The following is a 144179-nucleotide window of genomic DNA, read 5'->3' on the forward strand; positions in this document are numbered from 1 at the left end:
GCCAATTCTGATTTGAATTATTTTTTTCAAAGCAACAACTTCACTGAGCCTGCCCTGAAAATTTGCATTAATATTGATTTATTCTTTTACAGAGACATAGTAATTCAGCTATATTAATGCTTTTTCCAGGGTCCTTAGGCAAGCTAAAAGGAAACACTTGCATTGGTGACTTTTAAATTTCCGGTTTGGAAGAATGTTGGCCTAGTGATCTATGATATTTACATTTGTCTTTATTTTGCCTCGAAGAAATGAATAAAAAGTTGCAACTTTTTAGCTAGTAATAGACAACTTTTCTTTTACAAAAGAAAGGATTGGATCCTTCTGAATGTGATGTAAAATTACATTCACCTCCTATTCTGTAATATATTTTTAAAATTAGTGTTTCTTTTAAATGGATTAAATCAATTTGAGTTAAATATTCAGTTTTGAGTAATACATAATTATTTGTACTGAGGGAATAACTGTGTATATATTCACAGGTTTATACATAGATTTTATGGATTTCATAATTCAAAAGAGATAAAATAACTATTATGACTTGAATCTGAAATGTCCCCAAAAGTCACATACTAAAGATTTGGCTTTGAGCCCTCCTCCTGTGGAGGAGGGTCCTAGATGGAGCAGGTAGATCACTGGGATCAGGTCTCCACAGGTCATATTTTGTCCCTGGCCCTTCCTCTTGCTCTTTGTGCCATGAGGTGAGTGTCTTTGTTCTGCCATACCCTCTCTACCTTGAGGTTCTGCTTTAGCCAAAGCCCACGGTGATGGGGCCAAGTGATCATGAATTGAAATCTGTAAGACCACGAGCCAAAATAAACCTTTCTTCCTTTAAGTTGTTTCTCTCATGTATTTTGCAACAGCAACAGAAAGCTGACTAAAACAACAATAACGATGTAACAGTTTGAATACGTGAAAGTATGTGTATTCTTTTGTATGCTATAACCATTTCTTTGTTACCACTGAATTATGGTTTCAAAAATATTTACTATACCTAAAGTATTTTAATAAGATGACAATATTATAGTACCTATAATTAGGATCTTAATTTGTTTTAATAACCCCCTCCCATGAATACACACAGAGACTTACGTGTACACAAAAGAATTATATCAACATATTAAGAATAGTTACTTTTGAAAAATATGATAAAGGGTATAATTCATTTCTTATCTATATATGCCTACATTTCTCATTTTTCTGTAGATAAAATGTATTTTATAATAAAATATATTATTGTACATAAGTTAATGTAATAATGTTTTAAAATTTTTGACATTTTAATTTTTCTGTAACAACTATAGTACAATAGCCATCCTTTTCTGTGGCGAGAAAAAAAATATATTAACCTTTTGCTACAAAGGCAAATCAATATTTTATGTTTAGGTACAGCATATATTCTGATTTAGGACTATTATTAGCATTGTCAAAGAAGAATAAAATCAGCTTGGCTCATAACAAAGAAAATCACATTTATTTGGAACAAATTAGATTCACAACCTGGGAGACACAAATTCAAGTAGCCTTAAGTCGTGTTCCCAGGTTAAAAAAAATGGCAGCTGTTTTTAAAACCTGAATGCAAGAGGACTGGTAGTTACAACTTTTGTTAGTCAGGGATTATGACTGACACCGGCAAAAGTGAAGCTGAAGCCGTCTTGTAAGAAAGGAATGTGTTCCCCTGAGTCTCTGTGCAGGCGGGAGAAGAGGTTCAGTATACATAAGGCCAGTGGAGGGTGACAATGTTTCAGGAAACTGTGGTAAGGCCCAGTCCAAAAGTCACCTCACACAGTGAAAGTTGTGTCTGTATTCCAGTTCCAAAGTCATTTTTTTCAGCCATTGCAGTGCATTGAGCTCCACAGAGACAGCACTGGGGCCAGTGAGAGCCAGACAGGCCCTGGGCGACTCTGTGCCTCGCTGAGGAAGAACAGATGGGCAGAGGAGATCCTAAGAAGCCGAGAGGCAAAAGTCATCATGTGCATTCTTTGTGCAAACTTGCCGGGAGGAGCACAAGAAGCACCCAGATGCTTCAGTCAACTTTTCAGAGTTTTCTAAGAAGCACTCAGAGAGGTGGAAGACCATGTCTGCTAAAGGGAAAGGAAAATTTAAAGACACGGCAAAGGCGGCAAGGCCTTATGAAAACCTATATCCCTCCTAAAGGGGAAACAGAAAAGAAGTTCAAGGATCCCAGTGCACCCAAGAGGCCTCTTTCTTGTTCTGTTCTGAGTAGCACCCAAAATTCAAAGAACATCCTGGCCTGTCCATTGGTGATGTTGCAAAGGAACTGGGAGAGATGCGGAATCACACTGCTGCAGATGAGAAGCAGGCTTAGGAAAAGAAGGTTGCTAAGCTGAAGGAAAATACGAAAAGGATATTGCTGCCTATGGAGCCGAAGGAAAACCTGATGCAGCAAAAAAGGGAGTTCTCAGGGATGAAAAAAGCAAGAAAAAGAAGGAAGAGGAGGAAGATGAGGAAGATGAAGAGGATGAGGAGGAAGAGGATGATGATGAATAAGTTGGTTCTAGCACAGTTTTTTTCCTTGTCTATAAAGTATTTAACCCCCTGTACACAACTCACTCCTTTTAAAGAAAAAAACTGAAATGTAAGGCTGTGTAAGATTTGTTTTTAAACTGTACAGTGTCTTTTTTTGTATAGTTAACAAACTACTGAATGTGTCTTCAGATAGCCCTGTCCTGGTGGTATTTTCAGTAGCCACTAACATTGCCTGGTACAGTATGGGGGCTATAAATTGGCATGGAAATTTAAAGCAGGTCCTTGTTGGTGCACAGCACAAATTAATTATATATAGGGACAGTAGTTTTTCATATTCAGTTGTCTCTGAGGCAGCTTATATGAAATAATTATTGTTCTGTTAACTGACTACCACTCTGTAATTGCAAAAAAAGAAAAAAAAGTTGCAGCAGTTTTGTTGACATTCTGGATGCTTCTAAGTAAACACAATTTTTTTTTATTAAAAAAAGTCAGTTTTCATAGGGATGCACCTGAAATATGATCCAACAATGGTCTCCCAGCTCCATTTTAAGCGCAATCTGATTTTTATTTTCTTCTTGACAAAATATTAAATTGTATGCACCCAGCTAGAGTCCCTATTGAGAAATATGAGGTTTATGGAATTTGAACACTTGAAAATTATCAACATTTACATTTACCAATAACTTCATCAAAGTTCTCATAGCAAATATGTTATTTTTATATGACTAAACCCTAGAGGAATACAAAGTAACAATATTCGATTCTCCATATTGCAAATACCAACCAAAAAAGAACCAGGCTATAATACAAACAAAGAAAGTGTGTATTCAGAAACAGTAAGTATGATTCAGTTAACAACTAAAAGGGGCAAGGTGTGCTCAGACCAAGGATGGGGAAAGGGAAGTTTTTAAGGAATCCAGCAGAGAGATGATCTGAACTTGATTACATGTTTGAAATCTTTAGGATTGGTTGATAGGGGCTGCAGGTAGACGGTTTCAGGGTAGGACTGTTGTGAGGCAGTGAGCAAAGTGTCCTGTGATCTATCAACTCTGGAGGAGCGGGGAGCTGCTGAGTCAATCACACACAGCCAATTCATACTTCAAAAAGGCAGATACAAGATGGAGTGTGTCTGGCTTTAAGCAAATCCCATACAAGGTTTACAAAACAAAACAACCCTCAACAGTTATATATTAAAAATTATTATGAATATATTATATAATGTATTATGTATTATAATGAATATTGTTTTCCTAATTTTCTGAGGATGTTTTTGACCCTATTTTTATTACCGGCTTTTAAAAAAGTCTAATACTAGCGCTGCATGTGGTGGTCCACACCTGTAATCTCAGCAACTTAGGAAGCTGAGGCAGGAGGATTGAAAGTTTGAGGCCAGCCTGGGGAGGCCCTGAGAAACTTAGGGAGACCCTGCTCAAAATAAAAAATAAAAAGGGCTGCAGGCATGGTTCAATGACTCAGTACCTCTGAGTTACTTTCCCAGTACCAAAAAAAAAAAAAAGTAATGTTAGAAAAGTCCCTCCATTTGAATGATAAAGCAGGATGTCCCTGCCCTAAATAAAAGCAGATGAAGTATTCTAGCTCATTGCCTTTTATTTAGCCAGAAATAGAAAAGACCCTTCAGCAAGGTCCCCATTTTCTTTGTTATAGTTCTTCCATTTTAAACTTAAACTTAGTAGCTATGGTGTTTGTAAAATCTTTTCTGCTAGAAACGTAGAGCGGAAGTGAGAAGGAGGGAGTTGGTGTCGTGGTCTTACTCATGAATATTCAGAAATACATATTAAATGGCTAAAAGAGTGGCAGCTTCTTTCTTCATCCTACATTTAAATCAGGCATTTCTTGGTCTTTTCATCAGTTCCAACACATTACCTATTGGAGAACAGCGGGACACCGAAGTCACCTCATGTGAAGGACATCTCTGGGATTCCACCACTCTCTGAACAAGCATCTTTACTGTCTCAAATGTGCTGGCAGATGTTACTTCCTACTCACCAAGGCTTCAGTCCTCTTCCAGGTAGCTCACATTCTGCACAAAGGAGGTCATGTTCTAACCATTGTGCACTAAACCTCAGAGAAAGAAGGGATCATGGTAGCCTGCATGGAACTTTGCAGCTATCCATGCAGCTATCCATGATGTGGACTTTTCTTGGGCTCCATGAATATTCAGTGTCTGCAAAGGTGAAACTGAAGAGTGAGTAATAACTGCTGCAATGCTGGATGCAAATGATATCCATATAAATGCTCGTTTGTTATAGGATAACACATCAGGGCTGCACACCCCAGCTTCATCAATCTCTTTCTATTGACCTCGTCAATTCTTCCATCTGTAATATACTACAGTGGACCTAGATTCCCCTGTATGAAGACTAAGCACAGAGAATGCAAAAGTTCTCAGCAATTAAGTGCTCTCTGGACCTTGTAATGCTAGCCCATTAGGAAAATACAGTTCAGTTTTCTAAACCGGATTCCATTAGTTGTACACCTAAAAATTTCTTCAAATTATGACATTCTTTGTTTTTGTTAAGTGATCAGAAAATCTAAAAAAATTCACTGAATTTTAAGAAAGAATTAAATTAACATTTATGCTTATGTCAACTAGAAATTATATCGCCTCATATAATATACTAGCTAACAATATATTATAAATTTATATGAAAAAATAAGAATACAAAGTGGTGGGGGAAAAGAAAGCATGTCAAAGAAGAAGGTAAACCCTTTGTCTACAGCTTGTAGGCAATTGCTTAACGTCACTGATAATAGTTGCTTCTAAAATTATTTTTATATATTAGTTTATTTTTTAGAGTTAAGTTTTCACTTGAATGAGATTTGAATCATAGTTTCTAACAAACTTGAGAGCTATTAACTTATGAGAGCTGTCTCAAACGTGCCCGATCATAAAATTAGTTGGGTTTTTGCTAAAAATAGAGATTTCCAGGACTTGTTCCTAGAGATAGATACTTTTAAATTTTGGGACCAAAATTTCTGCATGTGCAGCTTGTAACTTTTATTTTGAAAAAAATTCAAATCTATACTTTTACCTAAATTTGCCAGTGGTTAAAATAATGCCAAATTTACTCTATGTATTGATAGATAACGATAGATGGATGAATGGATAGACAGACAGACAGAGGCACTTAGTAACAACTGCTTCAATAAGTTTTCATTGTGGTTTTTGGAATTCTCAGATTTACCCTAAAAGCTAACAACAAACCTTTACTAGAAAAGCGTTCCATTCGAGGGTTTTCAAGATGGCGGACTAGAGGGCAGCTGCATTTCATGTTGCTCCAGGACGCAGGATTCAAAAGAGGAGATAGTGAGAGACTTGGGACCAACTCAAAGCCGCCGGGTGAGTCTCCCCCGTTGGGGAGGCATCCCGGATGGGGCGGTAGCCCTGGAACGCAGGGAACTTTGTGAAGTAGAGTTGCCCAGCGAGATACCCCTCCCCCCGCTGGAGTGGTAAACACGGACAACTGGGATCATCGTAGAGGAGGCAGCTCAGCACAGCACTTGGACTCGGAGCAACCACTGGGGCTCCGGGTGGCTGCCTGAGGAGGAGCTGCGTGGCGAGCTGTTTGGACTCAGAGCAACCGCTTCTGAACACCAGGGGGCTGCCTGGAGGAAAAGGAGAAGCACGGCGGGTCGCTTGGTCTAGGAGTGACTGCATCAGAGTTACAGGAGGTTGCCAGAGGAGGAGCTGCGCGGTGAGCTATTTAGACTCAGAGCGATCGCTTCTGAACACTGGGGGATTGCCCGGAGGAAGAGGAGGAACGTGGCGGGTTGCTTGGTCTAGGAGTGACTGCATCAGAGCTACAGGAAGTTGCCAGAGGAGGAGGCGAGTGGTGAGTTGTTTGGACTCAAAGCAACCGCTCCTGAACACCGGTGGCCTGCCTAGAGGAGGAGTGCGATGGGTCACTTGGTCTCCGAGTGACTGCTCCTGAACACCCGGGGGGCTACCCCAAGGAGGAGGAGGAACAGGGCGGGTCACATGGACTCGGAGTGACTGCCTAGGGCTATGGGCGGTTGGTGGGAGGAGGAGACGCGAAGTGAGTTGCTTGGACTCCTAGTGACTGCGTCGGAAACCCGGCCGCTGTCCGGAGGAGGAGGTGTGTGGCGGGTCTCTGGGTCTTGGAGCTATTGTACGGGGCTCCAGGTGGTGGCTCAGAGGAGGGGCTGCATAGCCAGGCGATTAGGTTCAAAGCAGGGTCCCAGGACCGGCTTCTTGCTGGAAGAGACGCACAGAGACACGCTTAGGGGCAGATTTGCGGGCAGATTCCAGGTTTGTGGGCAGATTCTCTGAGGAGAGGCAGCCTAAGGAGACTCGTCTGCGAAGGGTGAGGCTCCCAGGCCCAGGAGGTAGGTCCGGGCCCCTGGGAACGTTGCAGAGGAAGACAGCCCAGCCCAGGTGGTAGTTGTAGATTGAAAGGAACCTCTAGGAGGGGAACTGACTAGCGAGACCTCCCCACCGAGTGAGTCTTCCCCACCGGGTGAGGTTTTCCCACAAGGACGGTAAAACCAGAGTCACAGGCAAAAACAGGCCTTACCTCAGCCTGCAGCCTAGTTCCCCTTTGGATGACCATTGGTCAACAAGGGGAGGCACCTCGGCCCACTACCAGGGAATATACCCCACCTGAGGGTCACCAACCCTAGAGAGGCAGCTTCCTTGTGGAGCACCGCATTATCAACTTCCTCCAAGACTGCAGGCTACTGAAGGATAAGAGGGGATATACTAGCAATCTTCAGGAACATTATAAATCAATAGAGGAAATCTGCAATATCATAATGACCCACTGATTCCTGAACAATATGAGAAAACAAGGGAAGAAAATGTCCCAAACAAATCTAGATGTTACATCAATAAAATCCAATGACAGTATGGCAGAAGAAATGACAGAAAGGGAGTTCAGAATGTACATAATTAAAATGATCAGGGAAGCAAACGATGAGATGAAAGAGCAAATGCAGGCATTGAAGGAGGAGATGAAAGAGCAAATGCAGGCATTGAATGATAGCACCAATCAACAGTTAAAAGAGCAAATACAGGAAGCAAAAGATCTTTTCAATAAAGAGTTAGAGATATTGAAAAAAAACCAAACAGAAATCCTTGAAATGAAGGAAACAATAAATCAAATTAAGAACTCCATAGAAAGCATAACCAATAGGATAGAACACCTAGAAGACAGAACCTCAGATATTGAAGACAAAATATTTAACCTTGAAAACAAAGTTGAACAAACAGAGAAGATGGTAAGAAATCATGAACAGAATCTACAAGAACTACGGGATATCATGAAAAGGCCAAATTTGAGAATTATTGGGATTGAGGAAGACTTAGAGAAACAAACCAAAGGAATGAACAATCTATTCAATGAAATGATATCAGAAAATTTCCCAAATCTGAAGAATGAAATGGAAAATCAAGTTCAAGAGGCTTATAGGACTCCAAATACACAAATTACAACAGACCCACACCAAGGCACATTATAATGAAAATACCGAACATACAAAATAAAGACAGAATTTTAAAGGCTGTGAGAGAAAAGAACCAAATTACATTCAGGGGGAAACCAATATAGATATCAGCAGATTTTTCAATCCAGACCCTAAAAGCTAGAAGGGCCTATAACAACATTTTTCAAGCCCTGAAAGAAAATGGATGCCAACCAAGAATCTTATACCCAGCAAAACTTACCTTCAAATTTGACGATGAAATAAAATCATTCCATGATAAACAAAAGCTAAAAAAATTTACAAAAAGAAAGCCAGCATTACAGAACATTCTCAGCAAAATATTCCATGAGGAAGAGATCAAAAACAAAGAAGCAAATCAGCAAAGGGAGGAATTATCCTAAAGGAACTGTCAAATAAAGGAGGAACCAAGTTGTGTCAAAAAATAAATAAATAAATAAATAAAATTTAAAAAATGAACTAAATGACTGGGAATACAAATCATATCTCAATAATAATCCTGAATGTTAATGGCCTGAATTCATCAATCAAAAGACATAAACTGGCAGATTGGATTAAAAATAAAGATCCCACAATATGCTGCCTGCAAGAGACTCACCTCATAGAAAGAGATACCCACAGACTAAAGGTGAAAGGATGGGGAAAAACATACCATGCACATGGACTCAGCAAAAAAGCTGGAGTATCCATCCTCATTTCAGATAATGTGGACTTCAAGCCAAAGTTAGTCAGAAGGGATAAAGAAGGACATTTCATACTGCTTAAGGGAAGCCTAAATCAGCAAGATATAACAATCATAAACATCTATGCCCCAAACAGTGGCTCATCCATGTATGTCAAACAAATCCTTCTCAACTTTAGAAACCAAATAGACCATAACACAATAATACTAGGTGATGTTAACACACCTCTCTCACCACTGGACAGATCTTCCAAACAAAAATTGAACAAAGAAACCATAGATCGGAATAACACAATCAATAATTTAGACTTAACAGACATTTATAGAATATACCATCCAACCAAGAGCAAATACACTTCCTTCTCAGCAGCACATGGATCCTTCTCTAAAATAGACCATATATTATGCCACAAAGCTAATGTCAGCAAATACAAGAAGATAGAGACACTACCTTGTATTCTATCAGATCATAATGGATTGAAGTTAGAAATAAATGAAAGAGTAAAAAACAGAAACTACTCCAACACCTGGAGATTAAACAATATGCTATTATATGATGAATGGATAACAGAAGATATTAGGAAGGAAATTAAAAAATTCTTAGAGGTCAATGAGAACAAAGAAATATCATATCAAAATCTCTGGGACACTATGAAAGCAGTACTTAGAGGAAAATTTATGTCATGGAGCGCATTTAATAAAAGAAGTAAAACTCAACAAATAAACGAACTAACACTACAGCTCAAAGCCCTAGAAAAAGAATAACAGACCAACACCAAAAGTAGTAGAAGACAGGAAATAGTCAAACTCAGAGCTGAAATCAATGAAATTGAAACAAAAGAAACAATATAAAAAATTGACAAAATAAATAGTTGGTTCTTCGAAAAAATAAACAAAACTGATAAACCTTTAGCCACACTAACAAAGAGAAGACGAGAGAAAACCCAAATCACTAAAATTCGGAATGAACAAGGCAATATCACAACAGATACGACTGAAATACAAAACATAATTAGAAGCTATTTTGAAAATCTATACTCCAACAAAATAGAAAATTTCGAAGACACCAACAGGTTTCTAGAGACATATGAACTGCCTAAACTGAACAAGGAGGACATACACAATTTAAATAGACCAATTTCAAGTAATGAAATAGAAGAAGTCATCAAAAGCCTACCAACAGAGAAAAGTCCAGAACCAGATGGGTTCTCAGCCGAGTTCTACAAAACGTTTAAAGAAGAGCTCATTCCAATACTTCTCAAAGTATTCCATAAAATATAAGAGGAGGGAACCCTCCCAAACTCATTCTATGAAGCCAATATTACCCTGATACCTAAACCAGACAGAGACACATCAAGGAAAGAAAATTTTAGACCAATATCCTTAATGAACATCGACGCAAAAATTCTCAACAAAATTTTAGCAAATCGCATACAAAAACATATTAAAAAGATAGTGCACCATGATCAAGTGGGTTTCATCCCAGGGATGCAAGGTTGGTTCAACATCAGGAAATCAATAAATGTAATTCACCATATCAATAGACTTAAAGTCAAGAATCACATGATTATTTCGATAGATGCAGAAAAAGCATTTGATAAAATACAGCACCCCTTCATGCTCAAAACACTAGAAAAAATAGGGATAGTGGGAACATTCCTTAACATTGTAAAGGCCATCTATGCTAAGCCCATGGCTAATATCATTCTAAATGGTGAAAAACTGAAAGCATTCCCCCTCAAAACTGGAAAAAGGCAGGGATGCCCTCTTTCACCACTTCTTTTCAATATCATCCTTGAAACTCTAGCCAGAGCAATTAGACAGACCAAAGAAATTAAAGGGATACGAATAGGAAAAGAAGAACTCAAACTATCCCTATTTGCTGATGATATGATTATATACTTAGAGGAACCAGGAAATTGCACCAGAAAACTTTTAGATCTCATAAGTGAATTTAGTAAAGTAGCGGGATATAAATCAATGCACATAAATCTAAGGCATTTTTATACATAAGTGATGAATCCTCAGAAAGAGAAGTTACCCCATTCACAAAAACCTCAGAAAAAAATGAAATGCTTGTGAATCAATCTAACAAAAGAGGTGAAAGACCTCTACAATGAGAACTACAGAACACTAAAGAAAGAAATTAAAGAAAACCTCAGAAGATGGAAATATCTCCCATGTTCTTGGATAGGAAGAGTTAATATTGTCAAAATGGCCATACTACCAAAAGTGCTATACAGATTCAATGCAATTCCAATTAAAATCCCAATGATGTACCTTACAGAAATAGAGCAAGCAATTATGAAATTCATCTGGAAGAATAAGAAACCCAGAATAGCTAAAGTAATCCTTGGCAGAAAGAGTGAAGCAGGGGGTATCGCAATACCACATCTTCAACTCTACTACAAAGCAATAGTAACAAAAACGGCATGGTATTTGTACCAAAATAGAAAGGTGGATCAATGGTACAGAATAGAGCACACCGACACAAACCCAAATAAATACAATTTTCTCATACTAGACAAAGGGGCCAAAAATATGCAATGGAGAAAAGACAGCCTCTTCAACAAATGATGCTGGGAGAATTGGAAATCCATATGCAACAGAATGAAACTAAACCCATATCTCTCACCATGCACAAAACTAAACTCAAAATGGATTAAGGACCTCAGAATCAGACCAGAAACCTTGAATCTTATAGAAGAAAAAGTAGGTGCAGAGCTTCAACATGTCGGCTTAGGACCAGACTTCCTCAACAGTACTCCCATAGCACAAGAAATAAAAGCAAGAATCAATAACTGAGATAGATTCACACTAAAAAGCTTTCTCTCAGCAAAGGAAACTATCAGCAACGCGAAGAAAGAGCCTACAGAGTGGGAGAAAATCTTTGCCAATCATACTTCAGATAGAGCACTAATCTCCAGAATCTATAAAGAACTCAAAAAACTCTACACCAAGAATGCAAATAGTCCAATCGACAAATGGGCTAAGGAAATGAATAGACACTTCACAACACATAGCAATCAACAAACATATGGAAAAATGTTCAATATCTCTAGTAATAAGAGAAATGCAAATGAAAACCACCCTAAGATTCCATCTCACCCCAATTAGAATGGCGATTATCAAGAATACAAGCAACAACAGGTGTTGGCGAGGATGTGGGGAGAAAGGTACACTCATACATTGCTGGTGGGGCTGCAATTTAGTGCAGCCACTCTGGAAAGCAGTGTGGAGACTCCTTAGAAAACTTGGAATGGAACCACCATTTGACCCAGCTATCCCACTCCTTGGCCTATACCCAAAGGACTTAAAATCAGCATATTACAGAGATACAGCCACATCAATGTTCATAGCTGCTCAGTTCACAATAGCCAGATTGTGGAACCAACCTAGATGTCCTTCAATTGATGAATGGATAAAGAAACTGTGGTATATATATACAACGGAATATTACTCAGCCATGAAGAATGATAAAATTATGGCATTTGCAGACAAATGGATGAAATTGGAGAATATCATGCTAAATGAGATAAGCCAATCTCAAAAAACCAAAGGACAAATGATATCGCTAATAAGTGGATGATGACACATAATGGGAGGTGGGATGGGTTAGTGTTAGGGTTAGAGTTAGGGTTAGGGAGGTGGGCACGAATGGAGGAAGGAAGAACTGTATAGAGGGAAAAGAGGGGTAGGAGGGGTGGGGGGGAAGGGAAAAAATAACAGAATGAATCAAACAACATTACCCTATGTAAAAGTATGATTACACAAATGGTATGACTTTACGCCATGTACAGAGAAACAACATGTATCCCATTTGTTTACAATAAAAAAAAAGAAAAGTGTTCCATTCAAGAGATTACTATTAAAAGTTATACATGAACAAATTTGATAACCTAGAAGAAATGAATGATTTCTTAGAAACATATGACCAACATATATTGAATAATAATGAAATAAAAAACCTAAACAGATCCATAAAGAGTAAGGAAATGAAATCAGCAACCAAAAACCTCCAAACGGAAAGGCCTAGACCAGATGACTTCAATGGTAAATTCAGATACTGTCCAGAAGGAAAAGAGGAAAAGAGGAGCAGAGACAAGCTCTTGGTTGCTAGTCGGTTATCATTTTCCTGGAAGTAGCTGTGGGTGTCAGAGCTGGCAACATGAAAGACACTTCGCGGACAAGTGGTGAAGTGCTGGACCCTGAGATTCCTTTTCCTCCTGTAGGTTTCCTCCGCTACTGCACTCGTTCAAAACACCTGTTTAAGTAAAACAGGTGCCCCCCGAGCACAGGCACCTGCACACCAAGTACCTGAGGCCCCCACAATTGATGACAGCCGCATACCTTTCCATTTAAATATTATGGGGTCACCCTGACACCCAGGTCAGAAATGTGAGGAACAGGTATATTCAGTGAACCAAATGCTATTAACTCGCAGAATTTACTGGAGACAAACATTGTATTAACTTAGTCTCTTTATAAAATAACTATTAAATACACAGAGAGACAAAGTGCTAGAGCACTTTACTATGTCAAAACTTAGGAATGTTTTTCATAGCACATTTATTAGATCTTTGTTACACTTGTAGATAAATGTATGTCTATCCTTGCAAATCTGGCATCTCTTAGACTATTTCTCTTTCTTTTAAAATTGTATAGTTTTAAAATTGTTTAAGTAAAAAAAAAAAAAAAAAGTTGCTCACTGCCGGGGTCCAGCACTAGCAGGGGCCGGGGGTCCTAGGGGGATGGGAGGCGTCGGCGCGGTGGAGAAACAGCACACAGAGACACCAAGTGGTCTGAGGCTGAATCTCCATCTTTATTTTCCTGCTAGCATTTTTATACATTTTTTCTTTAGTAATGATTATATCATTTTATGGTTAGTTTAAAATAAGAAAAACCTTCAAAAGTACAATCTATGCTTCTTCTCAAAGTACACCTTCCCTCTGTATGACAGCCCAGACCAAAACAACCTGTTTCCCAGCCAGAACAGAACAACCCCGTGTCCCAGCCAAACCAAGGGCACCACAATCTGCCAACCTCCAACCTCCAGAGCAAACACGTCACTAGATTTTCTGAGAAACCACCCCCACCATGAACTCCAGTGTTTAACAGTGAAAAGCTTTTACTACTATTAACAAAGGGCAAAGAAATCAACTTATAGTTAATATTTAGTCTATTCTATTTCATTTAATGGCGGACTACAATCTTATTTGATTCTCAAAGAATTAGACTAAACATAGGAAAAACACAAATTATATTTATGACTAACCTAAATGTTTTTATTCTGTAAAGTATCTCTAGAATCAACTATTAAAACTAGGGAAGCAATAAAGGTTAAACACCGCATCCAAGCTCAGAGGAATGCCTCTTTATCCATCTATATTTAGAAATTATTATACTAAAGTAATCACGGGCTCCTTTTAACTCAAGGATAGCTACAATTGTTTATTTTTATATATTTTATCTATATATTACTACTAAATTTTTATCGTGTACTATTTTGTGTCCCAATACAGTAAAACCTTCCCAATGTTCCTCCAATAAGTTTCTAATGATATATTGATTATTAATATTAAAGAGCAACTACACATGGAGATATGCCATGCCTATGGCCCCCAAGAGGGAGGATGATCTTTCAACAGAACTGTGTCAAGTGTTGGATCCTCTACTCCAACAGAGCTGTGTCAGGTGTCGGAGTGGTAGGAAATAGAGGCAGCAGCTCACATTCTTCTATCACCCTGACAAAAGTAAATGAAAGATAAAATGGTTTCACTTTTCTCTTTCATATTATTTTGAGTTAAAAATAAAAGAAGAAAATAAAAATGATATAAGCTTTGGAGTCAATGGGGTTTTCAACTCTGGCTCTATCTTAGTATTTTGCGACCATGTACATATTTCTTGACCTGTTGGTGCTTCAATTTATCACATATGAGGTAGTCCTACCTATCCCCGCCGTGTTGGGCAGCTATAAGAATCGATGATGTGTGAGAGAATGCCCAGGCAGTACCACTGAATAGCTGATGGCTGGGTTCATGTTACCTAGTTGAAACGCTGCTTTGGCTGTGAGTGACAGGTGCCTGCCCAATCATTTTCCTCTATCTTCCCTAGACACCTGAGACCTCAGGTAGAGGATGTATGGATTCTTAGGATTCCTTAGAGGAACTCAATATAGCAGAATCATATGGTTTCTAAGGTTCGGCTTTGCTGATTAATCTACTAACTTGTCAAAATGCTGCTCCTTAATTGTCATGATATCTGGATAGAAATTGTCTACATTAAAGGACATTAGTTATCAGGATATTTTGTGCATCAAAGGGCATTTTACCCAGGAGTAAATGTTTTTACTTTTTAGACATAGGACTTTATAATCCTGAAAAAATTTTAAAAGGTACTCAACCATTTTAGTGGTCACTTTTTAAAATATTTGTATTAGTGCATGCTAGTCACACAAGATGTGCGGTTCATTTTGATGTAATCATATATACATGGAATAATTTGCTCCATCTCGGTCCCCAGTGCTTCCACTGCCCTCTCCCCTCCCCCAGTTCCCCATCCTCTACTCCACTAACCTCCCTTCTATTTGTTTTTTGCTTTTTAATTGGTGCTCTGTAGATACACATAAGGGTGGCATTCACTGTGGTATATTCGAAAATGTACATAGGGGCCACTTTGAAAAGATTGAAGATGTGTTTATACCCATCCCCTGACTGCATTCATAAGCAGAAGGCTTCCTTAATTAAGCACAGACTGCATTCTTTCTACCTCCTGTAATCAAGCATGTGATGGGACTCTCATGTCCAGCAAAGACGCTTTCAATTTTGTTCACTTTTTAAATTTGTTCTACTTAGTTATACATGACAGAATGCACTTTGACACATCATACATAAATGGAGTATAACTTCTCATTCTTCTGGTTGTACATGATGTAGAATCACAAGGGGCATGTAATCATATATACAATAATATTTGATGATAATATCTGATTCATTCTATTGTCCTTCCTACCCCCATCCCCCCTCTCCTCCCTTCACTCCTCTCTGCCTAATCCAAAGCACCTCTATTTTTCCCTAGCCCCTGCTTATTGTGAATTAGCATCTGCATATTACAGAAAACATTTGACCTTTTGTTTTTTTGGATTGACTTTCTTCACCAGCTACATCCACTTACTTGCAAATGCCATAAATTCCATTCTTTTTTAAGGCTGAGTAATATTCCATTGTGTATATATACACCACAATTTCTTAATACCTATTTATTCAACAAATTCATTTGTTTTCTCATTAATTTATTCAAAAAATATTTAAGGGAAATAAAGCATTTTGGTCGATTTTATCTGCCCTAGAATTAGTAGTGATATAAAATTGACATGATCCATCTGTCTTTTAGGAGGTTTCCTATCTTCTCTTCCATTAAAATGTTCTCAAGTATGACAGATAAAGGACCATCGATTTTCCATCTCGGAAATGATGCCTGGGTAAAAATAACACAAACGTTTCTCCAATGGTATTCCCACCCTCCCCTCCACTTTCCCCTCCAGAATGCGCCTTCCTTTCCCCCTGATCCTGTTCACATGCTCCTGTCCTCTAGGACTCTCCCCTTATTAATAGGTGCACTTATGGAAGACCTGCTATTATTAGTTTGAGGAGTGAAATTAAAATGTGCCTCTCTCAGGGTTACATGTGAAATAACATGAAATTGGCCAATATTATAGGAGGTTTCTCTGATTGATTTACTTTCTTTAAACCATTGAGGAAATTACCATCTCTACGGTTGGTCCATGTACAGTCATCATGGACTTCCAAACTGTGTGTGTCAATTTACTCTACCTGAGACTGTGATAACCAACTGACAAGAGGAAAGTTAAATTAAATTTCCGACTTTTGGGAGGTTTCACTCTCTGGACAGTTGTTCCCATTGCTTTGGGCCTGTGACGAGGCAGCATGTAATGGCGGAAGAGCAAAGTGAAATGGCACTGCGCACCTTATGGCCAGGAAACAAAAGGGAAGAGGAGGAGAAAACTAGGGTTTTACGATCCCTTTCTGGTCACCTAGAGACTTCCTAGTAGGTCCTGCCTCTTAAGGTTTCCAGCACTCCCTAACAGGGTCCACGTGGGGACTGATTTTAACCTGTAAGCCTTTGGGAACATTTCAGGTCCAAACTATAGCACTAAGCAACCCCAGTCCACAGGTGGCATCTCAGAGACCAGTGAGGCCACCAAGCCAGGAACAAACCAAATAAACATGGCTGCTTCAAGATACTGACTCGGTAGCAAGCTGATGTTTCTGATCTTTTAGGCAAATGTGTTAGTGTTTTAGAGTGGGTCCAGAGGAAACATTTTCTTATTGGACAGTTCTTTCAATATCCCTCAGATCAGATGAAAACAAGCTAATTGCAGTTACTAAAATACATTTTTAGAATTTAATTTGTTATAAAACATTGATCATCCATTTCTTTTCTAATGCTACCCTGTTTTAATCTGTCATTTCTGTCTCTCTTCACTGCTTTATTCACTACCAATAGTTGTTCCAGAATTTTGAGATTTCACAAACTATATATAATTCTGCCGTGGTCAGCAGTATTTTAATCAGGTGGAAATTTACATTATTGAATACTCAGTTCCTTCTTTATATTGATCTTTTTTTAGTGATATAAAAAGACTGTCCCAGAAATTAATATGGGGGATTATTTTTTATAATTTTATATATTTATAAACCTTATAATCATTAGCTATAGTTTGAAAAGAATTTTATATATTACGTGGTCAATCCCTCCTGCACGTTTATTCTATCTACCCATAATTAACCTTTCAGAGATAATGAAAAGACGGAGCAGAAAAATGAAGTGAGTTAATAGATTTACTGAAATCCAGTCCAGTACTTTTTCTTCGGAAGTAGGAAGATATGAATGCAGACACATGAATTCTACCTTCTGTTCATCAATGAAGTTTCATTGATCCTTGAAGCTATAGCTTTACGAGTTCATTCATCCACAACACAAAGCCTTCAAATCTTCTTGGTTCCTTTTTCTATGTTAATTAGTAATGACCCTGATCATCTTACCAAATCAACTAACTTATCACCCAGTGTATAATTTTTATTAAGACAGTTTATAATTAAATTTCTGAATAGAAGTAATAAATAAGATCAGCTTTATTCAAGGTGCTTTTCATCTTTAATGAAAAATATTATCTTGCCTTGAGATCAAATATTTTTAATACTAAAGGATATTAATACTTAAATGAGATCAAAACAAATATCATCAACATTAAAGCACATTAATACTTTAATGAGTGTAAACGTTAAAGTTTACAAAAACGAACTTTGAATCCTAAGTGATATAATATTTATAAGGTGAGAGAATATTCCGAGGTTACAATCAGTTGTGTGTATTTCAACTGAAATTTTTAAGAAGTTATTTTTCTTTTTCCTTACCCCTGAGATATGGTGCATGAAGCTGTATTGAGGTCAGTTTGAACAGCTAATTATTTAAGATAGTTTTCTCATTTTATCTTTCAGTGATAACACAGTCTGAAAATAATAACAGATATGATATTAAAAACAGCGCAGACTCGATGGTTTCCATTGTAACTGAAGACTCAGGTGACTTAACCAGGAATGCTTATCGGAGGCTAAAGTTCTTTGTTCTCAGGGTCATGGACGTCGTGGGCCGAGAGATCATGACCATGCAGAGACCCTTCCCATGCACCTGCTGCTGCTTCTGCTGCCCCGCAGCCAGGCAAGAGGTAGAGAAGGGCAGTCTGGCCATTGTCTCTTCCTGATTCAGACTCCACAGCATGGTGCCCTCCTTCCTGGCTTCATGGAAGAGATTCTCACTGGCTCTGCTGGTCACATGGAAGAAGATGGCAGGAGGAGGAAGCCACATCCTCTCACCTGGGGAGATTTACACAGGGATTCCTCTTGCAGTTCATTCTCTTCAAGTGCTAGCTGGTGGGTCAAGCTCAGCATAAAGTTGTTTGGGCAATGACTCCATTTCTGTCAGTTGTGTCTGTTGAATTAGAAATTATAGACATTGACAGTATTCAATCATGTTTATCTAAATATACCTACATATCCCTGAGCAAGGTGATGCTAAGCATAGTCGTATTTGGAAGGGACTTAAGAGCTGACATTAGAATGCATATGTGTTGAGCTAAATTTGTTGACTTTTTCTACTGCAGTTCTAGGAAAGTTGTTAGCTACAGGAAAAAGGAAAGCAATTTTAGTGAGAGACCAATCAGAGTTTGAATTCCAGATACACCCTCTGCATAAATTTGTCCTGTTTACATAACCTTTTTGGGCTTCAGTGTACTTGTACACAAATGTGCATAGAGATGCCTTGCAGAATTACTGGGATATTTAAAGTGCAGGTTGTGGTAAGTACCAGCATTTATTAAATGTTAATTCATTCAGTCCTCTGTGTGCTTTGACTTCTTCAGTTATAAAATGGAGTTTTGAGTACTATTACTTAGGATTCTTTCAAAAATTCAATAGAAAATAAATATTAACTGCTCAAAACAGCACCTGGCTCAGAGTCCAGTGTTCAAGAGTGTTAGCCACCGTTCCTAGATGTCTTGCTCTCCTGTTAATATTGACTTGTAATAACAGCTTTATATTTGAGATGAATCTTCACTACTATTCTTGAGTCTTTTAAATGTATTAGGAATTTTCCTTCATATCCATTACTTGAGTTTTCTTCTTGTGTCTTATACATGCAAACTTACAACATTACAGGAAGCCAGGAAGTTGTAAGCTAACCAAAATTGCAAACTTGGGTGGCTGAGGTTGTAGCTCAGTGGTACAGCATGGGCGTAGCTTGAGCCAGGCCCTGAGTTCAATGTCCAGATCCAGAAAAGTAAGAAATTAGAAACTTTCCAAAATTATGGAAATTTTGGGAAATTATATTATATCCCATGGTACTATGTAGATCTCATTCTGCTATCTACAGTTAAACTCATATTCATGAATGCCTGTGTGTATTTAGTCTCTTTAGTCTCATCAGTTGCATAGAGTCCTGCATCCACCACCACAGTGCAGATATCTGTAGCTCTGTGTCTCCAGAATTTCCTTTCATAACCCCAGGCACCAGAATACTGGAAGGTCAGCCGGCTGTTTTTAGCAAATAGTAAACAGGCCTGCTTTGTATTTGAGGAAAAAATATGAACTTCTCCCTCTAGGTTCCTCCCTGTGGGGACAACCATGAGAAATGGCTGAGTAAAGAGCAGTCAGGACCCTTGGGTTTCAGCACACACACCAAGATGTTCATTGGTACAAAAGACCCATGAAGGGCGACCTCTCCAAATGGTAGTTTTCCTGCTTCTTAATGAGTAAGAACACGCAGAGATTTTGTGAAGTGTGTATGTGGCGTTCAACCTCCTCCACTGTTTCATTTGTAGTTGGATATACAGTGTCCTCTTGGTGTCACTCTTAGCTTTTTGGCAGAATGCTGCAATCTGTACCTGGCTTCTTGCAGCACCCAAGTAAGAAGCCCGAGACTGGTAAGAGCACATGCGCATGCGCAACCTGTGACTGTGACTCGGACTCCGCTTCTGGGTAAAACTAGTGCAGACACCATGCTCAGCATTTTCTCCACGTGGATTAACCAACTAAATGCTGCTCTGCAGTGAGCTGAGTTTTACAGTATCACTTATAAAATGCTTAGTGTAATGGAGAAGTTAACTAACCAGTTGTCATAAAATAACTTGCAAACAATTGCCAGTACATGGTATTTTTCCAAAAATGTGAGCTCTTTTTTTTAAGATTTATAAAAAATATAACAAAAATTAATTTACTAACAAAATTAATTAATTAATAACAATATTAATTCCCAGAAATGTCTACAGGGATTTCTTTAAATTCCTCTCTGAATGCCTTGCAATTTAGCAATATTCATTATATACGTTCATTAAACTTTCTCATTTCATTTCATTATGGCACCAAATATTGCTTATGTAATAAAAAGTTCCTTGTAGAAAATAGAAAGTGTAGGTGAGTCTTGTTACGGGGAAGAGGGAGTACAGTATTCCCATGACCAAGTGACATTAGGATATTTGTCCTAAGCAAGTGCTAGGGTCCACTTTGAGATACAGAAGTCCTTTGGTGTCTTTAGATACATTAAAAGGGAGTCAATTTAGTCCATAGAAGCTTAAGTGATCATACAGACTTCGTGATGTGCACAGTAATTTGCGTCTCTGCTTCTCCACATGGTTTCCTAGACTAAAGGAGACTCTCCAATCCTAAACTTTTGCTCCACTGAGAAAAGTTTAGGAGTTAATTCAAATTCTACCTTTTGCAGTGAGCTCCTCCTAGTGCCTCATTTGGAGATGAACAGAGAGGCTTGGCCTAAGAACTGTAAGATACACCCTAGCTTAGCTATGCACAGGTTGCAACTTGCTTAAACCTTCTTGGTTCTAATTCCCTCATTAGAAATTAATGTAATTCCTGCATTCTGTTCCTGCATTGCATTTGTGCTATCTCAGTGTAAGTTGCTTCTTATTTAAAGAACAAAACATTTACTTTAACACCTTCTAGTCCTAGCCAAGTCACATTTCCCTTGGTGTAGCACAAGCACACAAGAGCAGTATTGTCAGAGGTGCAAAGGCTGCTGTGTACAATACCACCTGGTCATCCATTCCCACTGGACTTGGGTGAAGAACAGGATGCCATGATTCCAGAGCTTGCTTCCTCCTCATTATGAGCCTGTTGCTTTTAGTTACCCCAAGGTTATTCTTTCTCATAAGAACCAGTATGTAGGTGGCACATTGTCCCGACCCGCGGGACATCAACGCGGAATGGCAAACCTAAGAGAGAAGGAATGAAGGGACAAGAGACGCAGGGAGAGGCAGCAAGACAGGAATTCTGATCAAGCTGCAAATTTTTATTGTTCACACAGGGGTATTTATATGCTCAGGGAATGAGGGGTATGACGAGGTGCAGCCTGGTTGGCTGTGTTCTTCTATTGGGCTCCTGATAGGCTGCAAGTTCGCGCCGGCGGGAAGGTGAGGTTCGCAACGGCGGGAAGGTGAAGTCCCGGAAGAGAAGCAGGGACGGCACCATAGGCGCCATACTGTCAGAATTATCAGCCAGGAGGGGGGAGGGGCGCTGCTGCTTATTGTAAAGGTCAGAATGTTCTCAGAATGAGAACTTCTTGGTCCCTGACATTTCCCCCTTTCTTATATAAAATTATTGACCATTTTTCGATAGCCATATTTTAAGGGGGTGATAGAGGTTATGTGGCGAGACGGGGGCACAGCTTGCCTGAACAGGTATAGGGCTGGAGTGACAATCCCTCGGGAACTGCGCCTGTCTTAGGTTGTTCGTGGCAGAGCAACATCCTTACCCGTCATTGGATAATGAGGCTCTAGCCCTCATTTCCTGTCTTAGGTTGGTATGAGCTCTTACAAATCTTACCCGTCATTGGCTGTCCAGTTCAGCTCACAGGGGTGATGGTCTTTTAAGATCACCATCACGATCCATCATCTCCAGTCGATGGTAATGAACCTGAATAGGTTTCGCCTGTATAGCCTCAATTTGAGCTTTAAGAAAAGCCATGATCTTGTTGAATATCAAAGGACCTATAGATACAATAAGCAGCAAGCAAAGGAGGGGACCTTAGCAGGGTCCTCAAGTCCTGCATGGCTGTGGGAGAGCAGTGAACAGGCAGCCATTATCCAGAGAAGCAATGGTATGCAGTCACAGGGTCTGTCATTCAGGGGATTTTTCGCATAGATTGTCGGCTGCATCTATAAGAGAGGAAGATTCATCCTCAGGGGGAAGGTTTCCGTCCCTGGGTTGTGGTAAATCATTGACCTGTTTGACCAGGCGTTCTGGTAACCATCTTGGGGCTGCTTGTTCTTGATCTAAAATACAAGCTGAGCCTCATCCCCAAATGAGGACAGGATCTGGGCCTTTCCATTTATTTGTTAAAGGATCGCGCCACATAACAGATGGGCGAGCAGAATTAGAAGAGGGATGCCAATGTCTGTCTGCGGTCGAATGTCCTTCATTGTCTAGGGTAAGAAAGTTAAGAGCAAATAATGCATGATTAAGGCGATCCCTGGGAGTGGTAAATGCAAGGGAAGAGGCCTTAAGGCGGGTAAGCCAGGTTTTTAAGGTGAGGTGTGCACGTTCCACAATGCCTTGACCTTGAGGGTTATATGGAATTCCAGTAGTATGAGAGATTTGAAGAGTGGCACAAAACTGTTTGAACTTGGTACTGGTATATGCAGGGCCATTATCTGTCTTAATATGTGCTGGCTTTCCCATTATGGAAAAGGCTGAGACAAGATGAGAAATGACATCCTTGGTAGCTTCTCCGCAATGCGGTGATGCAAAACTAAAGCCACTAAAGGTATCTATGGAAACATGTATGTACTTTGTTTTCCCAAATTCAGGAAAGTGAGTAACATCCATCTGCCAAATCTGATTGGGCAGTAATCCTCGAGGGTTAACACCCAGATGTTGAATAGGAAGGGAGACAACGCAAGCAGGACACACTTTTACAATTTCCCTTGCTTGTTGCCTGGTAATTTTACAGAGTAACCGAAGGCTCTGAGAATTTAAGTGGTGAAGTTTGTGTAAATCTGTGGCCTCTTGGATGGATCCAATAAGAACTGGGAAAAGGGACCGAGTGGCTGCATCAGCCTGAGCATTACCCCGTGATAGGGGACCGGGAAGATCAGAATGTGCTCTAATGTGTCCTAAGAAAAATGGATGTTTTCTAGCCTGAATTAGTTGTTGAAGCTGGTTAAACAAAAAGGCTGCGTTGGAGGAAGCCTTAATGGCGGGTGAAATCTCCAATAGGGGCACAGAATGGGCAATGTAAGCACTGTCTGTATAAATATTAATAGGTTTATCAAAAAATGTCATAAAGACTTGTGTTATAGCAAACAATTCTACAAGCTGTGCTGATGGATAAGCAGTGTCAAAGGTGGTAGGCTGATTATCAACAACAAAGGCTGCACGGCCATTGCTGGAGCCATCTGTAAAAACAGTAAGGGCTTGTGGAATAGGAGCCTTCCAAGTAACCCGAGGAAAAATAAATGGATGTAACTGAGCAAAATGCAAAAGGGGGTCATTGGGAAGGTGGTTATCGATTATTCCCAAAAAGCCTGATAGAGCAATACCCCATTCATCCCTCGTCTGTAGCAAAAATTGGGTTTGATCCTTAGTGTATGGAATCAGAATGTTATCAGGGTCTTTGCCAAAATGTTGTCGAGAAAGCAAGCGACCTTTAATAATGATAGAAGCTACCTGAGCAGGATAGACAGCAATAACTTTAGAGGATGTGGCGGGCAAATGAACCCAGAGCAAGGGGCAACCCTTATTTTTAAAATGTGGATCCCGCTGCCAGAATAGTCCCGTGGGTGTATGAGGGGTGTGTAATATAACCAAAACCAAAGGAAGGTTATAAGATATTTGTGTAACAAATTGTTGAGCGATGGCTTCTGTGACTTGAATTAATGCTTGCCGTGCCTCGGGAGTAAGCTCTCGAGGAGAAGAAGGGTCAGAATCTCCCCTTAAAATATCATTAAGAGGCAAAAGCACATAGGTGGGTAGTTTTAAATATGGTCTTAGCCATTGGATATCCCCTAGTAGTTTTTGGAAATCGTTAAGAGTGTGGAGATGGTCCACACGCAATTGTATATTAGGGATTTGAATTTGATTAGTTTGAAGTTTGAGGCCCAAGTAGGTATAGGGGTCCTGTGTTTGAACCTTATCAGGGGCTATCTGAAGTCCCAAGGCAGTAAGGGCTTTATAGAGATCCAAATAACAATTGTTAAGATCATAGGTATTAGGTGCAGCAATTAACAAATCATCCATATAATGTAATATATAAACTTGTGGCCACCGCTCTCTCACAGGGTCTACTGCTTGAGCAACATATTTTTGGCAAAGACTAGGGCTGTTAGCCATACCCTGGGGAAGGACCTTCCATTGAAATCTTTGCATAGGGCCCTGAAAATTGATGCGGGGGAGGCTGAAAGCAAAATAGGGTCTGTCATCAGGATGTAAAGGAATAGTAAAAAAGCAATCTTTTAATTCGATGACCATTTTATAATAGTCCCTAGGAATAGCTACCGGTGTAGGGATGCCTGGCTGTAATGCCCCCATCGGGCGCATAACCTTATTGATAGCGCGCAAATCCTGTAAAAGGCGCCATTTGCCTGATTTCTTCTTAATAACAAAAATAGGAGTATTCCAGGGTGAGGTTGAGGGTTCCACATGGCCGGCTGTCAACTGTTCCTGTACTAACATGGAGGCAGCCTCTAATTTTTCTTGGGTAAGGGGCCATTGATCCACCCACACAGGAGTTTGAGTTTCCCAAATAATTTTGTCTGCATGGGGTACAGGAGGGTCAGGGACCGACACTAAAAATCCACATACCCAAGTCCAAATTTGTCTGTTTTTTGTATGGGCTGTACAGGCTCAACCTGTCCTTGTCCTAGCCTTCCAAGGCCTGTACCAGGGATAAAGCCCATACGAAGCATTTGATGAGTGACTAAAGAGTTGGGACTAGCAAGAATAACTTTCATTTGGCTTAGAATGTCTCGTCCCCAAAGGTTGACAGGGAGATCAGGAACAACGAAGGGGGTAACGGTTCCTTTATTCCCTGTGTTATCTTTTGTGTCAGTCCAATTAAGCACCCTGGAGCTAACTAAGGGGTTTCTTGACTGCCCTATTCCTTTAAGGTCAGTTAGTGATGAGGTGAGGGGCCATTCTGATGGCCAATATTTTTGAGAAATAACTGTGGCGTCCGCACCAGTATCTAGGATCCCTTGGAATTTCTTTCCTTCAATAAATAAGGTAAGAGTGGGTCTTTTGTGGGAGATAGGTTGGACCCAATACACATCAGAGGAACCTAAAGAGGCTGTGTTTCCTGGTGAATTTCCTGAATTGAGGGGAAGGAGTATTAATTGTGCAATTTTTGTTCCTGCAGGGATGGCAGCTACTCCGTTAACAGCTGTGGCCAGTATTTTAATTTCTCCAGTGTAATCATCATCAATGATGCCAGGGAAGACCTGAACACCTTGTAAGGTGGTAGGAGCTCTCCCAAGAATAAGAGCACACATATGAGGTGGAGGGGGGCCTACAACCCCAGTGGGTATTATTTGGGGTCCTTGCATAGAGTCTAATATTGTATCAGTGGAGGCACAGAGGTCCAATCCTGCGCTGCCTGGGGTAGCACGTTGGAGGAAGGTGATTGTGGAGAAGGACAGGGAGCCTGGATTGGGTTGGGAGTCTGAGAGGGAACAAACCTTATTGCCCCTGGGTTTGCTCTGGGGGTGGTCGGGGCCAGGGGCTGGCCCCGAGAGGAGTTTCCCGAGAAGTTAGAGGGAATAGGCTGTCCAAGGGCATTGGTCTTGGATCTACACTCCTTGGCCCAGTGGCGACCTTTACCACATTTAGGGCAAAGGGTGAGCGGAGGTGGTTTAGTCCTTGTTTGAGGAGATATGGGTCCTTGACCCAGTTTCCCTGTTGGTCAGTCTCGCGCAAAATGGCCAGGTTGTTTGCAAGTAAAGCAAGTACGTGGGCCAGGGTGGTGAAGGGCCTTGGTGAAGGCGGCACCAATGGCGAGACCCATGGCATGGGCTGTTCCTACCCCGGCACACAGCCTAATGAAGTCAGAAAGGTCCCCTTTATCTTTGTGGGGCCGAAGAACATCTTGACATATTGGGTTGGCGTTTTCAAAGGCAAGATATTTTACAAAGGAGCTCTCGTTTTCACTTGGTCCAAGTAAGCTCTCCGCAGTTAGATTAAGCCGGGCAACAAAGTCACTGTAAGGCTCGTCAGGACCCTGATGAATTTTTGCTAGGGAGGTGGTGGCCGAGCCCTTTTGAGGGAGCCGTCTCCAAGCATGCAAACCAGCAGTTTGAACCTGTGCTAGGAGCCCAGTAGGAAAGTGTGCCTGTTTAGGGTTAGTATCAAATGGCGCATTACCCACTAGTTTAACATAGGTCCAGGATTTAGAGGAAGCCTTGGTTGAATTTTTTTGGGCAGTTTCCCGACAGTATTCCCTAAAGTCTGCGTTCCACAACAGGAAGTCACCCGCACTGAGGGTGGCTCAGGCCAAAAATTTCCAATCATTAGGGGTGAGCCACTGTGTACTATGGTTCTCTAGCAAGGCCAGTGTATAAGGTGCAGTGGGGTCATACTGTGTACAAGCCTTTTTAAGTCTTTCAAGAAAGCGGAGGCTCAGCCTTTTATAAGAACCAAGGGCTCCACTCTGTCCAGAGGTGGGCTCCTCCTCATCCCCTGATTCCTGGTCCTCCTCTTGTTCCCTCTCTGGTTCTACTCTTGTTCCTCCCCTGATTCCTCTTCCTGACTTCCTTTTAAATTCTCTGCTTCAGTTTGTGCGGGCTGATCTGCTTGACTGCGAGTGACTGGAAAGGCAAGAACAGGCTGACCATGTGGCTTCACCTTACGAGTATTGAGGGGTCTTGGGCCAGTTTGTGTTAACTCCGTGCCCAAGGCCAGTGAGCGAAGTTCGGCATCAAGGGCTTTTAGTTCTTTTAAAAGTTGAATTTCTTCCCGCCTATGTTGAAGAGACTCGCGTAAAGGGGTTAGATTAGGCAAGGGAAGTGGGGAAAAAATGTCTGGAGGGGCAGTAGGTCCCTGAAGGGCCGGAGCACAAAAGGCAGGGGGTGTATAAGTGGGAAGTGGATTTTTAAGAGGTGGCGGGTCTGGAGAATGGTATTGAGCCGCTGCCTCCTCCAGGGTAGCCTCCTCCTCTGGGGTCACGTCATCATAGGGATTTAAAACCGGATAAATCTTAGGGGGACTTTTAGGGGACTTTTTTGGTAAGGTGGGGTCTGGGAGGTTCCCGGGGTCTGGGAGGGTCCCAGGGTCCTGAGAAGGCTGAGTAGGGGGCATTTGAATACTAACCGAAGGGCATGCCGATGGGGGGGCGAGAGGTGGATTGCATTGCCTGCTCCCTAATCTTTACAAGTTTTAAAGTACCACTGTCAAAGGGTGAGCTTTTAAGAATCTCATTAATTAAATTTCAATAAGAAAAGGCAGTGACAGGCACCTTTTGAGGACCAAAAGTCTCATAATAATCTTTGAGGCAGTCTCCTACTCTGAGCCACCTTTTACCATCAATTGACCCCTCGAGGGGAAACCAAGGACACAAATCCTCTATGTATGAAAAGAATGATCTTAAATCCTTTTTCTTAACACACGCTCCCCGAGTCTTGAGGGCCTCCTCGAGACCCGTCAGAAACAAATCATGTGACGAAACTGCTTGTCCCATGGTGCGTCACTCACCTTGCGCTGGCCTCACTCTCCTCCTGGATCTGACTCCCGGTCGCGTCCACCGAGGCGATCCCGAATCCCGCTTGGCCAAGTCTTCCCCAGAGGGCAGCGTTCGCTTCTCAAACAAAGGCTCGAGCCAACCACGTTGGGCGCCAACTGTCCCGACCCGTGGGACATCAACGCGGAACGGCAAACCTAAGAGAGAAGGAATGAAGGGACAAGAGACGCAGGGAGAGGCAGCAAGACAGGAATTCTGATCAAGCTGCAAATTTTTATTGTTCACACAGGGGTATTTATATGCTCAGGGAATGAGGGGTATGACGAGGTGCAGCCTGGTTGGCTGTGTTCTTCTATTGGGCTCCTGATAGGCTGCAAGTTCGCGCCGGCGGGAAGGTGAGGTTCGCAACGGCGGGAAGGTGAAGTCCCGGAAGAGAAGCAGGGACGGCACCATAGGCGCCATACTGTCAGAATTATCAGCCAGGAGGGGGGAGGGGCGCTGCTGCTTATTGTAAAGGTCAGAATGTTCTCAGAATGAGAACTTCTTGGTCCCTGACAGCACATGATAGCAAATGCCTGTATTCCCAGTTACCTGGGAGGCTGATGCAGGAGGATAGAAAGTTCCAGGACACTCAGCAATTTAGCAAGGCCCTGTCTCAAAAAATAAAATATTAAAAGGGCTGGAGATGTGGTTCAGTGGCAGAGCCCCATTCGGTTCAATCTTCAGTACCCAAAACAAGTCAGTACTGCATACAGTAAAAGTAGTATACTTGGAAACTGTATACCTCCTAATTAGTTCACAAGACTAGTTCACTTGTTCACTCACTAGTTACATGACTTGTAATCAGGTTTAATGAAAAGTCAAGTTCATAAATTTTGGTTGTGTATTACTCTCCACCTAAGCCAAGAACAGTATCTGATACTTCAAGATGTTCCATGAATATTCTTTGAATGAATGAATTAGTAAATGAATAAAAAGTTCCAATATTTGTAATATCTGTGCTAGGTATTTAAGAAGACGAGAAGATGAACAGGATAGAACTCTATCCTTCAGCAAGTGCAGGGCAAGTAAATATATAATTAAAGCACATAGTTGAGCAAAAATCACTCCTAGAAATAAATTCAAATTAATCAGCTGCACACAATATCACGTGGTTCTTACAACCACATCAATTCCAGTTTTTCAGAGACAAAGCTGAAATTCATCAGAAGTTGTTCCTCAGGAGATGGGGTACTGATGATATCTTATCCCTGCTGTAAATTTTAATAAACGTAGTTGGTGACAAGGCAGGAGACAGGAGGGTTCTGGAAGAAAGGATGTAGAACAGGTGGAATTTGGCTAGTGTGAAGGATTGTTGAGTTGATCATTCTTAAGTGTCTGACAGAAACCGGGTGAAGAGTTTGTTGTCCGAGCCATTTTCCTAAGATGCCCGGGTAGACTGGTGTCAGCGTTCGCTGGTTGTAAGGCAGGGGGAGGGTTAGGGAGATGGTAGGACTGGAAAAACTTGGCATCCTCCTGAGGTAAGAGCTGCATTCACTTCACCAACCATGTGTGACATTTTTCCGAATTCTGAAGAGTTAAAATATGTGTACACCAGATAGAGAAATGGGACTTATAAAACAAATGGTTTTGTCTGAAAACCTATGTGTGAGTATTGCTTAAAAATAAACCAAAAGTAAATAGCAAATCCCAGATACATATAATTAGTTAGCATAATAGTTTCCATTCAATTTTCCTATAGTTTTTAGTTCTGCTGCTTCTCAACAGAGAAGCCAGCTATGTAGTGAACTAACTCTGAGATGTGTAATAGGTTGGTTTAAATAAGATTTGATTCCTGGCCAGACGTGTAGGTATCTGGGCATATTTGGAGAAAACACAACATACTCATAAAATAAGTGGAGTAATATGAACAGTTGCTTAAAATAACAGTAGTGATAGTGATGATGCTGATATTGGTAAGAACACCTACTCCTTTTCAGTGTTTCCTAGATAGATATTCCAGGTGTAGCTATGGTTCTAGCTACATTCCGTATATTTATTCATTTAATTTTTATGACAAGCCTCTGAGATAGATTAACATGATAACCACCATTGTAGAGGTGAGAAAGTATTCTGCACAAAGTCACCAGCTACCAATATGTCCACAAACCTATTGTCTGATGCTGGTTACACCCTAAACCTCCATACCCTGTCCTTGTCTTATCTCTGTGTAATGTTGGGTTACTTTGTGTGCTAACAAAGAAACCAAGAGGAACAGAGAGGAGGGTGGTGGCAATCAACACATGTGTTTTGAAGTTCAGGATCATGACTGGGAGAATGTGAGGTTTAGAGGAGCTCCTGTCATGAGCTGTCTGTCATGAGCTCTCTCCAAGTAAGCTTGCCCTTGCTTCTAGGTTGCTCCAGCAGTCTGCTCACTGAACCCCACTTTTTTTTTAAGTGAGAAGACTTTAATTGAAGTTTAAGTTGAGATACAGAAATACATTTCAACTGATTTAAGTCCAACACCAACGAAGAGCAAAATTATGGCACCCAAAATTTTCCTTTTTCTATCCCATTGGGACAGATTGCTACTCAGTGCATAATTTTCATTTTTCTAGGCTTTGTTCCACACACATTGGTGTAAGTGTTCAATGTGAGAAACCTTGCATCTTTTATGGAAACAGATAAAATAAATCAGCCCTCAAGCCATGAAGGTCACCCATCCACTAGGATACTGCTCCAAAACAAAATCCTCAACAGCAACCCAAAACATTAGGTGCTGTGATCTGTGCAGAATCAAACAGATCGAGTTGATTGAAAAATTCCTTAATGAAACATTCAATCAAGAGTGTGCTTGAGAAATAAGTCAAAATAGTGTTCTGACCACTTGTTTTCAAACCAAGTAGATTTTATGTTTAGAAACACAAAAAACAAGTTTTGTTTATAATTACAGAAGGAACAGAACATAATCATGGCATCCATCCAGAAATTATCAAGAAAATACTTCAAGTACAAGAAATACAAAATAAAGTCAGGTGTGTGGGTGCATGCCTGGAATCTCAGCAGCTTGGGAGGCTGAGTCAGGAGGATCACAGGTTTGAAGCCAACCTCAGCAACTTAGCTAGGCCCTAAACAACCTAGTGAGACCCTATCTCAAAATTAAAAATAAAATGAACAGGGGATGTGATTCAGTGGTTAAGCACCCCTGGGTTCAATCCCTGGTACCAAAAAACAAACACACAAACAAACAAAATCTAGGCAATTTAACTGTTCTTTCAGTTGCTTAAATACCACGGTGTTTGCAAATATATCTAAAAGATTCCAACTCTTGAAAGCCTATATTGCTAGTCATTTCCTGTTGAATATTTTTGGAATTTTTAATGTTTTACTTATCAATCCATACATTCCACTACAGGGTAATATCTGAATAACCTGAATAACAATTTTTCTTCTGGACAATCATTTGTTTGATCCTGTGAATGTCATGGTGGAAGACGATAAAGGAACATATCAAGTCATAGCACCTACGTGCATCACGTCACAGAACATGTCGGTCTTAAAATGGAAGACCACTGATTCTGCTTTGAACCAAAGTTTCCAGTATTCTATGAATGAAAATTAGTGGCAATAACTGTTAAAAGCAAAAGTTAAAATGGAAGATCCACGCTGACAGGACTTAATGAACCCAGGACAACCTAGATGCTACATCTCCCTACTTATCTACTTAGTGATAAAAATCCTTTTATACCACTACTTAGTAAACTTAGTAAAGGTCTGGTCCTCCATCATAAGCTAATTTCTTTTATTAAAGAACAGAGTATAGTATAAGGTGTGCAGTTCACTCAGTACACCCTAAACTCAATCTGTAACTCTCCATGACTCTTTCCTGCTAGTCAACATTGGAGATGCTTAAATTTTCTTTTTTTGAAGACATTTAAGTCTGTCACTTGTTTTCCAAAAGTTCCCATACCAGTAAAAGGGAGACCAAATTAACATACCCTTACAAGAAAACCAAGCTCAGAGACCTTCTTCCACCTCCCCACCTGGGGTATAAGATTGGATTATAAACCCACAGTTTAAGTAAGTATATTCTTCATTTGTGAGGCTAGGGGGAAGATACCATGTTGAGGAAAGAAATAAATTAAAGGACTATAAATGCAGAAACAAGAATTAAAATTGTAATACCCCAAATGAGTAACTGGAATCATTTTCTTAAGGACTTGACCTGTGGATGAAAAACTTAATTGCTTCTGCAAAAAATAAAATTAAATTAAAAAATCCATGTGAAGTAGAAACTGGTTTCATTAATAGTAGAGAATATGCTCTAGAAAGTGGAGGTAACTGGATACATGATTTTGGCAGCAATTTAGTAGAACAGTCCACATGGTTAGGCTGAGGCCAGTACCTAAGGAGGACAGAAGCCTTGTCTCTGGGGAATACTGAAAGATACCTGCAGAAATAGTACCCTGTGCATAAACCGAACTGAATTGCTTTCACAACTGTTGTGAATTTTTATATAATAAAAAATTTTTTCTACATGCACTTCAATTTCACAGTGAACGTGAGCAATACGCTTCAAAATGATGACACTAGCATGGATCTAGGACTTTCTGCAACTGGAAGGTGGTGAATATGGAAAGCACAGCCCCAGTATCAACAGCTAGAAAGCAGCCACCACCTATGTGTGTTCTCTTTTAGCATTTTTTTCTTCATTTTTTTTCTTAATCAAATCTGCTATTGTTGCTGCTTCTTAGCAAAAGTGGGAAAAAACAAAAATGTAACCGCTGAACACAGCACTGTGGCAATGAAGACATTTAAAATTTTCAATCTTCTGGGGTAAGGAAAGCACTGTGGGACATTGAGAATTCTGGTTAACAAAGTGGTCACAAATTTTTGTGACTCGAAGGCTTCCATAACTTTCCCAATCAGGTCACTGTAAGAAGTCTGGCGTGGGTGTGTTTCAAAGTTAGCATAAGAAAATTCTGGTTCTGGAGTGATATGAATAATCCAATAAATTCCTTCTGATTTCATTCCATTCACTGAATAACCACAAGGACTGATGGTGTGGCATCAATGACAGAACCTGGTTTCCAGTCACACATTCTACTCTCACAAGCAACATCCTTTGCAGTAACACCATCTTTCATGTAGAACAGGTCTGCAACTGCTGAGTCAAGTTCACTCGACAAAATTTCCAGAGTTTGATCTGGCTGACTTATAACCAATCAGGTAATCCCCAGTATACAAGTACCAACAGTCAGAATCCCCACGTCCCTTACAATATGTGCCTCCATTTGGGAAAATTGCATTAAAAAACTCTATTTCTTCCTGGAAATCCTGGTACAGGTGTCCTTGGTGAGGAGGCTTCATGAAATTCTTATGAGAATAAAAAGAACTTTCAACTGAGTCAAACCAACTGTAATCCTTAGCAAGCTTCAACAGGGAACCAATGCTTTCAGCAAGAGGGTGGTACCACGTCTTTAAAACAAAATGTCTCTTAGACTCAAACACGCTACTCTCTGAGTACATAAGCTTCCTGCTTGTCCGGTTTTGTCACACTTAGGACTGCACATTGCATATCCTTCCAAAGTACTCCCACTCAGATCCTGGGAGAGTAACAGGATCCCCAGACCCTTAGCATCAGGTTGCTGCTGGGAGAACCAAACCTCCAGTAGCTTCTTGGTGCCTTTGAAAAAATGTGCAGCTTCCATCACCATGAGACTACGACCAACCAACAACCACAGAGAATCAAATAAATTAAACCTCTTCTCCCACGCTGCCGTCACTGCTGGGGATTGTTCCAGTTGCTACTAAAGTTCAGGTTCTTTTTTTTTTTTTTGCCATTATTTTATGTTCAATTTTTTTAAAAATTTTTTTTTTCAATTCTGTGTGCATGTGCATGTGTGTATGTGAGCAAAAGTTGAAGGTGAGTCTGTTGGAAATAGAGGTAGCTATGGTTCAGTGTCACCGCCCCATCTCTCAGCCTAGGGCATTAATTCAGAAAAAAATGGTAAGGGGTAATGGGAGACTGAGAAAAGACGAACAGATGCACGCACAGAGGAAGCTGGACCAGGTGGGACACCTCTGACGGAGGGGCAGTGACTCAGCTAGTACAGCATGTTTACTACATAGGTGTCACCAAAGGCTGTTTGTGGGAGAGTTTCAGCCAAGCAGGCAGTCTGAAGGATGCAGGACTGGCCAGACATTAGGGGTACGTTGTTATGCTCAGAATTCTCTATCCCTGGGTGCTGGTGCCTGAGCTCAAAGTCCAGACTGACAGCTCTCTGTCCTCCATCGGAGCCTCCTTAGGCCAGGCGTCACCATAGCAACTGGGTCATCTTGACCTGCACCTTCGCATAGGAAGTTCCCAGCACGACACAGCCATGAAGTAGTCAGAGAGATCATGATTCAAGTCACAGCTCTCCACAGTTCAGTCTCCTGTAGCTCATTGCTGTCCCTCTGGAGAGTGCAGCCAGGGCTAGCTAATGTCACTCGCCATAATGTGTGGCTCTGAAGCCCACTTTTTGCGTTAGACCCTCAGTTTGCTGTTTTCTGCGTGTTAAATATGAACACATCAACAGTGTCAACACATCTTTGTAAATTCATAGTGGGTGATTTTTTCCTTACCTCCAGCACTGACCAAAACAATCAAGCTTCCTCTTACTTCTTCTTTGTGATGGATGAATGTTGTCTGGTCCACTTTTATCACTTTAAGAGTGCTCGTTTTATTTGGGTCTCTGTTCCAATATCCCCCTTGCTTTGATCAAAGAACCCACTCACCAATGCTTGCCCACGACTAATGAAATCAAGAACCCTTGTTAAAGGAAAATTAGTGACGTGTAGAAGTCAAAGAAAGTGTCAGTATTTGTGCATCTCAGATATTTCCTTAGTTTTTGGCCCCACAGATTTCTCTGACTTTCCTCACAGGTTAAGTTTGCATGTAATAAGAGTTTAATTACACTTAACGCAGCACATTTAATCCTTCACATGATCTACCTTGCATCTCTGCCATAAATGGGCCTAATGTGATTGTTAAAAGCACATGCAGGTTTTTGTATGAAGAACATAGTACATGATATTATGACATCATCATAAAACTAACATAATTTTCTACTTCAAAATTATTATTGCTGACAGTAATTTAAAAGATGCCCTTTTTTTCCTCCTGGAGATGACATAAATGGTGTCTCTGTCATTGAATTATGGAATTGCAGATCCTTTGAACTTCTTTGTTTCCATTACTGTTTTATTAGGTAATAAACCATTCAATTAATGTGATAGTGACTGTTTTATATCAGGGCACAAAAAATATTTATCTTGGGATAATTACTGAAAGCATGGTTTTCTCAAAAGTTTCAAAAACCTATTTTCTCAGTTATCTTAGTTAATGGTCATTAAACATTATTTATTTGTTCTGTTTTGGATAAAACCTAGATCTAAGCCAAACAGATTCAGAAATTAAACCGTGTTAGGAAATACTGCTTATACAAGGAAAGCACATGGGAGATAATGTGCAGAATTAATTAGAAGAACAAAATATTTACTTTGTAAGATTATTGCTGCCTGCAGCCTTTTATCCACTCAGTCAAAAAACTGAATTAAACAATCTCCAACAGGGAACAGCACTAGCTTGTAGCTTCCTGTACCAAATATGAGCTTTTCCTTAGCCAAATGATGGTGGGGCTAATATGTAACTAGAACCAAAAGACTTTGGAATTAAAAGAATACTAAATACCTGCTCTACAATGCAAATGAGTGAAAGCAGAGAGAGGTTTAGGTCTCACATCCAAACTTACGCTGGGTGCTAATAATGAAAACGACAGAGTCCCCCTTTTTAGTCCACTATTCTTGCAAACACAGCAAAGGTTTAAAAGACTTTGTAGAGGGAAATGAGGAGGCAGGGGTATGAAAGATGGTGGAATGAGACAGACATCATTACCCTATTAGTACATGTGTGATTACACGAATGGTGTGAATCTACATTGTGCACAACCATAGAAACGAAGTGATGTACTCCATTTGTGTACAATGAACCAAAATGTAGTCTGTAAAAATAAAAAATATATATATATTAAAAAAGCAAAAAGATGTATAATGTATTCTATTGACATGTACAACTAATTAGAACAAAAAATAAAATTTTTAAACTAAAAAAAAAGATTTAAAGCATTCCAATGCACCATCTTTCATAATATACAGAACAAAATTTTAAATCTGTTTCCTTATTCTAAATTATTTTGAAGCACATGTAAGAGTGCATTTAAATCTGTTTCATGGTTCTAAATTATTTTAAGCACATATAACAGAGTGCAGCTCAATGATGCAAACCAATCTTACAGCACTCTTCTAAATGAGAAGGAAGAACTAAATAACTGTTATGAAAGAAGAACATTTAAAATGTCTGAATGATGGGAGTTAATTTAGTGATCCATTCATCCATTCATACATTGATATCTGTCTTTTCACAGGTATTATTGGTTTCCAAGTTCTTTTCTTTTGTTAAAATATCTTTTTATATTTTGAGTAAAAAGATATTATTTGAAAGATTCACCTGCATTAAGGAAATTTAATTATTAGCCATACAAAAAAAATCAGATGAATGGAGACTCAAATGAGGGGGAGGGGCATCAAGCGGGCATACAGTGCAACTCTGCTCTGTTGGGCCCTGGCCTGCCTGTTGGCCTGACAGAGGCTGAGACTGGGAACGTGGGATATTTTACACACAGTCCTGACAGTGTCCGTCAGTCATGAAAATTGTTCTGGTGCCACTGCTGTGTTCTGGGTTCCCTTGAGTGGGTCATTTGCTACCTCTTACATTTCTGTTTTTGTGTGCTGTGCATCTCTTTAGGTCTGTCTTCTGTACCTCTTCCTGTAGTTCCATCTACATGTAATTTGTTCCTTTTGCTTGAGATACAGCTACAGGACCTGCCTGCATGTGGATGTCAGGGAGAGGCAGGGCCATTTTCTTTCCTGTTACCTTCTTGCTTTCAAAGATCAAAAGTGTCCATCTTGTTGGCCTATGGAGAGGTCCCTTCGTATTATCTCTGCCCTTTGCCTGGAATAAAATCGCTTAGGAGATAGACCCAGCAGTGACGCAGACATCGTCTTTGTGCTAATAACACCACTTTTAAGACGTGGTTATATTCTCTGGCAGGAGTGGTCTTGCAGAGGGGCGCACAATGGAAACCACTCTCACTGCCCCAGGCAGAGCTGGGAAGCCACAGTCCCTCTTAGGGAGGCTTTTCACTAGAAAGCCTTCATGGAGGAGCTAGGGATGTGTACCCCCTGCCCAGCAGCCAGCTCTCCAAACAAACAGCATTGAACTGCTCACACCCAGTCTTTCCTTTCAAACTCTCCAGGCCCATTATTCGTCTCTGCTCCCTGAGGCAAGAACATGAGAGAACAGAGAGAGGTCAGGGTGTTCTCTAACGCCATTAGCATCATGGAACCATGAGTGGAAAGTAACTGTAGTGGTGGTCATACTTGCCCCTCAGGTCTCTCTTCCCTCCTTCTATAATAGAAACTCAGATTTTGCTGACTTCACACGAAACCTGGAACAAAGAGACTATTTCCAATGCCCCCTCCCCACCCCAACCATGTAGCTAGATGCAGTGTTATGGTGAACTCCTGGCTCATTAGAAGTGAATAGTAAGAGTGTATTAAAAGATGATGAGCATATCCACTTTCTTGACCATTTCTCCCTTCCTTCTGGATACCTGGTGAAAGAAGCACCCTTCCTGGAACAGGATCTGATTTAGGGAATGGAAACCACAAGTGGTAAGTCAACATTGGAGATAAACCCGGTTTTCCCAGAGATTCTCAGAGTTAAGGAAGCTAACACAGAGCTACCCTGTAATCTCTAGATTACCCAGTGATATGCTTTCTTGTAGGAAAGAAAGTTTTTGACTATGTGTTACTTTGCTGAAACCACAATCTTGAAAGATATGTTTCCTAATATGCAAGCTTTTTAAAATATATAAATCATTAGATGAAGCTTTGTTGGAGTCCTCTCTGCCACATCCCGTGTGGAAGAGGAAAGGGTGGACTGCCGGAGAAGGGTATTGGGAGTTTTTCAATTTATTACCCAAAATACTTATCTACTTAATAAACACGCGAGAGCCATGCTCTTTTTATGAGAGGGGGCGAGACGGGTCTGGTCATACCAACTCTGGCCTCTTAAAACCACGAGTAGCCCAACTCTCCTTTATTTATAATATGCAGGTAAAGGGGGCAAGGACCGGGAGGAGCTTCCTCTGTGATGGACAGGATAGGGTGGAGTTAGGGGAGCCATTCTCTAAGGGGGGAATATTCCAGAAGGAGACAGGGAACCACTCCACGCAGCATCACATGCTTCCCGGTAGTTCCTAGAAGCCAGGCCTCTGCGTCACATGGCTCAACCTAGTTTGATTCTGCTAACTAAGGACAGCTTCCACAAACCATTATCTTAAAAAAAATCTGTCAGAGAGTTGATGAATATATCTTAAGCAATTTATTTAAAGTACCATGATCTAATAGAATTTTTTATTTGTTGTAATTAGTTCTACATGACAGAATGCACTTTGACATATCATACATAAATGGAGTGTAACGTCTCATTCTTCTGGTTGTACACGATGTAGAATCACATCAGTTGTGTAGTCATATATGCACATAGGGTGATAATGTCTGATTCATTCTATTATCCTTCCTATCCCCTAACCTCTCCCTTCCCTTTACACTGCCCTGCCTAATCCAAAGTAACTCTGTTCTTTCCTAGTCCCTGCCCTTATCGTGAATGAGCAACCATATAGCAGAGAAAACATTTGACCTTTGGTTTTGGGGGATTGGCTTATTTTGCTTAGCATTCATTTAACAGCAAATGCCAGAATTCCATTCTTCTTTAAGGCTGAGTAATGTTCCATTGTGTATATTTAACACATTTTCTATATCCATTCATTTCTTGAAGGGCACATAGGTTGGTTCCATAGTTTAGCTGCTATAAACATTGATGTGGCTGCATCACTGAAGTATGCTAATTTTAAGTCCTTTAGGTATAAATCAAGGAGTGGGATAGCTGTGTCAAATGGTCGTTCCATTCCAGGTTTTCTGAGGAATCTCCATACAGCTTTCTATTGTTGTGCCCAAAGGCTCGAGACCCCACAAAGACCACCAGAGACCACGATCAATGCAAGCAACAAAGAGTCATTTATTAGCAAGCTCGAGCCTGCTCCTCCATGCCCTCGGTGACTGGTGACGCTAAGAGGCCCCGAGTCCTTGTTTAGCAGGGTTTTTATAATGAAAGGCAAGCAGGTTTACAGTGTTCTTTTAATTGGTTAACATTTGAACAGCTAAACATTAGTCCTCCTCTGGCTGGGTCCTGCCAATCTATTTGATTCTCATTGGGTCCCGCCAGAACTGAACGGTCCTAGTGGAAGAAGGGAGGAGGGAAGGGGTGAACTATGCAGGAGATGAGTCGGGGGTTAGCCCCCCCTGTCCTTGATAGATAAGGTTTCCAGGCAACCGCACATTCCTCAGACAAATATCTCTTAACAATCTTGGTAAGCACAGGGGCCCAGCAGTCCTGTTTGTCCTGTATTGCCTGCATCCGGGTGATTGAGACAGTTAGCAGCACAGATATCACCCTGTTCTCAACACCATCCTTCTGCCTCAGCCTCCCCAGTCCCTGGGGTATGCCAACACTCCCAGCTATATAGTATATTTCTAAATAGTCTATGGATGAAAGAAGATATCAAAAGAGGAAACAATACTAAATAAGAAATAAAACATTTAACATCAAAGTTTGTATCTAAAGTGATGTATCTAAAGTGGTGCTTACAGGAAAACTTCTAATTTAATTTATATTAGAAAAATATTTCTAAAGTGAATCCTTTAGGGTGTCATCTAAAGAAATAAAAAAAGATCAAAGTATGTACAAGAAGAGAATTAATAAATGTAAGAGCAAGATTCGATTAAGTATAAACATCAACAGAAAACATCAACAGAATATGTAAACCTCACTAGACTTACCAAGAAGGAAAATGGAGAAAAAAAAGTGTTTATTTGGAATGGAACAAATGAGATACAACAGATAAACTTCTGAAAATATGAACATATAACTTACCAAAGCTAAAGCCAGATAAAAGAGACAACCTAAGTGTTTCTATGTCTACCTCTGGAATTAAATTTCTATTAGAAGTCTTACCTGCAGGAAATCTTCTTACCAAGATGGTTTACTTATGAATTCTAACAGTTAGGAAATAATCAATACAATATTACAAAATTTCTCTTAAAACATAGGAGAAAGAAACACTAATTGGTCACTATACTAAATATGGAAACCTGACAATATTATAAAAATAGAAAGTTACAAACCAATATTCCTTATAAATAAAGACATAAAAAAAAAAACCTTGAACAAAATATCAGGAAGTCCATTTCAGTAACATATATTAAAGAATAACACATCTTAATCCAGTGGTTCTTCCTAGGGAAGTAAGGCTGGATTGACATTCACAACCAATATAATTCACCATCGTAGAATTATAAAACAAAACCAACATGATTTTTTCAATACATTTCAGGAAGGCATTTGGCAAAATTCATCTGTGCCAATTTTCAGTGAAGAAGGAACATAAGGTACTTTCTCAATCTGAATCTGACAAGCTTTGACAAGGATGTGAATGAACCCAACAGGGACAGGAAGACGTTTTAAGGACTGATCTGGAACACCTGGAGAGCCAGGTGGGACTAACTAACTTCAAACACCATCTAGAATGAAACCCAAGGTTGCACTCAGGCTGCTTTATAGACTAAATGTAATAGATAAGTTGGTGATGGTTTTAGAAAAATTAAAAAGTATAGTGTATTTGTAACTTGAAAGTGAGCAAAACTTTCTTAAAACTAAGGAAGCAAAAGACAAAAATAATAATAGTTTAATGAAAACTCAAAATTCCTGTTATCAAAAGATAAGAAAAGCAATAGATGGTACAAATGTTGGAAAGAAATATTTGTGAACATATCTGACAAAAGACTTACACACGTGTGTGTGTGTAAAACCTCTTTAACAAAATAATTTGAAGACAGATAACTTAAAAGTGAGCAAAATATTTCAATGGACATTTAACAAAGGATAAGATATGAATAACCAGTAGACTCATGAGAAATTGTTCACTGTCATTTGCCATTGGGAAAATACCTATTAAAGTCATAAGAACACACCCATAGGCAATCACCACCAGAGCTAAAATAAAAAAGAAAGAGCTTGTTGAATTTAAGAGGGAATATAAACCAGCTGTGACTCACACATTGCTGAAGGGAGTGTAATATGGTACGATGACATTGGAAAAAGTTCTGGCAATTTCTTATAAAACTAAGCTTATGTTTATTTTTTGACCCAGTAATTCAACTCCTAAGTGTTTATGCAAGAGAAATGAATGCACATGTTCACTAAAACACTTGTCCAAGAATGTTCATAACAGCTTTATTCCTAATAGCTAAAGCCTGGGAATAGCTTGTTTTTCTATCAAAAAGACAATGGATAAAAGAAAAAAACTGCAGTATGTGTATACAATTGAACATTACATGGCAATACAAAAAACTCTTCCTTGTAAGTACTGGTTCTCAGAACTGTTCCACAACCATCATTTCCAGTGTTCCGAGCAATGGAATTGGGCCAGTTCCACATGCAAAAGCTAAAGAATAATTTCAGAAAATTGTCAATTTTCAAAATGCTGCAGGACTAGAGGAGTTTTTAAAATTTCCATCTAGATGAGGAGGATTTGGCTTGGGTTCCATGTTTGTAACCCATCCTTCTCAAATGACTGTCCAATGATAATTCATACTTGTTAGTAAAACAGTTGACTTTCCAATTGCACACAAGTTGGAAACACTGATAATGTGATGCAGCTTTCTCAGGTTTTATGTGAGGGGGAAAAAAGGCTAGAATCAATGTGGTAGCACCTCCACAGTTCATGTCCACGCATACACGATACATCCATGCATACACAATGTAACCTGTGCAGGTAGAGACCTAGAGTTTAATTTGGCCACTACATGACTAATTTTCATAGATTATGACTTCATGATTATTCATGAGCAGATCCATGTACCCTTTTCTGGCCATCAAAACTAGTCTAAAATGCTCCAAGTCCTCAGAGAACTCTCCCTGAACTTCCTGCTAATCTGCCCCAAACTCACTGAGTTTACATTTGCCCTTACTTTCCTTACTCCTAACACAAAGCAAAACTTACTTCTCTGTCCTCCCATCTAAAGGACCACCAAATCCTGGGTGCACAGACTCCTTCCAGCCACCAAAGCACATTACCCAACCAATGAGACCCTTCTTTCCTTATCTTCTGCCCCCACCATCCCAGCTCCTTCTAGAGTAGAATGTCACCCTGAGTGGGGCTGTGACCCGGCATCGTTAATAGAATCTGAGAGTTTCCTGAAAATAAGAAAAAAAAGAAAGGCAAATTCAAGGGTCCAGCCCTAGATATACTGAATCAGAAACTATACAAATGGGGTCAGCATTCTGGGTGTTAACAATCTCAAGGGAATTTTAAAGATTTAATTTGGGGGTTGGGGGGAGGAAGTCTAAAAATTGAACGAGGGGTGCTCTACCACTGAGCTCCATTCCCACCCATTTTGTTTTGTTTTGTTTTTTGAGACAGGGCTCTGACTGGCCTTGAACTTGTGGTCCTCCTGTCTTAGCCTCCCAAGTTGCTGGGATTACACACTTGTGACGCCATGCCCAGCTCAAGGTAATGCTGATGGTCACTAAAGTGTGAAAAGACCTGGAATAACAGTGGTTCTCTGACCTTCCACACCCTGGATTCACCTGGGAGCTTTAAAAGACTCTTGAAGCTTGGTCTTGTGAGGGGTACGTGGGTATTCACTGTAACATATTTCAACTTTTCTCTGTTTCTCAATTTTTATAATTAAACATTGGGAAAAACAATATTTTTTTGTTATTATTTATCATTTATGCATCCATTTCATGAATTGAGTTGAACATTTCTTCAAAGCAAATTAATCAAAGACAGATGCATATGAGATTTAATTTTTCTTAGGATTTCCAACTTTTCTCCTTGTTTCTTATCCCCCATTTTTTTCAAACTTCTTTCCATACTTGTAACGTAATTCACTGACCGTTATCTGCATTATTGCTCATTCTGTTTTTTACGTCATGGTGCTTATCACACGGGAAATGCAGAACTGGGGAGAGAAACTCAGAACTGGGTTTTGGGGGGGCTTCAGCACATCCCTGTCCTGACCTAATAGTTTGAAAAATCACACTTTCTTCTCTCAACAAATTGTTATAGGATTGGAATTCCTATTTCTTTTTTAAGTTTTTTTTAGCATTCATAGTGTTTTCATTAATGACTTTTTTTTTTTTTTTTTTTTTTTTTTTTTGTGGTGCTTTGGATTTGAACCCAGGGCCTTGTGCTTGTGAGGCAAGCACTCTACCAACTGAGCTATCTCCCCAGCCCCATTCAGTGATGACTTTGAACACTAATCTTATTACTCTTGATAATCATGTGTTCTAATTGAGGAAAAAAAAATGTTCATCTTCTGTGGGGATGGTGGCCTCAATAACATTGTATCTTTCTAGAAACACTTATTTGACAGGTAAGTTTCATGTTACAGGAAAAGTAAAATAAACAAAGAAACAAAAAATCAAGAGGGAAAAAAGAAACTCATGAGCCTCCTGCCTCAAAAGTTCCTTTGTAGTTGGTTAGATAATTAGCAGTGGTTTGTCAGATGCTACTGAGGAAGGATTTACGCTAATAGTGATTCACTTTATCTTATAGGAAGCCATTAATTTAATCAGTGGCTCACATTCTCTTGAGTGAAAACATTAGCTAAATTGCATGGGGAAAATAAAACCCAGAAAAAGAAACTAATTGGAAACATTGCTTTTAGGTAATGAAGCACTTACACATCCATTTTAGGGTTTCATTAAGTTTTAGTTTTAGGAAGTTTACACACTACTTACCTGAAAAACACATAATTTTGATGGGAATGTATAGATGCCAAGGCCACTGAGTATAAGGAGAATATTTTTCATTTTACTGTATTTAATTTTACCAAACATTTCATTGAAATTTTCCAAAATGTTGGTAGTCTGAGGGAAAAAAGAAAGAAAGAAAGAAAGAAAGAAAGAAAGAAAGAAAGAAAGAAAGAAAGAAAGAAAGAAAGAACAAGGCAATATTCATTGCTTACGGAAATAAGGAGCAACAAATTTAAACTTTCAGGTGGTAAGAGCAATTAAAGAGGTTTATATAAGAGTCTATAGGGCAGGGTGCAGTGACTCACACCTATAATTCCAGTGGTTCCTGTAAAGTTTCATTGGGGTCCAGCTAGAAAGGTTAAGGGGAGAGTAATAAAGAGGCAAGCACACAGGATGGTAAACAGCAAGAAGCAGCTTCTGTAGAAAAGCCAGGCCCAGCTTTATTTTCTATTCCAGAGTCATATCAAGTTACACTAGGCTACATAGTGCAGTTAGCTTTGTGCATGTGCAGATCATATAACTTGCTTGCTTCTCAGAGTCCACTAGTACCAAAGGTTTCTGTAATAAGTTAATGTCTCCAGACCTCAAGGATAGAGGAGTTGCAAAGCATTTCTAAACTATTCAAACAGGGGGCCTATTATTGTCCTGAGGAGTTTGCTTGACTTGAAGGACATCGATCCTCTGCACATTGACTGACCTAAAATCCCTACAAGCTCTGGAGGCTGAGATAGGAGGATCATAAGTTCAAAGCCGGCCTCAGGAAAGTTGAGGCGCTAAGCAACTCAGTGAGACCCTGTCTCTAAATAAAATACAAAATAGGTCTGGGGATGTGGTTCAGTGGTCAAGTGACCCTGACTTCAATTGGTACCCACCCCCCACGCCCCCCAAAAAAGTCTGTACGAACACAGTGAAAGAGCGGTACATTCTGTCTGAGAAAAAAGGCAACTTGGACAGTTCATTCATCTCTCTTTTCCCTCTGTGACTTCTCACTTTTTCTCCTCTCTTCCCCACTCACTTTCATTTTGGAGATAATTTCCAAAGGTTGAGATGTTTCTTCAGGAAACCAGAGGAAGTCACATCTATACCACATCCTGTGGCTCACCAAGAGCTTTGCTCAAGCCAAATGAAGAACATTCTAGACAGTTACAGGACTCAGTCTGGTGACTTTTTGGGGAACTCTGAAGGGCAGTCTCATGGCTGGAGAGCACTTTGGTATCAAGTGAGCACAAGAAGTCCCAGCCCTCCTAGGAAGAAGAAGTTGATGTTTGAGAGGGAAGTGGTTTTCATAGTGATGAGAAGAAATGGAACGGTCCCAGGATTGTCCAGGGACAGTTTTGATAGTTGATTAGTCTAGGGTTTTGTTGTTGTTGTTGTTGTTGTTGTTATTCATACGGATTACAAATATAGAGACTATTTAAAGAACTGTCTAGATCTCTTCCAGAAACAGGACCAGGTTGCATAATTTGTTGGACCCAAAGAAAACTAAAAATGTGGAGTCTCTTGTTTAAAAGAAAATAAGACCTTCAAGACGGGGACAAAAACAATTTAAACCATGTGTGGAGGCCCTGAGCAATTGCATAACGTGTAGGCCCATGAAGCCAGCACTGGCCAGAGGGCGGTATCACTTTATAAGTGGAAGGAAGCTCGCCCTTCCCAGTTTAAAATGTTGTAGGCACCTGGATAGAGTAAATGCAGGTTTGAACCCCAGTGTCATCTCATATCAACTATGCGATATGAGCAAGGTTGTTTCGAGTTCTTCATTGAAATGTGGCATACGAACAAATCTTCCATTCAAGATGTGGATTTATACATGTGAATTTATTTTTGTGTATTTATGAATAACAGAATGTATTATAAAATAATAATGTGTGGAAATTTTTGGCTTCAAGACCTTGCTATTTGTTTTTGAATAATTGTATTAATTAAAACAATCTTTGGGTTTTCTTTTCATTTTTCTTTGCTCCTTCAGCTATCCATTTCATCTCTTATTCCCAGTGCTGAGCTGTCAGTTATGAATTAGATTCACCATAAAAATATTGTTTAAAGAAATTGTATTTTTGTCAGGTGTGGTGGCACATACTTATATTTCCAGTGGCTCAGGAGACTGAGGCAGTAGCATTGTGCGTTCAAAGCCAACTTCAGCAATTTAACAAGACCCTGTCTCTTAATAAAATATAAAAAAGGACTGAGGGTGTGATTCAGTGGTTAAGTGCCCCTGAGTTCAATACTAGATACCAAAAAGAAAAGAAAAGGTATTTTTTAATATTTAAATTAAAGTTATATACTTAAGATAAGGGACATAATATCGTGTACATTATACATGCTGTATATTTTATTCTTCATTGTAATCTTTCATCATTTTTTTTTGTCCTCATAGGTAGAAGCTTTTAATTTACACAGTCCCTGATAACTATGAAGAAAATATAAGGTTTATATTTTGTCTTTCAGTATGGTGCGGAAAAGCAGGAGTGTTGTTTCTTAATTGTGGAGCAGAGTATTTCCACAAGTCGATCTGTTATGGTTTTGGATATGAGGTGTCACCCAAAAGTTCCTGTGTCGATGCAGGAATATTCAGAGGTGAAATGATTGGATTGTGTGAGCTGTAATCTCATCGGTCCATCCTAGTATGAATGGACGGACTGGGTGGTAACTGTAGGCAGGTAGGGCAAGGCTAGAAGAGGTGGGTCACTGGTGTGTGCTCTGGAAGCGTGCGTCTTCCCTGATGCTCTTCTCCTCTCTCTCTGAGCCGAGTAGCTTCCTCTGCCACACAGTTGTGAGTGGTGACGGAGGAAGGGAGGGCAGTTACTGAGATCATGGCTGGCATGCCCTGTTCCTGGGAATGTTTCTGTGCAAGGGCACAGGATGCCTAGCTACTGTAGCAATGCCCTGCATGAGAGGCTCTCTGCATGAGCCCTATCAGCTCTGACCCTTATCTCAGGCACACAGTTCCTGGGAAGATAGAAATTCTTATGCTAGACAACCACAGTGTTTCACCAGCTCCACTTCTCCAGTTCCTGCCCGCCTTACAGCAACTTTTAACAATGAACTTTCTTGAGAGCTACACAAAGCTCCTAACATTGCACTTTGCAACTGTGAATTGCTACTGTGGAAAAGCTACATAGATGCCCTAGTTTCTGTAACATTCTTGAATACAAAGAATAATGCTTGCATAGTCTGTAACTTGATAATGAGAGGTATATAAACAAAGATTGCTGGCATAATTCTTTAGAACTGAATCTCCATCAGAGAGCAGATTCCACCTGATCCCAGCCTTATCTTCAAGATCTGTGTCTGTCAATCTTTAGTTTCCAATCCCCCTTCACCCCTCACCAGACCCCAGAGTTTGCCGACTGATAGTTACACCACACCCTTCCTCCATGATGTTCTGCTCCATCTTGGGCCCAAAGGGATGAAGTCAATGAAGTCAACTAAACATGGATTGAACCTCTGAAACTGTGACCCCAAAATAAACTTTCCCTCCTCTAAGTTGTTCTTGTCAGGTATTTTGGTCATGGTGACACAAAGCTGACTTACAATACATCTGTGTAAGACACTGCAAAAACAGGTTCCTGCTGATCCTCGCCTATGAGTTCCTACAAGCTTTAGGAGATGCTTGCTGCTTCATACCCTGAGCCTTTGCAAGACAAATCTTATTAAGTCACTGTGGGATAACAGAGGCAAGAATTAAATTTTTTAATGATAATTGAATGAGACAAACATCATTACCCTATGTACATGTATGATTACACAATGTGACTCTACTTTTACAACCAGAGAAATGAAAAGTTATAACCCATTTGTATAAAATCAATCCAAAACATTTTTAAAAATTTTAAAATAGTAGGAACATTAAATACAAGATGTACCATCTTAACAGATATTTTTCTAAAGTATAATACAGTTTTGTTAACTATAGACACAATTTTGTATAGCAGATCTAAAGTTCATCTTGCAAAACTGAATCTTTTTATCCTTTCAGTAGCAAATTCCCTGTTCCTCCCTCCTCCACCCCTAGCAATCTTTCCCTCTCTGTGTCTAAGAGTCTATTTTAGATACCTCATATAAATGGAATGATGCAGTGTTTGTCCCTCTGTGACTAGCTTACTTCACTTAGCACAATGTTCCCAAGTAATTATTTGTCTCATTTTACCAGTGAGAAACATAAAGTCAGATGGAACAAGTAAAATTCCCAAAGTCAAAAATGTAGTGACCAGCATAGGTGTGCCAGTTGAACTTCCTATTCTGAAGCAAATTATTTACCAGTGATGTAGGCATTTGGAGAAAAAAAAAAAAGTTGATGAATTATTCCTGAGTCTCTGCTAGATCCTCTCCCAAGCACTTAGCATTAATTGACATGCTTCATGCTACAACAAACCTCTAAGACAGATGCTGTTGTAGCCTCTTCCACAGTGTGGGAAACTGAGGACAAAGCAAGTCTGGTGACTTCTTCAAAGTCACCTGGTAGTGAGTTGCGAAGGCGGAGTTCAGTTCTAGGAGTTCTGGATCTGAAATCCGTGTTCTCACTTTCTAGCTATTCTGAAACTCACATGCTGGCTCAGGAACATTTTACCAGAGTTGGGAACCCAAACATAGCTGTTCTTTGGCTACTTACCCAGCTTACCCAAAGGCAAGTGAAGAAGACCTCCCTATTGGGGGTCAAGTTGGGCATCCTCAGGGGAACAGGGCAGGGATTGTAGCCCAAGGCACTGGTTAGGGCAAGTGTAAGGACAAAGAGAACCACAAGGTCAAAGGGACAATCACAAAGTCTCCTTCACACACACCCTCCATTTCCAGTGTGAACTCTGACTTGGTTCGTCCTGTGCTGACAATTATCATGTGAATCCTTGAGGAGTCATCTGGAGCCAGGAACCACAGGCTCACCAGGAACGACTGCCTATCTCTATGTGCCAGGCTTGCAGAAATTTGTAGAAATTCCCAATTCCTGAAGTTGGACCCTCAATTCTCCTAAAGAAGTTTTCTATTTTTTTTTTTTTTCCTTCACATTTGAGGAAGATTCTGAGCTCATCCATGTTGCTTTTTAAGCTTCATCAAGGACCGAGTCTCAAGAAACAAAAATCGGAAACAAATGTTTGAAACACTCATCCGGCTTGAATGGCTGGCGTGGCCCCTATCTCTGGATAGATTCTTGATTAATAAATAAGACAGGCAAAGCTGCAATGGTGGTCAAAAGCAGAGTGAGACCTTCCAAGGTGAAGCGACTGAAAACTGTCAAAGCAGAGATAAGACAAACGCCAGGTTTCCAGGGCAGAAACGAGCATCAAATGAAAAATGGAAAAACAGAAACCAAAAAACGGACCGAAGTCAGGAAACACATGGAAATGGAATGTAAGCGTTAGCAGGCCAGGAACAAGAGAGCAGGGGTCTGGGAAGACAGCCAGACCATCATTCGTTCTGTGCCCATCCCTGTAGCTCAGTGGTAATGGCTGCATAATTGCAATACCCCCAAACCCAGAACTGTGCACTCTGAAAGTTTATAGGAAAGGAATGCATATCACTATAGCTGCAGGGTTTTCAAAGCATATGGTTGGGATAAACAAAAAACCCAGAAGAGAGAATAGGACGGGACACCATGTCCCCAACAATTCCAGAATTCTTAGATGTTAATGCTAAACCCTGGTGCATATATGAAGCTGAAAGGGAAATATCATCTGCCAACCATGGCTCTTAGCACAGTCAAAAATCGTGAGATTTAGATAGAATGATCTAAGAAAGTGGCAGAGGGATTGCTAATTTTCTTGATCTGAAAAGCATGATTTTAGCACTCTGGTATGTGAAAATAAGTTTATTTTCCATTCTGAGTTACTCAGAACTACCAGGAATATCAAAAGCATATTTTAAAATATTATACACTATTAGTTTAATGATAGAATTCATATAAAATTCTTTTCTTTAAATCTATAACTAAAAATGTTCTTGTTCTATTTTATTATTTTTAAGCAAATGTGCATTGTAGTTGACAATATATCGCTTTTTTATTCTATATATGCCTATATATATATATATTTTTTTTTTTTTAAACCAGTAAGATGCTCAGTCACATCTTGATTCATTCAAGTTAGTTATTTAAGGTAAACATTCAAAATTTGTCTCAGGCTTAGTAGAGCACATACAAATATTAAATTGAAAATAAACATGTAATTGATATCATTTGGCCACCTTCAGCTCATGACTAACTTTGCAGTAGATGTAATAACATTTATCATATTTGCTACCATGTCCAAGAACATTCTAATTTTGTTGAAAACATCTTCAGGGAAAAAGAACAGGGCTATGCAGACATAGTTTAAATAAAACAATGGCTTTAATTCTCTCTTTGGATGTGTACCATAAGAGTGGAGAAACAAATTACCGGAATAATTGACATCGAAACACTTAATTTATTCAATATGTGCTCAGCATATTGTTGATTAGTTTACAGGATGTGTTGTTAAGTGGTCTTGAACTTTAATGCAATGCAAAATTTTAAAAAATAAAACACATATTATGTCCTTGGACACTACTTTCCATTTAGTAAGCACCAGTAAATGAGAAAGAATTCTAGTTAAAAGACACGATGTCTCTGTCCATTTGCAGTGCATATTAAATGCAAGGTGTCTCGGCCTCCGTGGTAACACTGTGGTTATACAGGTGCCAACAGAGACATAGCCTTTGCCACCATTGAGTTCAGTCTGTTAAAAAAAAATGCAAAAAGGAGACACATAAACCTACAAAGCTCAGGGCAGTACACCCTGTGAGATGATGTTAGACCCAGAAGGCATGTTTAACCCCTGGGTCAAGGTAGGCTGAGGAGGAGGGGTTCAAAAGGCTCTGAGTCAGGCCTGAGCCCAGGCCTACACAGGAGGCAGCCAGGTGAAGGGCAGAATGGGGCAGGAGGTGGAGCAGGATTCTAGGAGGAGATGAGAGAGCAAAGGAAGAGACATGACCAACAGCACCGTGTGGGTAATTGGCCGGCACTGGGTTCTGATGAGCACCATCAGGCAGTGATGGGAGAGAGGGCGGCAGAGAGGCAGAGGGGCCCTGGGTGCTACCCTAGATTCTGGCTTTGTCCTGTGAGGGTCGGGGAGACGTGGTGGATTTAAGCAGGAACATCAGTTGCCTCAGTTGTATTTCATTACATTATTATGACTGCATCTAGGAGGAGGTAGTTTGAATACCTTGGGGCGTGAAGGGGGAAGAAGAAAATTATTTGACAAATATTTGGGAGGCAAGATGTATTCACACACAACAATTGATTAGATCTAGGTTAATGAAGCACGGAAAAGTTTGAAGAAGACTTCCGATCTCTATTGTGACGCTGCCAATCAAGACAGGGAACATACAGGAACATGTCTGAGGTAAAATGAACTTTGTTTTGGACCTGTAGAATTTGGGGTGCTGTGTAATACACAGAAAAAAAATGTCTGTTAGGTTGCTGGAACTGTGAGATGATAGAAAAGACAGGGATCGGCGGGGAAACTAGAGGTTTGAGAATTTTGAACTTGTAAGTAATTATTCAATGCATTTAAAAAGGGCTTTTCCAACAAATATGTGCCAAATAATGTAACCTAGGTAAAATAGATATTTAAGGATGGAGTGGGAAAACAGGTCATGAAAGAGGCAAAGAACTGCAAAAGGATGAGAACCAGGAGGATGTGATGTCATGGAGCAAGGAGCCAGACAGAGTCAAGAAAAATAAAGGCTGGATTGTTCCCACCGATTTAGGAATAAAGAGGTCATTGGTGAACTATGCGGCAGTCATTTCCATGGAGAATTGAGACAGAAAGAAGTTGAACACACCAGAGTTGGACATTCCAAAGTAACAGAAGTGGAAGAGGCAGAAGAATGACCGGGACGGGAGAGAGGGGAGAGAGGAGGAGGCAGCTGGTATCTGGTCATAGTCTCTCCAGGAAGCAGCATAGACACCGCTGGGCCGAGAAGTTGCCTGGACTTGTGTGCTTTGTAATTAATGCGTGCACTTTTGACATTAAGAAGGAAATTTCTCTTGCATTCTTGCATTCAGGGATCTGTTTGAGAATGTGTGTTTTTACCTCACATAAGCACTCACTTTTCTGTATTTTTTGAATAATCATAACATGAATATTCACAGATCATTTTTAATCAGGAAAAATACTGAATATTTTCAATTATGAACCTAATAAAATCAATGGACAAGGGAAGCTGAAGGAAAACATCTGACTAGATTAAATGAGTGTGGAATGAAGTTTCCTTCTCTGTGACATTAACTTGGACAGCACTGAACTCAGAAGGTAGTATACCTAAACACCAAGAGCAAACAAATTATAAGTCTGTATTACTAGACTTGCTTTTAAATATTCTATTATTCATTTTGGGATTCTTGTACACAAACCCATTAATCCTATTTCTCTAAGATTTAAAACTTATCACAGTGTAATTATATAATATGAAGACTGAACAAAAACAAAGAAAGTAGATTAGCAAAATATTTGATAACTGTCATGTACTTGTGACTATATTGCTGACAAATTAGATTTTGAAGCCTGGTAGACATGGTTTGCAAAATCATCTTCTTTTATATTGAGTCACTGTCAAACAGGTATCTCTGTTATTGTAAATTATATTTAAAATTATACTTTCTGTATTTTCCTTGACTATTACCAAACTATTGTTTGATATTTATTTATAAGTGAAGATAATTTTAGATAATTTTAGAAAATGGTTTTGTTTATTAATATGTTAAGTATGTGCTTATATTTTATTGAGTCTTCTCATCCCAAAGCATTATGTGTATTTTCTGTTTTATAGTATTTGTTAAAACTGAAGTCCCATTCTTGAAGTCCCTATGTCTTTCTTGTTAAATTTACTTTATTTTTTAAGTATTTTTTTAGTTGTCAATGGATCTTTATTTTATTTATTTATATGTGGTGCTGAGACTCAAACCCAGTGCCTCACACATGCTAGGCAAGTGCTTCACCACTGAGCCACAACCCCAGCCCCAAATTTACTTTTAAATTCTAAAGTTTATGGTACATGGATTTATTCATTCATTCACTCATTCATTTATTCTACTCTTTTCTAGAATTAATAAAGATAATATTGCCTGGGAGAAAATAAATTTAATAAATGCATTTATAAATATAAAAATTTTAAGTAGGAAAATTACATGGCATTTAAGAAAGACAGAGGATGCAAAATTTCTGAGGTGGGCATGTGACTCTCATGTTCAAAAAAGACGCCCGGGTGACTAGAGGCAAAGCAAGAGCACAGAAGAACAGATGTCAAAGTCAGAGGTACCAGGTCACGCGGGTCCTTGTGAGTACTTTGGCTTCTTCTTTGACAACACTGGCAGAAGAAGAGCCAGCCAACCATTCTTTTCTGATGCATCTGAAGAAAAGTTCTTGACCCAGCCCAATGCTCAAAGGCCCCTGTTTAGCTATGCACAGAGCAGGAAGGATCTTTCCACACTTCAATTTCTCCTGGGCCTTAATTTGTGAATGCTGCCCTCCCCAGACTCCAGACTGAGTCCACCATTCTGCATTGGTTGCCCACACCATAGGCACCAGGGAATGCTGCCCCTCATTTTTCACACCGACACCCACCCATGCAGAAGGAGCAGACACGTGAGAGTTGCTGATGGAAGACACAGTGACCTTCTAACAACCGCCTGTCCAGACTCTCCTGCTCCAGATTCCAAAACTACATCTATTTATCTTAACCCAATTCCACAATGTACTCTTCATTTCCTCTTCTCCATACTTCAAAATATGACAACGAAGACGACTACTACTACTACTTCTACTTCTTCTCGTCCTCCTCCTACTACTAAAAAGTAACAGCCAATTAAAATGAAGATATTTCTATAGACTCACAGATAGCATTTATGACAACTATCTATTCGATTTTTTAACAATGAAAGTTTATACAACGTCTGATATTATTCAGCAAACCATAATTTAATGTAGACAACTGGCAAACCAACAGTTCAGAAAGTCTCCCTGGGTGAAGCAAAGCCACAGTTTAGCTTTCCCTGACTGTGGAATCACACTTGATTGAAATTAGCAATATCATCATTATCTTCATCATCATCATCATCTAATATTTTTTCAGCACTCATTATTTATTCTGTATTTTGCTAAACCCTTTATACACACACTTATCTTAATCATCAAACAATCCAGTTTGGTATACATTACTGCTTTACTATTATAGAGGAAGTCATGGAGTTATATAAATCTATCTCAGATCACAGTTGTTCTTATCTGACTCCAAACCCAGATGAATCAGCATCCACTCATCATTTACTAAACCATCCAAAAGGGTGGGAGAATGGAAACATAAAGGTCACACAGTAGCTGTAAATATGTAAAACTTTGCAGTAAAATCCTCCTGCCAGTTGACTTACTAAGCAGTTCAAAACTTGCCTTCGTGAACACTAGGCAGTTCTCAAGTCAGCTTTGCAGAAACCACTCTCTATTCTAACCCCGCCAGGGTATGCAAGCCAAGCATTAAAACTCCAGGGTACTCTCTTCCTTAAAAATGCAGCCTTTGGGTATAAACCAAGGAGTGGGATAGCTGGGTCAAATGGTGGTTCCATTCCACGTTTTCTGAGGAATCTCCATAGTGTTTTCCATAATGGTTGCACCATTTTGCATTCCCATCAGCAATGTTTGAGTGCACTTTTTTCCCCACATCTTCACCAGCATTTATTGTATTCTTGATAACTGCCATTCTGATTGGAGTGAGATGAAATCTTAGTTTTGATTTGCATTTCTTTAATTGCTAGAGATGTTGAACATTTTTCATATATTTGTTGATTGATTGTATATCTTCTTCTATGAAGTGTCTGTTCAGTTCCTTAGTCCATTTTTAATGAGGTTATTTGTTTTTTTGGTGTTAAGTTTTTTGAGTTCTTTATATATCCTAGAGATTAATGCTTTAGTTTAGCTGAGGTGCATGTGTTAAAGATTTTCTCCCAGTCTGCAGGCTCTCTTTTCTCACTGATTATTTCTTTTGCTGAGAAGAAGCTCTTTAGTTTCAATATATTACAGTGACACAGCCACACCAATGTTTATAGTAGCTCAATTCACCATAACTAAAATACGGAACCAAACTAGATGCCCTTCAACAAATGAATGGATAAAAAAAATGTGGAGTATACACACACACACACACACACACAATGGAATATTTCTCAGCTTTAAAGAAGAATGAAATTACGGTATATGTTGGTAAATGGATGGAGTTAGAGAATATCATGCTAAGTGAAATAAACCAAACCCAAAAAATCAAAGGTCAAATGTTTTCTGTGATAGGTGAATGCTAATTCACAATAAAGCAGGTGTAGGGAAGAATAAAGTTACTTTGTATTAGGTGGAGGGGAGTGAAGGGAGGGGGAGGGGGAGGGGGAGGGGGGAGGGGGGAGGGGGAGGGGGGAGGGTGGTAGGAATGATAGTAGAGTGAAACAGACGTTATTACCTCATGTACATGTATGACTGCATGACCCATGTGATCCTACAATTTGTACAATCAGAAAAATGAGAGATTACACTCCATTTATGTATGATCTATCAAAATGTATCAATGCATTCTACTGTCATATACAACAAATTAGGACAAATTAAAAAAAAATTTAAACGCAATAAGCAATGCAGCCTTACATTGAGGGTATTAACTGAGCCTCTGTCAGTCTTTTGAATACTGATGTGTATTGTGAAATAACGAAATGTATTAGAGTAATTTGAATTACTCATAAGAAGAAGAGAGAGAGCAAGAGAATGAAGGCACCGTCCCTAACTTCTCAAATGTGAAAACCGGGATTGGTGTAATTCAGGATGGTCACGGTTCACTGGTGGACAGTCCTCCCGTGACCGCAGTATTGGGTATGCGGTTCCCACTTGAAAGCAAAGCCCTCTGCTCCTATTCTTCCCCTGCGGAGTTGGGCAGGCACCAGGCGGGGCTGGAGTCTCGCGGAAATGAATTCACAGGAGCCCGTTGGACGGTGCAGGCGGTCCTCCTTGAAGGCTTCAGAAGAGCAGTTGACTACAAAGGGATATGTTGAAAGGAAATCTGTAGCCCTCCCCTGAAAATTCTCTTCCTTGTTTCCAGCTCTCACACAGTGAGATGCTAAGCTGCTTCTAAACAACTCTTCAGATACCTTATGACAACAGACCCATCTTTCCTCTTTTCCAAATCTTCGGTTTTCCAAGGTAAAACCTTCAGTTTCAGCGGTGTTTTCAGATGGAGAACTTTCCTGATGTCCTCTCACTCCCATGACCCTTCTTTAAGACATTTTCACTCCTCAGGACTCTGAATGAGGCCCAGTCACTCAGTGACCCTCCAGATACCCTCTCAGCAGAGTGTATGGTAAAACCATATCACTTTTGTGTGTGACTCTGGATGTCTACTACTCTAGGCTGTAGCACAATTTCTTTGGCAGCCACATGAAATTGGATGGAATATTCTGAATATATAGGTGACTTACTCTATCATTTTTGTTTATTTTTCCTGAACACTGGCAGCTCCATTTGTGCGTGTGTGCAGAACAGAATTTATACTTCAATGATAAGTGTGAATCATGACCATTCATTCCTTTAACAAATATTGTGACAATAAGTTATCTGCCGGGAACTGTACCTAGATGCCCTTCAACAGATGAATGGTTAAAGAAACTGTGGTATATACCCAATGGAATATTATTCATAAAAAAGAATAATATTATGGCATTTGTAGATAAATGGATAGAACTGGAGAATATCATGCTAAATGAAATAAGCCAATCCCAAAAAGCCAAAGGCCAAATGTTTTCCCTGATAGGCAGATCCATTTTTAATTAAGCTTTTGTTGTCATTTCAATGGACATCATCTGCAAAAGGCACCACACTTAAAGTCAAACTGTATAGTTAAACCTTTGCAAAAACAGTGACAAATTCATTCAATATCAACCAACACAATCATGAATTTATTAAACTTCTCAGTTTCAACTTACTCATCTTTACTTGATGAAACTTTCATTTACTCATGTTTGACTTGATAAAGATTAAAGATACAAATGTCAAAAGAAGTTTGACAAGAATGGTGTGATCATTAATTATTATTCTTTAAGACACATAACAGCATTCTCACTAATTCCTTTTAATGTCAGCATGTGAGATTTTCCAGCTCTTTCTGTCCTCAGAAACGTTTGATAATACAGAATATGTCAATCTCAGTTGGGAAACAAGAACTCTGTCTTGTGAAGAGAGATGGGTACCTCCTTGACTGTTGTGGTTCAGGCTGCTATAACAGAATGCCAGAGATTAGGCGGCTTAAACAACAAAAATTCATTTCTCACCATTCTGGAGCCTGGAAGTCCACAATCAGGGTGCCGTAACCATCAGGCTCTTGGTGGAGGCCCTCCTCCTGGGTTACAGAGGCCATCTTTTCCAGTATCCTCCTCATAGAGGAGGGAGGCTCTCCTCTCTCTCTGTATAAGCACCCTAATCCCATTCATTGGATGCCACACTCATGATCGACCACCCCCAACACCCCACCTCCCAATACGGTCACATTGGCAGTTAGGGTTCCAACATATGAGTTGGGGGGAAGTACAAATAGTGAATTCATAACACTGACTTTCTAAACAAAAAAGGTTCAACTCCAGCCAACTCTTCCTAAGTAGAGTTTGGCTGATGAAGTTCTGGGGAGTGGATGATTCTCTTTGTCACAGTTACTCCTAGGCATGATTAGACTGACTGCTCAAGGTTTACCAGACTCACTCAGGGTCTCAGGACATTGATTATAGTTGTTTTCAAAGGGGTGCAATTATCCTTACTAGTGCATGTTGTTTATCAATGCAAAGCCAATAGTTTAGAGAAGTAGGGACTTGCGTGGGGATGTTGCTGTCCTGTGACATGACAGCTACTACCACGTCAGGAAGACAACACTGAAGTTAAGGTGAGCACTTTTCTAACGCCCTTGGAAGGCTGCCATCGCATTTTAACTTGGGGACTGAAGGTCTTTACCTTTCCCTTTGGAACATGCTATATATTTCTCTTTGAACCATCTCATCAAAATGTAACATGGCATTAAAATAGCATGTATTTTCTGATCTTGTACAATTTGCTTTGCCGTTGTTATGGTTTGAATATGTCCCCCAAGGTTCATGTGTTGGAAACTTCAGCATCCATGCAGCAGTGTTGGGAGATGCGACCTAAAAAGAGGTGACTAGATGAATGGATTGACGTTGGGATGGCAGGAGTGGGTCATCTCAGAAGTGAGCTTGGCCCCTCCTGCTCTTGTTGCTCCCTTGTCTGAAGCTGGGTCCCTTTGTGGCACGGGTCAACACACTCCTCTTGCATTCAGAAATCTCAGTTATTCTGCCCAATACACATTGATTATCTATCTTCCACAATGAAACCATAATCTACTCTGTCCCCAAATTCTTCCTCACATAATCCAATGGATTTGTTAATATGCTAACTTATTTTCTTAAAGTCGTGTCCCATGCTTACATTTCTATGTACACACTAGGCATAGGCATTGAACAACTGTATACTGCTGGGTCAACGTAAACAGTCCTCAAGCTGCCGGCCTGTCTCTGGTTCTCTGGATTTCCTCCACCCTTCTCTATCTCAAAGCACAGCAAGGGTGAGATATGAAGGCAAAAGTAACCGTCACTTTTTGTCTTTTCTTTCACAGGTCAAGGACTTTTTTTTTTTTTTTTTTTTTTTCCTTGGGCCAGGGAATGAACCTAGGGGCATTTTAACCACATCCCCAGATCCCCAGTCCTTTTTTTTTTTTAATTTTGAAACAGTATGTCACTAAATTACCTAGGGTCTCACTAAGTTGCTGATACTGGCTTTGAACTTGCAATCCTCCTAACTCAGCCTCCTGATCTGCTGGGATTACAGGTATGCACCACTGTGGCTGGCTTTCTTTTCACTTTGTTTTGTTTCCAGATATGACATGCTCATGCAGTACCTTCAGCTGGTACATGGGTGGAAGACGCTGACATGGAAGAGGCATGAAACTGGGAACTGATAATCAGAGTGACCGGCATCCTAGAACACGGAGGTATGTTGGGAGCAGGTGGTGGTAACTGGGAAAGCGAATAGTAATGATAACATCAACAGGATCACAAGGGAAAGGTCTGTCACCTGGACCCAACCCAGATCTTCCTTTACACATACCTTTGCAGGTGTGAGACAGAGACAGCGTGCTTCCAGGTAGTGTTTGCTATTCATTTTGCTATTCATTTTTCTTTTCACTGATTAATAATAAGAACACCTTTTTAAGGTTTGTTTGCTTTGTACTTTCAAATGGTAATACTATTCCACTATTTGACTCATTTTGATTCCCATGAAATCCAAACAGATGGATCAGGGAAATATTTTAAAAATATTAGTTGCATGAAATAACAGAAGAGTGCTGTATGTATGCTTGTGCTACCTTATTCCATGGAAGTCTTAAAGGTAGAATTTACTAGCCTTCCAAATGATGGTAAGTGGCTGATATTCCTCACTGTAAATTCAGTTTCACACTTTCTTCAAGTTTAATTATTGGCATCTTTTCAAATTATATCGTATTCCCAGGTATGTGTAATAGCATTTCAGACATATCTGGTTGAAGTATGTGTTGAAAATCGATCATTATGTATCCAGACTCAATTTGAAATCTAAATATATGGGACATGATTACAAAGGGGATCTGCAGAACACAATATCGTTTTGGGAATGTCCACACTGAGCTTTTGCTTTGTGGGTGAACAGAACAGGGCTAGGTAGAAGGCGCTAGCTGGGGAGTGGGATGGAGAAACTTAGAAGCAGTTGACAAACGCAGGGAGGAACTGAGGACATGCACCAGGTGTCCTCTTCTCCTACAGAAGTGCTGTTTTATTTGTTCTGCTTTGTGTTGTTCTGATCTTTCGATATGCAGCTTCTTCCTCCCTCAGGATCTTTACCCTTCTCGTTCTGTCTTTCTGGAATGCTAGTGAAGACCATATTTGTGCACAGCTGCTCCTTCTAATCATTTGGCAGGAATGGCATTTCCCCTGGTGACCTGGGTGCTTTTTCTGAACACCATGAGCAACGAAACTCCGCCCACCCTCCACCCATTGCTTCATCACTTCACCTTGTTCCACTGCTTCCAAACTACCTGTCATGCTCTGCAATCACTGTGCAATCGGCTCACTTGTGAATTGGCCCCAACTCGACAGGAGTTTAAGTTCAACAAAGCAGACACCCTGCCTGTATTATTCTCCTCTGAATACCCAGCACAGGGCTTAACTTCCTCATTATGTCAGCATGGAAAGGTCAGGAAGGACTCTCCAGAGAGGTGACGTGGGAGATGAGTCTGGGAGAACAAGCGGATGTAGCTCGAGGGAGAAGAGGATATGAGCAGTGACACAGTATTCGTCACTGTGTCAAAGAGCATGATGAGCCAACGAGATGCAATGGCTTCCTGATGTAGGTAATATTCAGCATCCTGCAAGACACAGAAAACAGGGAGGGCAGTGGAAGGAGCTGAAGCAGAAATACTAAATGGATATAAGACAGCTAGGACTTGCAGTTCCAGGGGAGATGTCAAGAGTTTTCTTGGAAACTGTAGATCTTACAATGAAAGATTTTTCTTAAGAAATAAAAATTTTATCAAGGAAGGAATATCATCAGCTTTGTATTTTAGCAGAAATTTCTGAGCATTAGGGTGGACAACAGATTTAGTTTCTTTACATGTCTTAATTTTAAGACTTCAGTAAATTTAAATTTTTTTTTATTTTGACAGACTGCATTTTGATTCATTGTACACAAATGGGGTACATCATTTTGTTTCTATGGTTGTGCACGATGTAGATTCATACCATTCGTGTAATCATACATGTATATAGGGTAATGATGCCTGTCTTATTCCACCATTTTTCATACTTCAGTAAATTTTTTTTAAGCTTCATAATTTTAAAATTTTTACTTAACCTAAGAACTCATGTTCCATTATGTATTCCTAAAATGTCAGTACCTCTGATTCAGGCAAAATTTTTAAATGAGCAAACAATTCACTATGCATACACATACTGTACAAAAACACATACTGCTAATTGTTTATCCACATTTAAGGACAGTAGCCAACTCCTAAGTCTTTAGTCTCAGTCATGCCTTTGAATCAAAAACCTTCATGTTATAATTTTAAAGTCTGTAGTGCTTAAAGCTTCCATGTATAAAAAGTAAATTTGAAATACCCTTCTCATCCACTGATTGTTAAATAATTTGCCTGAGCTCAAGAAATATTTCCATTTCTCCTTTCTGCTTCTGGGAATGCTGACCTCAAAAATTTCCTGCTTCCACAATTTTTTTTATTGAATTGCAGTAAGTATTTTGAGATTTTTCAAAAATGCATGAAAATGATGATCATGAGCAAAGTAAGTATGCTCTAATTAAAAAGTATTTGAAACATTTTATTAATCAATCTAAAGTGGACCTAACATAAAACAATGTCAGAGTGTGAAAAGGTAAGAATAACATTTAAATATATCTAGATTAAAGGACAGAAAAGTTATTTTATATGCTCTCTGAAAGGAAAAAGAAGGAAGTATAATATAATTAAGTTTCAAGGAACAGAACATACTTTTTAAAAGGATTTTTCTAATGCTCCTTTCTTCATTGAAATAAATATCATAATTGCAATTAAAATAAAATTATGACAACAGTCTTTAGATTCCAGATAGACTTTGGTTCAGGTTCCAGACCTGTCACCTGCTGGGCCAATCCATCCCCTGGAGCTGCAGTCTTATCCCTTCTGCCATCTTTCACCACTACCACATCCTGGAGAGCCCATGTTTATAACATACCCATCTGTACATCCATTTTTTCCTTGCTTGTATAATCACATGTAAGCATGTGTAGTGTATGCATACATATATGCATATTGTAGATATTTGCTTTAGTTCATTTCTCCTGCTAGAAAAAATAGTTTAACAAGGTAACTTAAAAACAACAGAAATTTATGCATTATGATTCTGGAGGCAGGGGAGTCCAAGATCAATGTGCTGGCAGACTGTCTGACCAGGACTTGCTCCTCTCTGCTCCATAGATGGTATCTTGTTGTTTGTTCCACCTTCAGGAACCCTCCTGACCTGTTCACTTGCTAAAGGCTTCAACTCTTCATACTATTGCATTGGACATTTAGGTTCCCACACTGGAAATTGGGGCAGACACCAACTTCAGATCACAGCAATATCTATATGTATCCAAGTACCTATATATATAGGTTCTGTTTTTACAAAAAAAACAAAACAAAACAAAACAAAAAACTCATCATTTTTAGTGCAATTTCTCTTCAAAATATTTAAAATCTACTTTTTTCCTTTTAAGCTATTATTTCTAATTGTACCCCTTGAAATAATAGTTAAATGATTTTGATAGGCATTCCATGTGTTCTCCAAACACTTCACTCTTTTGCATTCTTTATTACCATGTTTTTGCAGATGCAATGCACTTTGCACTCCATGTTCCAAATTTACTTTGATCCAGACAGCAAAAACAAAATCAAGCTTTTAAAATTATATAAGCTACATCCACAGGCACATAAAAATATGAAAATATCTTTTCAAAATCACTGTCATCCTTTCCTTTCAACATTGCAGTATGTGCAAAGATTCAGAAAAAGAATGAGAAACAAACTGTCACAATTTTCAAAAAGAAAAATAATATTGACAGCGAGAAACTATACACACACGTACCACACTCTATTTGTTTCCTAGTATTGCCATTTTAAATTTACCACAAACTAGGTAACTTTACACAACAAAATTTTGTTTTCTCATAGCTCTGGAGTCTGGAAATCTAAGTACAAAGTGTCAAGAAGGGGTGACTCTCTCTTGGGGGCTCAGAGGAAGATTCTGTCCTATGCCCCCGTCTCAGCTCCTGGCAGCTGCTAGAATTCTCAGGTGTCCCTGGATTTCTAAACGTATTTCTCCAATCTCTGATACTGTTGTCACCTGGTATCCTCCTTGCCTGATTCTGTGTCCAAATTTCTCTCCTCAGGCAAGGATATGGTCACTGGATTATGGATGGCCTTCATTCATTAGGGCCTCCTTCTAAGTTCATTGTATCTGCAAAGATTCTATTTCTAAATACGGTCCTGGGTATAGAAATGAAAGATTTAGGACTTCAACATATCGTTTTGAGGAAAACAGTTCTACCCATGACACACTGCAAGATCAATTTCAGGCAAATTTATAGTACAAAAATTTTAAATAGATGTAGCCAAGAAGTTAGTAAAGGGCATAACAAATAATGTCAACAAAATTCTGTTCTCAAATGTGAAATCTTAGAAAATAGACTCATTTCCCTTTCCTGATTGGCAAGTGTAGAGATATCATGAAAATGTCATGATAAATATCATTTTAACATACATTTAGCATAAATTTTAATTTTTATTGCTATGGGCAAGAAATTAAAAAGTGTCACAGGACAGTCTAAGTTGATTTTTACCTAATTGAATAATTACAGAAAATATTGATATTGGAATTTCTGTCATGTTAGAGGTTAGTCTGTTGAAGTAGACTATCAGAGTCTTTATTTGGCTCAACATTTTTATCAGTAGCATGATGTTAGACATTGAAAAACGGAGTACCAGATTTCCTATGATTGAGGGCCGCAGGTGCAACTCAGTGGTAGAGGGCTTGCTTCTGATGCCCAAGGTCATGGGTTCAATCCCCAGGACCACAAAAATAATAAATAAATAATGGCCCACAAGAAAAAGATGAGGAAAAAAACTAACATTTTAGGAAAACATAAGTTAACTTTAATAGGCCCCATCTGACTTCAGTTCCAAGGTCAAGAAGTTAAATGGCCGAACTGAAGAAAATGAAATTATATAGATACAATGTGATTTTTCTGTTTCTAAAACACAAAGTTCCCACACACACCCTATCTGCAACTCTGAAGAGACTGTGCTCTCAAGTCACATTTGACTGTTGCTGGGTGACATGATACCTCTCCAATTCAGCCGGAGGTCAGTCAGTGTAGCCATAAAGGGAGCAGGAAACTTCTGCCTGAGGTATCTGCTGTCGTTTGGACATGGTTCGTCCCTTTGAAGGACCTTTGCTAGAAGCTCAGTCCCCAGTGTGGTGGTGATGAGGCAGTGGAACAGAATGGTCGGTCCCAGTAGAAAGTAATCATGCTCCACCCTCATGGATTAATGCAGGTCTCACAGGAAATTAGCTCTCGGGGGAGTGGGTTGTTATAAAACACAAGGTTGCCTCCTCTGGCACTCAGTCAGTTCCCCTCCTGCTAATCTTCCATGTTACGATGTCACCAGAGGTCCCTTGTCAGAATACTGGCACCATGCTCATGGACCTTCTAGTCACCAGTATCATGAGTCAAAGAAACCTCTTTCTTTGTTAAGTATCTACCCTCAGGTATTTTATTATAGTAACACAAAACAAAGGAAGAAAATACTCTAGAGAAATGACTTTTGTTATAAGGATTTCTATTTTTATGGACTTCCTGGATAATGAGTGACATTATAACAACCTATGTCAAATCCATCCATGAGGAGGAATCCAATAATGAGAAACTAAACCCTGAAACACATTGTTGTTGGAATCCTGTTCCCATCTAAAGCTACACCAAATAGGAATGTTCCCCATTGTCCAAGTGCTCCTCGCATGCTCATTAGTTGGCAGGCAAGTATGTACCTTGGTTTTTATGAAAATGTTAGAACTTGGTGGAATCTGTGGAGTACTTCTAAGTAAAAAGGTTTGAGGGGAGCATAGGAGATCAACATTGAAAACTGTGGACAATTCACTTTTTACTGTTTGATGATGAAACCGCCAAGCCATTGTTTCAGTTGCTGGACAAAGTCTGCCTCCACCATACTTTTCTCCTTCCACCCCCAACTTCGGCCTCCTTGTGCTTGTTACCATCGTCACACACTCTGGCTAACATTCTCCGAGTTCCAGCTTTCTCTCTATCACACATAGAACTCACTGAACTAAAGAGTTGAGGTTAGGAAGTAAAAGCTCAGCTACCATATACTAACAATTATAATTCCTCCACTATGCGATGAAAGACAGACTCTAATTAACTAATGTTGGGATTCAATTAATCACAAATACACTAGAAGTGACTAATATGCCAGTAAATTTAATCCAATTAGGCCTCATTAATAGAAATGCATTGGCAGCTCATTGCATTATAGAAAGAAGCATCAGAATAAATAGTAGAAGGCAATTAATAAGCCTAAGGAAGTTAATTTCAATGTAAGGGATTAGCAATCACGACAAACAGAAACATCACAAGAAATAGATGTTAGTCTTAGGAAGAAAACATTTACAGAGAATTCGCTAACTACTTAGAAAAACTTAAATGGTCATTGTAATAAAGAAGAAATACATTCTCTTTTGAAACCAAAGATGTGTCATGGATATAGGTTTTGTTTCACAGAATATGCTTTCAAACTTTTACATTTATATGAACATGATTGATTGAAAAGTTTAGGGGTTGTGAATTCCAATTATGATATCAGCTTATATTGGAATAGCACTCCCACTGGGAATAATAATAAACTAGAAAAAAATAATTTTTAACAAATTAATTTGAAGGCACTAGAGAGCAGTCAAAAGCAGACAGAAACTCTAAAAGATCTAACAATTAAAAACAGAAAAGTATAGAAACCTAGTGAGATCTATGATTGTTCTGTTTTCTCCCAGTCCTTAGTCATAGAACAGCTAGAACTCGAAGTCTTCATAGCTGTTGAGTTATGACATCAGTGAAGAGATTACAGGTTATCAGAGGAACTCAACTGAGAATAATCCCATAAAGTGGAGAAAGATAGAGGGAAGAACATCAATACTTGCCTATAAACAACCTCGAATCCTTGGCTGATTGTTGAACTGTGCAAGTGTGTTAATGAGCTTTCCATTGCTATAACAAAATACTTGAGATAACCAACCTAAGAGGAAAGGATTCTTTTGGCCTTCGGTGTGGGAGGTTTTGGTTCATAGTCAGGTGGCTCATTACTTTAGGGCCTTTGGTGAAACAGCACATCATGGTGGGAAAGTATGGCAGGGGAAACAGCTTAACTCACAGCAGTGGAGAAGCAAGAGGCAAAGAGGAGACCAATATCCCCTTCAAGGGCACAAACCCAATGATCCAACTTCCTTACCTTAGGTCCCATTTCCTAAATGTTCTACCACTTTCCAATATTGCCATGGACTGGGGACAAAGCCTCTAACACCTGGGGACACAAACCATATCAACATGTGTCAGATGAATGAAACCAGCAGGAAGCAGCAGTTGAAGGGACAGAACAGAGATTTCCATCCCTGTCCACCAGGAGGGAACTAGATGGGAATCTGAGGAGAACCAGACAGAGGTGCTTGCTAAAGCCTTCCAAGGACCACCCTGTCTAAGTGCACACAAAGGTTCCACAAGGTAAGGGTGATTGGACTTCAACATCTGCCAGAGAATGATAAGTGCTCTTAGAGGAAGAAATGTCAGAATCCCTTAATGTATATTATCCAGAATGTCCTGTGTACAACAAAAATCTAATATACATCCTGAGAAACTAAAAGTATGATGCCTCATTGCCAAAAAACTCACAACAACTAGAAGTCCACAGAAGGACATCCCAAGGTGAGGCAAACATTGGACTAGGTAGTAAAACAAATATTGTAAATACGGTCAAGAATTTAAAGACAATTATGTTCATAATGAATGGATACAGTATCTCATCACGAGACACACGGAAGTTGCAAAAAGCAATCCAACAATGCTTAAATCATAAAAGTATGATATCTGTCTCACAATTATCAGCAAACTGAAATAAGGAATAGTATATTGAATTTAAAGAGAAAAAAAATTAGAAACAAATGTAAACAAAATCCTGATAATCTGTTGGACAATCATGTGGTGAACATACATTTAACTCAAATAACAAAAGGAAGACACAGAGACAGAGGAGGAAAGGAGGGGGAGACTAGGAAAGAGAAGTAATGTAAAGAAATAATGGGATTGGTACTCCAAAATGCCCCTTTGTCATACCTGAAAGTCTGCAGATTGGAAGGCAAACAGGTCACAAAATTTTAAAAGACATGTTTGAATCATTATTCTTTCCCACAAAACCTATGATTTGGGCTAGGCCAGGTGGCTCAGGCCTGTAATCCCAGCAGCTCTGGAGGCTGAGACAGGAGGATTGCAAGTTCAAATCCAGCCTGAGCAATGGCTAGGTTCTAAGCAACTCAATGAGACCCTGTCTCTAAATAAAATACAAAATAGGGCTGGGGATGTGGCTCAGTGGCCAAGTGCCACCCCTCCCCCCCCCCCAAAAAAAAAAAGCAAAATCTGTAACTTGGGAGGTATGATTTTGGGGGCATATAATTACTTTGATTACTTGTTTACCCTCCAAAGCAATGTTTCACAAGACATCTTTTGATCTTGAGTTTTGGGCATCTTTAATGCGGCCACCATGCGTATTTACGTTAAAAAGCTCAATTTTGTGACCCCTCTTATGAACTTAAAAACCAAGTTAGTAAATATTATTATGTTTTGCTATGGCTTTCAGGGACAGTTTCTCTGTTTCATGCTTTCAAAAACCCATTTCTGCACTTGAGAAATGTCCCCTGCACTTATTACTGAGAATACAATATTAATTGGTCAATGGCTTCCAACACAAGCACTAACCAATAACATGCATACAAAGGAAGATGGAAAATTCTCGAAGTGTACTCCCACATGCCTTCTCCTACCCAAACTTCTCCCATTGTGGAACTGTGCCCAAAACTCTTCAGAGCTTAATCAAATTTGCTTCTGTCCAGCTGTGACGCTTCATGAGGTCAGATGACATTTGGGTGCCCCCCCCCCCTCCAACCATTGTACTGTGGTCTCCCCAGGAACCACCAGGGACCTGAATCTAATTAGTCTGAAAGAAGCCACTGTGCCTAACCTCGGTAATTAACAAATGGCATGCTTCTCTCACGTCAGAAAACACAGCAATCCTGCTCCCATTCCTCCTCTTTCCTGGTGCCCCCCACTCTCCCTCCCTCCCTGATCAAATTGGCCTCCTCCAGTCTGTGGAAAAGAAAAGAAAATGCCTGGGCCCCTTGCCCTGGGACCTCCAGCCAGCCCTGCGCTGCTGCCAAGGCCAACTCTTCAAGCCAGGGGTCTGGGCTGGGAGCAAATGCAAATGTGGAAGACTTGCGAAACAGCTTTCCCCTTTCTCCCGTTAGCAAAGCTTTCTCCCACGCCGGCCGCCTCTCCTGATCAGGGGCCACCTGGGCTGCTCCTATCTTTTCTTCCACCTCCTATGAGATCTGTGACAACTTGCTTCCTTCTTCCTTTCCCCTGCGCCTGGTACCCCAGGTGGAGCCCACTGCAGGGCGCCCACCTCCAGGGGACGCACCCCGGGCGGGCTCCCAGGCCTGGGCGGCACACCCGAGCGTCTGGGCGACCCTGGCGGCGCGCCTGGCCCGGCGCCCGGCCCTCCCCTGCGCGCTTACTCTGTTTTTATTCCAGAAATCCTCCTCTTCCGCCTCCCTTCCCCGCCTCCTGGTCTTTCCCTTTCCTCGAGGAAGCGAATCGGACCGCGCAGGGCGTCGCGGTGCCCGGTGCTTTGCGGTGCGAGCGGTGAGTGGGGCCGGGGACGCTGGACCCGGGGCGGGGGCGACGCGGGACGGACCCAGGTCTCGGGGTTTGACGGGGCGCGCGGCGCGGCGTCCGGGGCTTGGCGGTTGTGCAGCCGCCGCGTCCTCAGGTGGGTGCGAAGTTTGGCGCTTGCGGTGCAGACGCGGCGGGCTGGGTGACAGCGGCGTCCAGCCATGGAGTGGTGGCGCCCGAGCGCCCCCCGGGTTCCGCACGCCTGGATCTCCTTGCGGGGCAGCCGAGTAGAGGCTCTCTGGTGGGGGGACTCACTCCGCCCGGGGGACACGCGCTCTCGAGGGGTGGTGGCACCCCACCTGGCCAGTCCTGCGCTCTCAGCGTGCGACTTCGTCCCGCATGACAGGTCCCGCGTGCCGGGGACCTCTGGTGGCCCTCAGGGACTCGGGCCAGCCCCTCGCAGGTGAGAGGGTTAGGGTCACTTCTGTACCTGGCTGACCGGGAGGCGGGGATGGAGGAAAGAGGGTCGTAGGAAGGAGCCCATCTCTCACACTGTCAATTCAGGCAGACTGGAGAGATGCAATTCATTTGGAAGTGTACTCGTTCTAAAAAAATTAAAATGTTCATGTTTCAAGGTAGAGTTTTCTTTCGTCTATTTTTTGGCTTTGTTAATCTACTCCTGGGATTTATAATTTAGTCTTGATTTTAATTTTATATTGCATATTTAAAACAGTCATTAAAATCAGTATATTATATATTTTAAATAAAACCATATAAAACAAATACAGAAAAATATTATGCACTAAAATTTTATTTCTCACCTACTTCAAAGGGGATAGATTCAATATTTAAATTGCATGCTACTTTAACAGCAATAGATAACTTCCAGCTGTCTATCTGTTGTTATAGTTCATTGTGATACACAAACATTATTTACATTAAATTTGAATGAGGCAAGAATGCTTATAATCATGTTCTAAGACCTTGTTGGAATTGTACAAGGTAGTGACATTAGTTACAACACAGCAACATTCTGATTAAAGGAAAAGACCCCAAAATGTCATATTATATACATATATGTTCATAGGGAGCGACTTCATAGAACAAGTAAAAAGATGTAATATATTTTTCAATTGCATTATACTAAATTTATAGAAGTCAGTTCAGGCTCCACATGTAAATTAGAAAATACATTAAAGCAAAATCAACTTGAGTGTGCCATGAAATAAAAAAATTGAAAAAATTTGTCTTATAAAAGATACAAAATCTAGGAATTTAAATGAAAATATGCTACATGTTTATATCAGAATCCAATAAAATATGTAATATTTAGGTGAAATGTCATTTCCATAAAATAATTCACAATGTAAATAGAATCCTAATTGGTGTTTTTGTTTTTATTAATGAGACTGTTTAGCTTATGAAAAACTACTTGAATATATGAAGATCTCAGTTGTATACATGTATGTGGATAACTTGATCATATGATTAAAAGGTATTATAGAGTCATAGTTTTTAAAAAACAGTGAGACTAACCTACTATCAGACATTTCTGTGAAATTGAAGAGGCAGATTTAAAAGAAAAAAAAAAACTGTCATTTGAAGCATACATTTTAAACAAAAGGAAAAAGAAGAAATGACATTTAATTGACCATGTTTGCACAACTAGGTATTTATCTGGGAAAACTAATAATACAATTGGAACTTTTCCTCATTTAATACACAAATGTAGGTGGTTTACTAATTTAAATTCAAATATATGAAGCCTAAAAAGAAAAAGGAAAGAAAATCTGAATGTGCACATGGCATGTAGGGAAAACATTATTCTAAGCATAATACAAAACCTGGAGACATTTAGGGATGGGATTTTTATTAACACATGCATATGAAAAGCAGACACACATAGGTGGTCATTGGAGTTTGGTCTTGCAGTACTGAGGATCAAACACAGGTCCCCCACATGCTAGGCAAGTGCTCTATACTGAGATGCATCCCCAGTCCTTTTTAAATGTATTTTCTTTTTCATAGAATTTGAGACCTAGTCTCTCTAAGATGCCCTGGCAGTCATCTGACTTTAGATCCTCCAGCCCCAGCCTCCCAATTTGCTTCAATTGCAGGTGTGTGTCACCATGCCCAGCTAAGCAGCAGTATATTTACAATAACAGAAAAAAAAAAAAGATAATTTTGCTAAAATGCCTAGAACTCTTATGAATGTTTCCAAAAATCAACAAGATTAAAGAGTCCATTCAAAATAAGATAAATACAAGTAAATAAAAGAGGAAGACTCTTAGTCCTACTAATTATCCAAAAAAATCAATTAAAATCAGATATAAACTTTTGCCTGATTTACTGATTTTGGAAGTCTGATAATATTTAGAGTTGTTGATAATGACTTGAGAGGAATATGCTTTTACAAACTTATATAGATAATATGAATTGGTTAAAAAAAACTTTAAAGATGATAACTCTTAAAGATTTCAGATGTTCCTTCACTTATTGGAATTTATTTTGCAAATCATGCTCCCAAAAGTGCAAATAAAAATCTTGTCAAGCCACAAGTCAGGTATGGTGGTGCACATCTGTAATCCCAGCAGCTCAGGAGGCTGAGGCAGGAGAATCACAGTTTTAAAGCCAGCCTCAGCAACTTATTGAGGCTCTAAGCAACTTAGTGAGACCTTGTTTCTAAATAAAATATTTTAAAGGACCAGAGTTTAGCTCAGTGGTTAAGTGCCTCTGGGTTCAATCCCCATTACCAAAAAAAACAAAAAACAAAAAAAAAACAAAAAAACAAACAAACAAACAAAAAAACTATGTCAAAAACATGTGCCAAAGATATTCAGGAGAATTGTTTTTAATATATGAAATATGGAAACAATTCTGAAACCATTGATTAGAATTTGGTTGTATAATTACGGTTCATCCAGAGGTGAAATAATAGATAATCTAAAAAACCAAAACATTTGGTAGGTCTACATGATCTAACATGCAACTATGTCCAAATATATTAGTAGAAATACAACAAAAAAAGGCAGAACATAGTATATGTACTCTGTATACGTATGCATATAAATACTGTTATATGTGTACACACACACACACAAACTAGCATATTTTGTAAAAAATAATTTGGAACAGAAAAGGTTAGGCTGATATGGATATTCATGTTCTATTATATATTTATAAAGAAAAAGTTATGTTGTTATAATAGGAAAATCATAAAATATTGTCTGCGATTAGTAGTTTCTACAGAATATATCCCTCTTGAATATATTAATTATCATTCACAAAACTTTCCATATTCTCTTCATTTGCTTTCTCTCTGAAGATAATTCTTTCAGGCACTGTTGAAAATCCTTTCCTTTTTATCCTTCCCTAACAAGGATGCTTATGTTTATTGTAGGCACAATAATGAAACATTGCTTCTTAAGGATTTCACAACCCATTAACCTTGTTAAAACAAAAAAATACAGGATGGTTCTTCTAACACTCCTTATGTATTTTTTATGAGCATTGTAATGAAATTCATATTCGTAGTACCCACCCTTTAAAATAAGGGAAGTAGTAGATATGCTATTCTTTAAGAAGGAAAACATCTAAAATGGACTACAAAAATTTGAACAATTGCATGTGAAAAATATATTAGCAACAAATTATAAATTTACAAAAATTTAAAAAAAACTTTAATATCCTTCTTAGGAAAGACAGAATTAAAACAAAAACTTACAAGTAAATGAACAAATGACAGGCAGTGCACAGAAATGGAGTTGTAGATGACTTTCAAACATAAAAGCTGTTCAACCTCCATTATCTGATATAAAGAAATAAAACTATGTTTTTCTTTTTTCTTTTTCCTTTTTTTTAACCTGGCTGAGTAGAAATGGCAAAGATTCTGATAAAACACTATATTGGGTGTGTACTTTTTTAGTTTGGTGTGTGAACTGATTCAGATTCTCTGGAATACAGTTTGCCATGATCCAAAATGCACAAAACTTTGATCTTCCCATAATGGAATTTAATAAACAGGTTTTACAAAATATATATATATATATATATATATATATATATATATATATATGTATGTTTGTTTCAGTATTGTTTGCAATAGCATAAATTTGGAAACAATCTAAAATTTCATTATTAAGCAGCCAGTCAAATACCTTCTGGTATATTCATGCAAAAGAATAATGTCAAATGAGCTGAAATAGTCAATTAGACATTTTAATAAATGAAAAAGACAAGATTGCAGAAAAGTATACGGAATACTGCCATGTGTATTTAAAGTCATTTATGTTAGTTTGCATATGCTTGCAAAATCTCTATGAAGACAAAAGTTTAACACAGAGATGTTAAATCGAGATTGGGTAGCAGGAAGTCTTTCTATCACAACAATATTGGCATTGCTTGTTTAATAATTGCGTATAGCCCTATTTAAAAATGTCCTTTTTTTATAAACATAGATTTATATCAAGATGATGTAATTGTAGGCCACATGACATCCTGTTTGAGTAGCCAGAAAATGACACATTAAGCATATCTGGCAATTTTCCGTATAGCATCAATGGCATGGTAATGTTTCCGGAACATCATGAAAATATTGTTCTTCTGATAGTTTTTGAATATCACATAAAACAAATTTCCTTCTTGGAATCTAAAATGCAAAAACCCAATAATCTCTTTAAATAATTGGAACTAATTTAATATATTTAATAAAAGTTATCTATGGACCATACTTACCAGTTTGCTTCCATTCAATCTCAGGTCTTATTTTAAAATAAAGCTGCACAACCAACCTCTAAGATCATTAACATTGGCTGCAAAAAAGGAGATATTCTACCATACACTTTTTCTTTGGAAGGATTCATGGTGTGTATAAAATAAGATATATATTTAAGTTATAACAGTACTATAAAACTGATTAGATGTTGTCAATAGTTTTCATCTGTTCATAGTAAAAATTCATCATTTACAAAGTTCTGGTAGGACTGATTCTGTACAAAGATGTGAGTAAATGAATATATGTAACATGTACAGTTCCAATAAGATCATTTTTATGTGACATTTTAAATGATTATTTTATCCCAATAGACTTATGTTTATCGTGTCAGTTTAACTTCTGTAGTTGCTTTTTGAGTTCCATAGTTTCTCTGCTTCCAACCTGTGTTTCAGCAACTTTTTAAGGTGTCAGTGTGTGAAACAGGAATGACGGAGTCATTCGGTTATTAGACTTTAATCCATTCTTATGGAGCCCACTCATCTGTCCAGTTCTCTGATAACCAAGAAGTCATAAAACTAGTCAGCACATTACAAAATAGGAACCAAGAGTAGAGCTTAAAATCTGTAAAGGGAATTGTACACAAAAGGCTATGCATATGTTTCATATTTGTGAATTCGGAGAACCAGTTAGTTACGCATTCACTGTGAAGGAATACATTGTCAGTGTCTCCTTTTTTAAAAAAAGTCTGACATAAAATATATTTTTTATTTATATTTTTTGAGAAAATTTAAAAAAAGAAACATTGTTTACATTTTAAAATATTTCCTCCAAGTTCTCCATACTTAAAAAACATAACTATCATAATTACCCAGATTGTATCGTAAACATTTGTGATGTTTATGAAGCCATTTTGACTAAAATTTTTAAGGAGTTATTCAAGGAATATGATTTTATCACAATGTTCCACTACAATGGGCTGACTTAACCATTGTGCTAGATAATTCTGTAGCTTACATTTACCAGTTTCCTTTCCGTAGTCTTTCTATGGGAATCAGAAAGTATCACTTAAAATAAAAATATCTCAGCATATGTTGAATCTCTTTTAGAATTTAGTATGGAGGAAATGCAGTTGGGTTTACAAAAGAGATTTGAGAAAAAATTATATTAGTATTGTACTGGTAATGTTTTTGTGTATTGATCTTTTGTCTCACCACAGTCTGAACCTGTTCATGAGTTCTAACAGTTTTTAATGGATTCCTCGGAAATTTCTGTGTATAAGCAACATCCCATTTCTTCATTTCCAATCTGGATGCCTCCTTGCTGCTGTTCTAACCTAATTGTCAGGTCCCAAACCTGTCTGGTAACATGGGATAGAAGTGCATTAGTGAATACTCCTCTCATCCCTTACTCTCAGGGGAAAAGCAGTCCGTCAGCCTCTGTTACTAGGATATTAACCGTCGCATGTCTGTTAGGTGCCGCTGATCAGATTCAGGAAGTTACATTCTCCTTCTAGACTGTTGGGTGTTTGATTTTTTTTTTTTTTATTTAAATCAAGAAAGGGTATTGGATTCCGTCAAATACTTTTATGCACTATATTGAGATGACATTTTTGTTTGTCCATATAATTGTCATGGTACATTGATTTTTTTTTGTATGATAAACTTTTTTATTAGCTAAATCCAAGTCAGTCATGGTGTATGACCCTTCTTCTGCTGCTGCATTGAGTTTCCTAGTATTTTGTTGAGTTTTTTTGTTTCATACCTTTTTATTGGTGTATTATAATTATACATAATACTGGGATTCTTTATGCTGTATTTGTACATGTCTTTAACATAATTTGATCAATCTCATTCCCAGTACCTTCCGTTGCCCTCCCACCCTCCCTCCCCTGATCCACTTGCTCTACTCTACTGATCTCCCTGCTGCTATTATTATTTTAATTAGTGCATTATAATTTTATATATATATATATATAAATCATACACACACACACACACACACACACACACACGATCGTTTGTGGTGTATTCATGCATAGACATAGCACAGTTCGGTAGATTCATTCCCCATTACTTCCCAGGACCCCTCTCTCCTCCTTCCCCCTTGATCCCCTTTCTCTACTCTGTTGGTCTCCCTTCTACTTTTTGATTGTTTATTTGTTTGTTTGGTACCAGGGATTGAACCCAGGGACACCTAACCGCAGAGACACATTCCCAGCCCTTTTTATTTTCTGTTTTGAGATAGGTTCTTGCTAAGTTGCTGAGGTTGAATTTGAACTTCCAATCCTCCTGCCTTAGCCTTCCAAGCTGCTTGGGATTACAGGCTAGTACCACCATGCCCAGCCTCCTTTCTATTTTAGTGAGATCTCTCTCTTCTTCTTCTTTTTTTTTTTAATTCCTTTTCTGCTCCCCGTCCCTACCACTAACTTCCACATATGAGAGAAAGCTTTTGACTTTCCGAGTCTGCCTTATTTCATTTAGCATGATGTCCCGCAGTTCCATTCACTTACCAACAAATGACACAATTTTATTCTTCTTTATGCTGAGTAAAACTCGGTTTTGTATGTGTATCACATTTTCTTTATCCATTTACCTGCTGCTGGGAACCTGGGCTGATTCCATGACTTGGCTGTTATAGGATTGCACTGCTCTAAATATGGTGTGCCTGTATCACTGTACTGTACTATGCTGATTTTAACCTTTTTGAGTCTGAATTCTTAAGGGATATCAGCAAATTTTCTTTTCTTGGGATGCTGTCTTATGATTTTGATATCAGGTTCATAAAATGTTCTGTTTTCTGGAACTTTTATTTTATGGAGGAGTTTGGGAAGGATTGGTATTCATTCTTCATTAAGCATTTCATAGAATTCACCAATGAAGTCACCTGTGCTCGGGTTCCTTTGTGGGGAGATTTTTGGGCACTTATTCACTTTCTTGTTATACTTCTGTTGAGGTTTTCTGTTTCTTCCTAGGTCAATTTTGATAGTGTATTTTTCTAGGAATTTGTCTAATTCATTCACTTATCTAATATTTTTGCAAATGTACATATGATTTTTTTCTTTTGTGCATTGCTGGGGTCGAACCCAGGGCCTCACACATGCTAAGGACATATTCTGCCACTGAGTTATGTCCCCAGCCCAGTTCATTTTCTTCCATAATGTTTTCTCTCTATTCTTCAGAGTGGTTAATTTTTCTTGACTTATCATTAAGCTCAGTAAGTTTTCCATGTAATCTGCATTTATGCATTGGGTTCATCCAGTATTTTAAAATTTTTATTATTGTATATTTTTGCTTAATTTTTTTTCCTTTGCTCCTTTTTATATTTTAATTCTTTGCTGAGACATTCAATCCTCTACCCTTGCCTGAAGTTTTTTTAAAGCACTGCTTCAAATTCTTTGTTATATAATTGCAAAATCTGTGTCATCTAGACATTAACATCTTTTGATTTTCTTTTCATGAGCTGACATTTTTCTGGGTTCATTGTCTACCAGAATTTTGTATTATGTCCTGGAAATTTTGAAGTATTTTATGAGATTCCAAGTCTTGTTCAAATGCCGGAGACAAAATTGATTTTGTTAATGTTTTGGCAGGCCATTGACCCAGTTGGATGGAGGCCACAAGTTTTATTTGTTTCTTCAAAATCAGTTTCACTTTTGTAGTTATTACCATGATATTCAGAGCTCTCTGGTGTGTACACAGCCCAGTGAATGGCCAGTTTGATACCTGGGCAGTGTTTTCATTTACTGCAGTTCCCAAAATTTTCATGAGTCAGATGCTGAGGATCAGATCCATGCATGTACTGTTCATGCATGAGCTTAGGAGATCATAAACAACTTTATGGGAACATTTTCCCAAGTTTCTCCTGCTCTGTGATCTCCTTGATTTTTACAAGTTTTCTTGGCCTCTCTTTTTTGCTTCTGTAGCCAGAAACTTGAGCTTTCTTTTGCCTTTTTCTGCTGTGTATCTTCCACTAATTCACTTGCATTCAAGGCCAAGTCATAGCAATTGGGGTTCACCCAAATCTCTTGGTACCAGAGCATTTGCAGCAAAGAAGAGTCCCTTTTCTTATTATTGCTCACACCTGCCATCCTGCTATGATACAATTAATTCTTTCTCCCCTGGGGAATTATAAAAATCTGGGACATGAAAGGAATGGAGCAAAGGAAATATTAGGGAATTCTCAACCTATCCTGAGCTTCAGGAATCCTCTTTTCCCTGTTCAAGCCAAGCAAAAGGGTCTCTCCTGGAGCTCTCTGCACCTGGTGCCCATGATTGCATTTCAGGCTGCTTGAAACAGTTTCAGGCCACAAAGACCAGCAAAAAAATACACAAAACTGATTCTGTTTTGATTGTAATTCTCTGGGCTTCTTGCCCCATGCTCCTGCCTCAATTAGAGATAGTTATTGCATGAGTTATTGTAGTCACTCTTCAGTGATCAAGTACAATATTGCAGTTCAGTTCTGATACCAACCTCTCAGAATTAGCACAGACTCTGAAAGTTTCAGGGCCCGATTCCAACTAGACTGCCCTCACTTCAGACACCAGCCACAATTTTGGGAGTTTCCAGGGTATCCATACTTATGAAAATGGTTACAGCTTTGAGGATTCCCATCAACCCCTCAGGTTTGAGCATTTGGAGAATGACTCTCAGAATTCAGAAGAGTGCGCTACGTAAGATTAAAGCTCTAGTACATGGGATACAAGTCAGAAGTGGACAAAAGAAAAGGAACACTGGGTAACACATAGGAGGGTCCTTAAAAACTTCCATGGCCTCTTTCTGTGGAGTCAGGAGGCAGCAGCTTCCTGGTACCTTGATGTTTACTAATTGGGAGGCTCATGCCAGCCTCCATGTTCAGGGATTTCATTGGGGTTTCTCAGTCTCTCTTTTAAGCAAGGCATATACATTTTCTTACAACTATTAGCACACTCACTTATACTCACCCAGCTTGGGTGGTGGTTGTGAAATACGATGAAGCTTATAAAACGAGAATAATTGAAAAATGACTACATTTGTGTTTACTAAGAGTTGATCAAGGTTTTCAGATGGATCAAGTGAAATATTTAGGATCTCATTTACATTTTATACTATGAAGTGTACAATAATACAGGCTTAGTCCATTTTCTATAGTGCTGTTGGACTATTGGAGAGAGCCTCAATGTTGAAAATTTAATGAACATTATAGTCTTATAAGTTTTACAAAGGTATCTAATGTAGTTTTCATTATCTGCTCTTTTAAATATCTCCTATTATGTAAACACATTCATCTAAATCATATAAGTAATGTCAGTATTCTAAAGGGAAAGCAAATCCTGTAGGCATTTAAGTCGTACTGTTAATTCATTTGTCTTTTATTTGCCTACAGACAGGAAAAAACCCTTTAGCTGTGTTTTATGTTTTCTTTCTCCCAATTCTTTTGACTTTGAAATTCATCATAAGTAGTGTTTATGATAGTGCATCTGCTGGTGACGTATTGGAGGGAGAAGCTGGTGTCTGCCCAAGACCCAGTGGAAAGTCTTACACGTGGGTACTCAGTAATACATGTTGGAAGACTAAATGGCCATTCACTGTTTTTGCATATAGACGTTTATTTTTGTTCTCTTCTTCAATTGGGATGTTTTAATAGTGAAATAACAGTATCCATGCAAATGAGGACTTGCCATGTGCCCGCTCTTTTAAGTCCCTTCTAAGTGGAATAATTATTTGTCTTCTTAGCAATTCTGTGAGCTTGATCCAGTTGCCGCATGCTCATAATCTACAGAATAACCCAAGAACAGACTGGTCATCATAGTCACTTGGCTCTTAGGAAGAGATCTGTGACTTGAACCCATACTGTGGATCACTATCCATACTGTCTGACAAGGGCTGGCATATACTATTTAATAGCCATGCAATCTTCTGCCCACCTCCAGATACACTGAAGTGGGGACTAAGATGTCCAAAGGCTGTCAGTAAACCCATTGAGAAGGATGGTACATGGTATACTAGGTATTTTTGTGCAACAACTAAGAAGCAAAAGGAGTTGTCCATACATGGCTTCCTGCTCTCTTTCTTCTCCTTTCAGGGATGGAGACACAGGAGACAGGGAAGACCCAAGGTTTTAGAATGCATATGCAGGTTCCAAGCCTTGTGCCTGGAGATTCGCACCTGCCCATAACCTCTCCTGCCCAGAAGCCAAGACCAATGACAGATCCCTGTTAATATTAACTGTAAAGAGCTGAACACTCTGGGTTTTATGTCTGAAGTTTCAAATATCCCTGATGTGGATTCTGTAGCTTTGTGCTCCATGACACAGAAGTGACATTCAAGAGTGAGCATATGACAGCTGCAATGTTGGAGAAAAGCCATATTCATGCACACGCTCTCTTGCCAGAGGATGCCATGTGGGATATCAAGGTTGCCATGCCAATCAGCAAAGCCCCGTTTCACCAACCTGGCCCTATCCATCTCATGACTCCTTTGCCTTTCCATTGTGTTCCAATCAGTTTAGATTCCCCTGTGTGAACCATGCATGCCCCAAATGCCAAGGCCTCTGCAACTAGGAGCTGTCTGGACCTTGTAATACTAGCCTGTTAGGGAGGCGTGGCTCAGTTTTCTAGACCAGTTTCCATCTGACATGCCAAAAGACAGTCTCTTCAACCTGTGGCACGTTTTACTGTGACCGAAGCACTTCTCTAGAAGTTAAGGGAGTATGAAGTTCACTGCATTCTTGCTTTGCCTGGCTATAAGTTGTCCTGCTTCACAAAACATTTGGGCTAAAATTGTTGTAAAATTGTATAGGAAAGGCAAGAGAAGTAAGGGTTGGTGGAAAGAAAAGCAATACACAGCTAGCGTTCCACGGGACAGAGGAGGCGAACAACACTTCAAGCTCCTGCAGCTTGTGGGGCAACATGCCATTTCTGTGGCTTCCATTTATTAATGTTAGTTGATTTTTAAAATGTTATAGATATCTAAGTTTTACAGATTGGCATATTTATTTAGTTGTGATGCTGGGCATGAAACTCAGGACCTCAAGCATGCTCAGAGAGCCTCTATCACTGAGCTACACCCCCAGCTCTGACCCACCTGCCCTTTCAAGTTGTTATTCAATCACTTAAATCAGATATAGATTTTTAATTTCTGCCTGGCGTGGTTGAGATATGTTAGTTTTCTTATGTCAGTGTCAAGTGTGCCTAATCATGGCATCACCCAGGTCCATCATGAAAGTCAAGATTTTGAGACTTGCACCCCAAAGGCACTACTTGAGGTTTGGGATACAGAATTCTGTAATTTTTTTTCAAGTTTTATTTTGAAAATGAAATATTTGAAAATTAATCATTTCGAATCTGTGTCCTCACCTAGGTTCAGCATTGATTAAAATTTGCACATTTATACCATTCCATATGGTTTGCCACATTGATAGCTACATAGATGAACAGATGGGTAGATGGGTAGATGGACCGAGAGATGGATAATCTTGACCCTTTTCACCCAGAACTTAATTGTTTTCATTAGTTTCATAGCTGTCATGAAGTTTTATTAGTTGTCCTGATCCCTTGATAGTTTGCAGTCCCCAGACTTGACATAAAAAGGAACAACAGACTTAACTAGAAGAAAGTTACACATAACTGTCCTGTGATTCTTGTTCATGGTAAAATCATGTTGTGCATATGAATATGCATGTTTAAACATATACGTACCCTTTAGGTACTACAGACGACACGTCTGTCCTGTTTGCATCACCCTGATAGGACGAGAACATGGCAGGGGTTCGAGCTTTCTGTAGACTGCTGTTAATTCCGTTAGCCCCTCTTCCTCATACAACCATTTCCCTGATTTTTTTCTTACTGATTACCTTGTATTTAAGTTTTCCTCCACCAATGTATTGGATAGTGTTTGGTTTAGCTTTCCTCTTGAACATTCTATAATGGATCACAATATATGCTCACCCATCACTGGCTTTTCTGTTCAGTGGCATAATTTTGAGACCTACCCTGTCTAGGTGCGCGGCTGCAGTTTGTTTTCACTATGGTATAGTATACGTGCTGTCACACTGTATGAATTGACCAGAATGTACGCAGTTGACCACTAGTGGACATTAGGCACTTTTTTTTCCCCCTGTGGTGCTTGGGATTGAACCCAGGGCCTTGTGCATGAGAGGCAAGCACTCTACCAACTGAGCTATCTCCCCAGCCCACACTAGGCACGTTTTTGATGTCTTTTAATATGAGTGGTGTCAAGAACCTCTTATGTATAGCCTGTGTACATCTCCAGGAGCCACTTGTGAGTACATCTTTGGAGTGTTTAGTGCTGAAAATTCCAGAAAGCCACGGTCATTTTCTTAAATAGTGGGAATGAGCATTGTTGGACAATAGGACTACCCCACTGAACCATTTACCTCACCCCAGAATTGGGTCTTTTTATGCCCAGATGCCTTTTTTTTAACCTCTTGAGCTACACACAATAGTGTATTTAGTACAGATCTGAAGGTGAGTGGACGTGGTCTAGGACTGGCTGAACTCTCCCCCATCTTGGCAAGTCATTTGAGCCAGGAATCTGGCTCCACACTGCCTGGTGCCAGGGTGGTTTCATTGCACCCACTGGTCCACCTGGATGACCCTCTCATCTTCTTTGACCCACTACTCCACATCGGTGACTTTTTACTCCACTTGGACACAAATTGCCACATCTGATAAACAGGGTGATGTATGAAAACAGAAAGGGCTTAGTATTTAGAAGTCCTTGCCTTTAGCTGGGCTGGTCATTTACGAAGTAAAGTGATGTTATAATTAGAGATAATAAATATGAAGTGCAAGGCCATTTGCCTAGTCCTTGAAAAGTATTCTGTAAATTATAGCCTCTATTGAGATTGTTCTCCTTGTTACTTGTCATCACCCAAAACTCAGAAATCTGGAAGTCATAAATTATGTCATTCCTTTCTCTGATAATTGCTTTTTGTAAAAAAAAAAAAAAAGAAGAAGAAGAAAAAAAGAAACAATGCCTGATTGAATCTGGAAAATTTCAGCCTAGCACACCCCTTCTTTCAACTTCCAGTTCCTTCATTGAGTTTTTTTCATAATTTTCACATACAGAGTTTCCATTTAAATGTCCAATGGGTTTTCCTTTGGCCTCTTCTTTTTTTTTTTATTGTAAACAAATGGAATACATGTTGTTTCTCTGTTTGTACATGGCGTAAAGGCATACCATTTGTGCAATCATAAATTTACCTAAGGCAATGTTGTTTGATTCATTCTGTTATTTTTTCCCTTCCCCTCCACCCCTCCCACACCTCTTTTCCCTCTATACAGTCCTTCCTTCCTCCATTCTTGCCCCCCTCCCTAACCCTAACTCTAAGCCTAACACTAACCCCTCCCACCCTCCATTATGTGTCATCATCCACTTATTAGCGATATCATTCGTCCTTTGGTTTTTTGGGATTGGCTTATCTCACTTAGCATGATAGTCTCCAATTTCATCCATTTGCCTGCAAATGCCATAATTTTATCATTCTTTATGACTGAGTAATATTCCATTGTATATATATACCACAGTTTCTTTATCCATTCATCAATTGAAGGACATCTAGGTTGGTTCCACAATCTGGCTATTGTGAACTGAGCAGCTATGAACATTGATGTGTCTGTATCTCTGTAGTTGCTGATTTTAAGTCTTTTGGGTATAGGCCAAGGAATGGGATAGCTGGGTCAAATGGTGGGTCCATTCCAAGCTTTCCAAGGAATCTCCACACTGCTTTCCAGAGTGGCTGCACTAATTTGCAGTCCTTTGGCCTCTTCTTAAGCATAACATGCCTCAGCCTGAGCTTTTGAGCCCTGCTTTCCTGTCCTTTTGTTTTCTCCACCGCCTTCCTCTCTAAAGTCTTCACCATCATTGTTTCCCTGCCTGCGCACTGAAACTCCCTGGTCTCCTCTCTTTTCCTTGGTCTATCAGGGAACCTGTGGGTTCTCTTTCCAACCTATGTCCTGCCTCGGACTTTCCTCCCCAGGGCTAGCCTGCACCTGCCACCTAAGCCAGCAGCACTCTCACCTGGACTACGGAGGCCACCCTCCCTGCTCCCTGCTCCTGCTCTCACCCTTTCAAGATGCAGCCTAAGTCAGGTCTGGTCACTCCACTGGTTAAAATCCTCCCAGAGTTTCCAGCCGCCCTGCTAACAAATTCCAAACACCTCGCCGTGGTCTTCAGGTGCGAGCAGACCTCTGTCTTCATCTCTTCCTTCCCTGTGACCCGGTCTCCCAACTTCTTTCTCTTTCTCTCCCCTGAATATCCCAAGCTCATTGTCAACTCTGAGCCTTCGCGCTTACTCGCCTGTCTTCCTGGATTTCTTTTCCCACCATTTTCGAGTGCTGTTCTTTCTCGTAGTTAAGGTAGCTCAAAGGTCCCTCCGGAGATGGGCTTTCCTTGACCCTCTGGAACCTCCTGCTCATGTTCTTCTTCAATATTTTATTTAGTTTTCTTCATAACTGTGCTACCTAAGCTCAAAATATTTGTCGACATGTTTCTTTTATTTTCACCCCACTAAAATATAAACTACAGCAGAGTGAGCAACAGAACATCTGATTTTTTTTTGTTGTTGGTTTGTTTTGTTTTTTGTGGTTTTTTTGCTGTGTTCTCAACCTCCATAATAGTGTTTGGTACAAAATAGGAGTTCAGTATTTGTTGAATTAATGAACTGATGAAAAAAAAGTGACTGGAGGTTAAAAACTTATAGCAATTTTCACATATATCACTCAGTAATAATGGTACACATTGTATGTATATGTACATAAAGCATTAACTGTTTTTCTTTCTCAGGATTGATTGGATTTCTTCAAAATGTCAGGTATGGTGTTATGAATAAATTTGAACTCGTTTTATTTTCAAATGTGAATTGTAGTATTGCTTTCCTTAAAAAGGGACTTCCTATCATTTTGAAGCTTTTATTGTGTAGTATTTGGAGATATATGTGTGTGTATATGTGTGTGTGTGTGTATATATATATATATATGCATGTGTTATTACTGTTTAGCATTTGAATATACATATGTGTATATATTTATATATATATTTGAATGTATTTGTATTGTTTAGCAATTGATATATATATGTGTGTGTGTATATATATTTGCATGTATTCCTTTATGCAAATAAGCACCCCTGTCTATTCGAAATGGTTTAAATAGTATTTCATATTGGCCCATATGTGCTGAAAGTTCTTTTAAGTATGTCGGGGGAATCAGGGAAATGACAATCTGCCTAATCAAGAGCTGGTAGTGACATCTGGCCTTGGCAGAGAGGCCTGAAAGTTTCCAGCAACTGCAAGAGAGCAACACCACAGTTATAAAATCTGTGTTTACTATGAGTTAGAATTTAGCCATTTGCTTAGGAAATTCAGAACATTTTCTTACAGTGAATCCAAAGTGAAATATCTCTATCCTCAATTGGAGGATGAGGTGTGTCATCACATAAAGTGACTTCAGTACCTCCTCATTAGCAATGACTGTCGATAGGCTCTGTTAGAAAGAACATAGTAAAAGCATGAGTCACCACAGGTATTGACTGAACTGCAGATCACGGAGACCTGTGCCCCAGCGCTGGTTTTTAAGCTATTGAGTATCTGCAGTGCTAGGTTTTGAACTTCTTTAGACACCATTTTTCAAAAAGAATAAGGAGAAACTAAAGCCCTGTATATATTCCCTATATTGTAGGAAAAAGACTCTTTGAAGGAATTTATTAGATAGGCAGGAGTCAGCATCAGGTCAGCTAAGCCGCTAGTATGAAAATTCATTGCTCTAGTCACAAGCACAATGAATTCCTTAGATTTATCTTCTAATTTATCTGGCCTAAAATCCACAAGATGAATCAGGTTAATATGTCATATATTATGAATTATAACTTTTCGTAAAACTATGAGCATATTCCTTGATGCATGCCAGTAAGAGAAAAAATGAATTTATTTTGTAATTGTATGATCATTTCCCTTGTTAATTGTGTCTTCTCTTTCCCTTAAGGTCCAGTCCCCACCACCTCTGAGCAACCCACAGGTGAAATGGATACTCCTCCTGACTACAATTCTCATTTTGTGCCAGGTAGGATAGATGGTTACAGAACTATAGTATTGGTTAAAGTTGATTTTCAGATTAACTGATTATAATAAGTGGATTACCTAAATATTAAAAGCTATTAGAATGCCAAGTCTTTTACAGTACATCAGTTAGTACCTGTGACTGTCCTTATAGATGGACTGGCTACTGAGGAAGAAGTTGTACAGACATTGATGCATCACCTCTGATCTACTGAGGAAATAAGAAGAGAATATTCTGTGCTGTCAAGATAGTATCTGACTCTGCCGTGGGGTTGGGAAAGCCCTGGTGTAGAAAGTAGTTTTGCTGTCATGATAAGAATCTCGTAAAGAGAAGGACTGCTTCTTGCAGAAAGAACTATATATTCTATGTTCCAAAGCGTATGATGGTCCCCAGGAGCCGTGCATGTGACAGGTGGCAGAAGTGGAGAGACTTGGAAGGGAAGGACTGGGTGCTGGATGAGGAGCTTGTGCTTCAGACAGATAACTTTGTGACTCTCAGGACACTTTGGTGGTGACTTTGAACAATGGGTGCTTATGCACTCCTAATATAAATTCGAGTTATTCAACTCTTTCTAGAAAGCACATTGGCCATGTGTAAAAAATTTAAAATACGATTCCTTTTGACTCAGAAATGGTTTTAATTAGCACTGTTTAGAGACTTAGAAAATGATAGATCTCGTGTAGTTCTATTTATTTGGAGGGGTGTTTAAATGTATATTTAGAGGTGGAAATGATTGGGTTCGTCCTGAAAGGGTACAAGAAGCCCCCGTTTCTGTAGGATGATGGCGAAGACCTTCATTACAGGCCAGCCTCTCAAATTCACGTACTGACCACCCTAAGATCTAGCCACGCTTTATCTGGCCATTTCTCTGTATTTCACTTCAGTGGGAAACAATGTACATGACCTGTTTTATATTCAGCAATCACTCTGGATCCACCAGAGCATATGGTCTGTCATTCCTTAGAAGCAAACACTGGTTATAAATCCCATTTGCTCATCTGCAAAATTACCCATTTTTCTCGATATCATAAAAAACTTGTAAAAGAAGACATCCTTCAAGTTAAATGACTGTATACGTTGAAAAAATATTAGAGTGCAGAGCATATAACCAGTGAATTTTCAGTTCGAAACAAATAGTAAAAATCCACTGTGATCATCACCCAGTGGCTAGGGAAAGCATAGGGACTTAGGACACAAATTGTGTTCTCTTAATTCACAGTAAGAAATTTAAATACTGTACTTAAGGTACTTTGTGTTAATGAATTTATTTAAATTTAATTATGTAATTTTAACTGGCATCATAGTACTGGATATGTGTTTCTACCAAAAATAAGTATGTCCCTATTCTGTATATAGTCTATTGAAAAAGAAAATGGCATGATTTTTTAAAATCAAAAAGAGTGGTAATGCTCATTATAACCAGGAAAATCCCAATCCCATATGGTACCGCTTCTCACACTAGTTTTGGTAGGAAAGTGCTTTATAAGAGTTCTTTATTTTATGGAAGTGTGGGATTCTATAGTTACACAAAGTTAAATGTGATATTTTGCTTTCTCCTGTTATGTTTTCTTGCACAACCAATCAGAACCATGAAAGTCAGTTAAAAGCTCAGAATGGAGAATAATATGGCAGTTTCCCAAACATAATTTTTTTCTTCACTTCTCTTAACTCTGGATAATACATACTTATAATAAAATCATTCACTTACATAAATTTATAAATATTTTTTCTTAGAAATATAATCATTATACTGAATTAATTCCCTAAATTATGATTTTCTTTTTGATTTATTAACACCAAAATTTTATTGCATGCCATGCTTTTATATTAAAAGTACATGGTGTGTTAACAATCAACTCAGCAAACTGAATATTGATTAGTATTTCTATGGTATAATAATCATTATGTACCTTATATCATTAAAGTGACACAATGATTAGTAATCTTAAGATAATTTATGTAACTTTTATTCACATAGTATTGATTAAATAATGGTTAGAAAAAGGACGGAGAGAGATCTGACTTCCAGTCCAATGTGGGTCTTCTTAAACTCTATTCTAAAAAGAGTTGAAGTATATTCTTCATGATAAATTTAAATAATATTTCCCTCATTTTTTCTAAAGACTGTAGGCCTTTTATCTCACGTAGCTCTGAGTTGACATCATTTCTAGTCACTGTTATTTTCCTCTGTTCTCTGCTCACTCTGCCTGAGCTTCCACCAGGAGCTCTGTGCCTTCCCTGAAGCCCTGGTGATTCCCAGCATTCCTCAGTGCACTGCCCTGTCCAGCCTCCCACTGTCACCTCCTCCATTCGCCCTCCTTTCACGCGCTCTCATATGTGATCCTGGAAACACCAGTGCTTGCATTTGCATTGTGAGTCCCATGTCCCCAAGGCAGTTCAGTCTGTTGGGCTCTAAACTTACATTTCCCAACAGTCTGTAGACTGCTTCCCAGGATAACTGTGAATTCTCAAACTCAACGACCATCAATCCAGCTTCTTCCTCTTGCTCCCAAGTTTACACTCTTTCTTCCTACTTTGCAGGCACATTGAAGCCCAAGCCAAAAACCCAAGCTCTTTCCGCATACCCAGTCCATTGCTAAGTCAACACTGTCTCTTAGATGTTAGTTATGATTTCTACACATTCTGTTCCTTTCACCACTGTCAAACATCCTTCCTTCCATCTGGACCCTCACAAGTACCTCCTGCCTAATCTAACCCTCTCAAATGCAAAGAGTTCTAAATGTCAAACAATCACTCCACTTTCCATTTTACTGTCATAAAGTTCAAGTGCTTTAGTAAGGTCTTTCATAGTCTGTACCCCCACCTACCTTTCTTTCTAGGTGTGTTTACTGAATTTCCACACATAGCCCTCTTATTTCTGCCCTACTAAGTTTCCTCTGTTCACCTGCTCATTCTGGTCTGTCTTCCAGTAAAATCTTTCTCCATGTTGGAGATGATGCCGGGATCTAATATGTTTTCAATTTTGTCACAGTGAACCCTCCTCTCCATAGGGTGAATGCCCCTCCTCTCTAATCTGTTAACACATGATGCATGTACCTGCCATGATAGCAGTTACACGCTTCATGATACCCAGTCACTTTTTCTTACAAATGTGTATCCTCCTCTGTCGGTGTCTTAAGCCCCCTCGCTCTTCTTGACCAGCGACAAGGGAAGGGGACACTCCCCAACAAGGTCAGACCAGGATAGGTAGGGCCAACTGACTGCCAGCTCCCAACCCTCCGGGCGGAGGACAATCAGATGCGTCAGGGAGACCAGTCACAGCAGGAACTCGTTTATTGAGGAAGTCACACAGCTTTTATGTAGGGTCGGGGCTAGGCGGGAACCAATCAGCTTAAAGGTCAGCAAAGCACGGAGGATTCACACAGGTGAGAGTGCCATAGGACTACATGGCAAGCACGAGCTGATCACGTTCGCCGAAATGTTGTTAACCAATCCCTAACGGAGGCCCAATTTATCATCATTAACCTTTGAAACTGCCTTTGAACCTTGATCTTGCTCACTCGCCAGGGAGTAAGGAGTCAGCCTGAGTTAATTAACGTGATATTAGTCCCAACACTCCTCAGAATTGAGTGTCCTTAAAGACAGTCAGGTGTTTGTACATCTTTCTATTTCTAGCCTTAAGCTGGACTGTGTAATGGTCTTCAGGAATACTTCTCACATAAGGAAATATTTGATTTATCTCAGACCTATTTAAGATAGCATTAGGAGAATTTCTTTCATAATTCATGACTTTTATACTTGAGATTTTTATGAGTACCCAAAATGTCCCAGGGTTCATTACCTGCAAAGGCCACTCTTCCCTTTAATGTCCATGTTGTAGGACTAAGAACCTTTGTCCAGTTTGGCTTTGCAAAAGTACATATGTGCTCTATATTTCATTCCAAAGAACTTCTGGGAGTCTTGGGGAAGGTCACTTCTGGGCTCTCTCAGCATGGCTTGACCCTGTAAGGAATTTGCACGGAACCACGCCGGACACGGGAAATCACATAAGGGAATTTATTAAGCAAACAGTGTCTCCCTGCAGGATAAGAGAGAAAATGAGAGGAAAAGAGAAAGGAAAAGAAAGGGTGTGTGCTAGAGAGAGTGGAAAGCCAGGAGGATAGAGAAAAGTGTGTAGGACAGACAGAAGAATGGAAAAAAGATGGCGGGGAAGCTACAGTAAAACAGTTGAATTCTGCCGGGCTAACAGGGGACCAATATGGGAGAAGGATACTTGCAAGCTGACTGATGAACCAATAGCTAGCTAGGATGTTCACAGATTGACAAGTGGTTGGGAGGCGGGCAAAATGGCTGTACCTGGTGGGTGGGGGAGCAGCTTTATACATTACAGACCCCAGACCAATTCTTTGTCCCTGTGAATTCCAAGAATGTATGCGTATATATGTGGGTATTAGGAATGCAGAACTTAAGAACCTTAAATAGCTACTGGCTAGAGTTGCTTTTCCAGTCTGTAGGCCCAAGCCCTCCACAGAGTCCCCCCTTGGAAGTCCTTCCTTGCTTCTGAGTGTTAGCATAACTGAATGAAGGGTGCCTCTGCAGTCAAAATACTTGAATCTAATCCCAGTTCTGCTGCCTATCACTTAGTGACCCCTAGCAAGTGACTTAACTTCCCTATGCCTCCATTTTTCCCCTCTGTAAATTAAAGAAAATAATAGCACCTATACACAGGTTGGTATAAATATAAGATTTAATACTTCTAAATTCATTAAGGCAGTTCTTGGAGTAGAGAGCTTAGTAAGTGCTTATTACACTCTTCCTCCTATTGTTTTTGCATCAACACAAACTTTCTCTATCAGGAGTTCTTCCTTTTCTGCTTGGTGTCTGGGATCCAGTTCTGTGGGGGCTCTGGGAGACAGCATAGTCTCCTCCTCTCTCAAAAAGTCCTTTCATTTTGCAGGAGTGGGCTTTTCATTACCAGCTGCACCTGAGGCTGTCCCATTTTTCAGGAGCTCTGAGTCCCTGCAGGTGCCAGCTTTGTGGGATTGCATCTTTGATTACCAAAGACACCAGATTTCCTAATCTTATAGTCCCACAGCCACCAAAACTTGAATAATTTGGAGAAATACAGCCCCACTGATGTGGCTCCATCAACCCGGTCAAGTTGGGCCTCTCAATCCCAGTCTTGTTCCCTCAAGTATACTTACCTGGAGACAAGGTGAAACTTCAGTATACTTGCCTCTAATATCTTCCCACTACCATCTGGATTGACAACCCAGTAATTTTTGAGTAGATATTCAAGAAAACACATGCATGTACACATACCCATTACAAGGACAAACTTTAATCTTCAGAAAGAAACCACAGTTTAACCTATATTTATTTAGGTAATATTTTTTCCTTGAGGAAGGAGTCTGCAGAGAAATCTCTCCAGTCATGGTAACAAAGAAGCTTTTGTCCATCAGACCTTGATGATTTAACATTGCCTCCATCTGAGAAGAATAGAATCTTTGTTTCCTTTATATCGATTAGTAAATTTCTTTAAAACATTGGCTCTCAAACATTTGTGATGATGTTAACTGCGGGTGGGTTAGCTAAACAATGCACACGCAGATGCACTTGTATATATTTATGTATAACTAACAGGGAGTCCTACTCAATATAGTGAGCATATAGTATACTGGCAATGGAGTCCGAAACATTCTTTTTATTTTAGTCTAGTCTACATGTTTTTATTTTTACAAGTTATATTTGGATCATTAAATTGATTTTATTGCCCATAATGTACTTTCAGTTTGTAAGATACCATATTAGAACTGTGTTTCTCCAGCTTAATGGTTGATAAGTGTTACTGAAATAGCTATTTATGTAAGAAAAATATACTTTGAGACAAAAAAAATTACTATGCATGAAAAAGGATATTTTAAAATAATAAAGTATCTGGTCTAACAATGAGAAAAATTAGATATGTATTTACATAAAAAGAACTTCAAATACGTGAAGGAAAATTAGAACTTAATAGCAAAATGGATAATACAGAAAAACAATTGTTGGAGAGTAATGTCCTACTTGCAATAATGGATAGAGCAACTGTATGATCGATAAGGAGAAGACCAAAAAGGAAACAGAAGATGGAGATACTACAGACCAATCTAGACATAGCAGGTACCTGTCGACAACTCAACCCAACAACAGCAGAATACATTCTTAGTCCACAGAGGACAACAACCTCTGGGATGGACAACTGGTTAGGACCTAAAACAAGGCTTGATAAATGTGAAGCTGATGAAATCCAACAAAGGATTTTCATACCATGCTCATACCATGATGGAAAAAAGATAGAAATCAGGAGTAATGGAGGGAAATTTGAGAAATTCAAATTTGAGAAATTCATCAACATGAGGAAATTAAAAAACACCTTAAAATTACTGTGAGGGTAAAAATATCTCAAGAGAAATAAGAAAACACTCTGATATGAGTGAAAACAAAACAATGTACAAAATTTATAAGATGTAGCTGAAGTATTACTCAGAAATTTATATCTATATATAAACACATTTTAAAAAAATGAATGAAGATCTAAAATCAGTAACCCAACTTTCTGCTTAAAAAAATAAAAAGCTTAAATCAAGCAATAAACATAATAAAGATTAGGGCAGAAATAAATGAAATAGAGAAAAGAATGACAATAGGAAAAAAATCAATAAAATTGAAAAGTCAGTTCTTTGGAGAAAAAAATAAGCAATCTTAAATCAGAGTTGACCAAGGTAAAAAAAAAAAAAAAAAAAAAAAGACTTATATTACTACAATTAGAAATGAATCAGGATATTACTACCAAGATTATAGAAATTAAAAAGTATTATACTATAATACTATAAAATTATATGCCAACAAATTAGAAAACCTAGATGAAATGGACAACTTCCATTTCACACAAGTTTTAAGTAATAGAAACTTAATGAAATGATTGAATATTGACTGAGAAAGAAGCATAAAACCTGAAAAGACCTATATAGCAAGTAGCGAGATTAAATTAATAACTTAAAATTTTTCCACAATTTAAAGCCCAGGCCCAGATGGATTCATTAGTGAATTCTTCTAAGTGCTTAATAAAAAGTGTAATGCCAGTATTTTGGAAGAATAGTTAGTTCTTCTGAACTCATTCTATGAGGATAGTATTATTCAGCTAGAAAAGTTAGAGACATTAGAAACCAGAAAACCACAAACCAACCTCTCTATAAATGTAGATGCAAATGTGTTCCACAAAATACTAGCAAAGTCTTGCAACATAACAAAGGAAGTACACTGTGACCAAGTGGAATTCAGTTTAATGGTGAAAGATTTTTTTTGTCCTGTGATAGTTAGTCAAATTATATGCTTTATTGATAGAATATAGAAGAAAAATAGCAGGTCATTAGTAGATACAGAGAAAGCATTTGAAAATATCCTTCATGATTAAAATAGTCAACAAACTAGAAATTGGAAGAATCTTTCCAAACTGACAGAGGTCATCTTAGACAACCCCTAACTAACAATGTATTTAATTGTAAAGACTGAAAGCATTCCCTTTAAGATCAAGAACAAGACAAGACATCTTCTCTTGCTACATCTATACATCATTGTATTGAAGGGTCTATCGAGGGTAGTTAGGCAAGAAAAAGAAATAAAAGGCATCCATTTGAAAGGAAGAAGCAAAACTATCTCTATTTTCAGGTTTTATTTATGTATATATATATGTTAAATATTATATTATTTAAATATTCATATATGTATATAAATACTAAGGAGCATGGGTGTGCACACATGCCCACACACAATCAATATATGAAAATTCAACTGAGTGTCTTTACACTGGCCATGAACAATCTGAAAAAGAAAGTAAAAGTATGATTCCATATTCAATAACATCAAAAATAATAAAATAAATCAAGTACAGAGACACTCACCGATAGTCCCAGCTATTCAGGAGACTGGGACAGGAGGGTCACCTAAGACCAGGAATTTGAGATCATCCTGGACAACATAGTGATACCCTGACTCAAAATGAATAATTAAAGGAATAAAATAATATGGATTAACTTTAATAAAATTATAAGACTTGCACATTGAAACTTATAAACATTATTGAAAGAACACTTAAATAAATGGAAAGACATTCCAGCTTTGTGGATTTGAAAAGTAAATATCATTAGATGGTGATATGCCACAAATTGATCTAATGATTTAACACAATTCTTTTCGGTTTCTCAGTAGGCTTGACAAATGAATTCTAAAATATAGATAGAAATGTAATAGACTCAGAATATCTTGAACAATCTTGAATAAAAATTTGGAGAACTTACACTTGGTAATTTCCAAGGTTGCTACAATGCTGGGGTACTCAGTATTATATAATACTGGCATGAATATTAACTTGTAGACCAGTGAGATTTTAGTTAAGGCTATAAAACATTAGAGATAGCAGAATTTGTTGCATATCTCGATAGGAAACTGGGGCTCAGTAACTTGCAAACTTTAATTAATTAATTGTAAAAATATTCTGGAAATTAGTGCTCTATCTGAAGTATGAGTGGCAAAGATTTTCTCCCACTCTGTAGGCTCTCTCTTCACATTGCTGATAGTTTCCTTTGCTGAAAGAAAGCTTTTTAGTTTGAATCTATACCAGTTGTTGATTCTTGCTTTTATTTCTTGTGCAATGGGAGTTCTGTTAAAGAAGTCTGATCCTAGGCCAACATGTTGAAGATTTGGCCCTACTTTTTCTTCTATAATCTGCAGGGTCTCTGGTCTGATTCCGAGGTCCTTGATCCATGTTGAGTTGAGTTTTGTGCAGGGTGAGAGATAGGGGTTTAGTTTCATTCTGTTGCATATGGATTTTCAGTTTTCCCAGCACCACTTTCCAGAATATATAAAGAACTCAAAAAACTCTACACCAAGAATATAAATAATCCAATCAACAAATGGGCTAAGGAAATGAAAAGACACTTCACAGAAGAAGATCTACAAGCAATCAACAGATATATGAAAAAAATGCTCAATATCTTTAGTAATAAGAGAAATGCAAATCAAAACTACCCTAAGATTCCATCTCACCCCTATTAGAATGGCGATTATCAAGAATACAAGCAACAATAGGTGTTGGTGAGGATGTGAGGAAAAAGGTACACTCATACATTGCTGGTGGGGTTGCAAATTAGTGCAGCCACTCTGGAGAGCAGTATGGAGATTCCTCAGGAAGCTTGGAATGGAACCACCATTTGACCCAGCTATCCCACTCTTTGGCCTATACCCAAAGGACTTAAAATCAGCACACTACAGAGATGCAGCCACATCAATGTTCATAGCTGCTCAATTCACAATAGGCAGATGGTGAAACCAACCTAGATGTCCTTCAATTGATGAATGGATAAAGAAACTGTGATATATATATATATATATATATATATATATATATATATATACACACACAATGGAATATTACTCAGCCATAAATAATAATAAAATTATGGCATATGCAGGCAAATGGATGAAATTGGAGAATATCATGCAAGTGAGATAAGTCTCACTTAAAAACCAAAAGGATGAATGATCTTGCTGATAAGTGAATGATGACACATAATGGGCGGTAGGAGGGGTTAGTGTTAGGGTTAGGGTTAGAGTTAGGGAGGGGGGCAAGAATGGAGGAAGGAAGGACTGTATAGAGGGACAAGAGGGGTGGGAGGGGTGGGGGGAAGGGAAAAAAATAACAGAATGAATCAAACAACATTACCCTATGTAAATGTATGATTACACAAATGGTGTGCCTTTACGCCATGTACAGAGAAACAACATGTATCCCATTTGTTTACAATAAAAATAAATTTTAAAAATTGTAAAAATATGGAAAGAAAAGCAAATAAAAAAATATTAGTCACATTTATTTTTAAAAATTCTAGATAACTAGAGGTATATGTCAGCAGCATGGACATTCTTCTATCAATGTGCTAGAAATTCCTTGAATTTAAAGGAAATCATTGTGAAATGCTCAGTTACTACTGCTTTTCTTAAATGACCTTTGGTATAAGAAAAACATCCTTAAGTCACACATCAATTGATGCGTAGTAATTAATTATCATTATAAAATGTTATCTCTTTAAGGAAATCCAGGTCCCTTGACTGACTTACAGTGACAAAGACAAAATTCATCAGATCCTTTTTGGAGGTGGAATGGGAAGAAATAGTAGATAGATAAGTACTGTGGACTGAATGTTTGTGTCCCCCTGAAATTCACATGTTGAAGCTCTAATTTCCTTGGCGATTGTGCTCAGAGGTGAAATCTCTCAGAAGTAATTAGGTTATGAGCATGGAGTCCTCCTCATGGAATTAGTGCTCTTCTAAGAGGTGACACAGGAAGGATGAGTCTGTCCATGGAAGGACACAGGAAGAAGGTGGTCCCTGCAAGACGGGAAGCGGGCTGTCAGCAGACCTGGCCAGGTTGGCACAGGATTTTGAACTTTCCAACTTTCAAAAACATGAGAAAAGAGTGCTCGTTGCTTAAGCCACTCAGTCTGTGGTATTCTGTTATAGAAACTCCAACTCCTAAGACAACAGGCTTGAGAAATTTAAATGACACCAGGGTGGAGGAGGAGTCTGAGATCTAAAAGAGGATTAAAAACTTGTGATTGAATCAAAGGCAGCCCAACATAGTCATTGGAGCATCCCTTTGAAGTAAAGTCAACCTTACTTTATGACCTTAAAAAGAACAAAAAATAATAAAAGTTTACAGTGGTAATTATGCACTAGGCTTTGTACTAACCTATGACAACCCAGTGAAGTACATAGATTATCTCGAAAAAGAGAATCTAATGCATTGAGAGGCTAGCATGTTGCTTCATGTTTCAATTTTTATTTCTGCATTTCTGAAATGGGAATAGTTATCTTATAAGGTTTAACAGAATTAAATCAATTAATATACAAATAAATTCCCATAGTACATTGTTGGTAGATGGTACACACTCAGAAAATGGATTTTTGTTGTTGTTGTTGTTACTAGCCATACTCCCAGAGTTGTACCCCCAGTCCCTGTTTTTAAAATTTTTAACTTTTTTAAATTTTGAGATAGGTTTTCCCTCATTTGCAAAGGTCTTGCTAAGTTGCTGAGGCTGGCTTCAAACCTGTGATTCTCCTGTGTCAGCCTCTCAGGTCACTGGAATTACAGGTGTGCACCATCTGGCCCAGCACAATGTGTTGTTTTTAGGAAGATGTTGCATGGTCCATTTTATCTTCATGTTAAAAATGAAAGCACATTAGCTCTCGATATACTGAAGTGTTCATGATGTATGATGCCTGCATTTGTTTTTGAACCCAGGACCTCCTGGACCAGCTGTCCCTCCATCTGCAGGTTACCCAGGCAGCTTGCCCATGGGATACTATGGTCCACAGCTGCCCAGCACCTTCCCCTTATACCAGCCAACTGGTAGGACCCATCCTATCCAGTATCAGCCTGGCAAGTATCCTGCGCCCAGTCAGCTTGCTCCAGTTCCATGGATGCCGCGGCCATCTCCCATGCCCAACTGCCCTCCTGGCCTGGAATACTTAGTTCAGGTACTCCACCCAAATCTGAATTGTTTTCTTATGAAGTGTGACCATGGAGCTCCACCAAGGGACAAAAGTCCCAGTAGAGTGAATAAAGGAGGTACTCAGTGATAATGGAGCCTCGTTAGGAAGGCTGGTAATAATTTCAGAAATGTGGAGGAGGAACAGTAAGTATAGAGATGATTTTGGTGGGATGAATGTGGCCTTCATAAAGGAGTCAGACTGATATTTTGGATACTCCATATGTCCTCTTGGGAAATTACTGAGTGCTTGACCCACTGCTTTTTCTCACCACCCATAATTTTCCTTATCCATTCCTACCATCCCCAAACACAGACAATATAAATAAAAATAGGGGACCTGCCAAGGTGAGGCTATCACTTCAGGCCAAGTTCCAGAGATCCCCTTCATGTGATTAGAGACAGTGGGTCCCTCATTCCTACTTAAGTATACATTCTGGAGCCACCAGGATCTCCAGCTCAAAAACTAGGGTAAAAGTGGTGGTGAGGGGGATTGAAATCAAATTCCTTGTAAGTTTAGTTTTGCCAAAAGGAACCCAGATATTATGAATAAATTATAATGCTATAATAAAAATTGTTTTTAAAAAATTGACTTGCTACACAAAGTGTACAAGTGGTATTGTTTAAAACCCTGTGTCAAAAACTCACAAAACCTGCTTAATGAAAGTCAGATAAAGCTAATGGTAAAATTTCTTCTGAATCATCTGATCCTTGTTTGCTTTTACAAAAAAGGAGGTGTTGAAATACATTATAAGTAAGGTCTTCCCAACCCAGTTAGTCAACTGAGTTTTATTTGGAGTTGCCACTTTCTCTCTCCAATTCCATATATTGACAGGGACCTGTTAATCCTATGTATTGAAAACCATTGAACAGTGTTACAGGGTTGATGTATGAAAGTCAATACAGTAAAATCAGGAAAAATTGAAGTGTACATGAGCCAAAATTTTTATTCAATTATTGTTTGAATAAATTAAAAAACGATACAAACCCAGTCATTCAAAATGGTGGCATAACTTCAAAAGCTTTTGAAGGTTTTGCAGTGAACCAAGTTTAGAAACCTTCATTTCTGTACTGGATAAAAAATATAGAAATTTCTTTCAGAAATCCAGTGTCTTTTGGAGTCATGTCTCTTTTAAGATTGTCTAGCTCTGCTTAAGTATTAAAAGAACACTTATTGCTATAACTCCAGCAGACTTTAAACTAGCATATTTTATGAACTCAATTTTCCCTTTCAGGAATGTTATATGTTTAAAAAATTTTAAAAAGAAGCAAATAAGGTGTGGAGCGAGACAAACCTGGTCTTTAATTCCATCTCTACTCCCTACTAACTACAGAACGCCGAATAATTTCCCTAAAGCCACCCTATTAGGTTTGGTGAGAATTTTTAGTGAGATAAAAATGTTCCTGATATTTTTTGGCACACAGGATGTATATACCCAAAGGACGATGGCTGTGTGAATGTTTATTAAAGACACCCTTGTGAATAAGGACAAGACAGAGAGTCAGTCACCTGCCTGCTGGTCTTTTTGAGAACTCACTTGTAGGTTGTATGATGCTTTTTCAATTCTATCAAGACTCCCAGCCCACAGCAGGGTCACTGCTGGGCTTTGCCAGTGACTTCACCAACTGCTCAAATATCTCCTTTTCCGACATAGTGTCTTATTGTGCAGACTTCTTCACACATTCACAAGCATCAAATTCTCAGAACACTGCCCTGTAGTGGACACTTTGACCTATGAATGAATAGTTTTACTTTTTTTTTTTTTTTTTTTTTTTTTTTGGCGGTGTTGGTGATTGAACCCAGGGCCTTGTGCTTGCGAGGCAAGCACTCTACCAACTGAGCTATTTCCCCAGCCCAATAGTTTTACTTTTAATTCTGCATTTTAACATAATGGATTTTTAAAGGGGGACTTTTACCTATATTGGTAGCTAGTTTTGATATTTTATATGTTTAGACCGCCTCACTTGATTGAGATTTTTATATAAGAAAAAGATTTTTAACTAAAATGGATTATGTCTTTCTACACCTTATGTAATGAATCACACCACAAAACGTCCAGTTATCTTAAATCTTATGTGTTACCACATTCATATACATTCATATATTTTTCCCTAATTAATATAGCAATGAATATTTAGTGAAATGCAGAAGTCTAGGCATGTTCTAACAATCTAAATTTGTATAGATAATGATTAGTCTGTTCTCAAGGAGATTGCTTCTATGCTGCTAGAATGTTCTCAAGTATGACAGATAATGGACCCAGCAAGCTCTCCATGCCTAGAATGAATCCTCAGTAAAGTTAAAGTAGTATCTGTAAGTGAGGATGCTTCCTCGCCTTTCCCCAAGTCCTGTTCACACACTTCCTGCCCTTGGAGACCATCTTGCGGTATGTAAACCTCTTCCAGGGGCGCTGGAGGAATAGGTACAGATGAAGCCTCCTGGAAGGCTCACTCTGGTTCCTTTGCTCTGAACCACTGAGAGAATTCCTCCTTGGTGTCTGGTCCATGTTCACTCACCCTGAACTGCCTAAGTGGCTCATCTATGGATACCAAGTCACAGAGACTGGTAATCTCCGTCTGATCTAGTAACCATCTATGTAAACACAGCTTCTTCTGGATGCTGTTGCTATAGCAATGAGGTGTTTTTCTGATGTTTCAGCCAGTACTTTTTATTTCTTCCCCTTTTTTTAAAGTCAAACTGGAGGATTGTTTTTCTTATCTGGACAACTCTGCTAAAATTCATCTGATCAGAGGCAGATAAACTAATTTCAGTTGATAACTTTTTTATTCCACTCCATTTCAAGAAGATATTTTGGTATCAATTAAGATATTTTGATAACCTGTCTCACCATTTTATTTTTTAATGCTAAATAGATAGAATTTTTTTTTCTGCTTTCTAATTGTTCTGTTCTATTCCCACAGCTGGACAACATACACGTTCTTCAGCATTTTGATCCCATGGAATGTATGTACAATTTTGTCATGTTCAGCAGTGCATTAAAATCTGCATTATCAAAATATCTAGTTCCTTCTTTATATTGATGAGTTTTAAGTGTTGAAAGAGAGAAGAATATTCTCTATTATCTTGACTTCAAGAAAACAATAAAGCAAATAATTTTGTATACTTTTATCTATACATCATATAAGCTCTTAGACTTGAAAAGGATTTACATTTTATCTGGTCAATCTGTTCTACCTTTTACTTATACTTTCTCCTCCATATTCACCTTTCATAGATGAGTGAAAGGAGAAAGGAGAGTAAATAAGTTAGCCAGGATCCCCACTGTCAGCTAATCATGGCAGAGTTGGGGACAGAATCTGTGCCTACTGAATTTTGAACTCCTTGCATTGGGAGTGGGAAGAAATAGTCACAGTCAAGATCAAGCCTAGTCCCTTTCCAGCTATTTAGATGCTGACCTTTCTGTTCTATCCCTTCATATTGACATGGCTACCACACAGGGCCTCTGACTTTCTTTATAACTAGTAATGATCCTAGTCATTTCAGCATATTTCATGAGCTGATTAATTCACAATTCAATATGTAATTTCATTTAAAGGATTTTATGATTAAAGTGTTCCAAATTCTGGTACCCCAGGAATATTATTTTAATATTTGCTTTTATGTGGAAGACCTTTTAAAATTATTTTATACTAAATATAGAAAATGTTTAAGTTTTAAAAATTAATTCTTATTGGTCATATGAATGATTTTTTTGACATTCTAATCGATTGTATATATTTCACCTGAAATTGTTAAAAATCTGTTTTGCTTTAAGCCCCTAAGAATTACTAAATGAAGAGTTCTGTTTTTTTTTTTTTTTTTTTCCCTAAACAAAGACTTCTTGAGGCTCATTTTAACTGGTTCTAATTTAAGGTGTTTTTCTCATTTTATCTTTCAGTGGTGACAAATTTTGAAACTAATAACAGATATGATATTAAAAACAGCGCAGACCAGATGGTTTATGTTGTAATTGAAGACACCGATGACTTTACCAGGAACGCATATCGAACACTAAGGCCTTTCGTCCTCAGGGTCATGGATGTCATGGGCCGAGAGATCATGACCATGCAGAGACCCTTCCGATGCACCTGCTGCTGCTTCTGCTGCCCCTCAGCCAGGCAAGAGGTAGAGAAGGGCAGTCTGGCCATTGTCTCTTCCTGATCCAGCCTCCACAGTGTGGGGGAAGCCACATCCTCTCACCTAAGGATATCTGTGTGTGTGTGTGTGTGTGTGTGTGTGTGTTTGGCCGTTCATGCTTTTCAAGTGCTAGTTGGCAGGTTGAGCACAAATTAAGGTTGTTTGGGCAATGACGTCAATCTTAAGGTTCTGTCTACTGCTTTAGAGAATTTGTAGAGATTGACAGTCGTCATGCCTACATATCCCTGCATGAGGTAATGCTAAGAACAAGCAGATGTGGGCTGGGGAGATAGCTCAGTCGGTAGGGTGCTTGCCTTGCAAGCACAAGGCCCTGGGTTCGATCCCCAGCACCGCAAAGAATAAGCAGATGCTTTTAAAACAGAAGAGAGTACCAATACCTTTACACCACCCATCACAATCCATGTCCTTCTGGAGAGAGAAGGAGCAGCTCACATAGATGAAGTGCCTTTGCAGCTGAACCTAGAAGGCACATGTGCTGAGTTAGGGTTTGGTTACTTCTCTGTGCAGTTTTAGGAATGTTATTTGCTCCAGGGAAAAGAAAAGCACTTTTAGAGAGAGGCCAACTAGAGACTGAATTCCAGATATACCACCTACACCAATCCAGACAATTTACTGAACCTCTTGAGCCTCTTATTCACATACTGGGTAGAATAGTACCTCATACAATAACTGGAGTACTTAAAGTATAGGTTAAGGGTCACTATTTACTAAATATTTATTTACCCACTGCCTGCTCTGTGCCTTAGTTTACCTGTAACATGGAGATATTAATGGTACCTATCTGGTAGGATGATTGTTTTGAGGGATAAGTGGTAAATAAATATCAATTCCTGAGCACAAATCCTGGCAAATGGTCAAGTGGTCAGTGAATGTTATCTATTATTCTCGAATATTCCATTGTAATTATTATCACTGCAATAAGAGCCTTACATTTGGAATGAATCCCTACCTCCCTTTATCTATCCTTTTGGATATAGTAAACATTGTTTTTCATATATATGAGTTGGGTTTTAAACCAAAGCCTGTAAATGTAGTCTTCTGAGATCACAAGAAGCCAGGATAGAGAAAAGCAAATCAAAACCAATAGCAGCCCAATTTATGGAATTGTATCCCATAACATGATTTAGATTTTATCTATTTTTTTAAAATTTATTTTGTGTGTTTTGTTTGCAGTTTTATCAACTTTGTAGATTCCTATATCCACTACCACAATATAGACGTCAAATAGTTCCATCAACTCAGAAATTCTCTTTTATTACCACATTCCTCCTCCTCCTGCCTCTTCATCTCTAACTCCTGGCAAACACTAATCTGTTCTATATCTCTGTTATTTTGGCATTTCAAGCCTTTTAAAATGTTAAGCATTACAGAATGTATTAACGAATCTAAACATTAGATGGTACCCAATTAATAATTGCATTTTTATATATTAGGTGAAATAAATTAAACTTTTTTAAAAAGAAAACATTATATAACACGACAAAGTCATATATTATGCAACCAGGATTAGCATTTTTTTCACCCAGATTAATTACCTCTTTCCATTTATGACTGAGTAATATTCCAAGGTATGGGTTTTTAAAATATTTTTGTAGGCATTTTTGATATCCTGACATCTTAGACTTAAACTTACATGAGATATTAGTTCTACAATAGTATCAAATTTATATGTTTGTGTTTAAGTATGAATTTATATAAATGAACAGCATTTTGATTTGACAGTACAGGAAACCGGTCTGGCCCTATGTCCTCTGTAGTCCTTTACCAAAATTCTTAGGAAAGTACATATGCTACCAGAGAAATAGTCAGTAGAACTTTCACTTTGGAAATCTTTACAACTCTTTTATTACTGTTAAATAGGAAGATCTTGTTTTAGAAAGGACTATTGTAATAATAATTAAATAAAGCAGGGTAGTGGGTAGTAGTTTTAAACTCTTGTAAAAATGGCTTGATCTCCCTACCTACAAACTCTGCTGTGGCAGTATAATAGTCCACCTCCTACACCAGCATCTGCAATTTCACTTGGCAATTTCAGTTTCTCTGCTGTTTCAGTCACCTGCTTGTCAACTGTGGTTTGAAAATATGAATGAAAAATTTCAGAAATAAACAGTTCATAAATTTTCAATTGCTGTTCTGAGTAGCACAATGGAACAGGGGACATGAATCATCCTTTCATCCAGCGTTTCCATGCTGTAAATGTCACCTGTCCTATGGTGTCCAGATTCATCTAACTTTTACTATAGTACATAGTAGTGTTATAACTGTTCTATTTTATTATAAATTATTATTGTTAATCTCTTACTCTACCTAATTTGTGAATTAAATGTCATTAGAGTTATCTATATTTAAGAAAAATATAGCATATATGGGATTCAGTACTAACTGTACCTACAGGCATCTTCTGGGGGGGTCTTGGAACATGTACCTGGAGATGGGGGAGCCATTGTATACAATTTCCAGAATGCCTCTTTCCCTTTTTCTTTTTCTGTTATAATTATTACATCTGAGATTTGGTTTTTATCTGACCTAAAATCTAAAAAGTTAGCTTGTGACTGTTGCATGGATTGTGTCAGAAGGCATGGATGCCTAGATCAGAGACAAGTCCATTGCTACAGCACAACAAGCATCAGTGTGTTTGTGTTGGTTCCGGGTCCGCCTGTCTGGGGTTGACTCGGAGGAGCTGTGCGTGCGAGTGATGCTGCAGAGACAGCTTAGGAACCCTGAGCTTGAACAACTGGCCGTCTTACAAGCAGAGTTAAGCCTGCTCTCTGTCCCAAAGAGAAGCATGACCTCATCCCACAAGGCTGCCTGTTGAAATACAGCCCTGATTATAGCCCAGGAGAAGGAGACTTCCTCTCCCAGAACTGATGGCCCTGGCCCTTGAGTGCAGAAGAACACACTTAGGCTGTGCACACCTGTGTGTTGCATTTGTCTGACCTCTGTCGTCGCTTTGTCTGCAGCTGGAGGTGCAGTGTCCTCCTGGAGTCACCCTCGGCTTCGTCGCAGAGCACTGGAACCTGTGCCGAGCCGTCTACAGCATCCAGAATGAGAAGCGAGAGAACGTGTTGAGGGTGCGCGGACCCTGCTCGACCTACGGCTGTGGCTCCGACTCTGTGTTTGAGGTAGACACTCGGAAAGTGACATTTCTACTCTTCTTCTCCTAAGAGACCGCAGAATGATCTGCTGTAGACAGTTTGTTCATGGGAATGTTACATTGTAAGAAGGAGGTGCTGATTAACCAGTCGACAGCCAGTGATTTCCAAATCGTTGTTAGTGGAGTACTTGACTTTTTCCAAAATGTGAGATTCTCTCCCCGCTCTGTTTGTCCTTGCCAAAGAAAAAGAAATTAATGAAAACATCAAAACTTGTGAGAGTATGTAGCCTGACCTAATTCATTTTTTCTGTTCTTGGTTGTATTTACTTGACCATTATTTCCAGGGATTTCCAAGGTGGCAATGCAGATTCTGATGCATGTCCCCAGCATAACAGAACATATAGTGCACTCCTAATTATGCCAGTGGTTTATGTGTATGATAGCTGTCTATCTGCATTCTAAAGAAATGAATAACACTGACAACGTACATAAAACTCCTAATAGGTTATATTATAACATTATCTCAAGAAAGAAAAAAATCCTTTTGTTTTGCCTTTATCACAGGGTTTGCAAAATGATTGTTTATTATCAGCAAATCTGACAAAGGAAATTCCTAGAATATTTCCTGAATTCCATTTAAAGTCCTTTCTGAAGGCCTTGGAATTCAATCCAGCCTATCATCTACAGAAGGACTCTTTGATGTGTTTCTTATAATACCCAATAAATTTTACCCAATAAATTTTATGATTATAAAATTCTCATTTGATATCACCATATCATTAAATGCTATTTACTAATAAAAGACATTTGTAGAAAATGTAGATAAACCAAATTGCAAGGTAGGCTGTTCCTGTTGCCAGGGGACATTCAGGTATACTCCTGTGGTAAGAGACAGAGTCTCCTTGGCATCCTGACATATGCTTAGGCAGGGTGGAGTTAGCTCCCAAAAGCTTGAGCGAGTGTAGTAGACAGTACCATGACCCCTGTGTTGCTCTTAGGTTTCTCACATTTCCCAGCTCCCACCCATTGTTCTATGGAGAAGAACTCAATGCTCAATTCCAATCACAGTTATCGAAGGAGCTTCCAGAGAGGGGTACTTTGACTCTGTAGGGCTTTGGCACACATGAAGGAAAAGAATTTCAGCAAGCACTACTCAGAGACACAGATTCACAAGGAAGGCAAAGACACGTTCAAGAGAGATTGCAGACTATCTTAGGGGAGTGACATCTTTTAGGGTAAAGTAAGAAATACATATTCAAGGGAGAATGCCAACCATCCTCAGAGGGAGACTCAGCAACCCTTTGGTGTGGGGTGTGGACATTGATAGAGGTATGGATACTAGGGGCTGGATTAGAGGTGGAGTCAGGGGTTCCACAGTATCCTGCCGGTTTTCCTGTGTTTAAGTATTGCCATGATGATACTTTTTGCAGAAGGGCAAAGGGCACAGGCCAAGGGCAAGAACCCTAGAAAGACATGGACTGGGTTCTTAGGAATGCTTGTTTTGTATTTCAAAGGCTTGTGAGGGTTTTCTGAATTCCAAAGGTTCCTGGGAACTTCTCAGTCTGCCGTTTTTTCCCCTGTATCCCCAAATTCCTATCCCACTCTGACAAGGTCTCCTGCTAGCTCATCTGAAGATAAGGAAAAAGCAGTAACCTGAGGATTGTGAGATCTATCCCAGCTTAGTTACCAACCAGTTTCAAAACACTTAATCCTTCTTGGCCATAATTTCCTCATTTAAAATTATGGGATTATTCTTTTCCTGCCTGTATTTATGCTTCTCACAGCATAAATGCTTTATGTAGAAGACTGAGACATGTGCTTTGATAGCTCACGATCTCATCAAGTCACATTCTTGTCATTTGTAGGTACAGTCCCTGGACGGTGTATTCAGCATTGGCAGCATTATCCGCAAGTGGAATGGTCTCTTGTCCACCATGGGAGATGCTGACCACTTTGACATCCGCTTCCCGTTGGACCTGGATGTGAAGATGAAAGCCATGATATTTGGAGCTTGCTTCCTCATTGTGAGCCTTTTGTCTTTGAGTTGTCCTGAGGGAATCATTCCTTCTGATGAGAAGCAGCTGTAGCACAGTGGAAAGAGACTCAACTGTGAAACAGGCCCATTTCTGTCTGTATTACTTATTAGGTGCAAAGCATTTAGCATTTGAGTCTCAGTTTCTTCATGTGTAAGATGGAGATAAAAATACTTACATTTTTAAGGATATTAGCTATCACACAAGTAAAGTATCCAGGAGAGTGCTTGGAATGTATTAGGCATCCAATGGATATATTTGATATCATTTCAATATTATTTACCATTCTCTCTACTTCATAGTAACCATTCTATGATTTTTAGTAAAATCACTCATCTCCAAGCAATGCCCTTTTCCCATTTCTTAGTGCCTGTCAGTCTACTCTTGGTGTTGTACCATCCTTAGATTTATCAAGTTTTTCCTCCTTCTAATGATAAAAAAAATTTTTAATCAGTACCGAAAATGGAAAAATTATTGTCTGCCAACACTTTGAATTTTTTAATTGTTGCTCTTAACATAAAGGTCCTCTTCATAAAGATTTCATTAGATGTATTTATGGTACCTTGAATGGAGGTATCCCCTAGTAAATTATAAATAATGTACACATTTTATGTGATTCTCTACTTATCTATCAACATGTGATTCTTTTTCCAATTTCAGGACTTCATGTATTTTGAAAGATCTCCACCACAACCTTCATCAACATAGACACAGCAAATCATCAATTATGGTTAATGAAAAATTGGAAAAAGCTGCCTTGGGCTTACAGTCAGCCCCCAATTATCTGCAAGTATATGTCTCTGCTTTGCAAATTCTTTTTATTGGCAATCAGCTTTGATAGCCAGACTGAGGGTATGAGTGCAAGATCACAGTCAGAACCTGTGTTTCAACTCAGTATCTGTCTAGTGGGTGGACTGGGCCTTCCTTCTGGAAAGCTATGACCATTTGCCAAGGAAGCATACACAAACAAGCTTTCTAAGGCTGTGGAACTGAGATGAGGGAACATGAAGCCAGAGTTCCCACACCTATAGCTAGTGAAATGATGAACTGCTGTTGATACATGCCTTCTATCTCTAGCCCTTTCCTCTCCTCTCCATCATCATGTCCTTTTGTAGGAGGCAAACTTGATTCCGGGTAAAAATAATTATAAACTTCATCTGTAAAGACCAAAGGGTAGACAGAAATATTACATTGTATTGTAAAAGGAAATATTTACTTGTGTACCAGTATCAAAACCTCATTCTGAGATCCCAGTGGTTCAGGAGACTGAGGCAAAAGGATCACGAGTTCAAAGCCAGCCTCAGCAACTTAGTGAGGCCCTAAGCAATTCAGTGAGACCCAGTATCTAAAGAAAATATAAAAAATGGCTGGAATGTAGCTCAGTGGTTGAGTGCCCCCCTGGGTTCAATCTCTAGTATCAAAAAGAAAAAAACAAAAAAACAAAACTTCTGCCAAGTTTATAAAAGTTACAGTGAGAAATTTGGTTTTATTACAAAATAAAACATGTATTCTTTTTTATTATAATGTTGATATTTTACATGCTATTTTTTCATTTTTGGGCATGGACAATCAGGAGCAGGGTCAGACTATCAAGAACAGAGCTGACCAGGGTCACAGCTAATCGAACTCAGCATCTTAGGGCATTAGTGTCCTTATAGGAACCCTGTGTTCAACACATCTATACATAATAATTTGCACATTTAATGCAGAATGTTTGTTGGTCACCAGTGCCTTACATATGAATCTCAAATATTGCCTGTTGAATCTTTTTATCTAACTGGATGTGACACAAGATAAATAACTTTTTTTTTTTCTTTTGAATTCCCGGGTGACCATGAAACTGTTCCAATGACAAGAAATGTAGACATGTTTTTGAAATGTAACATTTTGTGTAGCAGTTTATAAAAGTTCAAGCTACAAATCCCGATGCTGCTTAAGACTGCTTTGCTGCTTTTTATTTACATAATGAATAAATCTCTACACAAAGAGTAAAACACAGTCCTCATGCTACTTTGCATGATCTGCAGATTATCAATGAGGATTATGCAGGACCAACAGAGTTGAAGTATCCCTTGTGCTTGTTTTCATTTAAAAACAGGCACAATGGAGCACACCTGTAATCCCAGCCACTCTGGAGGCTGAGGTAAGAGGATTGCAAGTTCGAGATCAACCTCACCAACTCAGTGAGGCCCTAAGGACTTAGAGAGACCCTGTCTCAAAACATAAAAAAAGAGCTGGGGATCTGGCTCAGTGGCAAAGCACCCCTACGTTCAATCCCTGGTACCAAAAAAACAAAAACTAAAACAAACAAACAAAAAACTGGGTGTTTAAATGAATACATGGACTGACTTTCCTCTGTTGCACATTCACTTCCTACCTGGGCATGAACTGTGTTCCTCCAACACAGTTAGTAAATAGAATTGGGTACATTCCTCTGTGACTTATTAGCTAGCGCAAACCTGAGTATTCGCAGATGGGGTGTTTTGAGATGAAAGCCTTAGCCCTCGTTCTTTTTGCAATGGAAGAAAGCGACCTTGTTTTTAAATTACAGTAATATTTTAATGGTAAGAGTTGTTTTACTTAGTTACTTGTAATATTCGTTTTTACATGCTGCTAAGAGCTTTTTTAAAAAAGAATGGAAGAGCTGCTGCTTTCCAAAGTAATCATTGCCTTATATTTGAAAATGAAATTATAATCCTAAACAGACAACTGGAAAGTGTTTCCTGTAATGATGTCTGACATTTTATATAGAAAATCAGACAAATCGTATTCAGAAAGTTTATGTATGTAAAAGTTTTACTTTTACTTCCCTGTATTCTAAGACCTGCGTCATCATAGTAGTTTCATAGGACATTTTTACATTCTGTTTAAGGTTTTGTGGTATGAACATATCTTTTTCAGTTATAATTTCTCTTTCTTTAAAACAATGCTATGCATCATATTTTTAAAATACAGTTCATATTATCATTTCTTATTAGCATTTCATTGTGTAAAATCCATCAGGTGGACTAAAAAGCAAACTGAAGCCATTTTCTAAAATGTGTGTGTTTTAAAATATTTTCTCATGTTGTTTTGGCTTTCAAATAAATGTAATATGGTTAATAGTAAAATAACGTTATTCTTTGAGTTGTGATTGATTCTTTGGGTATTTTTTTTAACCAAAGGGATTTTTGAAGCGATTTCATATTAGGGATTAGGTTCTTTCAGTGTCCTTGCTTCTTATAGTAATAGAGTATGCATAAAGTTATGTTTGTGGTATTCAACAGGGGTAACTAGCACTCTTATGTAACCAAGTTAGTTACAAAGGCTAATCCAGTTACTTAAGGTACATTTAAATTTCAAGTATAATTGCAATGTTATTACATTATGCAGGAAAGCTGCTAGAATTTGCAACTGTGTCACTCAATGGTGCATTTTAAAGCACTTTTTTTTCTTAAGCAGATTCCAGAAATTATACAAAAGAGGTGGGTTACGAGACTAATTTACTAGTTGAATTTTCCAACCAATTAGATATTAAGTTCAAAGGTAGAACAAACAGTTATTCCAGGGTCTGGCATCTTGTCCCTACTGGGACAACTGGCTACTTCTCATTTTTTCCCCTCCAATGCTCAAGGTTGAATTTAATTTATATTGAAAGATGCAAGTTTGGAAAACCCATAGATCTGGATTTAATAAACCAATATTAGATTCAGCTATTTGACAAGTACTGGCTAATGTTCAAAATGGATCTTTTCCATAACTTCACAATGTATTTCCCATTTGCTTCAAGGCCTCTTAAGTTATAAATCACAAAAAAAGAGAAAAACAGGATGAAACATGGTCCACTCAAAGGGCAGCAGTAAAATCTGACATGATACCAGTTAGCCTGGCTAACGACAGCAGAACGTCACTCGCAATTTGCTAAAATGAAGAAAAATACAGCAAGTGGGTACATTTTTTTGAAATTTTTGTTATAATCACCAGTAAGAATGTTACCACCCTCTCCACTATTTTTTTCCTCCAATAATTACGTTATTGAGCATTTGCTAGATTCAGGCACTGAGCTATTTCAGAGAGGCACTGAGCTATTTTGGAGAGGCAACAAGAAATACAGAAATGCAAAATTAGTAATTGCTGCTCTCCGGGGCTCAAAGGCTAGTGGACAATATAGACGCTTACACAGCACACGCGTCTTTGGAAACGTGCCAAAAAGGATGTTGGAATATTCACAACCGGCAAGTCACTAGCCCCATCTCAGGTACCATAGACTATTTTTTGGTCAGACAACTAAGTCAAGCTGCTGAAGCTGTATGCCAGGGAAACTTCCTGGGTAAGATGAACTGCATAGCTATGTGTCACGAGCACGTCGTAACACTTGCGTCCTGTACTGGATCGGGAACCGGGTAGGAATAAGATAACACTCACGTAGCCGGTCGTTGGTCCTCAGATGAGGTTTTATTGATGCTTGGTTCACAGCAAACGGCAATCAGTCATCGGAGTAACAGCATGCAGCGACCAGGGGCCTCGAGCTGGGGAGCACTATCTTGTCACTTGTCAGCGGGACATAGTGACAGACTCTGTCGGTGGAGTAGTGCCCGCTCGCTCCTGATCAGTCTGCAGTTTATATAGTCACATCAAAACAAGTTCACACATTACCTCATTTGTTTTTCAAGTCCTGGATTCTGCAAATTCATCTAGTAAATATTTTTACCAGTTTTACCATTAAAACTAATGTAAATTTGGTGTAAACAAACTGCCAAATGTTTTTCTCAGTGACTGCATAGTCACTGTGTGCGTCACTGCTCGTGACTTTACTTATCTTAACGCTACACACACATTTTGTTTTGATCTATCACAGCAAACAACATGTTTTTCATAAGTTTCACAAAATGTGGTCAGAAAGCAAAATGGGAGTTGTTTGGTTCACTTCAGCAATGTTCCATACACTATGTCTGCAAGGTGAGCACAGGGTGAACGCGATTGAAAAGATCAGTTTAGCAAACTCCATGAAACAAAGCAGGATTTGACTGCGTTGACTGTAGCGAGCTCCAAGCCCAGGACAGGGTTCGTTCGGTCCGTTTAAAATGCTCAGCCAGTGTTTCTCAAATGAACGGATGGGAGTCCTGTTATGTGTATGACACTCACTGCTAGGTGTTCAAGGGACAGAAATGAAAACGGAGCCTGCCCTCCCCCAGCAAAGAGGATCAAAGCAAATATAGTGTTGCAGTAGAAGCTAAGTAATGATTGCATGAAACCAATACAGGTTGGTGTTTGAAAATGTATATTACTGCGTTCTCAGAACAGCATCATGAAGTAGAGGGCGATTCCAGCTTCATCAGGAGGTGATAGTAATATGGAGACGAGGTGCTAAGTGGTTTCTTTCTATGCTGTAACAGGAATCAAGGAAAAGTGAAAGCTTGGATTAAAGGGGAGGAACAACAAGAAGGCCACTGGAAGAGGCAGGACCGATGGTAGAATGTAGCTGACCAAAGCTCGCAGAGCTGCTGGTCTGGGTCAAACCAGAAACGTGGCCGGGCCTCTTGTCCTAACCCTATGTTCCCAGTTGCCCAGAGTAGGTGGGAGGTGAGTGTTCCCTGGGGGGTGGTGAAGGTAGGCGAGGTCCTAAGGCTGGAGGGATGTCCGTACCTCTGCCCATAATATCTCCACAGCGACAACAAAGCAAAGAGCAGGTACTAAAATCATCTTCTGTAATTAGTTGGCTTCACAACTGCCCCTGAAATTTTCTTGCAGTTCTTAATTCTGCTGCTTCTCAGCCAAGGAACCAGTCATGTGAAATCATATAAAATCAAAACAGTGCTGCCAGCTTTACCTCAAGATCTAATTCCAGGCCAGGGGGACAAGCTCCTGGGCACACATGGTGAAAAGTCAAGATAAGCATGAGGTCAGTGGGGTAAGGTGACTGGTCACCACAATAGCAGTGATAACTATAATGCTGAAAAAGATGAGAAGAGACACCACTTTCTAGTACTTTCTATATTGCATACATGGCTCTGCGTGAAATATATTAACCCATTTAATTCTCACAGCAAGACTATGATGTATGATAACCCCCATTTTTGAGATGAGAAAACTGAAGTTGAGTATTTTGCACAAGGTCACGCAGCAATCTGCACGTCCATAAACCCATTATTTGAGAGAGGTTTCAGAGGCTACACGCTAAACCACTGTATCCTGTTCTTTCCTCTTTGTAGATGTTTGGTTACACTGTATGTTAACAAAGAAATTCAGAGGAATAGGAATAGAGGACAGTGGTTGTTTATGAATTCACAGCCAATATTTTTGTCTGTATCTGTACCATGGGTCAAAAAATATCAAGCTTTCTCTTAATCTCCATGTGCCAGTGCTGAAGAATTTTTTTCTACTTTACCCTTTCTGTTCGAGTGTGTCTCTTTGAGGGTTCTCCTTTTACTGGGGGTCTCTATATCACTATTAGATCTTTAAGCCCCAGGCCTCACCTCCTGCCTCATTGTGGTCTGGGAAATCAAAGTCCCTCGCTAACGAAGACTGATGATTCCCTCCCTCTGGGAAACCAAAGAAAGGGTCAGCTTCTGATTAATACTCAGTTATTTCAGATTGTTCCTAACTTTTTAACTTCCACTAGATTCCCTCACTCTCCTAGGATCTACACTTGCATGTAAATGATTATATTTCAGCTAGGTTTTCTAGGACTTCCACTGCAAGAGAGTTTTAGGAATATTCACTTTGCAACATGGCTTCCAATGGAAGTGACTTGGTTTTACAAACAACACAAAATTTTAGAAAGAAATATTTAGGGCAAATTGTTTAACAAAAATATAGCAGTTAAAGTAATTCTGACCTTGCAGATTATTGCTGTCAGACCTAAAATCTTACTTCTCTATTTGAGATGACACATTGTCTATCACCACATTCCGGACTACCATACATATTTGATATTTCTAACACTATTGTTAGGTAAATGACATTTGTTGACAATAATGACAGCTCTTCTATAACCCAGGTTTAGATAAGCTTATTTTAGAAAATTGTACAGTCTTTCCATAGTTTCAAAAGACATGTTTGCTTAAATTGTCTTAGCCAACAGTCATTAAACATAACTTATTTGAGTTTTAATTTTTATAATAATATATAAAAACAGATATTACAGTTTTTAAAACTCTTGATTTTGTATGATGTCAAAGAGAAGCAATTAGAATGACAAAATATCAATCTGCAGCCACACCACCACCCCTGTCGGAAAGAAAAATAAATCAATGAACAATAGGGGGCAGCACCAGTCTATGAATTTCTTCAGTAAACTACATTTGTTTCAGCCAAGAATTTATCATATTAGTCTGTAAATTTTAATGAACAGAACTGATTTCAGAGTTAGAAGACACTTTAAAGACTACTTGCTCTATATTATAATCTGTAAAGGTGGAAGGTGGGAGAGATCCAGGTTATATGTCCAAATTACATTGTGAATTAGTAGTAGAACCAGTCCCAAAGTATGGGTCTCCATTTTTTATTCATTTCCTTGCCACCACACTAAGAATTTAAAAGAGATTAAAACATTTAATGCAACATCTTTCATAACACTGATATTTGAAACAATGAAACATTTAAAAAATTCCAGTTTCAAATTATTTTAAATTTCAAAACTATTTTAAAGCACATGGGCACAGTGTCTGCCTTAAAAACACCAGCATCCTGTGGAGATGCATGACCACGATTATAGGGTTTATGCCAGGCATGGACATGTGATACAAATATCAATGGAAGTAATGCTGGTACCTTTTGATCAAGAGGGAGATTAATTTTTTTAATCATTGGATGAAGACACTTAGGATGAAATTGAACTTCAAAACAGTCTGTCCCAATAGTCTGGAAGAAAAATCATGAAATGTATTTTTCCTGTGATCTGAAGGACTCAGCCTTTAACATGGATTCTAAGTAGTGTGAAAAAACATCTTGTTCCTTCAAAGTATAGAAGCCCTTGCATCTGTTTTTCCCTTGGCTTGGATCAACAGTGGTTGTTCCCATAAGCCATGTTTTGACTCTGTGGATCACATTGTGGGCAGAGGCTTCGCACAGCGTCTTCTTTAGTGGAGAGAAAGTAAACATGGTTTTCAAAAAGGAGGTGAACATTTTTCAAACTTTGAGAAAGTTTTTAATATTCAGGAGTGTTGATTTCAGAAAACCATTAGGGCAAATGATGACTTTCCATCATAAAAATGCAAAATTATAGTAAAATATGTATATTTAAGTATTTTGTGTGAGAGGCAGTTATATATATTTTTTCAAAACAGGAAAATCTAGGAATGTCTTTCACAGAAAAAAAATCTAAATAAAAAATATTTCCACATCCCCCACCATTTTGTCTGTTCAAAAAGGAATATCGGATAAGCAGAAACAGAATCAAGTCATCACCTGAGCAGAAAAAGGGAACCACGGCTCATGGCCATTAAATATTATTCTTCCCAAAGATACCTAGCCTGTCACTGGTAGGCCTGACAGAAGATAGGGACAGAACATGGCTGGGGATGTGGGAATGGTTAATCAGAAGTCTGGCAAATCCGATGGCAATCCACCAAGAAGATTATTCCTAACCATGGTCAGCATCTATTTTATCCCCTTGAATTGCTTGTGATTATTTTTCCTAGAAGTTAGAGCACTTCCATTTTTGTTTGTGTTCCCTGTGTTTGTGAATCTCGGTCCATTCCATAATGCTTGGTGCGTTTCTATTTAGGGAGTGTTCCTGCTACTTATTTGAAATATGGACACAGGACCTGCCTGGTCATGGAAATCAGAGAGAGATGAAGCTGTCATCTTCCCTGATAGCTCTGTAAATTTCAAAGAAAAATGTACCTTTACTGTTGAATAAGAGCATTGGAGAGATAGACACAGGAGGAAAGCTAAAGTCATCGTTATCCTGATCAGGTTGTGTGTTAATCAGTTTGTGTTGCTGTGACCAAAATACCAGATAAGAACAACTCAGAGGTGGGAAAGGTCTCTTTTGGCTCACGGTTCCAGAGGGTGAGTCCATGGTCAGCTAAGTCCATTGCTCAGGGCACAAGGTGAGGCAGCACATCATGGAGAAGGGTTTGGTGGAGGGAGATGCTCCATTCATGGCAACCAGGAAGCAGAGAGAGAGAGAGGGAAGCGGGGAGGGGCTGCAGGACAACTCCCAAGTGACCCACCTCCTCCACCCACACCCCACCTGCTGTCAGTTACCACCCAGCCATTTCATTACAACTAGGATGGATTGCTTAGGTTCCAGGTCTCATAATCGAATCTTTTCACCTCTGAACATTTCTGCATTAACACAGTGTTGGGACTAATGGCACGTTAACTAACTCAGGCTGACTCCTTACTCCCTGGCGGGTGAGCAAGATCAAGGCTCAAAGGCGGTTTCAAAGGTTAATGACGATAAATCGGACCACCATCAGGGATTGGTTAACAACAGTTCTGCAAACGTGATCAGCTGGTGCTTGCCATGTAGTCCTATGGCACGCTCACCTGCGTGAACCCCTGGGGCGTTGCTGACCTTTAAGCTGATTGGTTCCCGCCTAGCCTCCACCCTACATAAAAGCTGTGTGACTTCCTCAATAAGCGAGAGTCCTGCTGTGCCTCGTGGGCTGACAGACCTCCTGGCTCTGGTGTGTTTCCTTTGCCACCGACACTCATCATCCTGCTTGGCCCCGTATTCTCCTCAGGCAGGCCCTGAGGAGGTACATCGGACCTTGTTGCCCGACAGGGAGCAACAACACAGGAACTTCGGGAGACACCTCGTTTCCAAACTGTAGCAGGATGTTTCAAAGACATGCCATATTCTCTGGTCTACAGAATGGTCTGGGATCAGAGTTACCCTTCCTGTCTGAAGCAGAGGTGGGAAACCAGAGCTGGAGGCTGGTTCCTACAAAACTTGCCTCATGGAGGTGCAATTGATGCCTTGCAAACAGGCTGCCTTCTCAGTGAGGAGCAAAGAGACTGAGCTACTCATGCCCAGTGTCTTCTTTCATGTTCACTAGTTTTATAAAAGTCATCCCTGCTCCCTACAAGGGGCAGAGAGAGGCCAGGAGTGTTCTCTAATGCCACCGTCTCTGCAAGGAACTGTCCTGAGTGGCAGGGATGGTGGTGGGGTTGTGCATACCTATCTACACCGCTCCCCTTTATTCCTAACTGCTGTAGCTTCCAACCTCCCTGACTCACCATGAAGCCTGGTGTAGGCATGGTGTTTCCTTGAGCTGGCTGTAGAGACAGGCAGCATGCTGGCCCAGCAGAAGGGAAGTGTGGCAACTTCTTTCAAAGATTAACTGGTGAGTCGGGAGGCTGAGGCAGGAGGATTGCAACAGCAAGGCCAGCATCAGCCACTTAGAACCTAACTCAAAATTTAAAAAAATAAGGGGCTAGGGTTGTGGCTCCATGGTAGAGCACCTGCCTGGCATGTGTGAGGCACTGGCTTCAATTCTCAGCACCACATATAAATAAATGAATGAAATAAAGGTCTGTCAACATCTAAAAAGATTTTTAAAAAATTAAAAGGGCTGGGATGTAGCTCAGTAGCTAAGTGCCCCTGGGTTCAATCCTCAACCACACACACACACAAACACACACACACTCACACACAGATAACTGACATAACTGATGTATCTTCTGGCTCTGATCTATTCTCTTCCTTTCTGAAGACTTCACCGTCAAGGGTGATGGCTGGCCCTATAGAGCCTCTCTTGGAGCAAGAGCTGATCTCAAGAATGGGAACCATGAGTGGTGGAACAAGACAGAGGACCCGTGGGCGCTTGCAGATTTCTTAAAGTGGTACCATCGCACAGCTGCCATTAGATTCCCAGACGGTCCAATGACGAGCTTTTATGTAAGAAATAACATGTGAATCTTCTTGAGTCTCTGTTACTTGCATCTAAGCTTGGTAATAAAAGAATGATCCCCCAGGACATGTGCTTTTTAAATATACAAACCATAAGCCAAACACTCATTTAAAAAAAAAATATGACCAAGAGTGGATAAAGTTATTTAAACACAGTAAGCTAATTGAATTTTAAATGTTTTCTCTCCAGGACATAGTATTATCATCAGAGTATAAGCATACTAGGTTATTTGCAAGAGCCTTCTTAAAATTGGACAAGTTGCTGAACTTGAACTTGACTATGAATAAGAAGGAGTATCCCTCACACTGGAAGTTTCCAGTCTTCTACTTCCATTTCTCTCTCTCCTCAAATGAAACAACTTCCTCTACTCATTTTTCCCAAAGTGTAATAGAACTTCCAAAGTACTGTGATTAGGCCCCACCCCAATAAAGCAATCGATGCAGAATCCTTTTTCACTTGAATGCCTCAGGAGATCACTGAACAGACTTCCCTATTTAAAAATAATTTTTTTCCAATGGAATCTTTAGGCTGCCTGATTTTCCCATTAACATATAACTGTCCCTAGTTCAGAACACAGTGTTTTATCACAAACTCCAATTCCTGCAGAGTCCAGGTAGATGACAACAGGTGAGTTAGGACTGGCAGAGACTACCGCAACCTGGCAAGCACATGTGATATATAAAGGGACATGCTGGGATTCAGCACTAGCAGATTTTCCCAATGGAGCATGTTGGAACTTACATGGACAGATTGTCAGTCAGGGTAGCTTAGGTAATGTTGTGGTGACAAACAGCCCCAAAGACTTCGTGAACCATAAGAACAAAGATTTGTCCCTTCCTTGCATTGACTGATGCTCTGTCATCAGAATGTGTCTGTTGTTCAGGACACTCAAGGACCCACATTGGCAGAGACTCCCTCTTGACCCATGTTTCTGTATGGCTAAGGTAACAGGGAGGGCGTCGCACAGTTCCCAGACTCAGATGCTCTTCCCAGAAGTAATCTACTTCACCTGTAGCTACAATTCATTGCTCAAGCAAATCACCTAGATGTAACTGACCTTAAATGAGCAGAGAAGTCAATCATACCATGTTCCCAGAAGAAGAGGAAATAGTTTTAAAATAACTTACCTTGCGTATATTCAGTACAGGTGCTTCTTCTTCTTTCTCTTTTCTTCTTTTTGGTTACTAGCTATGTTTTTAAAACATGTCTGCAGGATGATGCTTTCTGCCTTCTAATTTATCATTTCATATTTACCAACTCACACTGAGGATTTATTTGGCAGCTGAGTAAAAGCAGTGACATATCTAGGGGGTGGTGGGGAAAAAGAGAGTGGAGATAGCACGCAGCTGAGTTGAATGTTGAAAACACCTAGGAAGTTCCTCCTTATGCTTAGTGGGAAAGGTGCGGGCATTTTTCCATCCTGTAACATGTAGATTGATCGACTTTTGGTGAGAACTGGAAATCTCATAAATTGCTTCAACCTCTTTGGAAGACCATGGAAGACCCGCTAATACTAAATATATCCTACAACCCCAAAATCCCACTCAGGTATACCCTCAAAGAGAAGGATTTATATTTACCAAACACATACATTAATGTTCAAGCAGCTGTGGTCATTAGAGCCCCCAAAATGCAATTAAAAATTATCTTGGATGAAGCAAGTCAGAGTGAACAAAATAAATACTGGATGACTCCATTGCTATGAAGTTCAAGATCAGGAGAAGCTAATTTGTGGTGATAGACATCAAAAGAGTGGTCACTTCTTTGGAGCTGTGGACTGAGATGACATATGAGAAGAGAACTTGCTAAGGTGACAGAAATCTATGTACCTTTGTTTGTGGACACGTGAGTGTGCATAAAATACTGAAAAAAAAAACAATTATGGTGCTCACTTAAGAGTGGTGCACTGTGTGTGAGTTACTTCTCAATGAGAAATGTTAAAAATGCTTTGCATGTTTTGAAATAGCTGTTGAAGATGGATCAGGAGTTCAAGTGGATGTATTATTCAAATTTCCATAATTTAACACTTGAAAATTGTAAGTTAAAATATACTAAGCTTGACAGAAAAATACATACCAAGTTGTAACCTTGGAAACTTCTGGAAAGTAGAATTGAGAGTGTCCCATATTTATTTTAGATTCTTCTGCATTATTTCAAGTGTCCAGCCCTTAGACATTGGTTTAAATTCCAGGGAGGGATCCACACATCAGGGTATTTAACATCCCTTAGATGTTATGTGTAGAGCAGATTAAGAATCACTGAACAGCAGTTCACCAGTTCCTTGCTATGACACACAGAAATCGCCTGGAATACTTTGACAAACTCCACACCCTGGTCAAATTCCAGAGCGGCTTGGGTGAGTCTAATGTGCAGTTGCGTTTGGGCAAATCTGTTAATGCCTAAAAGTCTCCATGATACTTTCCCCCAATTTACAGATGAGCCAATAAAATCAATCTTCTTATCTTTATGTATGCTGCCCAAGTTGCTATATCAAATAGAAGATGCCTAGTTAAATGTCAATTTCAGACATCAAATTTTAGACCAAATATGTCCCATAAAATATTGACAGTTAGTTATACTCACAGGAAAATATTCATTGCTTAATGGTATATATCTGAAGAAAATCAAATCTAATTGGGGATGGGGGGAGACTCCCTCTATTTTCTGAGAATTTTTATTTCTGAAATCTGGTGAACCTTCATAGAAAAAACACAGTGCTATTTCTAAAAATCACTGACCAGCGATGCAGATTTTCTCTGTAAAGAAACATTTAAAAGATTGAGTACTTGAGGAGAAAAAGAAGAATCTCCTTGCACATGCCTAGTAATACCTCCTGTCAGTCTTCTTTATCCATCTCCCTTCCTAGGAGTCCCAAACTTAACAGTCAACTCAGTTTCTTTGCTGTGCACCCTCACCCAATTCAAGAAATAAGGAAATTACTCCCAAACTTTACTCCTATCACTTCCAACCCACCTTCATTTTTTCCTCCTTTTGATCAATTAAACCTACTTCAATTGCAAATCTTTTTTTTCTGAACCACAAAAATAAGGTTCTAAATCAAGACAATGTAGATGGGCTGCCTGTGTGTGTGTGCGTGTTTAACTGTGTATGTACGTCTATGGGACCTTTTGTCCACAGGTTATCCTGCTATTATTCTTGTGGAGCAAGCTGGGTATAGTTATCACTGTTAAATTAAGAATTCAGGTAAACTTATCTACTGACTGTTGCTTTTAGTATCAATTTCAAATATAAACCATACTGTTTCCTCCTATAAATGGTTTGCTGTCAAGGAAGGATTTTTATCTCCATCAACTCCATTTCAGTTCCATTTTCTGAACATTTCCATTAACCTCACAAATTGCCATTAAAGACAACAGATGATAAGAAAATGATAAATACTTAAATCGTGCTAACATTCAATCGGGGATAGGAAGCACACGTCTGTTGAGTGTTCTTTCTTGCCACCGTTGGGCCTTAGAACTTGTACGTTAGACTTTGTGGGCTTTAGACCTTGGCTAAAACCCAGCAGCTACCCTCACTAAGTGACTTTGGGCTACACATGAAGAGCCCTGTGCTCTTCCACTGTGGCATCTGTAAAATTAAAGCCAGAATGTCTGAATTGCTTGGATAACAGTATTATTACGAGCATTTGGATAAAATAATACATGTGGATGAGATTTGGATTTTGCAAATCTAAACCATTTAACTAGGTAAAAGACAAGAAGGAAGCCCAGAAACCAGACTTGTTTTGTCCCATACAAGTGACATAGCCAGTCTCTGGGGTAGTCTTTCATGAGCTATCAAAGCAAACTGACCCAGAAATACCATCAAGGGATAAAAGAAATGTCTGGTTAGTAGGCCAACTCTTAAGTACTGACTTTTTTTAGGGAAAAAGAAAAGATGAAAAGTGCCAAGCCACAAGATTAGCCTCCTCTGAGGCTCCTGGCATGCTAACTGGGGATCATGGATTTGTTAAGTAATCCTGTTCCTTTCCTTTGGTTAAATGGAAGCATTAAGTCATCTGAAAGTGAAGTTGAGTCACAAACTTACGGGAAGATCCCCAAAGTCTAAGTGGTAAAGTAAATGAAATGGGAAAAAAATGTGGATGGCTACTATATTTCCAAATGTGTAGGTTAGCTAGTCTTAAGTTCTTAGGAAACAGAATCATTTGTGTTTTTAGAGTTCAAGGAGACTTCTACTTTGGGCTCATCTAAGTCTGAATGTGTGATCATTTGAACAAGCTCTAAACTGAAAAAAACTGTTACCTTTTTAAAGAATTAAAGGAACAATTAAACAGCATATTAAATGTTCCCAAAAGAAAAGAAATAAAATTCATTTATGTTGAACACATGTCACTGAGTACAGGTGAAATATGATGGACTTCATGTGCCTTTGACCCTTAGGTTTATGGACAGGAGTGACTGGTGACCTTGTACTTTTCTGAGCTGAAAAGTCGTTTTTAAATTGGTAAATACTTTAAAAAATAACAATGAAAACTCAAAGGCAGTTTGCTGGCACTGGACAGAGAAACTCAGGCAAAAAGAGATTCAGTCAAGACTAACTTAGCTAGCTTGGCAAAAGTGAATAAAGCTGAAATATAAATCTCTTTAGGGTGGGATGCCAAGGAGACGCCAGCTAATTCTTGAGTTGAAAGATGGGACTTACAGCTGATTATATGGAAAGATTGCGATGTCATTACATGTGCCCGCTCCCTGCTCCCTCCCACACACGCTACACATAAATCATTGGCAATCCCGGGCACATGCAGCTTCCACAGCTTACATGATTCTTTTATTAAGAAACATAAAAGTGGAAACTCGGGTAACTCCAAGGTGGCTGGATTATGAGTGATTTCATTTTCTTCTTTTCTAATGTATCTTCCACTTTTTCTCCCCCTGCCAATTCTTCCCATTCAGTCTCTTCATACCCCTGTTTGCCTCCCAGGACCCCTTGATCCTTCTGAAGCCCAATCCAGCCTCATCCCAAAGTGTCCTTCTTCCCCTCTGACTCTCCAGGTCTGCTGATCCACCATTCCTGAGTCCAGATGACAGGATTAGACTGCCCTTCACCTTAAGCTCCAAAGGATTGTTTTTCTTGTCTGGAACAGGAACACAAAACTGTGACATCACTCCTATCAAGTGGTGGAGTCCCTGTTCCCTCCCCTTGAATATGGCAGTCTTGTTGGAGTGACGCCATGGGGCTTAGGAAGCTAGGATGAAAGGCAGGGACCTTTCACCTTGTTTTCGGGAATGCTCGTGCTGGCAGCCCTAGGCTTAGCCTAGGTGTGAGTCTGAGTCCTGCAGCTCTGGCAGCCTGCTGGCTTATGTGTGAGTGCTGAGTCCAGCAACCAGAGCCAAGAGCCCACTCTATGGGTGTCCCTTAGCAGTCCACTCTTCCCATCTGATGCCCCAGAATGGGAGAAACAGTCGGGCTGTTAGTCCTGCACCCTGTCTGAGCTGCTCCTGTCCTAATCTATGAACTTAATAAAATGGTGTGATAAACCGTAACCAACAAATCTGGGATGATTTGTTACACAGCAGTAGTAATCAAAACAGAACTTGAGCCAGACTTCTTATAAAAGGCCGAAGTCAGCTCTTCCTCTATGAGCTAGGAGCCAAATGCACCCATCTCCCCAGGAGGATCTAGGGAAAAGATTCCTCCTGATAAGTCTCAGCCTTCCCTTCACAGGTCACACGGTAGCACACTCTTGTATTCCCAGCCACTTGGGAAGCTGAGGGAGGAGGATTGCAAAACCAGGGCCAGCCTGGAAAGTAAGTAAGACCTTTTACCAGAATATAAACTAAAAAGGGCTGAGGGTGTAGCTCAGTGGTAGAGCACCCTGGGTTCTATTCCTGATAATGCACATAATAATAATAATAATAATAGTAATAATAACTTAGGGTTAGGCATTGTACAGAAATTAAATTTTTTTTTTGTCCTGGAAAATCCACTATCCATATTTTCATGTTCACTACAGATTAAAGGCAATGTTACTATTTTTAATTCAGCACATGGCTAAAAGTATAGAACAAATGTATTGGTAAGGTTGAAAACACAATCAAAATAATCTTTTTGAAGTTAGAATTCAAAATTCCAAGAATTGCATTGAAGAAACTAAAATTATGAGTTATTTTCTTTTCTGCCCCATCCAAAGATGTCATATCCCTTCCAAGAAATTCCATAAAAATGTCAAATAATGCTCTATCAACTTAATTCACTAACATGTGTCCATGGCCCGGCTGGCTGGGAGCTGGTTCAGACTCTGAGCAGGGGGACGGTCTTGGTGCAGCGCTGGGCCTGCAGTGGGTCAAAGGCCCAGGGGTAGGAGGTGATGGGTTCTGGTGACAACTACCTGCAGAAGCAGAACTTCCCAAGACTAAAAGAGGACTTTACACGTCATTATGAAATCATGCTGATTTCCACGATCAGTTGTTTTTCATTGCTGTCACACACCAAGTGACGAGTGGTAGCATCAGTGATGTTGAATCGTGATAAAAGAGCCTGGTGGTGATTCAGGGAAATGTGAAGCCCAGGCCTCACTTTCCACGACAGCCTCTTCACCGGGTCAGGCGACCCATAAGGAACGTTCCTCAAGCGACACAGCAAAAAGTCACATAAGATTTCTGTTATGGGTGGACAGGTGAAAGGCTCAGTGACATTTGACAGCCAGGGTGTGATGTTGACTTAGATGGTCTCCACAGTGACTCTACGTACTTAGGAGCACCCGCTTCTCCATGCTTTTTCAATTTTTAGTGTGTGTTTTCTCAAACCTCTGCAAAGAGAAAATTAATACCAACATTAAACAAAGGGCCAAATTTGTGGGGACCTTTTCCCTACATCAGTGCCTAAAATCTCTCCTGGAATAACATTGGACTGCGTTTAGACTGAGGAAAAGTTGATTTCTGCTGATTGTAAAGATTATTAAAGTATTATTAAAACTCATATTGAATTTGAGCCAATATTGTAGTTATACTGTTTGATAAGATCTTTTTACTTTTTGCTAAAAAAATTAAGTTTATAAGAATTTAAATATTTTCCAAAGGTTTATTTTTTCTTCTTCTTATTTTTTATTTTTACAGACTGCATTTTGATTATATGCAAATGGGGTACAAATTTTCGTTTCTATGGTCGTGCACGATGTAGATTCATACCATTCGTGTAATCATACATGTGCATAGGCTAATGGTGGCTGTCTCATTCCACCATCTTTTATACTTCCACCTCCTCCAACCTCTCATTTCCCTGTACATAATCTAAAGTTCTGAACACATGAAAGCAATCACAAATCACACACTGTTTGAACAACTTGCTTGTCAGGCTGTTTTAGGTAACTGAATTTCAAAATCTGGTGATGTCTTTACAGGAGCACCATACATGTTGAATTTCTTACTCGACTCTGTCCTTCTGAGACCAAAAGTAAACAATGTCACCATACAGAGTTTGGTAGTTCTGTCTAGAGATGGATAACGCGAGCTTACATATTAATAATAGTCCCAAGGACTAAAATGACCTTTAATATCAAACTGTTGGGATTTTTTAAACCTGCAGTTTTCATATTACCTCTTTTATGAAAACCTTTGAAATACTTAAATTATTTAATAATCAAAATAATTGAAACTTTGCTTTGTATACCTTAAATTTAAATCTTACTAAAAACATTTTTAACAAGGCTGTCTTTTAACTTAGAAATCTTTCTTTTCTACTTTTAACGTACTTAAAATTTATTTTTTATTCGGCATCCACAAAGTCGTCTGCTTCTAAGAAGTCTGAGAGCGTTTTTTTATAATATGTGCTGTGTTGCTTTATTGTCTATAAATTGGCTTGGCATTATGTGTGCAAATCATTTTAAATATAAAAGGAAAAATATTTCAAGCTGTAAAATCCTTTTTAGGAAAGACGTTTTTCACAATTTAATAGAGGATGCATTCTCCTTTAAAAGTTAAGGAACTGGTCCCTCGGTACTGAATGTGAAGCTTCATTGAAAACAAATGGCACCTGATTTTATTTTATTTCCTAACTTGGATGCTTCATGTATTATTCTTAATGGACTTTTAAATATCACACATAAAATTTGCTTACTATATTTACAGACACATTTTCATCCTCTCCGATTATGATAATACAAATCTCAGGAAAGTTAAATAATTATTCCTACATAATGAAGTAGCTGTTTCTGAATATTTTCAGGAAAATCTGTTGGATTGCTGCAGAATTTGGGGTGTTAGAGTTGGTTCTCTTTCACTCCCTGTCCTAACTCTTGCTGTGATGGAAGCTCACAGCCACTCCTGATAAAAGATTATTTCTTAAACACATTTTCTACTATAAGAAAAACAAAAAGAATCCTATTTTAATATTATTCTATTTTTAGGCAAAGTAAAAGAGATGCCTCTGTGCTCTCTTCATATCCATAGGTAGTATCCCTCCAGTTCTTTTTCTCCAGTACAGTTGGGAGATTGTTTTTCAACAATCTGATCATGTCCCTGCCTTATTTCAAACTCTTCAGTGATCTCCAATTGACATTTACATGAAGGCCAGGTCTCCTGCCTACCTGGGTCGGACTCCACCCTGCCCCTTAGTCCCACCTCCTCTCCTACAGCTCCATGCTCCCTAAGAGCCTGCTGTGTGTTTTCTCTCCTGCTTTATGAACACCCTCTCCCTAACTCTCCCTTCATCCAGCAGATCTTACTTACACTCAGGCCTTTGTTTAAACATTTTTCTCAAAGCCTTCCCTAAGGTCACCCTCTGCACCTGCCCATGTCCAGGCCCTCTGTGCTTCTCTGTTTCATGTCTTATCACGTTAGATACACTTGGAATCCTTTCTGCACCCTTGTCCTCTCTGACAGACTGGACATTCCAAACAGGACTGAAAATACACTTGTTCAGTTCAACACCTTCTATCCCCCGGACTCAGGATACACATAGTGCAGAAAGCTTTACAGACGAAGTAGTTAGTGCATTTCATTCAACAAAACATCAAAATGCTTTACTAAAGGATGCTTTCGCCCAGTTCCTGAGAGCTGCATCTCTTGACTTAAAACACCCCAAGTACATTGCATTTCTTCAGACACCATCATGAATAAGCCAGGGTAGTTGAGTCGGAACCACAAATCCGTCCTTGCTAACAGATAACTACAGGCTACATGCAAACTTCTCTTAAAAACATTTCTCCTGGGATCACCTGCTTCCCACAAGCTAAGCTGAAATTTTATTTTGGTTTAATTACATAAATACACTAAAATGAACAGATCGTTCAAGTTATCAAATATATATACTTACACGAACACCACATAATTAAGATTGAGAACACTTCCTTCCCCAGGGAAAATTTCCCTATATCCCTTCCAGGTAATGCCACACCTACCCAGCAGCAACCCTTTTCTGATTTAAACTCCCAATGAAGTATTACTCATGAGCACATGACTTTGGATGAATCTCCAAAGTATTAGGTGGAGTGAAAACGGATGGATATTTAAAATGCATTATTTGAAAAATAGAAGAAAGATGGCAGACTTAAACTTTATTTCTTCAAATATTCTTATTCTCCAAACTTCATCCAATGTAATGTACTCATTTTTAATTTTTTCTAGCTCACTGAGTGCAAATATATTGTTACATGTATAATGACTGCTAGAGGCACAAAAATTACTTATTTACACAATTAAAAAAAAGCAGATGTTTAAAGAAGTTTCAGGTGACTGTGAGTCTTCAGGCATATAACCTATTATCCTTAAGGAAAAATAACCTAAACAAACATAAAACCCAGAACAAAAAACCTCACAATTCAACATCCTGGAGAAATAGCAAATATTTCATTGTATAATAAGCAATTTATAAGAAGGTGAATGTCTTCTAAGGAATTCATCTAGAATCATGTTATTAATGCTGAGAGGGAATTAAATGACTTTATCAAGTCCTGTCATATATTTTATTAAAGTCAGTATAAAATTATACAATTTTAAAAAACAGTTATAATTTCAAGAACTGGCTTCATGTTGCTGTAAGGCAATTTTGTAAAAGTCAAATCCTCTTGTTTTCTATTGTCTTCTATTATCAAGTGACAGAATTACTCTAAAGAGTAATTATATATTGTTTTCAAATTTGATAATGATTCAAATTTATTGTTAAATAAAAATTTGGAAAGTGCCAGTTTTTTGGGGGGAGAAGATTTGTTAAGTCTGAGCATAAAAATACAAAGGGACATTATTTTTCACTTAAAATAATGAGAGATTTCTTCTGGGAAAAGAATTACAGCTCAGCTGACCACCCCCCACTTCACTGGGATGAATATCTAAGTAGTCACTCTTCCCTGAAATGGTACTACTTTATGACAACGAAGATTTTATTATTGTCCTAACACCAGGTTCCTACTATTAGAATCAAAAGGCATTGAAGAAGTAGAGATTTAAAAGTAATCAGGCAAAAGAGTAGCAATTAAAAACAGAAAAATGCAGTTACAATAGCTTTGCGATTGGGGATTGAGTTCAAAATTACACAAGGAGTGTCAATATCTTACTTTATTAATCACAGTATAGTAAGCAAAATAGGTATGTGTCAATTACTAAAATCTAGGTTAGGAAAGGGAACCAGTGAATTAGGTCTTTATAAGTAACAGAAAAGGGAGGGAAAGGTAAATGCTCTCATTCATTCTTCAGGTAGTTAATGCAGACTTGTGATTTTCAAGGCACCAGCGCCAGAGCCTTGGGGGACACAAACATGAATCAGGCATGTCCCTCCCTCAAATGCAAATACAACCTTAGGTGAAAAACTAAGTACACTCTGAATTAGCAAGTGACCAAGGAGGGAGACACAAAAATCCAGGCAGGGCAGACATGGACGGATCTTTTGCAACTTCAGAGACCTAGGGGCCCTTGAATGAATGAAATTATTAACTGCTTCCCTTTCCTTATGGAATGTTGATATCACCAAGCTCATTCTTTGGTGACTAAGTTCATTTCAGTTTTCAAAAAATGTACGTTTATTATGTTAACCACTCAGTTTATATACAAGTTTTACAAAGCTAAAACTTGAATGTCTATACATAAAAATTCCAATGAGAAACAAAGTGATGCTTGTAAGACAAAAGCTCATAATTTGTCCCTTCCAAATTTTTTGTGAGGTTAAGTGATAGGGCTACAGGACAAAGGAATGCTTTATAATCTACATAGGAGGGTGTGTCCCTTGTCCCCCCTGGCTTGGACAGCAATCTCTCCTGCCTTTGAAATTAAGCCCCAGGAACCCGGATATTTATTCCCTATAGAATACGGGGTAGAATATGGGACTAAGGACCTCACATCAAATCAGTGCAATCAAGGACAACAAACAGAAAATGTGACCCTTAAGCAAATCTCTACGCAGTGAATATTAAGACCACACTGTTCTTCTGCCCCATCCTCCTCAGGATCTAGCTACAACAGCCAGGCTGAAAAGCTGTACCTCTCCCATACCCAGGAGATGAACATTTTCTTCTGTAGAGAGGTTCCATCAAGAAGAAAAATAGACACTGACAATTGGAACTTTCCCCGGGGAAAATGTTCAGTTCCCCCCACCTCCCATCACCAATTGACAAAATCCACCTGTGCACTCTGAGCTCTCTGTGACCTTTTGAGCTCCTCACTCACATATGAACAGAACATCAAGGATAATCAGGGGGTAGACCTTCACATACAGTGGCCTAAGTAAACAAAGGAACACTCATGAAATAATAGATGTTCCCCCAACATGAACACTACCATTAAAGAAGGAAAAGACAGTGCATTTGGAGTTTATAAATGGGGTGTTTTTTTGAACATGAATATTCAGAAAGTAAGATAGGGCCCCCAGGATTTAAATTATGTCACCATAAATTTGGCATGGTAAATAAATTTATGGAGTTTTCAAAGAGGACTGGGAATATAGCTCAGTGATAGAACACTCGCGTAGCATGAGCAAGGCTAGGTTCAATCCCCAACACTATCCAAAAAAGAGGGAAAAGAATTCTAAGAAAGTTAAACAAAAAAGCAAAGAAATGGAAAATAGGAGAAAAGAAGAAAAGGAAATTAGTGAATCAACACAGGAGACAGTAGAGAAAATGGATTAGAACAACTTTTTAAAAATTGCTAGAACTACTGCAAGCACTATGGTACCAATCTAAGAATCAGCAGAGAAGAGACAGCATCAGAGGAAAATAGAGATAGAAACTGTGGAGAGTGGCGAGTGAATTACAGGCTCGTTTGAACCATCTCAAGACAGAGACGATGCCCTTCTGAGAACTCTCGGTGGTATCTTGTCAAATGGAGACTGCTCTGAGGCTGGTGATGCCCTGCTCAAGGAGGGTTCTGTATCTCACAGAACTTACTGGTTCAGAGAGCCTTAGCTTTATCTCGGGGTGGAAGAGATAGTGGTGTACTCAAACAGCCTTGAGGTGCCAGCTGCCCAGAGGAGGAAGAATTTCATCAGGCAAGTCAATAAGCCTCCAATTAGGCTATTTCCTCCAAGATCTCACTTTTGTTTATCTGGAAGAAGCTTTCTCACAATAAATCCTTTAGGTGTTTTTGCCTATAAAATAAAGCTCACAGAGTCTTGCTCTTTGTTAGAGATCAGATCCACACCAGGGCTGATCTGGCTACTGGACCCTGCTTTTCACCTATATTTGAGTCTTTGTCTTTATTTTTTATATTTCTTATTTCCAATCCCCTCATCAGCCCTAGTTTGGGGAAACTTAGGAAATGTCATGTAGGTTATGATAAGAAACCTAAAACATGATGCTTGGGGACTTTCCCATCCTTGTAAACCTATGCATGCGCACTAATATTTATTTAACATTTAATCCAAGGTGCATCACTGTGTCCCTGTGAATTTTAGAACACAGGGGCACAGAAGATTTTAATGGGGGAAAGAGAGAGAGAGAGAGAATACATACGATCAAAAGTCATTGTGACAATGGGAAAATTGATCCCAAAGTTCAGATGAAAGTGACATCCAATCCAAAATTATATATTCAATGAAATTGATTTTTGAAGTTTGAGAGTGGGCTGGAGATTTTAGGCATACTGAGTTTCAAAACACATACCTTTCATGTACCTTTTCTCAGGAAGTTCTGAAGGATGTACTCCACCAAAACAACAAAGCAAACCAGAGAACTAGGCATCTAATTCAGGAGTGAGACTAAGGAATTCCAGAAATTACTGTGAAGAGAAATCCCATGGAAGTAGGAAGCAGCTCCATCAGCTCAGGTAGGGTTGGAATAAGGTTTTCCTCTAGGAGGGTTATGTCCAAAGAAGAAGAAAAATCAATTACCTCAAGTGATTGACCATGTTGGTAGAAGTTTTAGTTTATTCCAAATAACAAAAATGTAGTGATGGCACACAGAACACCAAGCAAATGAATAATGTAATAATAGTTCATTGAATAGTGAATAAATAAAAACAATAATTGTCAGTTCCAGAAAAAACAAAGCATACAAAAATGAAAATTAAATCAAAATAAATTACTTAGTGAAAGCATGCAGAAAACCACTCCTCTGGATGTGGGAACTCACACAAGAGATTTTAATAAGCAGACGAACAGAGTGTCTGCCCTTAAGGGCAAAAGAGAGAGAAAGAGCGCCAATGACTTGAGTAGCAGAAGTCCACGGGCTAATTGCACCAATGACTAATGCGGAAGTTAACTATCTACAATGAAATATAGTGAGTGTGTGGGGAGAGGGTGGAATCAGGCAAAAAATGGCTACAACCTTATTTCTTTCATTCCCCAATTTTTGTTTTTAGAAGATCCTTTTGATCATATGGGTGAAGATCCATCTTCAATGACTGCTTCCTGCTGGACATGGGCATAGAACTGATTCAGGGGAGGGAGATGTCATTGCAGTAGGCAGGGGTTGGGGACTGGATAGTTCCCCTGGGGTGTGCACTTGTAGCCAGGCTCCTATTGATAATTTATAAGGTCCCGATAGTCCTGTAATATAAGCTGGACAGATCTATTGGGAGAAAAATTCCAATAGTTAGGAAAATGGCAGACAGGGTGAATAGCAGGAAAGGCAAGAATGTAGCTAGCAGTCCAGTCCTCATGACTGGGTGTGGTTGTATGATGCTCAGGGTTCTGGTCCTCAGCCTCCGGAATGGGAAGAAGGGTGGAGGTCTTGATGGCCTTCAGCCTGAGGTGGAGAGGTCCCACTGGGGTGGCAGAGTATTGGTTGGAAGAAGCCTGAGGGTTAGAAGCTGGAGAGAAGTTTGTTGATTGAGAGTAGTGCTTAACCCGAGAAATGTGTAGCCGCCCCAGTAAACCCCACAGCTTAACAGTCATTGGCGTAGCCAGGATCACCTTATGGGATCCCTGCCATTTGGGAGATAGAGGGACTGTGGCCTCCTGAGGAGGAGAGATAAGAACTTGGTCTCCTATTTGAAGAGATTGAGCCAGACACCCAGACAGGGTCTGAGTGTAACCCCATAGGAATGCCAGAATGTGGTTTAGAAGAGCAATGAATATATGAGAGGGAAGAGGGGAAGGAAGGGGCAAAAACCCCAGGGGAAGGATGGAATGACAGTACATCAGCTCAAAAGGGATGATATTAGCAGGCTTCTCTGGGAGCCAACGAAGACACAGAAGAGCTAGAGGTAGGAGTTTAACCCAGTCAAGGCGAAGTTCTAAAGAAAGTTTGGTTAAGACATTTTTAAGAGTTTGATTTATTCATTCTACTTTACCTGATGACTTTGGGTGAAAGGAAATATGGAAATGCCAGGGGACTCCAAGAACCTTGGCAGGTTGTTGGAAAACTTGGGAGATGAATTCAGGTCCATTTTCTGACTGGAAGGAGGTAGACACTCCAAAGCAAGGAATGATTTCATGAAGGATAAAGATAGAGAGAGTTAATGCCCTTTTGTTGGAAGTGGGGATGGCTTCAACCCATCCTGAGAAGGTGTCTACCATGACCAAAAGGTACTTAGATTTTATTACTGTGGGCACATGAGTGAAATCAATTTGCCAGTCTACCCCTGGAATGGCTCCACGGGCCTGGTGAGAAAAGTAGGGGGTCTGATGGCTGTAGGATTAGTTCGCAGGCAAACTTCACATGTGGAGGAGAGTTCTTTCAGAAATGAGATGTCAGAGAATAGTTACAAATGAGTCTTAGTGAACTGTGAGAGTGAAGAAAGGTTGGGGTGAAATAAACAGTGGAGGTATGAAAGTATCTCCCTCTTGGGAGGTGGTGGAGGTAAGGGATCATGGAGAGTCATAAGGGGGCTGGTGTGAATGATAGGGCCACTCTTCTAGCCTCCTCATCTGCCTTGTTGCCTGAAGACATGAATGATTGATCTGTCTGAGGGCTCGGCAATGTACAAGGCCTATGGTTGCTGGGAGGCGAAGAGACTCAAGAAGGGTTAGGATGTAGCTAGAATTGGTGATGGACTTCCCTTTTGTGGTAAGAAGGCCCCTCTCTTTCCAAATAGTGGCATGGGAAAGGATAATGTAAAAAGCGTATGTAGAGTCAGTGTAGAGTGTGAGGGATTCTCTCTTCATGAGGGTGAATGCATGAGTGAGGGCGATTAGTTCCACCTGTTGGTTGGTGGTGTTGTTAGGTAGTGGTCCTGACTCTGCGACCTTTTCCAGGGAGACAATGGCATATCCAGCCTGTCGGATCCCTTCATGGAGAAAAGAGCTCCCATCAGTGAACCATATGAAAGTAGGATTGTGTAAGGCCTACTCTTGAACATTGGAGGGGCAGGGGAGTAACTCTTTCAGAGTCTCAAGGTAGGTATGGGTTGCTGAAGCATGTGGGTAAGAGGGTGGCTGGGTTTAAAGGAGGACATGTCTTAAAGGAAATGGAAGAGTCCTCAATAAGAGCAGTTTACAAAGCTAATGCCCGACGGGGTGGTAGAGTTTGCAGACCCTTTTAAGTAAGAAGCTCAGGCAGACGATGAAGTGAGAGCACTTCAGTGGGAGCCCCAAAGGAAAGTTGTTTTTATTTTTAATTTTTTTATTCCCAGGTTAAGACAAATGCTGCAGCCAATACCCTAAGACATGGTGCCCAGCCTTTTTGGTAGGTATGCCACTGGGCCAAAGGTGGGACCGAATATGTGCCCTAAGACTCCCTCTCCCAGAACAAACCCACTTTTCTCAGAGACTAACAGGTAGAATGATCTGGTGATGTCAGGGAGGTGTAGGACTGGGGATTGAAGAAGAGCTTTCCTTAGGATCTGAAAATGGGTTTCCACCGGGTTGAGGAGAGGTTCAGTGGGAATACCCTTTGAAGCCTCATACAAGGGGGCCGCCATGATTAAAAAATTTGGGACCCAGGATCACAAATATCCTGCTAGCCCTGAAAAGGAAAGGCTTTCTTCCTTGGTAGATGGAGTGGCCATGTTCTTCAACAATGCTTTCCTCTCTACAGTGATGGCCTTAAATCCAAGTGAGAGGCTGACTCCTAAGTAAACACCCTGAGGTTGGGAAAGCTGTACCTTTGCTGGAGAGACCCTAGACCCTCTGTCAGCCAGAAAATTTAGAAGCTTAAGAGGGTCTCCTTGGGAGTCCTCAAGAGAGGGACTACATAGAAAAGATCATCAACATACTGTAAGAGAGAGGAGGAAACAAGGGGAAGTGAAAGTAAGAGAGGCAAGATCATGAGACAGTATTTGGCCAAAGAGGTGAGGGCTGTCCTGAAATCCCTGTGGGAGAACTGACCAGGTCAGCTGAGAAGAATATTGAGTGATAGGGTCAGTCGAGGTGGAAGCAAAGAGATTCTGCGAGTCAGGATGAAGAGGGACAGTGAAAAAGGTGTCCTTCGAATCCAACACAGAGAAATATGTCGTGGAGGAGGGGATAGAGGAAAGCCAGTTGTAGGTACTGGGCACAATGGGGAATATGGGGACAATTCCTGAGTTGATGTGGAGGTCTTGCACCAAACGGTAGGTTCCATTAGGCTTCCTAACAACCAGGACAGGAGTGTTATCAGGTGAGTTGGCAGGATGCAGGAAGCCTTTCTGCTTTAAATCCTGGATGACTGGTTGAAGCCCTAAGAGGCTCCTTTGGGGAAGGGGATGTTGGGTCTGGGCTGGGTAGGATGTTGGGTCCTTCAGGCGAATGAGTACAGGTGAGCATGTGGCTACAGAGGGAGTGTGGGTGTCCCAGACACCTCCCAACAAGGGAGGGAGGAAGGGGATCAAAATCATGAGGAGAGAAATAACAGAGGAGTCTTGGTGGAGGTGCATGATGGGCGAGAAGGAAATAGGGTCACCCAATTTGGTTCGGATGTCCCTTCCCAGGAGGGAAATGGGGCGCATAGGAATTGTCAAGAAGGGATGAGTGAAGCAGGTTTGTTCAATATGGCAACTTATTGGAGGGGTTTGTAGGGGGTGGTATGCTTTTCCCTCTACCCTGACAATAGAGGATTTGGCAGGGGAAGTGGGCCCCCAAAATTCCGCAGTACTGAAATGTTAGCTCTAGTATCTATAAGGAAAGGGAGCTGCTGCCTGCCACTGTAAGGGTCATCCAGAGTTCCTGGACAGTGATGGTCGTTGGGTGTAGAAGTCCTGGGCCCCTTCAGTCATCCATTGCCAATCCCAGTAAGTCACTGGGGGAAGTGAACGAGGGTGACCTGGCACTTCTCTGAGCACCAGGGCAATCCACTGCCCAATGTCCCAGTTGGTGGCATTTTGGACAAGGACCTGGAGGCTGCCGGGGGTTGGGGCAGGCTCATGCCCAGTGACCCTCTTTTCCACACTTGAAGCATGGGCCTGGAGGTCTTCTGGGAGCAAGGGTGTCCCTAGTAGTGGCCAGCTGGGCAGGTCTAGCCGGCTGAAAGGCTTTGGCAGCATTAGATATATTAGTTTTGTTTATTTCTTTCCTTTCATTATACACTCTGACTGCCACCACTAGAACCTCTGGCTGTGGGTTAAGGGGGCCTCTGTCCAACTGCCTCAATTTAGCCTTTATGTCCAGGTAACTTTGGGAAAAATAATAAGTCATAAGGAGCTACCGTCCCTCCGGAGTTTTGGGTCCTGGTTAGTATACCTGAGCATGGCCCCTGTGAGGTGACTCAGAAAGGTGGATGGGTTTTCAGTTTTGTCCAGTATTACTTCCTGAAGTTTATCATAATTAATGGGTTTAATGGAGGCCTTTCAGAGACCTGCAAAGTCGCAGGTTTCGAACTTGTCCCGCCAAAGACGACCGGCTGCCATGTTATGGTCCCATTAGGGCTCCCTATCTGGAACTGCTTCAGCCCCAATGGGGTGGGTTGGGGTCGATTGGTGAATCTCATCTGCATAATTGAGCTCCTGTTCCCAGACTCTCCTGCGCTCCTCAGCGGTCAAGGTGTCCGACATGATCATATAAATGTCATGCCAGGTAAGGTCATAAGGCTGAGTAAGATACTGAAATTCCTTAATGAAGTTTGTGGAGTTGGAGGTGAAGGATCCCAGCTGCTTCTCTCTCTGGGAAAGATTGGAGAGCAAAAAGGACCATGGACTCTGATCACCCCCTCCACACTGGCAGTCCTGTAGGGGGTCTAAAACATGTGCTCAAGACCACCTGATGGGAGGAGTAGGCAGGCTGGTCAGCAGGAGGGAGAAAGCAAAAATACAGCGGGGGCAAAGGAGATGGAGGAGCAGGGGCCGAAGAGGCCTCTGCCGCAGGGGACCAGTATGGGGGTGGTTTGTTAGTCATGATGAAGTCGGTGAAGGAGGAGGGATCAGGAGGGGGAGAAGAAGCCAAAAGGAGGTGCACGGGTTTGCAGGAAGAGCAAAGATCAGGTTTAGTGCACATGAAAGAGAAGTCTTGAATGTGGGGACATCTCTGTCCATTTCCCTGATGCTCTCATAAGTTAAAAAGATCCCTCATGGGGCTGGGGAGATAGCTCAGTCGGTAGAGTGCCTGCCTTGCAAGCACAAGGCCCTGGGTTCAATCCCCAGCACCAAAAAAAAAAGATCCTCCAGAGTGTTGGGGTCTAGAGTGCCGCTTGGTCTGAGGTGAGGTGGAGGGACTCTAAATTAGCTAAGAGGTAACCCAGGGGGGTCTGGGTGGGGCCGGAGAGCAAGCTGCCCATTGCAGGGGAGGAACTGGTGAATGTAGAGGCCAGGTGTCCCTTGGCCCCCAGGGAATCACCTGAGTGAAGGACGGATTACCAAGAGGGGCGGTCACCCCTGCGAGGCAAGCGTCCAGGCTAAGCCTGTAGGGTGCCTGGCGCTGGGACTTTCCTACGGACAACAATGTAGAGTGAACCCAGGACTGGAAGTAGGTCTCCCAGGAGGCCCCATCAGCCCGGAGCAACCCCAGCAGTCAGCATAGGGACTCAGCCGTAGTTGCAAGAACTGTGGCTGGGGGTCCTCCTGACCCACGGAGAGCCTTGGGGGTGCGGACACTCAATGGTCACTTCCCAGGTCTCACGGGTCATTTAACGAAAACCCAGGGGAGGAGCCACTTACCGACTGAGGCCCATGTCTGGATGTGGAGGAGAGCGTCCAGGCAAATGGAAGGTGAGACCAGCGTCGGGGCGCTGGGGTCTCAGATGGGATTCCACTCTCCCAAGTGGCAGCAGAAGAGCCCATCTGAGTGACAGCACCCAGAAACCACTCCTGCCGTGGGAACTCACGCAAGAGATTTTAATAGGCAGATGAACAGAGCGTCTGCCCATAAGGGTGAAAGAGAGAAAAGAGTACTCATAGCAGGGGAACCACCCTGAAGTAGTGGAAGCCCACGGGCTAATTGGGCCAATGATTAACAGGGAAGTTAACAATCTAGATTGAAAAATAGTGAGTGTGTGGGGAGGGGGCAGAATCAGGGCAGAAACGGCTACAGCCTTGTTTCCTTCACTTAGTCTAACAGTGAACATGTATGTAGCTATAATCATGCAAATTCTAGACATTGGTCTAACTAAACTTGTGACACTTTGGAGGATTGGCTATAAGTGTGTGTTTGTGTGTATGTGTTATAAAAATACTGAATCTTCAACTTACTTGCCAGGTAATCCACAAATAGGTGATAGACCATGCTTGGCTACTCAAGTGTTTACACATTCTTCTTCATGGAAACTAAATTTTGTTTAAGTTTCCAAAACAGACTCTCCCTTGTGATTCAGAACCCCATGTACAGCTCCAAGAATAGATCCTGATGAACTAAACATGACTAGTAATCATTTGCCCCTGGCATGATTGGTTTAGAATAACCATGTAACCTAATTCTGGCCAATAATGTAAGGGCAAGTCTATTGAGCACCTTTGGAGCAAAGACAGGTTTATTCCTGTTTCTTTTATTTTCCTGGATAACTTTCTGTCAACATCATGCCAGAACGACTGCAGACATTTTCGTACCAACCTAAAAATCATACCAGGAAAGAGCCAAGTGGCATCAAAGAAAAATTAAGATAGGGAGAGACATATCTCTCTATGCATGGGGACTTTCCTACCTCTGGATTCCTATGCATACATAATAATACATTTTATTTAATTTCAGTCAAATCAAGAGGCTGAGAAACCAGCCCAGGGGCACAGATACTAAGAGGGAGTATTAAGAATGGAACCCAAGTTGGCCTTAGTCAAAGACTTGAGATGAACATAATGGCATATTGCAATTGCTGAAGTATCTTCAGAGATTCTTTAGGAATGTAAATCAACTTTGTAACAGAGAAAGAAATTAAGGCATATAAAAGTTAGGTGGCACACCTATTGGTCAACGGTAAAGACTACACCCCCCAAAAAAAAGTCCTGATAAATTATATTCCTTTATTGCTTTATTCTTCTAAGCTCATGGCCCACAAATGATGGAGACAGGAGACAGGAAGCAAACCTCTGATCAGCAAGCTTTCCTTTATTCTGCAGCAAAGTTCACCCATCAGGCATGGGAGGGCCCATTTTCTGGGTATGGAGTTGACCCTGAGTTACGAACAGGAGTCTGGGTTTTATAGTTTCATTGGAGACTGTTGGATGTGCAGTTTGGATAGTACAGGGCTAGCTGTACAGGTTAGAACTTTAACTTAGGAGGGTAGTTGAAACATTATTATAGGAGTACAGATCCTGAGGGATGAGAACTCAAATCTTGCCCATTGTTTTACTTTCTCTGGGATCCATTGTTTCCTAGAGTTTCAATATCTGCTATGCCTCCATTTAGGGTTAATTTGCAATGGGGTAAGGTCAAAGTTCAGGGCCCAGCTTTTCAGTATTTGCCTCCTTCCCTCATGATGCACTGGGATTGAGAAGGGGTAAATGTTTGCTTTTGGTGGAGTTGTTGGGGATGAACCTGAGTAGGGATGAAACTTTGCTTTAATCCCTCAGGGCCCATTGTTATTGGGAAGAGGTTTAATTAGTTTGGCTAATTTCCTCTCCCTTCTCCTGAGTCACACTGTCCCTCCATTTTTCTTGGAGAACTGTCTTGTAGGAATATTATTTTCCATAACCCTTCAATTCTTGAAATAAATAATAACATTTTTGGTAACTTTTTTTTTGAGTATCAAGTATCAAGGTTATTTCCTTGGTTTGTTTTATGTTTTTGAAACCACTGATACTCAGAGTTCACATGAACCAAAAAAGAACACAAAAGAACCTAATTTCCACAACTTTTATTATTTAATTATGTAACGATATCAAGTAAACCTCTTCATTATAAGCAATAAGTGACAAAAAGATTATCTTGAAAGAATAATTTGAGTTATTATTTCATTTATGATATTGAAATATTTAAAAAATATTTTGGTATCCAAAATTTAGAGCATTTATTTTTTGTCTAATAAATTTTCATTTAATCATACTATGGGCTAAGAAAACTCAATTAACTTAATTTGTCATTTAGAAGAGTGATTTGCTTGTGTATGTAGGTTTTCAAAGAGAAATCTAACTCATCTGGGAATCATGCATGTGTCTAGAATACAGTGCTTGCATAGTAACTGTTGACTAGGCAAATGAATGGAAAAAGGAGACAAGGAGATTTTTTCAACTTTTGTGACTGGTTTTGAGCAATTTCACTGTATGAGGCTAGTTACAAGTTAGATATGTTTTGGAATGAGGCAAAAACGATAATTGTTTTCAATATTTCAATCATTTAAGAATAATATTTGTTATTTTTAATTTTTCAAACTGAAGAATTCAAAGGAGGCATTAAAGTAATTGATTTCATAATATTTTCCATTTGTAGATTTAAAAATTTTTAAGAAAAAATAATTCTTAAATACTTGTACTTTAAATGATTATTTTTGTCTTTTATAGTCTATACCTTTTTTTTTTGGTATATAGTAATTAAACTTTGCACCTAAATAGTGTTTTTTAAATTTATTTCAGGATAAAATTGATGTTAATTTTCTCTAAATTGGGATATTTTAAAGAATCATATTAATGCCTGGAAAAAGATAAAAGGGCCCACACACATAAAAAAGTAACACTATAGCAGTAATTAAGAAAAAACACTGTGATTGAGTAAAGATAAATTAGAGGGCAGTTTCCAAATGACTACCCTCTGACTCTAGCATGGCGGGGTGATCATGTCAGATAACTTCACAAAATACAATGCCCACAGGGAGTCCATAGCCCTTCTCACAGGCAGGAAGCAAAAGGCCTACATGATCACTAGGGCACACTTCAAACGGGCGGGAGCGGCTCGGTGCATTGTAATGTGGAAAATTACACCTGAGGCAAAGCAAGCCTTCCCGGAACCCTGCAATAGGAATACTCCAGGGAGGCAGCACAGACTTCTGAGGTGGTTCACGCTGACTTGGCAAGGCGTGGCAACTTGGTCAATGCCCTGCTCTCTTTTGGTCCACCCTTTAAATTTCCCTCCCTTTCAGTTCTATTGCAAAAGTATTTCCTTTGGTGTATGCCACAGAATGCACATCCCAGATTTTAGGAATGATGGATGAAACAAGGGTTTGCACTTTAATCACATCTATCCAAATAACGTCCAGTTCCACAAGACAAAAACCTTTCAACTTATTATTTCAATCCTATTTGCTTTTTTAAATAAAAATATTATAGTTCTTTACATTTTTTTTTAATGTAATGGATCTTTGTGTTTTTTGCAGTTAGGTTGTGCCTCATTTCAGGTTAGCACCCTGGGAGAAATCACCAAGTGGCATTATATACTATTATTTAAAACTCAAAGTGTTCTGGTTAAATCAAATACTAGTAACCAACATTCATTAAATTCAGTTTGCCCATAACCAGCTCTGCCAGAATAAGGATGATCTGAACGAGTAGACCATCAGCCCCAGAGACACCCAAAGGCAGGAGGTAAGATAGGGTAAAAGCAGGAGATCTTGAAAGGGTTCAGAGAAACACAGGACTCCATTCTCTAGAAATTCAGCTGAAGTGTAAGGAGAGATCTCAGACTGAGATGAATTAAGCTATCAGACAGGGATCCAAGACAGTGACTAAGATACTTTAGCTAAGGTGTGTAAGGAAGTACTCAGTCACAAGGGAATTAAGTAAGGATCCCTTTATTAGAAAGTGGACACAGAATGTACCCCAGGCTGGCTCCAGTTCTGGGCTGAGCCCCGGAATTACTCATCAGAGAGACTCCTTATATTCTCAAGACTAATGGAAAGGATTGGTTCTAGATTTCAGAAGTCGGACAATCCAAGTTTAAATAGGGGTCTGTTATGTATACCATTTTAGAGATTTACAAAAAAGGGATTATAAGAGTTACAAAACAGAGTGAAGAAATGAGTACTTATTCAGGATAATAAAGAAAATCTAATAATTTACCGGATCCCTGGAACTCAGGTCCTTTTTCCTAAGATCTCTATAGGTAGTTTCTGAGAAAAGCTTTCTTAATGATCTTTCTGATTACAACCTGGCTTCCTTCCCAACACAGGGCATTGTACAACTCCCAACCTCTAACAGTCACAGGGCTCTGACTGACATTTGAGCTTCATTAGTTTCAGGGGGAACAAACCTCCAGGCAACACTCAAACAGGACCATGAGAAACCGTGAAAGCAGAGACCAAGAAGAAATCATTAGAAACTATTATTGAACAAGAAAATGTGGACAGAGCGCAGTGGTTAATTACGACGAATGCCATTCTGGTGTTATCTATGTCAACAAATATGTGGCAGCGTGGAACTTTAGTGAAACATGCCTGAAAAACTGAATGCAGACACCACAAACGTCTGCCCCTGACCCTGGCGGGTGAGTCACCAGCCCAGACGGTTCCGTCCCAATCATCTCAACTCCTTGCAAAACATCTGCTAGAATCATCTTCAGAGTCCCTGTGCACTATCTGGCTCTCTGTGTGATCCTGGCCTGCTCTTTTTATTTGAACTTGGCTGAGTTTCGTTTTACATCTGACATCATTTTGCTAGGTACATGCATTTCACAATTCACATCTACGTAGGGAAGATTCCAGATGAGCATGCTAGGATGACTAAAACATATAATCAAGGTTAAAAAAAAAAAGCCATATTTAGTCTAGAAGTGTTGAATGAGAACCAGGATTTATGTTTGCTTTTGTGTGTGTGTGTGTGAGCTTATTTTTTCCCAAAGACAATCAGAAACCACAGGAGTAAAAACTCAGAAGAAAACGTACACTCCTGTGATAAGTAACTGAATTTGTAGATGAAGAAATGTATTTGGCTGTTCTTGAGTTAACGTCTTCATACTGGATTGGTTTGAAAGGACGTCCGACCTAGAAATAGTCACCTGGTAAATCATTCCCTTCAAATTACAGCTTAAGGAATTTGAAGAGAAAACTGCTGGGGCTCACGGAAGATGCTACAAACCTCTCATATATAAAGGGCAGCTGCAGCTTTGCGGCAACTTGATCACCCTAAAATTAGACCGGCCGCACCCTGACACAGGCAGGAGAGGCCTGATTTAGACGGTAGGGTGGCCGCGGGAAGACTCTGCTGCACAGGGGCGCACCCTGCCTGATCTTTAGCTTCTGCTCCCGTCCGGAGTTTGGATGTTCACCCTGTGTTCCTAATGCTAAAGACCATGACCTTCTCCCAGGCTTCTCCCTATTCCCAAGGCTCCCATCCCATCTATTTCACTTAGTTTTCCCCTCTGTGTCCACCCCTATGACTGTTAAATGTGTTCTTTAAGTATTCCTGCTCATTCCCCAACACATATTCATTGAATAAATATTCTGACATTTTTTCTCATACACCCACATTCAAACCATCAAATTTTGTTGGCTGTTACATTAAAACCTCCCTAGAAATGGCTAGAAGCTGATTAAAGTCACCATCTCTTGGCTGGACCATGGTACTAGCCTTCAAACTGGTCTCCGGGCTTTGGGTATCATTTTCCCATCCCTCCTCTAACCTGGCAGATGGAATCTGATCCCCTTCAAACCCTACTTCAGAGTCTGCTGCTCCTCTGCTCACTACCATCCGAAAGGTTTTCAATTCATTCAGAGCAAAGGATAAAAGTTACTAAAGGACTGTCTTCGTGCCTCTTTGCCCCTGTTCTGCGTTTGCCTCTTGGACTTCATCCCCTCCTGTTCTTACCCACAGTCCCTGGACCCCCTTGCTCTCTTACCTTTTTACAACACCCCAGATATGTTCTGGCCGCAGGGTCTTTGCACATCCTCAGAAGACTACCTGGAACACAGCTTCCCACAAAGCAAACCATCTCTTTTCTCACCACGTCCCTGCTTGAGTATCATCCTCTCGGTGGGGTGGTGGGGTCTCCCAGGGCCCTTTAATTAAGGTTTCAGTCTACCTCCTCTTTCTTGGTCCTTTCTATTTGTCTTTCCTGATTCACTTTCTGTGTATAACTCATTACCATGTATCTTTATTAACTTTTCTTCACCGGAGAGTAAATGCTCCATAAAGAGAGGTTTTTTTTTTTTTTTTTTTTTTCTTTTCTCTAATATTTAAGGAAGTGTTGAATCAGCTGTCACAGAGGAAGGAGGTTTGCTAAAGGATTCAGAGAGCATGATGGAGGACACTTAACCCCTCTCAGGTTGGGCAGGATCCTCTAACAGGGCAGTAGCAGTGGTACGGGGCTTGGGAGATGCTGGTCTGATGAGGGAGGAGGAGAGGCTCCTGGGCCTTTCCTACACAGAGAGGTAGTGTGAACAAAGACCTGGCGGCTCAGCAGCTGCTGCTGGTTACATTGAAACCTCCCTAGAAATGGCTAGAAGCTGATTAACGTCACCATCTCTTGGCTGGACCATGGTACTAGCCTTCAAATTGGTCTCCGGGCTTTGGGTATCATTTTCCCATCCCTCCTCTAACCTGGCTCCTCTCATTTCTCTACCCGCCTCACCACTTCTGAGTCAGCCAACCTGGCTTCTCGTGATCAAGATGTGCGCCATCATGGAAGGGCTGCTACCCCTCCAGCAAAGCAGGCTGCCAATGCCTAGGAATGCCTGGGGATTATGAGGGTGTCTGAACCCTAAAACCAATGACCAATTGGTCTTGGGGTATATATGCTCCAGTTCTCTTGCTCCCTGGGCAGGCTACTTATGAGAGAGGATCTGCACGTCATTTCTATGGGACTAAGCTCCAGGCACTGCATTAGAGTTACAGATGCCTCCAGTACTGGCTATCTTCCCTTTCCTGTGTCACTTCACCTTGCTAACACTTCTCTCCTTTAAAATCCCACAAACTGCTGTTCCTTGAATCTTGGCTCTGGTTGGCCTCTGGAGGAACCCATATGAAGACGCTGAATCCTACCCAAACTCTAGAGACTAAGGACAGCGAGGAATTAGATAAGAAAGTAAACCAGATTGGTTGGGGACAGCATCTAGAAAAAGATGATTTCGTTTCACAGTGAAAGAATCTGAATGCTAGGAATTTGAATTGTTCCTAAATACTTAATGAAACGTTTGAGTTTGGAAGTGATCAAAAGGATAACTGAGTATGAGGGAGCTCATCGAGCTAGCTGTTGCATACAGTGGTACTGTGTTGGGGGAAGGCACAGTGTACAGGGTGGGCTGCCATCTAGAGAAGAACCTAAGAGGCACCCCTGGGGTACATTCAGGAGTGCATTAGTTAGTGAGGTGACAGTGAGAATGGAAAGAAAGAGATGGAGATAAAATGTGAAGGGGAAAAAATGACAGGATTAGAGTCCAGCTGTGTGAGTTGGCAGATGTTTGGGCGTGGGGGTTAGAAAAAGTTTTTTTTTTTTTTAAGTCTGAAGTCAGATGAGTTATAGAGCAGAGTTATAGAGCAGCAGTATCATTGACTAAGATGAAGAAGTTGGGAACAGGCTCTGGTTTGGTGAGTTAAAGACATGGTGTGTTTCTGCCAGTGGAACATCCAAGCAGAACTGTTCCACAGACGGCTGGGCAGGGAATTTTATAAGAAGGCAGGAAGGATTTGGTTTCAGAATCTAGGCACTTTCAGAGGACCATTGAAGCATCTGGCTATTTAGAAAATCCCAAGGAAGCACTTGCTGTACACAAGCCTTGGAGT

The 144179-nt window shown here is 39.6% G+C and overlaps 1 protein-coding gene, 1 long non-coding RNA gene and 1 pseudogene across 5 annotated transcripts; 1 reads left to right on the forward strand and 2 right to left on the reverse strand.

Annotated features, from left to right (window-relative positions):
- The first annotated feature begins 19004 nt into the window (after window positions 1-19004).
- Plscr4 (phospholipid scramblase 4) lies at window positions 19005-108228 on the forward strand. Of its 4 annotated transcripts, XM_047565551.1 has the most exons (15): window positions 19005-19028; window positions 20049-20150; window positions 40444-40603; window positions 42532-42740; window positions 58787-58901; window positions 68339-68449; window positions 73178-73282; window positions 83919-83946; window positions 85115-85192; window positions 96492-96727; window positions 99661-99703; window positions 100638-100864; window positions 103858-104019; window positions 105857-106015; window positions 106685-108228. In XM_047565551.1, the coding sequence occupies exons 8-15, from the start codon at window positions 83940-83942 to the stop codon at window positions 106730-106732; spliced, it is 960 nt and encodes a 319-aa protein (XP_047421507.1). In that variant the 5' UTR covers window positions 19005-19028; window positions 20049-20150; window positions 40444-40603; window positions 42532-42740; window positions 58787-58901; window positions 68339-68449; window positions 73178-73282; window positions 83919-83939; the 3' UTR covers window positions 106733-108228. The 4 variants fall into 4 exon arrangements, with proteins under 4 accessions (XP_047421507.1, XP_047421510.1, XP_047421509.1 ...); XM_047565554.1 differs by lacking the exons at window positions 19005-19028; window positions 20049-20150; window positions 73178-73282 and adding an exon at window positions 37628-37660; XM_047565553.1 differs by lacking the exons at window positions 19005-19028; window positions 20049-20150; window positions 68339-68449; window positions 73178-73282 and adding an exon at window positions 37628-37660.
- Window positions 32618-33594, reverse strand: LOC124993779 (S-adenosylmethionine decarboxylase proenzyme-like; annotated as a pseudogene).
- A 14992-nt stretch (window positions 108229-123220) lies between the features above and the next one.
- Window positions 123221-130039, reverse strand: LOC124993315 (uncharacterized). Its single transcript, XR_007110292.1, has 2 exons — window positions 129917-130039; window positions 123221-123640 (listed from the first exon to the last, which is right to left on the reverse strand). It is a non-coding gene; the product is annotated as an uncharacterized LOC124993315 (long non-coding RNA).
- Window positions 130040-144179: the final 14140 nt, after the last annotated feature.

The sequence above is a fragment of the Sciurus carolinensis genome, chromosome 9 (genome assembly GCF_902686445.1).
Source record: "Sciurus carolinensis chromosome 9, mSciCar1.2, whole genome shotgun sequence".
NCBI lineage: Eukaryota > Metazoa > Chordata > Mammalia > Rodentia > Sciuridae > Sciurus > Sciurus carolinensis.

What these genes read in the sequence shown, in the direction of transcription:
- Plscr4 (XM_047565551.1), top strand. An exon ending in GCATTTTGATCCCATGGAAT is followed by an intron (nt 99,704 to 100,637) that starts GTATGTACAATT and finishes TTTATCTTTCAG; the next exon opens with TGGTGACAAATTTTGAAACT. An exon ending in GCTCCGACTCTGTGTTTGAG is followed by an intron (nt 104,020 to 105,856) that starts GTAGACACTCGG and finishes TGTCATTTGTAG; the next exon opens with GTACAGTCCCTGGACGGTGT.